This window comes from Acipenser ruthenus, chromosome 21 (genome assembly GCF_902713425.1).
Source record: "Acipenser ruthenus chromosome 21, fAciRut3.2 maternal haplotype, whole genome shotgun sequence".
In the NCBI taxonomy this organism is placed as follows: Eukaryota; Metazoa; Chordata; class Actinopteri; order Acipenseriformes; family Acipenseridae; genus Acipenser; species Acipenser ruthenus.
This window is the reverse complement of record NC_081209.1, coordinates 4,517,844-4,647,432: the sequence shown is the minus strand read 5'-3', so window position 1 is coordinate 4,647,432 and position 129,589 is coordinate 4,517,844. Positions and strand designations below refer to the sequence as shown.

At 40.1% G+C, this 129,589-nt stretch overlaps 9 protein-coding genes and 1 non-coding gene across 18 annotated transcripts; 4 read left to right on the top strand and 6 right to left on the bottom strand.

Annotated features, from left to right (window-relative positions):
- Positions 1–3,596: 3,596 nt before the first annotated feature.
- Positions 3,597–18,079, bottom strand: LOC117428203 (integral membrane protein DGCR2/IDD-like). Of its 4 annotated transcripts, none has more exons than XM_058994440.1 (11): positions 17,758–18,079; positions 14,979–15,011; positions 13,058–13,180; positions 10,032–10,157; positions 9,265–9,475; positions 8,850–8,926; positions 8,520–8,705; positions 7,896–8,099; positions 7,337–7,489; positions 6,635–6,871; positions 3,597–6,233 (listed from the first exon to the last, which is right to left on the bottom strand). In XM_058994440.1, exons 1-11 carry the CDS (start codon positions 17,840–17,842, stop codon positions 5,986–5,988), a joined length of 1,683 nt encoding a protein of 560 aa, XP_058850423.1. In that variant the 5' UTR covers positions 17,843–18,079; the 3' UTR covers positions 3,597–5,985. The 4 variants fall into 4 exon arrangements, with proteins under 4 accessions (XP_058850423.1, XP_058850424.1, XP_058850425.1 ...); XM_058994441.1 differs by having other exon boundaries at positions 8,520–8,702; XM_058994442.1 differs by lacking the exon at positions 14,979–15,011 and having other exon boundaries at positions 17,758–18,077.
- Positions 18,080–19,055: 976 nt separating this feature from the next.
- Positions 19,056–20,147, top strand: LOC117428271 (testis-specific serine/threonine-protein kinase 2-like). Its single transcript, XM_034047152.3, has one exon. It carries the CDS (start codon positions 19,056–19,058, stop codon positions 20,145–20,147), a length of 1,092 nt encoding a protein of 363 aa, XP_033903043.3.
- Positions 20,148–21,236: 1,089 nt separating this feature from the next.
- Positions 21,237–26,033, bottom strand: LOC131699036 (splicing factor ESS-2 homolog). The gene is made up of 10 exons (XM_058994439.1): positions 25,618–26,033; positions 25,033–25,201; positions 24,602–24,691; positions 24,232–24,401; positions 24,005–24,122; positions 23,561–23,691; positions 23,263–23,365; positions 22,998–23,107; positions 22,641–22,756; positions 21,237–22,331 (listed from the first exon to the last, which is right to left on the bottom strand). The coding sequence occupies exons 1-10, from the start codon at positions 25,756–25,758 to the stop codon at positions 22,049–22,051; spliced, it is 1,431 nt and encodes a 476-aa protein (XP_058850422.1). The 5' UTR covers positions 25,759–26,033; the 3' UTR covers positions 21,237–22,048.
- A 221-nt stretch (positions 26,034–26,254) lies between these two features.
- On the bottom strand, positions 26,255–28,762 carry LOC131699035 (homeobox protein goosecoid-2-like). Its single transcript, XM_058994438.1, has 3 exons — positions 28,196–28,762; positions 27,269–27,513; positions 26,255–26,687 (listed from the first exon to the last, which is right to left on the bottom strand). The coding sequence occupies exons 1-3, from the start codon at positions 28,482–28,484 to the stop codon at positions 26,586–26,588; spliced, it is 636 nt and encodes a 211-aa protein (XP_058850421.1). The 5' UTR covers positions 28,485–28,762; the 3' UTR covers positions 26,255–26,585.
- Positions 27,443–46,574, top strand: si:ch211-225b11.4 (thyroid adenoma-associated protein homolog). 5 transcript variants are annotated; one of them, XM_058994435.1, is made up of 31 exons: positions 27,443–27,588; positions 31,600–31,780; positions 32,244–32,330; positions 32,500–32,527; positions 32,601–32,770; positions 33,049–33,171; positions 33,335–33,455; positions 33,915–34,057; positions 34,179–34,263; positions 34,705–34,841; positions 34,929–35,126; positions 35,298–36,021; positions 37,023–37,175; positions 37,343–37,452; positions 37,550–37,710; positions 37,994–38,163; positions 38,457–38,636; positions 38,749–38,897; positions 39,168–39,308; positions 39,442–39,546; positions 39,800–40,000; positions 40,405–40,555; positions 41,371–41,617; positions 42,147–42,383; positions 42,633–42,837; positions 43,073–43,279; positions 43,531–43,775; positions 44,059–44,229; positions 44,707–44,976; positions 45,334–45,539; positions 45,793–46,574. In XM_058994435.1, exons 3-31 carry the CDS (start codon positions 32,304–32,306, stop codon positions 46,038–46,040), a joined length of 5,313 nt encoding a protein of 1,770 aa, XP_058850418.1. In that variant the 5' UTR covers positions 27,443–27,588; positions 31,600–31,780; positions 32,244–32,303; the 3' UTR covers positions 46,041–46,574. The 5 variants fall into 5 exon arrangements, with proteins under 5 accessions (XP_058850418.1, XP_058850417.1, XP_058850416.1 ...); XM_058994434.1 differs by lacking the exon at positions 27,443–27,588 and adding an exon at positions 30,667–30,973 and having other exon boundaries at positions 32,622–32,770; XM_058994433.1 differs by lacking the exon at positions 27,443–27,588 and adding an exon at positions 30,667–30,973.
- A 6,955-nt stretch (positions 46,575–53,529) lies between these two features.
- On the top strand, positions 53,530–60,696 carry LOC131699033 (phosphoinositide-3-kinase-interacting protein 1-like). Its single transcript, XM_058994429.1, has 6 exons — positions 53,530–53,940; positions 54,474–54,602; positions 55,290–55,406; positions 57,030–57,212; positions 57,538–57,616; positions 58,884–60,696. The coding sequence occupies exons 1-6, from the start codon at positions 53,871–53,873 to the stop codon at positions 59,089–59,091; spliced, it is 786 nt and encodes a 261-aa protein (XP_058850412.1). The 5' UTR covers positions 53,530–53,870; the 3' UTR covers positions 59,092–60,696.
- Positions 60,697–63,133: 2,437 nt separating this feature from the next.
- LOC131696617 (LIM domain kinase 2-like) lies at positions 63,134–81,565 on the bottom strand. The gene is made up of 16 exons (XM_058994428.1): positions 81,249–81,565; positions 80,044–80,140; positions 72,552–72,687; positions 70,658–70,767; positions 70,384–70,572; positions 70,039–70,144; positions 69,088–69,299; positions 68,540–68,726; positions 68,239–68,325; positions 67,977–68,108; positions 67,277–67,333; positions 66,964–67,029; positions 66,593–66,770; positions 66,370–66,425; positions 65,161–65,318; positions 63,134–64,239 (listed from the first exon to the last, which is right to left on the bottom strand). Exons 1-16 carry the CDS (start codon positions 81,286–81,288, stop codon positions 64,065–64,067), a joined length of 1,986 nt encoding a protein of 661 aa, XP_058850411.1. The 5' UTR covers positions 81,289–81,565; the 3' UTR covers positions 63,134–64,064.
- A 1,021-nt stretch (positions 81,566–82,586) lies between these two features.
- On the bottom strand, positions 82,587–89,991 carry LOC117427802 (E3 ubiquitin-protein ligase RNF185-like). Of its 2 annotated transcripts, none has more exons than XM_058994431.1 (7): positions 89,819–89,991; positions 88,411–88,609; positions 87,910–87,928; positions 87,403–87,515; positions 87,060–87,114; positions 85,504–85,621; positions 82,587–85,035 (listed from the first exon to the last, which is right to left on the bottom strand). In XM_058994431.1, the coding sequence occupies exons 2-7, from the start codon at positions 88,566–88,568 to the stop codon at positions 84,938–84,940; spliced, it is 561 nt and encodes a 186-aa protein (XP_058850414.1). In that variant the 5' UTR covers positions 88,569–88,609; positions 89,819–89,991; the 3' UTR covers positions 82,587–84,937. The 2 variants fall into 2 exon arrangements, with proteins under 2 accessions (XP_058850414.1, XP_058850413.1); XM_058994430.1 differs by having other exon boundaries at positions 88,411–88,612; positions 89,819–89,990.
- Positions 89,992–90,366: 375 nt separating this feature from the next.
- trnal-caa (transfer RNA leucine (anticodon CAA)) lies at positions 90,367–90,479 on the bottom strand. The gene is made up of 2 exons: positions 90,442–90,479; positions 90,367–90,412 (listed from the first exon to the last, which is right to left on the bottom strand). It is a non-coding gene; the product is annotated as a tRNA-Leu (tRNA).
- Positions 90,480–96,216: 5,737 nt separating this feature from the next.
- LOC117428000 (sodium- and chloride-dependent GABA transporter 1-like) lies at positions 96,217–115,814 on the top strand. The gene is made up of 13 exons (XM_058994427.1): positions 96,217–97,027; positions 101,480–101,614; positions 105,700–105,910; positions 106,823–106,955; positions 107,238–107,372; positions 107,615–107,718; positions 108,278–108,402; positions 109,973–110,085; positions 111,354–111,494; positions 112,074–112,173; positions 112,450–112,550; positions 112,852–113,022; positions 113,351–115,814. Exons 1-13 carry the CDS (start codon positions 96,766–96,768, stop codon positions 113,492–113,494), a joined length of 1,875 nt encoding a protein of 624 aa, XP_058850410.1. The 5' UTR covers positions 96,217–96,765; the 3' UTR covers positions 113,495–115,814.
- Positions 115,815–129,589: the final 13,775 nt, after the last annotated feature.

Genomic DNA, 129,589 nt, shown 5'->3' with positions numbered 1-129,589 from the left:
AAGAAGGAGTTATTAAAAAAGAAGGGATGGTCGTGCATCTCTTAAGAACAATTCAAACCCAGCGCTGTCCCAATTGGCCATGGTGGCAGCTGTTTCCACACAAAGTCTTTCTCAATGCCTTTAGTGCCCTACAGCCAACCCTGGTTATCAGAGCTCCCCTTGCTAGGGGTGTTATTGAAATGACCTGGTGGAATTTGAGCTTTCAGGCCAGTGCTAAATCTGCTCTGAACTGACAACACAAAGGTGGCTTGATCCGCATGTCTGTGTTTGGCAAATATCATTATAATACGAATAATCTGCGGCAAATAAATAAAATAAAATGAGCAAAGTCTGGTATTTTATTTTCATATTCATTAATACTGTGGCCCCACACCCACAACTCCAGATTGCCTAAATGGATGTTACTGGAGACAAAACTGTTGGACCAAAAATGTTGTTTTTTTTTAATACTTTGTAAATGCCTGTAAAGCAGTCGCGGTTCGTGCCGCACAGATTTCCGTTAAATATCAGATTACACTTTAAAAGTGAAACAGGGTATTTCCTCCCCTTTAGCTTACGATTCTTTGGAGATATTGGGTGCAGGTGTGCCAGTCAGGTTGATCCGCTTTTCTGGGGGCTCTGTCGTCCCAACAGTGCGGGTCTTTGTTTGACGTGGGAACTCCCACTGCATCAGTGGAGGTAAGAAAACGAACCGGGGAGGAAGCACGCAGTTAATAGATCCAGCTACGCAAGAGCAGAAATCCCTCTTAACATTTAAAGAATGGAAGAGATTTTCTTTAGAGGATTTGTGAGTGAGGAGTGGGTATTTGAGAATGCTGGCAGGAAGTAAAGTTCAGACAGCGGGACTCTGGAAAGAGCCGATAGGGTTTCTACTGTATATAGTAAAAGTGAACCGCTATTCGCCTAGTTCATCTGCTTTGTGTATTTAAAAATGCATGTTTGTTTTTTTCTGTAGTGTGGGTTAGGAAAGTTGCAACATAAAGTTTACATAAAAACATATAATTATAAGTGATCTGCAAAGCTTACCAAAATGATCGTTGGTCTCGTTGTACTGTGATGCAGCATGTCAACAGCTAGTAAAATCAATATTAGGCATTCCAAAGAAGCTGGGGGCACAACAGCTTGGTGTATAAGGTGCATGTTTCCTTTCATGGAAGTGTAAACTTCATGGTTCCATGTGTTAATGTCACTAGGACAGAAACATAACAGTACAGGGCTGGAAATAAGACTCCCAGTGCATGCAGTGCCATCTGCTGATCACATGATGTAATTGCTTCAAAGGTCTGGTCACTGCAGTGAGCCTGAATTCTTTAAACAAAAAAAAAAGTCTGAACGAGGCTTCTTAAAAATGACCACGTTGCTTTTTCAACCAGGCACTGCTGATTCACCCCCCCCCCCCCCCCCCAAGAAAAAACAAAGGCTTTCATTGATCCAGACAGGATAAGAGCGAGCCTGTGCGTCGAGGCTGATGTTGACACTCCATTCACACCTTTATTTGCATGACTGTGTTTCAGACAAAAGCGAGATCGAGGCTGCAATGACTCAATAAGAGGTCTGTTTCTAACCCTTCAGAGCATGCTGACAGAACGAATGTCCAGATTTGAATGATAAATGAGGGGACATTTCTATTGGGTTTCCTAAACAGGGGGTTCCTGCTCCAAGGGAAAAAAATGCACTGCATTGAATATGCACAAGTTTTAATAATACAGTCTTGGCTTTGTTTTCCCCATAAGCAAATGTGTCTAAAGCCACGTTCAAGCAAATGTAATAGTGGGGTGTAACTTCTGATAGTTTAATCTTATTCAGTGGGTAGAAAGGAAAGGTCTTGGTGATAAATCCATCGAGACACGGAGAATGAGCATTAATGGGCCACGGGGAATGACAATAAAGAAGTGCCTTCTCTTAGGCATGCAACTTTTAATAACACTGTGATTAATTTTAACAATTCATGACAGACAACATGCAGCTTCATTTGTGATCAATTATTAAATTCACCAGTTTCATTATTTATCCAGTCAAGTACATACCTTTAACAGAAGAAGCCCACTCCACACTTGTACATCTTAACTTCTCCAAGTCTTTGCTGTGGGGAGTGTTCTGCCCCATAAGGTTTTGGTGTTGCTTTCAGTATTTAATTTGTGCTCTTTTGTTTCAAGGATTTCAGGCGCACACATTAAAATGAGAACCTTCACATTTTCAGCACACCACGAAGAGATCGGCAGGACTGGGCAATTCAAAGGGTGCAATGTGCTCCACCATGACTAACGTTGGGTCCCAAACTGCATCATAAAAGAGTTCAGGCCACTGCACAAGAAGTGCCTAAATATCCAGCAACTGCTGCACCCTTTTCTATGTGAACAAGCACAGACTGGCTGCAGGTAGAATACACACAGGAGCTTGTGTTTTCTATGGTGCAAACCACCTGGGGCTCGCTCTATCCAATCTAGTGCAGGACCTTGTGCCATGTCTTAAATGAATTAAGCTGTCCTGGATGGGAATGGATAACTTTTTTTTTTTTTTTAAGTCACTTGCGAGTGCCACTGATCCAGATGGGTACAATGAAAAAAAAAAGAAGTTCAGAAACATGGTTTGCATATCCAAAATAATATATATTCTATTCTAATTCAATTTAACAATTTGGTAAACCGCTGGGAAAAAGAAAGTAATTGCAGTTTTAAAAGTGTATTGCAATTCAGTGAGGACCTACACAAGCACAACTACCGTCTCTCTTCAGAAACTTTCACATAGGCACAACAGAGCCATTCATGTATCCAGTTGAGCTGCAGCAATGCGGAAACCTTTGCTGAGTTGAAATGCACAGAACATACTGATGGGACAGTCAAGGTCAGTGTGCTTGGCTGTTTACTAGCCACATTAAAATAACCTTCCTTCTTCAATCACACTCTCTTCAGTGCTTGGGAGCTTTTGTAAAGCCATCATAGAATCTTAATATTGAAAAACTTTTTGTTGTCAGTATTTTTTGTATTATTATTATTAATTAATCTCTGTGTCGCCTGTTACCACAGCAATAACCAGATTACAATTTCACAAAACAGCTTGAAACATCCTAGAAACTCTGATGGAGCCAAGGTCTAGAAAGGCAATTGGATTGCACGTTTCCAAGGCGATCAGACTGGCCAAGTGTCCAGCCATCTCTAGTTCCATTTAAATTAACATACAAAGAAATTCATTGTGTTCATGGACCCATGAAAGTTGATGTTTAAAGATTTATTAAATGTTACTTTTGAGAAAAATACTCCAATGTACTGGAGTCTGAAAGCCCACTCTTCATGGCTGGACCCTAAGCAGAGTGTTCCCCATTTCCCTGTAAAATCAGTTCACCTTTGCATCCATTGGGGTAAGAATCTTACTTACAAACAGGTCCCAGTATACACATTGACACAAATTCCACATGCCAAACAATTCTTACATGTAATCAAGCTGCACGCAGGGTAGCCTAATCAATTCTTAATACAGTAGAAAGGGGGGCTAATCTTATTTTAAAGCTACAGGCCTATTTTATTGGAATCTGAGAGACAAGTCTGTCTCCGTCGTGATTCAATTTATTTGGCATTAAGATGAAATGTTACAGCCACTTGAGAAAAAAAAAAGAACTTTATTCTTAGTGTTGTGAAGGAAAAAAAGAAAACCTAAAACAAAAAAAGACAGGTACAGCATGAACAGTATCAAATGTTATGAGACAGCATATCATTTCAGATCAACATGTGTTCTGTTACACTGCCACAGTTTAATTGTATCACAATTTACTGGAACTACTGTACTTGCAAACATTTTGTAAAATCAAACTTGATTGAGAGAATAAAATACAAATAAGTGGATGCTCACAGTGGCCCAAAACACACCCAGATTATACAGAAATATTTGGAATATGGTATATATATATATAGGTAGTAATAGTGTGTGTGTGGCGTTTGAATGGTATTTCCAATTGAAATTAATTTTATACTGTGTTACATTCTGTGTAGCCAATGTGAGTCCTCAGAGACATTGAAACACAGGTGACTCAAATGGAGTTCAGATATTGGACTTTTTTTTATTTTTGTAATGGTAATGTTTCCATTAGGAAGCTACAGATCAATTAGACCACCATGAGAAGCATTTTCTCTAGTACCAAGATGGTTCAGAAACATGACTGCAGTTCATCATTTCTACAATACCGGATTCATTAATTTATGAACACAATCCAGGGCAAACCATGTCCTTTCACTGGACTTCACTATGGATCTAAACTTTCCAATAAATATTTCTTCTTATGTACAGGAACAGTGATAGAACACTTCCAGAATAGGTACTTATTCCAACCATGTTCCGAACTGTTTAATTGACCCTATTGGGCCACTAACCAGGTTCCAGAGCAGTTTCCTTCTATCATTAAATGTAGCGCAGAATGGCCCTACAGGACCAGATTGCCTGTCCCTTTGATCAATGTTGGTCCTGCTTTGACTGGCATAGAATGACATGTTAAAAATCATTGCAGTTATTAATCTCTGATTCATAAGTCTGTAGAGCCACACACATTAGTCTGTGTGGGTGTTGTCCTGGGTTTTTGACTTGCAGAAACAATGTAAATGCTGCATGTAAAAGACAGGAGGTTAGGTTTGTTAACACTGTACCACTTACATTTTGAATGCTACTAAATGGGAAATGCAAGCGGTGTCTGCTTGGCCCATTATACACCATTGAAAAAAAAAAAAAAAAACATAAAATCTAATCTAAAACAATCAGTGGTAGGACCATTCATTTGCCAATAAAATGTAGCCCCACTAAACCACAAAAAAAAAAACACAACTACATGACATTTTGCACAAATGAAGGACAATCTGACCAGTTTACATACAAAAATGTAAATATGTGTTTGTGCAGTGATTTAATAAAAGTTTCAGAATTTCCCGCTTCAATACATCAGTGATGTGCAAAATGTTTAGTTTTGAACTGTCTGCCATGGGAATTTTTTTTTTAAAAAAACCCCCAAAAAACAGCTATACTTTTTCATGATCATTTAAACTGTAAGCATTAAACTTGAATAGAACAAAAACATACTAGTATTAAAGCATAGTATAAAACAACTACACCAAATCCTTTTTTTGTGGAGGGTAATTGTTTGTTCACAAATAGAAATTGTTACACTATAACAAATATAGTTTTCTCCCAGAGATGAAGTAGATGAATCCCAATGTAAAATAATTTCAAGATGTACTTTGAGTATTGTTTCAAATCTACACAAAAGGGTATCGAACATGGAAGTACATCTCATATCTACCCCAATAAAAAAAAAAAACGTTGTCTGGGGGGAGTCAATGTTACCGATTACTATACAATTAAGCCTTGCTGCATGGATAAGGACCACTAATTTTTAATCCGACCACTGCAAAGTCCAAATGGATCCTTTCTATTTCCCTGTCTTTTTCTAGACACAGAAACTTTAAACATTTGCACATCAGCTCATTAGATCAACTCCAAAATATAGAGACCCATATTTACAAAAAAACAAACAAATGCATTGTGAAATCCAATTCGATTTTTCAAGAAGATCGTTCTGCCTTTACTGGAGAGAAAGTTCAAGCCTTCTAAAGTTTCCAGCTCTCTGTGCGGGTGGTATGTATTAAGCACACAGACATTTCTCCACAGTTCAGTCTTTCAGTCCCAAGTTCATTTTACTCAAGATAATCCACATTCAGATGCAAATTCATGGTTTCTTTTTAAAAATAACAAAAAGCTGCCTCATTTCTTTTGTTTTCTAATTCCCTAAAGAACCTTGTTTTAGTTTCCTCCATGGAAACATGCAGGGATTTCACAATCTCTATTTACACAACAAAAAAAGTGACGCTAAACTGAAACATGAAAGCAGAGTGTTTCATAACACTACTAAAGACGTCTGACTAGCGTTCCTCTTCTCTCTGTACAGCAGTGTGCAAGTAGCTCCTCTACTCATTCGACCGCAAAATAACCATTTAACGTTGTTTTTTACACCACAGTATTTAGTGAACAGTTACTGTCGCAGCTTGTCACTGCAGTTTCTGTCGCTGTAGTTTCATCAGTAGGTGAATCTGGTGGGACGAGCAGAGTGCTACTGTCGATGGAATCCTCGAGTTCTTCTGAAGACTGTTCTAAAGTGGAACCTTCCTCTGCTCTTTCCTCTGTCGTTTCCGGGTGTAGATCGCTGGTTTCTATAGGTGGCTGAATGCTCCGATGTGTCTGAGAATTGTTCTCATCTAGAAAGGAAATAAAATAAAGTACAAATCCAACAAGAAATCCAAAACAAGGAACCTATTTCTGTAAAACTATATTTAAAAGAAAGAGAACAAAAAAAAATAATTAGCAAACAGACAAGACAATTAATAAGCACCTGGTTCAATGCTGTTTGCTGGTTTACACTGGCAGAAAATATTTTTAAACTTTGTCTATATAGTGTTAAATTACTATAAACATGAAGAGAAGACTGGATAATGGGTTGTTTTAATTGAAAGTTTGTATGTATTTTTTTCTACAAGTTAAGCACGGAACAATAAGAGGTGAAATGAGAGCATCAGACAATGGCACTGGGAATATGAGAATAAAAAATCCCTGTTTACAACAGAAAAAAGCAAACAGGTGTCAAGCTTGCTGAACGTACTTAGACTGACAATCAGTATGGTTGCTGGGTTGAGGGATGCCTCATAAGAGGGCGGGGGGTCGTCAGGGTGCTGTATATCAGGGTATTTGAAGGCCGTGTAAGGAGGTGGAGGGTCATGGAAGTGAAAAGCCCCTCCCTCGCCATCGTCTGAAAGGTGCAGCGGAGTCAGACCTGTGCCAAACCCATCCGGTCCGTAATCCAAACCGGGCATTCTGCGACCCAGGTTGAAGTGGTGCACTGTGTTTGAAGGGAAAGGAACAAAAATAAATACAAAGAAAGTGTTGGTTATGCAAATAAGAGCCCTGTTGCAAAGCAGTTTCACCCACTCCAGGTATTAATAAGAGCTTGATTAGCCACGCTGTATAGGTAACAAGCTCAGGTTTGTCGAAGTCACAGTAAAACCAGGAATGAATCTAACTACTATGCGATGGGAGTCATTTCTTTCCCTGAACACATAACCGGCACTGTTATATTTCACATTTACTACAGCACTAACAGATAAAAAGTCATTATAAAACATTCCCATCAACAGAGATAAAGCCAACATATCACTAAACAACTTTGCATTAAACAGCATTAAGTTGATTTAATCAAAACTTCGGTCATTAGAAAAGTACTTTTTTTTTTTTCTTCTTCTCCCCAGCTACCTAAATCCGAGCCCTTTGTTCTTTGTACACTCCAGAAAGCCAGTAAAATGCTTACAGTTTCCACCAATGAGAGACTCGATTCTTTCCCTGCGTCTCTGGCGGAGTCTGTGCACCATGAACAGCAGCAGAGACAGGATGAGGAAGGAGGAGATGCAGCTGACGATCAGGCGCATCCCACTGGCCATCGAGTCAAACAGACTGTTTCCATCTGGGAAACCAAAACAGCGTTAGTCCTCCCTTTGCTTTCTGCTAGATTGTTGACATTTCATACCAGCTCAAGGCATTTAAGCCGGCGGAGAGAGACAGGCCAGCTGGCACAGTCTGCAAACCTCAGAACAAACAGTATCAGATAAAAACCTATAAAAAGCAGATTTTGGCAGAAGTTGCGATGTTGGAGTTTCTAGGCTATAGTTTATCTTCTCTTTGCAGATGGCACTTGCACAAACAATCACTTCCTATGACAATGCAGAATTACATATTTTTCCTCAACAAGGAAAACTAGTCCAATTATTGGCACAAACGCTGTTTTATTTCAGTAATCTAGCAATTCACTTGAATATGGGGGATGCTTGGTGTCAAATATACTTTTTTTGTTTCTTATTTATCCTCCTTACCTGGGTCGAGGCAGGTGAACTTGCAGCACTCTTTGGGGTCTTTGCGGAAGTGCTGGCAGCCCTGAGGTCGCTCGCACAGAGCCGCCACACACATCTCCGGCTCACCCTTGTGACACGTGCAGCTCAGGCAGGGGTCATTGCCCTTCGGAGTGAAGTAGAACCCTTCACCCACAACGTTATCCTTGATATCCACACACGTCTGGCCTGCAACAGGAACAAAACGATAGACTCCGCATGCTCACAAAATCATGAACAGCAGTGTCATTCCTGGTGCATGGCACCCACCGACACAGATCTTCAGCAAACTCAGCATATAGAGCAAATGAGTCCAGGAAATGCGTTCAGGTGAGCCACTCAAAAACAGACCTGTAGGTAATTTGGACTTAATTTCACCATTAATAAACGGATCACAAAACGGTTAATCTTTAGACAGCACCAGTAATGAGACAGAATCACAGAATAGAGTTTTGTACCAAATATTAATAACTCAACTAGCACCTGTCTCTATACAGCAGAACTTGACACATGACCTCAGTTAAGCAGTCATATTGTGTTATAGATCAAAGTGAAGTACCATTTCTAAAACTACCATTGAAAGTTTTACAAGTGCCCCCCCCCACTTACTTCTCTTGCAGAGGAAAGCAGATTTCTCATAGCAGTTTTCAGCATACCAACTGTGCAGCCCATAGTTGCGAATTGTTGGTAAATGGAACCACTGCAGCTGTGCACATAAAACATTTTCATGATCTGGCATTGTTGTCCCAAAAATAGGCACCCTCTCTGGGGGTAAAAATACCTCTGTGGAACCTGCTATGAAAAAAAAAATAATTCAGAAGACACATACATTTCATTGCAAACATTGATGTTCTTTTTTTAGTACTCAAACCTAATCATATCATGACTGATAGGGCAGTAATACTGGAAGTGGAGGACTTATACAAATCATTTACTGACCTTTATAAGCCACTTCCCAGCGTCCTTCGAGTGAGCGGCTTCGGTTTGTGATGACATACTGATAGCCAACCCAAAACCTGGAAGAGGAAGTCAAGTTCAAACACATGGTTACCATGCTGAAGTACTGAGAAGCAGGCAATGACTTTTATAGGATATGCAAAACCCGCAGCCAACCTGAATGACGGGTTTAGATGTTTACAATAAATGTAGTTTTCCTGAACATGTCATGCCATATTAATTGAAACTACAACTTGAAAATACATGGTTATGTTTTTTTTTCTTTAATAAAAAGGTTACATTTACATGAGCTTTTAGGAGATCTCTTCACTAGGAGAGATCAGAACCAGCAGCTTGCAGGTTCTCTATTCTCTATACTAAAATGCACCCAAGCCTTGTCTTCTTAGCCCATCTTCACCTGCGCTGGTCTTTGCGTCCAGAAGTTCTCTCCTCAAAGTCCCACTCCTGTGCGAGAATGAACCTCAGCTCCTGGTCGGTGGCGAACGTAGCCAGGGACCCGTTGACTCTCTGGCATGTATGAACAGCGTCCCAGTAGTTCTCACTGTTTAAATACACCCTGTAACAGCTGGCCGTTCCCTCATAGTGATGCCATCCTGTAGGGCACTTCTCTGAAGAGAAACACAAAGGTTTTCACTCTTCTTCCGTTAAACAAATCACCAAAACTACAAAAGTACGACAACAATAAGCGAACAACTTGATAAAACTAATACTCCACCAATCTGTGAACCCGCACAGCAGATCTTTAGTTACTGGTCACCTTGTTTAGTCTGCCTTTCCCTGCACACATTGCAATGGCACAAGTAACATGCCCAAACCCAGCATGGCTCAGCTAGGGTTGTAGGAAGTAATGCAGGTCCTAGCACAAGAGCACCCTCTGTTGGGAAGTTGCTAAAACTGCAACTGCTTTCTTTTACTTTTTTATTTTTCGTCTTGCATATTGCTGAGCTTGAGTGGATACATTTCATTTTAATAAATGAATAAAAGATCGAGATTCCCCTATAGAAGTTGAAGACTAATAGACTAGAACACACAGTTTTGAAAAACACAAGGCATGGATGAATTACTTTAAGAAGAATTAAAAACATAAATTTAAAAAAACAGGTGAAAGGGGGTAGAGTGCAAACAAACAACAACAAAAAAAACCCCAGATGAAGTCCCACTTACTGCTAAAGGGCAGAGACTTCTCCCCGCTGCCAGCGTGAAAGTGGGGGGCCTCTCCGGATCTGCCATGGCTGTGCCTGTTATCAATGCTCTCCTTCCCATGTCGGGATCTCTGATCCACAGTTATACCTGCAGAGATTGAAAAACATCAGGACTCTTAACAGGAGTGTGCAGAAACAGATGCGAAGGGCTCTATGCTGTTTGTACAGCAGTGCTGTAGCACTGTTACCGTCAGTGTTACAGTAGGCTTGGTGGTCCTGTGGTTAGAGAAAGGGGCGTGTTACCAGGAGGTTCCCAGTTCAATCCCAGCTCAGCCATGGTGTGTGACCCTGAGCAAGTCACTTAACCTCCTTGTGCTCTGTCCTTCGGATGAGACTTAAAACCGAGGTCCTATTGTGACTCTGCAGCAGCAGTTGTGATGCATAGTTCACACCCCACAGAACACACAGAAATACCATTTATTTTAATGGAGTTGGTTTCCTTCATGTTTTGAAATTGATGAATGCTATTACAGTACAATAAGAATACATTCAATGTGTTTGTTTACCGAGCATCAAAAAAACTTCTCTATAACACATTTATTAAAAAAAAAAGGTATATAAATGATGGACATTGACAAAGTGTTTTTGGTTTCTTTTTAATCACTCGATCATTCATCCTTGACCATGACATGCTTGAGTGACCATGACTGAAGCATATGCACTTAATCACCTAATTAGTGAGACAGTTGATTGGACACTGGATATGGAGTGACTTCAGCTGTTGAATTGCAAGCTTGAATAAAAGCAATAAAGAAAATCACAGAAAAAAAAAATATGCCACGTCTGCCAAGAGAGCAGCACCTTCGTGCAATCGGCATGTTATTATTATTATTTATTTATTAGCAGACGCCCTTATCCAGGGCGACTTACAATTGTTACAAGATATCACATTATACATTATTTCACATTATACAGATATCACATCGCAAAAAAGCTTTGAACAGAGTTAAAGTCACCATTACGCTTAATATGGATGAACAGACCCAGCATGTTCAAAGCACACCGAAACACTGTTAAAATACTAATTGCTGAAATCAAACACCTGCTATGCTGCTAGGGATAACAGTAGCTTTGTACTTGCATTCACAGCCCTAACTACTTCAAGAGAGAAAAACTCATCCATCATGCCTGGAACTCCGAGCTGGAATTTATCAAGTGCTGCTGCCAAAAATAACCAAACAGAGATCCGAGAACGGGTTCATACAGCCGTGAAGCGGGGCTTCATCTACATCTGTTTTTTCCCATCCTCGCGATTCTATAGTGACTATTTCACAGTGGCAAGCTCTATATTACTAAGAAAGATGGAGTAGAGAAGACGAATTAGTCAAACAATTTATTTTGAACGTATCAAGAACTAAAATAAGCATCCACTCTATACAAATCTGAGCAGCAGACAAAACTCACTTTTGTGTGATAGGACTGTAAACATATCCAAGTGACATCAGCATTAGTGATGCCCAGCACAATAGAGTCTTGCATTTCATCCAAAAAAAAAGAAAACCCAAAAAACCAACAACAACATCATGTACAATTGCAATGGCAAAGTGGAGATAATCAAATGCAATCTTAGAATAAAACGGTCAGCTGAATCTTGGTATGGTGTTTATTTTTTTTTATACTTGCACAGCAGAACATGACAATAACTCCTTGAATATTAAACGGTGTCCCCTAATGAAAATGAAGACTGGCCATTGCTGGGTAAAGTTCACAAAGAAAGAGATTTTATTACTATCCAATTCAAAATGCAGCTCCAGACTTCCATAGTTTACAAGCTGCCTTCATCATTCTAGTCATACAGCTACTGTTAAGCAATCCCTTTTCACTTCATTTTGTACAGATAAGATATTGCGTATTGCAGGACACCACCCAGTCATTGTATTGCTAGTTCAGACCAACGTAGGCACTGTGAAACTCTCATTTCACTGCGGGCATCATGCTGAACACATTTGTCTAAAAGGATAAACAGATTTTGTACAAATAAAGCATGTTCTAAGCAGGCACTTAGGAGTCTGAATCTTTGCAATCCTTGATAACTAATGATGTGCCAGTAAAATGCACCCCATGCACAGAATGCAAACACAAGCCTGCATTTCATTGTAGGCACCATGCAGAATCATGCTCACTATGGACTTTAAAAAGGTCACTTGTTATTAAAAAGACATTGCCTTACAATATTTAACAACTCACCCCAGTCTCACAGCAAATTAAGGAATACATATTAAATGAATTCACTTTTAGCAACAATCTGTATTCTGATATATGGCAAAGCTGGGACGTCATAAGCAGCTAATACAATGTGGTGAGAATATGTGCCTGAACATGTTGAGTTAGGAACATAGTGTATCCACAACTACATTTTTAAAATCTAAGACAGCAGCATTTCAGTCTGTCAGAGGATTGCAAGGCTGACTAAGTTTTGAAAGTCACATGTTGCATTAATCCCTCTGAAGGATCAACTATAACGCACTTCAGCTCTTTGGATTTGCGAAGTAGCAACTATGGGAGTTCTCTCTCTCGTTTTGACAGCTGGAAATGAGAGGGAGAGTTTGTCTGATCCAGGCTTCATATTGTCAAATTGATGTTCGAGGATTGCAGTCCCAATTATAGTTAAGCAATTATGGCTAAGGGCAGGGCAAAACTGTGTAATGTTACTCTATTTGTGTAAAAGCTATGTGTATGACTTAATGGAAATACTGGTTTATAAAAACACTTAAATGTATCCTCAAAAATAATGAGTAAATCATGCATCAATAGACCGAATTTGTCCTCTCAAATGCTTGTATTAGAGATTGAAGTGACTGTTTATAGTAATATTATAAATTCAGCTTTTGAGATTCTATCCCCACAAAGTAACTCATTCAACTTTGTCTCATGCAATACAATTATATTAAAAAGAATCAGTTTTGTTAAAAACAGTCAACTGGGACAAGTACAATAATGTAACTGGTGTCTGTGGAAGTTTAATTCACAAGCGTGAGATTCACTTACTGGGGCAGTCCATTTCATCGCTCTCATCTTCACAGGTTGGCCAGCCATCGCATTGCCAGGACAAGGGGATACACTGGATGGTGCCACTGTGGCAGGCAAACTGGCCAGGGTTACACCGGAGCTCTGAAACACATAGCGAGAAGCACATGAACAGTGATTAACAGCGCTTCAAAAGCTGCACTCAGTGAATTAAGAATGCAACAGCAATAACAAACGTAAAATCAGCCTGTTAAAATAACAACGTGGGTGATGATTACAATACTGTCAAAACAGCTCAACCACTGAGACATTAAAACTAGGAGTGGAGACACTGTAGTGAATTGGTTAGATCCAGATGGATTAAGACCCTTCTGTATTCTGTCTCCAACACAGATAAAAGCCCCATAAAAATGACAACCTGAACTCCATCAGTACAGTAACACAGGGGCTACAGCACTGTCGCTTTTGTGAACATCTGTTTGAGACATTTAACTAATATTTAGTAGTTAAAAATGATCCAATTAAATAAAGATTACGAACATGTGTTGAAATGCGCAGCAGTCAAGAGATAATTAATCTTGGCATGTTTCAATAATTAACAATATGAAGGTTACAGATCATGGTTAATTGCTGCTTGCTACAGATTTGACTAAAATGATCAACCTTGAGAATTGAAACTGCAACAATTACAAGTTAAACACGTCCAAGCTCTTCCTTGCATTTCAGCAAGATGGAAAAAAACACTATCCGTGATAAAGGTTTGTAAAAAATGTGAAAATTGAGTCTACTGTAGCAGGGGATTCTGCCAAGCCACCCTCTGAACCAGGGAAACAATGCTAACACCCATTCATTAACGTCAGAGCTCACAATGTGAGCCACACTTCTGCACAGACACTGCAACAGAATTTCAATTCATTTATTTTATTTTTTTAAAGAATGAATAAAGATTTTCATTCACAATGACACTTTGGATGGGAATTGCTGCTGCAAAGCACCAAGAATTTGTCAATCTTTGACCCGTGATAATAAATCATGTTTCATACATTTTGCATGGTCTTATTTTTAAAAAAATCTTTGCCTTGCATTCAGCAGAACCCTTGAGGCATATAAAACAAGTCTGTTTGTCTGTAACCTACCAAACCCTACATTCTCTCTCTAATCAAGAGACAGCCTGCACAGACAAATTGAGTGCAAGTAAAGAGAAAAATTCAACTGATTTCAAAAGTTCAACCAGTACCAGTACATGGGAACATCGAGTTTAAAACAGTTTCAAACCAAGTCCCAACATTTCCAGCAATGCTTCTTGTCCATTGGAAATACCTGAAAAACGTTTTGCACCTACAGTAATTTATTAACCCCAGGGATACAGTATGCATACAGTGGAGTGTACCACAGATAGAGACTGTTAATCTATCCGTGATGAAACCTCATGTCACACCATTCTGAACTCGACAATGCACTGCTACCCTTGCTTTCTAATTTGGAAATGTAATCCCTTCACAGTACTGACACCTGAAACATTGCATAATATAAACAGGATCCAACCAAGAGCGAGAAGGCTGCTCCCGCAGGCCGCTCCCATTGAGGAATCCTGTCTCTTCCCAGCGGCCACTTGTTAATCAGACAACAGAATCATTGTTTTGCTTTACTTGTTATTGAAAACAAATCTAATTACAACAAAGCAAGTCCAAGAAGCGCTCATTAACAGAAGAAAAGCAGTTTCTACGAGACCGAAATCACCCTATCCAGTGAGGTGCACACAATCTCTTCTGAACTAGTTACCATAATGCAAACATTAAACTATTTCTAAAGACTTGAGTGTACATGAACATCAAGTCCATAGCACTTCGTATCTTTTATCCAACAATTATAAACGCACCAGAAACTCCTCTAGCACTGTTTTTATACTTGTTCTAAAACAGAAAAGAAAAATATTGCTTACCTGACAACAGTCGTGCCAGAGCTAGCCGTGGACCTAAAACAAAAAGGAAAAATAGAACCGCATAGAATTTAAACTAAAAAAAAAAAAAATACAAAAAAAAAGTAAAATATTTAAGCGTGAAGTCTGTCTCCATAACATCAAGATTATGCCATAAAACAAGACTGTGTGTGTGTGTAACCTGCTTCAATACAACAATCTATTTACAGTGTATGCTTTTATTTTCTTACTGTTCATGGGTTAAATCAATTCTGGATAAGCGGTTTGATCACTCTTTTGTAGTTTGCTACGCCAAAACCAAATAAACCTGATCAGTTAATACAGGAAGAGAGATTATGACTCCTCACTTGGAGTTACTTTACTGAAAGGACAGTAAGAGCTAGAGTGTCTATTGCTGGAAGACTCTCAATGACACTGCTGGGATCATGTGGCTGCCCAGCTGGTTTTGGCCACTCAGTGACCTCTATGTAAACACCTCTGGTCTGCAATAAGAATGCCACAGACCACTGAAAGAAGCACCCGAATGGAGGGGTGCATTGCCACACTATGGTGGTCAGGTTGTATGTATCGGAGATCAAATACCACACAGTGAAATTACTGTCAGTCCATGAACTCAAAAGATGGAAATGCCAGCAAAATGACAATACATATTTTATCACTCATCTATTAGCATCCTGACACACATGGGGCCCACAACACAAAGTCCTTTGCAATAGGTTTCTGAAGAGACAACATGCTAGAGCAGAACACACGACTACTGTACCTGAACCTCATTTCTCACAGTTCCTGGTCTGATTTACATTCTGGTAGAAGCTTATCTAATCCTAGATCAGCTTAAATCAAAGGAGCACCAAAAAAAAAAAAAAATAGGCTGATAGTTTGCCAAGACATTTAAACAATGGGCTGGATTGTCCACATCGACTTTTACCAGGTTGTGTTGAACATGCTCCCTCATTTCGGTTAAATATCCCAGCTGAAGTGGAGATTCAAGAAGAAAAGAAATGCTTAAGAGTTTATAAATGTGCAAAGAAATCTGAAAGAAAAAGGGGCGCCACATTCCAAGCACTGGGAAAAGAGAGACGTTTGAGCTGGTGCCCTTCTTTCAACCTTCATGCCAATGCTGTTGAAAATCGCTAATTCTTAATAATAATAAAAAAAGAAAAGCTGTAAAAGGCTGAATGGTTTTAGACAGTATGCACACATCATTAACAAAAGACAACATTTAGAGAGTAGGAGTAAAAACAGGAGGGGACTTATCAACTGGACAGAGTTTATTCAAGCACAAACGCTTTTATAACAGGCTACATATCAAGACCAAGAGAGGACTTGACTGGCCAGGTAAAGGAGGCAGCCAGTGGAATGTTAAAAAAAAAAAATAATAATAATAATAATAATAATAATAATAATAATAATAATATGTGTTGTGTTTAATCTTGAACAAACATACATTTTACAGAAGTGGTATCCAGCCATAGTTGGCCTTGCAACATCTATAGACACCGACATGTCTTTCCCCTTCAGGTTTGATTTTTTAGTTTAGAATTCACACTCAATTATGAATCATTAAAATGAGATTTAAGGTCCGGCTTTTTTGGAGACCGTTAATATTTTGTCAATCGGCTAGTGTAGTCTACGCTGATCTGTGTAGCAAGAAAATGCCTTGCGACTGGACAGCACTGGTCAGATTTACTGTAAGGTGTGAGAACAGTAGGTCCTAAATACTGTGGTCTGGAGGTGATCCTGACTCAGTACAGAAATATATCACTGCCAAGTCACTTAATGCACAGGGACAACCCAACGCACAGGGACAACCCAACGCAGAGCACTCCAGGCAGCGTGTTGTATCTTCAAATCCTATGGTTCACAAGGCCAGTGAGTTTATTAGTTTAGTGGCAGTGCTGTAAGCTCATTTCATTACAGGTCCACACCGAGAGCCCAGCTAACGAGAAATCCTGGCCAGCCTGGTTGAGCCACAAGGTTTATATCTTAAGGGACTTCCCAACCCCAGCACTACAAACTAAAAGGTTGAACTCTCTCTCTCTCTCTCTCTCTCTCTCTCTCTCTCTCTCTCTCTCTCTCTCTCTCTATATATGGTCATAATCTCAAATCATTAATGTTAAATCATGAGTTTATGGAGACTATTTTACTAGCAGTTTTTTTTCTGCAAATCACAACGACAAAAACGTTCATTCAATGTGTATATTTAACATGGGTCTGTTTATAAAAATCTTAAGTAGCACAATTAAAACGACACGTGTTGCAAACGGCAATCAATTATTGGTGGTTTATTTTTTTACTGTACATCGCTACTACAGTACTAACAATCTATAACGTCCACGAAATCTGCAAGAAAAACTATATATAGATTGAAAGCATTTATTAACGCTACATTAACCACGCTTCTAACTACAGGCAGTTCGGGCTACCTAGTGGTGCGCAGCGATACAAGAAAACTAAAGATTTAACAGCAATCAAACATTGAAACGGGGAAGGGAAATACAAGCACGACAACCGAATCCCGGCCAGCCTGTGCAGAGGTATCCTACCCCGGCTTTCTGTAAATACAATACATCCCTGCAGCGGGATAGCGAGGCCACACCAGGCCTGGATTAACATTCACACCCGAGTGTTTCACTAAATCAATCTTGGATTTCATTTTCACTCCACATTGACTCGCTTAATAACGGAGCCTCAGTAATTTCCCCCTTAAACAGACAACCACCCTCAAAAAACGTTTTATTTCCCCCACCCGAATGCAGAGTAGAGTTATAACCGCCCTTACCTGCCCGCGGTGGATCCGTGAGACTCAAAGCAAAAAGAAGACAGAGAAGGAGGACGAAACTGCTGCTGTCAGCTTTGAGCAACATTTATCCTCCATTCATCATACCCTTCTTATACAGATAAAATAAACCAACAAAAACTTCAGCCTGCGTTTGCTGTGTATGTTACTAATGAGATCCCGGTGACCTCTTTGGAAAGCTAGCTTTAGAAACGCGAATCTAAAACATAATCCCTCAAACACCGCCTCTCCCTGTCTGCAGTTCAGTTGCAGGGAAAAGAAGATGGCGTCCTCCTCCCCTCACAACAATCCCAAACACGCCACTCAGCCAATCGCATGAAACCAGAGAGGCGGAGCTTCCGCGGGGTATTAGTTTGGACTTTGCGTGCCATTCCAGAGGATTCCCGATCCAGGAACGTCTGTGAGGAATTTTAATTGAAAAGAAAACCTAGCCCTGGCGACACCCATGCCACTGTTGCATTGCATTGCAAGAGCTAAACCCAATGAATCTAGAGGAAGTGTCTGGAAAGTATGAGTGTAGGTAGACCATGATCTGTACAACTTGTATGAGCTGCCCCACACATTGTATATTTAGGACAGCATGCAGTTTTTGCCTTATATTCCCGGGTTTAAACCGCTATAGATGGGTGTGATTTGTTTTACTGCTCTGGCTAAAGGAGATTCAGATGTCTGATTTCAAATGTAAATACAGTATGTACTTGACACTATAGCCTGTACATAGCGTTGGTTGTGCGCTTTGTATCAACCCCCTCGCCCGATTGCTCTATGACCTGATACTTTATAAGTGAACAAGTGTTGTTCACCACGATGGACGCGTGCTTTATACAATAGTTTCTTTTTTTAAGGAATTAAGATATTGGTATAAAAAGGCGGGTTGCCGTGTACTTCTTGTATTAGTTTGCCAGTTTTAATGTTTGAAAATTTAACATGAATCTTATGCAACAGATTTTAAACACATTTTTTTGTGCATTTTTGTGAGTATATTGTGAAAGAATTCAAATTCAAATACTAAAACGTGTTTAAAATCGGTTATATATAAATTTATATATCTATAAAGTTATACAGAATTCGTAGCGGATTAAATAGATTATGACGTAATACACGTAACACTGTCATCAAAACAACATAATGCTGCATTTTTCACGTCATCCCCATGATACCACATTTTCAGATGGAACAATTAACCGAAACCTTCACGTGTTTTTAACAGTAGAGACCTTGGAATTCAATGGCATGCGTGGTCCTATAAATAAACTTTTCCGAATGTGGAGTTCAGTACCATGGACGACGCCCTTGTGTTGAAGAAACGCGGCTACACGTTGGGTATTAGATTGGGAGAGGGATCTTACGCCAAAGTCAAATCTGCGTACTCTGACCGCCTGAAAAGCAACGTCGCTGTGAAAATCATCAACAGAAGAAAAGCTCCTGTCGATTTCTTAGAGAGATTTCTTCCACGGGAACTGGAGATCCTCGCAGTCCTGAATAACCGCTACATCGTGAAGACTTACGAAATATTTGAAACCTCGGACGGGAAGGTCTACATGATCATGGAACTGGGGGTTCAAGGGGACCTGCTGGAGTTCATTAAGTTTAGGGGTGCGCTGCCTGAAGAAGTTTGCCGCAAGATGTTTCGACAGCTGTCACTGGCCGTTAAATACATCCATGACTTGGAAATCGTTCACAGAGACCTGAAGTGTGAGAACTTGCTCCTGGATAAGGACTTCAACCTCAAAGTCTCGGATTTTGGCTTCAGCAGGCGCTGCAACTATGACGACGATGGCCAGCTCGGGCTCAGTAAAACGTTCTGTGGCTCAGCTGCGTATGCAGCCCCCGAGGTTTTGCAAGGCATCCCTTACAATGCTAAAGTGTATGACATCTGGAGTATGGGTGTGGTTTTGTACATCATGCTGTGTGGCTCAATGCCTTATGATGACTCCAATGTCAAGAAAATGCTTAGAGTCCAAAAGGAACACCGAGTGGATTTTCCGAGGGGTAAACACGTGCCAGCGGACTGCAAGGATCTACTGTACCGCATGCTTCAACCGGACGTGTCTAAGCGCATTGAAATTGACGATATTTTAGATCACCCTTGGTTACAACCTTCGAAACAGAAAAAAGACTGTGAAAGTTGCTCAAAAAGTTCCTCGAAAAGTGACACTAAAGGAGAAACTAAAGCAGACAGCCGAAATGAGAGCAGGCGGGGTCTCAGAGCGGACGCAGACGATGAATTCGATTCTGAAGTTCTTGATGAAGGCAAAGCGGAGAAAAAAGGATTTAAATCTCATTGTACTGAGCCCACACCAACCAGAGCCGCAGGCAACCGGAGAAAGTCATCTCAAAAAGTTAAGGAAACTATAGAGGAGGGTGATTAAGCTATTACTAGCTTCATTTGTGTGCACTTTATTAAAACAAACTAGCAATAGCAAATTATTGCAACGGAACTCTATCGTACTGCTCGTTATTATTAGGATGTTTCTAAAGTAATTATTTTGCTATGGCTTTTTCTGCCAACGCTTGGAAAATAAAGGTGCCTGCATAAGATGCAAACGCTGCAGATCGTCGATTAATTCAGTGATAAAGCTAAGGAATTGAACTAGTTATACATATCTGAATAAAAACGCCATTTAATAATCAGATACAAGGGCAGCAGTGTGGGGTAGTGGTTAGCGCACTGAACTCTTGACCGGAGGGTTGTGGGTTCAATCCCCAGTGGGGGACACTGCTGTTGTACCCTTGAGCAAGGTACTTTTCCTAGATTGCTCCAGCAAAAACCCAACTGTATAAATGGGTAATTGCATGTAAAAATAATGTGATATCTTGTAACAATTGTAAGTCGCCCTGGATAAGGGCGTCTGCTAAGAAATAAATAATAATAATAATAACGAAAGGTCACATCAGCTGGTCTTAAAGAACTACTGTACAAGACGCACCTTCAGATGGTGTGTACAGCTATGGCCATAAGGTTTGCATCACCCTATAGAAATAATTAATTTTGCTTCATAAAATGGAATGCAACCTACTGAATACTGTTACGTTAACATATTGAATTGCATGGCGCTTTGTAGTTTTCCATATACTTAATGAAAAACTGATATAACTGAAGAATTTCGAATTATAACATGAGATACTGTACTACTATTATGGCTTCCGGTAGACTTTTGCGATATCATTTTGTAGTTTCTTTCATTACATAATGTTAAATATCTAAATTATGTTCCTAATTATAATCCTAAAATTGTAGGTGATGTAAATCTTCTGGTCATAGCTGTATGTCTGTGCTGTCCCTGTAAAACATTGGGAACGTGCTCATGATCCACGGAGACGCTTGTCTATGCGCCCAGAAGGGAATAGCTTCTTTACAGCTTTGGCCTCTTCACATTACTAGTACAGACTATGCTTTGTTTTAATCTGCTATTTCATAAGGGCACATTTTCCAAATGATTTGAGAAGTCTTTGATCTGTACAGTAATATACACTTTATATTTATTCCCTGAATATCAAAGTGTAACAACGGAAAGCAGCATTGTGGAACAATCGTCTCAGATTTATACAAATACATGAAAAGGGGAACACGCTTCTTTTAATTACATGTTTCTGGAGGGTAGTACGTCTGCAAACAAAAAAACGTTATTGTTTTATTTTTATTTACAGCAAGGGTTGCAAAAAATAGGTGTGTTCAATGCACCTGTCAATACCGCTGTATAAATGGCACAGGAATGGTGTGTAGGTGGCATGTTACTTTGGGATCTTACACTGTGGGCATTGCTGCTGTATTTCTGCATGTTTATGCACAACAACTGTATGTAGCTGGTCCCAGTTTAGTACATCAGCAATGCAAATGTTAACAATTGACAGAGATACATTTTGCTGCACTGTTGTAAATTACTCAAATAAAACAAAAAGTTAATACAGTAATAGCAGGTGCCATTTGGCTTTGAATGGCTTAAAGCATAAAGCAATGAGAAATATTTTGTTCAAATATTACATCATAATAGGTTTTATTGTCTGTTCAAAACACAGACATTAGCACTGAAATGGGTGTGTGTGGCTGGTAGCAATTATCCAATTGTTTTCAGTTCAGTTCACATTATTGTCTTGCACAACACCTAATGAATAGAGACGCAAGATGATGAATTGCTCCGTGAGTGATTGCAACATTTGAAACACCCCAAGTCCTCAAGCCACCTTGTTTCCTTGAATTCAGTCTTTTTCAGTAGATGACAAATCGACAGCCACAAAAAACATCCTACATCAATCCCTGTCTTATCTGAGCCTAAAAGAAATCAGCTGCTTTTCTCCTCTTGGGGAGCTGTAGCAGGTTATCAGTAATGGAAGCAGGGTCCTGGGTGGCTGGGGTCCGTGCATTACCACTTGGTGTTGGGGTGCCACTTGGAGTGCTCAGCCCTACTGGTGTTTTACATCCTGGGGTTCCACTGTGCGCAGGAGACGGGGTGTAGCTGGCCCGCAAAGCTTTATCTGTGTATTTGCTGGCTGTTCTGTTCACAAGCCTCTGCAAAGCTGGTGACAAGGCTGGACTTAAACCTTTTGGTGTAAGGCTGAAACCAGAAAATACAAAACCAAACAGTAAGCCATCTCATCAAAAATGATGTATGAATTAACTCCAAATAAAACATCAACTGAACTTTGACACTTTTTCTTTTTAAAACTAAACATTATATTTTGTTAGTACAACAGTACTGAAATATTATTAAGCGGACATTGCATGCAGACTTTTTCTTTTTTTTTTTTTTATCTACAGTTCTATCAGGAATTCTGGAAGCATTCACAAATCCCTTTACGTTTGCTTTATTCATTGTTATACAAAAAGCAGCAGAAAGTCCAATATCAGCACTTGCCCGTCTTACCTGGCCAGGTTTTCCGTGACCTTCCGCAGTGCTTCCTGTTTATTTGCTCTGTTTTTAGCAGCCGCTTCATTAGCCATTTTCAGGCCCAGCCTCTCTCTTCTACCAGGTGCTGGAATCTGCAAAACAAACACATCACTGCAGCTGGTCGAGTGATTAAAGGCCACACCAAGAATTAAGTAAGAGCTATTGAGTTAACCTTCAAATCAGGCCACCGAGGAATTAATTTGCAGAATACATTAGTACTTACAACGGCTGTTTGCAATTGACAAAGTGATTTGGCATGGAACACCCAACTACTAAAAACTAAACTATAAAACAGCGTACAGTTGCCAGGTTTTCAATGGTTTACCCATTTACCTTAAAGGATGGACCACGTGTCCTCTCTACATAAGGAGTGTCAGAAGCATCCAGACGGAATGGGGTGCTTTCTATTTCACCCCAGGTCATTAAAGGAGAATCAGTCACACCTGCGTCCATTCAAAAAGAGAGAAAGAGATTCAGAAAGGATCTCCAACCTCTGGACAGCAAAAAATATTTGCATTGCCAACAGAAAAGAAAGAGTGATTGTTAAACACAAACTATACGTTTTTTCTTTCCAACATCAAATATAATGGCTTCTTACCAGGTGCAGGCGATGGTGTGCCTAGGAAGCCATACCCATTCACTTTGGGCGAGTCTTGTGCGAGGAGATCTTTGCCATCTGGACCAACTTTACCCTGCTTAAACTACACAGGTAAAATGGAATGTTATGAATCAGATAAAAAGCATCTGTATTTTTAAATAAAGCCATGCTATAAATGCTTAGTTTAGGGGTACTGTGTGTTAAGTGAAGTTCAGAGCGATCAGCAGAACATGTTTCTCCATTCAATTCCATATACTGCAAGACTGATAGCCGCTGTTCATTTCAAGACCACGCAAACCTGTGCATTGAGAGCTGCCGCTTGCTGTAGCTGAGATTTGCTCAGAGCTTTGCTAAAAGGATCTCCCTGGAACCGTGTGTTTTTGTGAAGAACCTCTCGTGGTTTCTTGAAGCTTTCATCGTCTTTAACACCTAAAAAAAAAAAAAAAAAAGAGAGAAAAGCCACAGTTGTAATTCAGTTAAAGCAGCAAAAACAAGAATACATTAAGACCTTTCTAGAATTATACATTGTGTTACAAGAGCTAAATATGATTAATCTAAAGGAAGTGACTGGAAATTCTTATTATACATAGATCATGGTCTGTACAAGTTGCGTGACCTGCCCAATCCATTTTATATTTAAAGCCACATGCATAAATCTTTTTTAAAAATGTATTTATATATAACCACTTATTTAAAGTATAGGGGTCGCAATAAAGTGAATAGTCAATATGGTTTTACTTACCATCTGGGTAATACATTAATGCATTCTTTGCCTTATACTCCCATGTTTCAACACCTGCCTTCCCTGATTCAATTGCCTGCTTTTCTGCCGATGGCAACGCCAAATTCTCTGTGTGCCGCTGCAACCAGAAAACACAGAAAACTTAAGCACACCAACTTGACAACGAAGACCAAAATAGCTTCCAAAAAACAAACAGCACACAAAACATTTAACAAGAATAAGCTGACCTGTTTAAACTCAGCCTCTGCTTCATAGAGCCATGCGTGTCTTGCTCTCTCTTTGTCTTTTGCCAGATCCATGATCTGCTCAAAAGAAGCATTATCTTCACTAGTGTTTTTAGCTAAGAAACTGTCCAAACAGGGTAGCTCCTTTTCTTCCTGGTCCTTCTCTTTCTCTCCTTAGAAAAACAAATGGGATACTAATTATTTCAAACAAATATATTAGAACTGCTTGAGATTATATCATGTGATGTCCCGATTTCTAATTTCATCCAGTGAGTACAAATATAATCTGTGGGAGTTTTGAACTGCAAACTACTACTCTGGTTCTTGGCATACGTTGTTCAAAAACAAACCAAATGAAATCCTCTCAACGTACCTTCTTCTGTAACTCTTGCTCCATGTCTGGCTTTTGAGGACGGTGAACCTGGATGACCCTCAGGAGTTTCAAAAGTAGCTGGAGTGACATCTGAAGAGATGAAGAGAAAAACAGAATATCAACATTGTAGAAAACAATGGAAGACTGCATAATTGTATTAGTATATTTATAGTATGCAGGGTTCAGCAAGAAAGTGTGATTTCTAAGACAAGGAAACATTCATTTAGTGCTTACCAGGAATCTGTAAGGAAGAATACCATGCTAATGAACACAATCTCTCAACTTGAATTTGTATTTTAGTTTTTTTTTATTCTTTCATCACTCAGACCGGGTCATTGCTAACAATGGAAAGTATTTACCCAAATTGGTTTTGAATCTGTGTTTATAAAAAAAAATAAAAAAAAAAAAAAAAAACGGGTTGTGTTGCTTACAGGGTGCAGTAGAACGCGCAGAGGACTTTCCCAGCGATGAACCAAATTTTATTGCTATTTCCCTCATCCTTTCCAGGTCTCCAGTTTCTTCAGCCTCTAAATAGCCCCTCTGAGCCTGTAGTTTCTCCACATCTGGGAAGAAATCCCTCTGGATAATCTTTTCCAGGCTCTGTTTGAAATGAACATTTGGAAATGGGTACGCATGCACTCAACGAGATCAATTTAGCAAAGTGATGCATTCACCACGCGTACTGTCTGTATACGCTACACACTGGTTGCTGCAGTCAATAAACGCTCCTACCTTTTGTTGTGTAAATAACTTGTTATGCAAATCACTCTTGGAGTCACATTGCTAATAGTTTAATGTCCAAGCTTCCTAATATTTAAACGGCATAACGTGCCAGCATTTTGGGGTATTACCCTATATATCGCTTTATTATTATTTACCGTTGTTTATTTATTACAAATTATAACATTTCACTAGTTATATTCGTTACTTATACCATTACAAATGTAAAATAAACGAACATATTTCTTGAAATCACAATCCTACAAAAAGGAGAAGCGTATTTTTTGACTACCTACCTCAATGTACTTATCTTCATGAAGAACCTTCCTTTTCGGGGGTGTTTCGACACCAGATTGGCCACCAATGGCGACAGTTTTGTCCGATTTAATCGGGACAAGCGCTCCTAAAGACGAGCCTTCATTGCCGAGGAGCGCCATCACCCGAGCCCGTGGATCTTGATAAACACTACGGCCTGGCTTGAGCAACAGTGAACTGGATTTCTGATAGAAACGTCAACTGGGTAATAATATAATCTAAATTACCTTTGTTGGTTTTTTATTGTAGTACAGTAATCCCGGTACTTTTGAAAAGTTATTATTAACTTAAATTATAGAAATATTTCCAAGACCTGCGAAATCTAAATACGAAGTAGTACGCATTTTGATTTTGTCTGGACCTCAGATATGACGTAAAACTAAGAGGCGGAGACTCAGTGCATGCTGGGAGGTGGAGTTTTACATGAGGAGAGGCGAAAAAAGCCAGAGCTAAAAACCATAATATAAAATTCTCCATTGAAATATTGTCACACAGCAATTAATACACATAACCAGTTGTACATGACACCAAGCTATAACATGATGAATGCGTGGCTGAAACTAGGTGTATTTAGTGGAAGGTATAATGACATTTCATTATAGATAAGCAATACGGTAATACAATTTAAAAAATTGGTCAACAAGCAATTCTTTTAATTGATCAAAAAGTGCACCCATTTCAATACTTTTTAATGGACCAACAAGTAAGTTTAACACACACGCTTTCAAGACCACATCCATTATATCTGAGAGGAAAAACAAACAAACAGTGCTTAAGTTGTTTTTTTATTTACAGACAAAAGTTTGCAATTACACAATAAACGCCCCCCCCCCCTCCTTTCCACACAAAATATTATAATAAACACGCACACACACACACACAGAAGGTTCCACGCCCGAAACGCACAATGCACAGCCTCTTGCAACCTGACCGAAGCGCTCTGTTTGGTTCAGTCTGTGTTTTCCACGATGTTCCATCGCTCGTGATCACTGGAAGCCAGGGACACGCGCTTCTGTCGTCTCCACTTTGCTCTACGGTTTTTAAACCACACCTGGAAGAGAGTGAACATCGAGCAGGATCAGTCACACAGCCGGTAATACCACGTGTTCTGCCATTATTTACTACCCCTCACTTTTTTTTGCCAACTTCCTATACTGCAGAAACAGCTACCCAGATTAGATCGCTTTAATGTATACAAATCCAGTAAAGATTCATGACTTATTATAATGACTTGAATGACAGTAAGTATCTGTGTAGTGAAGGAATACCAATGGCTCACTGTTTTAAACACGGTAATGCATATTACCTGTCGATAAGAAACTATGCGATGCCGTAGTTTCTGCTTTTACGTTTCTGTAAAACAGCACATAGCACAACCTGAGGGAGGCATAGTCTGATGGCATAACGTTACTGAAGTGCAGCTCTATGATGCTGTATTGTGCACTAATCTCAGTTGCATACCTGTTTGCAAGTATAGCTCTACAGGAAACACAACATGACCTTTTACACTTAGACGCCCCCACATATGGAATGTGCCATATTCACGAAGACGGACAGGTCCTTTATGAATAATCCCACCTGCGCGGCTGTGGGACAGCACGGTTCAAGATCAGGGGCTGGAAAGAGCCTTACCTCCACCCTCTCCTCGCGCAGGTGCGTGCGGACAGCGAGCTGCTCCCTGGTCGTCACGTCAGGGTACTGGTTCTGCCGGAAGAGCCCCTCCAGGGCCTCCAGCTGGTCCTCAGTGAAGATGGTCCGGTGGCGCCGCGTGCGCCTCTGAATCTGACTGAAGAAGAGCTCCTCGACCCGGCTGGCAGGATCGGGGTCCCCCGCTGTGGGGCTCCCAGGGAAAATCCTTCGGGACCAGAGCTTGCAACCTGCAAAACACACACAACGAATGAACACCCCGCGCACCGAGAAATAGTCAATCTCTGAACTGGAGCAAAGGAGCGGTAAGTGTGCGCTTATAACACCTTCATTTCTACTGGTGATAACACGACAATTAGAATGCAATACAAGGTAACACTGCACAGTCATAATAAACACCAGGTTCAAATCAAGCAGGGTCAGGTAACAGACACTGCTGCAGAAACAGTGAGATTGCTTCAACATTTATACAACTATACTGTACAGTATTACTTCATATAGTATATGAACGCAGAACATATATTACAGTGATAGGGGGCCGCTAGTCACGGATCACAGCCATGTAGTCATGTTCTGTAATGTGTTCAATGCAGTTCATTGTTATAAAATACTGCCCGCGAGTTTAACTTTGTATAACTTACCTAACACTGTATTAGGAAGACCTACTGTGATAAGATGCAATTAAACAATATCATATGTAGACTACTTTCACTGTAACACGGTTAACTATAGCTGCCCTTATGGTACGGAGAACTAGCGCATGGCGACAGTGAGATAGATTGTGCCACTGCGCCAATGGTAATTTGTTGGTAAGGGGTTTTATTCTTTTTGTTAGAAACCCTTTTAAAAGCAAAGCATTTCCTGCACCGTGCTGTGCTCCACGGTATACCTTGTGCACTCAGAGCCACTTACCTGTCACAGCGGGGTAATCTTGCAAAGCAGTCGCAGCGCATCGAGTGCAGCAGCAGCAGTAGCACGCGCGGTCCTGTGATTCCGCTGGAGAGGAGACCGGAGTCACGCTCAACACCAGCTCTTTGTGCGTCTGTTCTCTAGACACACACACGAGAGAGAGCGGCACGCTGGGGTCCTCGCTATCACCCTCGCCCTCTGGAAGCTTGGCTAGGATATCCTCGATGCTGAAGGAGAACCTTTTCTTCACTGCCTTACACATTTCCATAGCAACCAACAACTCAGAACACATTCAGAAGTCTCTGTTTCAGTATCGCGGGTAGCCGAAGGCACACATGCAAAGAACACTGTACTAAAAAAAGTAATATAATCTACTTTAAAAAAATATATAATGTAATAGTAACTTTAATTATTGCATTGGTCGTTTTTTTTGGCTTTTTTATTATCATATTTTTATATCCAAAATATATACCGGCAGGTAATATAAGAATGTTAGATGCAATTTAAGTCAATATGGGAAAAAGAAGCATCGTTCTCCTCTGGATGTTTACACTCTGTTGGATCACACAGACGCCCTTTATAGTTGATATAAAAAAAAAAAATTATAATCCTCCTGACGACAAAAAAAAAAGGAGAAAATAAATATCAGCTAATCTTAGCAGTTTTGTTAAGGGGTTAGTGAGGATGTGAGATTTCGCTAATCCTACAGCATTGCTGTCCAAAGAGAAATCAGATTTATTTTTCTTAAATTAGGATAGAGAACTGCTAAGACCCCTATTGTTCAGGTGTTAGAGAGAGAGAGAGAGAGAGAGAGAGAGAGTTTTGAAAAAGGGCTTTACCCAGAAACACCGAGGAAGATTAACTCTTTCGTTTTAAAGTTCTCTTATATGTACCCTTTCCAATAAGTGTGTGTGGGGTTTCCTTAATTCCTAAAGCTGTTAAACACACACACACACACACATATATGTTTTTAAGACACATGGATCTACATATACTACGTATATACTAGGCTTGAATATCCCATTTTTAGCAACTGTTTACATTCTAAGCTCTGCTGCTGAAGATAATTACAAGTGCAAGTCTATGACAGAGTGAATCTTCAAGGAACGTGAAGCGGTAAAAGGCTAAGAAGCCAAACGCAAGAACAGGCTTCTTCCGTAACACCGCATCTGCTTGAAATAATAAAAAAAAAATGCTTATTCACATTTCTCACGTCTCAGGTGTGTTACAGAGAATGGTTTAAGTGCAATGCATTTGAGATCGGACTGTACTGCAAATGCGGTTGAGCGCTTAAAAGGATTGAGCCTGTTTCACGCAAATAGAGGATTGATCACGCTGCTTTAATGGACTTATCATTCACCTTTTGTACTCACTTCTTAGAAACCAGTAGAATGGCTCTCCAGAACAGACTCTCGTGCTGCATGCCCGTAGTCAGGTTTATATTAGGATTCTAAGAGGGTAACATTCTGGAGTGGAATGTCCATTTTCCACTGGAGCAAACATCTCAAGGATTTTCATGAAACTATTAGGATACGGTACTCTAGGTAGCGTAAACTGTTCTTGATTGTATTTATTCAGCGCCAAATCCTTTATTTCATATAATGTAATACACCTCTTTTTTCTTTATCAAAGAATTATTGGATTTAGAAAATCCATCCCTAAGCCCTTGTGATAAGGGGGGCGGTCCATACCCAGATAACAATACACATCGTTTCACGCCATTCAGTGGAGTTTAATAGCCAGCGGATTCCTGATGTAATAGTCAGCCGGGCTGTGTAGATGCTATCTAAAGACCTTGTGATTTATAAAGGAAAACCTCTTATCATTTCTGTGTTGGTTCAAATGTTGGTAAAACCATTACAGCGGATTAGTATCAGATAATCTCCTTTGCCTGTGCACTCGACAAAAGCATATTTTATGTCTTAAGAAATACATCCTTCCTCTATATAAGAAAAGCAACGAAATATCCTGCTCTTTTTATTTCGTCTCTAAGGTTGCCTTATTGAAAATCAGGGTTTTGTAACCTTCTGTACTACTTGAGAAGAGGCAGACAGTGTGAGACTTGAAATGCAGTGTAGCAGACTTTTAAAATGGAAATGCAAACCCTCATGACCTGGCTATGATGCATATTTTAGTACGGTATATGTAGTATTAATAATTGCAATACGATTCCTAATTAGATTTATATAAATACACTGCTTACAATTCGTGTATCATGCCTCCGATTTGAGGATTAGTATTCTACATATAATATAGAAACAATAGGCATAATATGCGACTGAGAAAGTTACGTTATTAAAAACAAACAAACAAACAAACAAACAAACAAACAAACAAACAAAAAACGCTAACCAAAAAGGAATGTGATACTTCAAGCAACACACATCGCTTTAATTAAACAGCCAAACCGACAGGTGGCGCTGTGCTAATCTCTGTTTAGGTGTTCTCTGTCCACACTCTTCTTTCCTTTTCAACAGCAGCGCAAGCAGATTTACAACAACAATGCAGAACTGAGAGGCTCCACGTGTGCATTTTTAGTTGCTGTCATTGAAATAGCATTGCACTGCATTGTAAATCAATTTGTACATAATATATATATTTTTTATTTATCTATTAACGTATTATCTTAACACTGGATAAAAAAATGTTACTGAATGCATCGCCAGAGAAGCAAACCCAAGCCTGTATTTTGTTCTACAAAAATTTAGAAGTGAAAAATGTACATGTAGACATCGTTGGCAGAATTATTAAGTTTCTCGAAAAGCTGAACGAATGTGTACGGTAAGGGGGATGGGTATCTGTATGTTTTCGCTTTTGAGACAAAAGTAAATTGTTACAGCTCTGTGCATGTAAACAGTTCAGAATAAGGATTCAAGCAGTAGCGTGGAGACCCCGCACTGTGGTTGACACCTGTCTCGGTTTTCCCTGGATCGTGCCGGTTTTGAGGAAGGTGTCCCGGGAATTCAAAATGCCTTCCCGGGACACTAAATGCAAGAACCATGCATTGAGTACAAGTTAGATAAATCAGGATACACTATTACTGCAATAGACACTCAATATTGATCAATAGTATAGTACTTCATGTCCAATAAATGACAGGGAATATTGATGACACCTATAGTCACCTCCTGGTCATTCGGCAAATTGTAGCTGTATTGACGGCAACACTGAAATGCAGTTAGTAATCCAAGTGACTCCTTTGATTACTGGTTGCTTATGTACACTTTCTCACTTCTGAGACTTCATCATTCTAAATTGAAAATGCTTTACTAGCTGCCCCCCTTGAGCAAATGAACCTGTTTGCAGAGCGAGGAGATGAGAATAATTGGAAGAGTGCTCACTGAGAGCAGTTTTCAGATCTTGTTTATTTTCCGTAGTGGAAACGCATCTGCCTGCTTTCCCTGCAGGAGCTCGGTGAAGCGATGCAGAGAGAGAAGCCTGGACCAGGCGCTGCAGCTGTTGCAGGGCATTGCTGTGGAGGAGCTGAGCACACTAGAGGACAGTCACATCCTACCTGTGGAGCAGCTTGTTCTTCTACTGCAGCTGGAAACGGTCACAAACTCCACTGCCTTCAAGAAGCTAGAGCAGGTATCTCATTCAGGGGGGCCTACTGGTCCCCACGTTGTTTTTCGGGAGCCATTCAAAGGCTGGATTGAGTTCAAAACATTTAAAAACATTCTTGGGCAAGTGGACTAACAAGGGGTTGTGGTTGGAGGAAAATGAAGCCAGTGGTCTTCCAGGTATTGTCAATGTAAGTTTGTGCCGTTTTCCACTGTGGTATATAAACCACATCACAAGCCTGTACTTTACCAGAATGTCCAGTCTAATTAAAGTAGAAAGCAGTTCATGAGAAAATATTGCAAGTGATACATCTTTCACAGCAGCTTTTGTAAGAGAAATATCTTCTTTTCTACTGGGAATCAGTTATTTAATACATTATTTGTTGCTTTAATCGTGGTAGGGTTGATGGACAACTCTGGTCAGCTCTAATACATTGAGGAGAGCTCAGTGGGATCTGGAAACAGTGAAAGTGTGGATTTTTCTTTGACAGATTACATTGAAGATAGCGGAGGTGAATAAGCCTCTTGTGAAAACAGAGATAGAGACGTGCATGAGCAATATTGTCAGCACCAAGCAGGTAAGCCTTCAGATTACATTTCTAAATATCTTTTTCAGGAAGTGTTCCTGTTTTGCTTGTTTTAATGTTTTTTTTTTTTTTTTAAATCGATTCTAGACAATAAGAAGTGTAAACATACATTGTTTATCAGATTCCTTTTTTCCTTTTTTTTTTATTTGATTTTTTTTAGATTTTATCAGTAAAGGATCTCCAGACAGGTTGGTGCTAAATCTATTTATTTTTTTTCTTCTGTAGTGTAGTTTAGATAGGTTAAATAAACAGACCCTTCAGAGTTGGTGTTGTTTTCGGCAGTGTGCGTGTTTCTGGAAGAGAGCTGTATTGGTCGTGAAGTCTGGAGGGGGGATCTTCCCTTGTTGTTGTGTAAGTTAGCTGAATCATTTCCATGGGTATTGGAACAGGAGGCCTCTAGGAACGGAGAATGGGGCTACCTGACTGTTAAGGTAATTACTTTTTATATTACGAGATTACGGTGAAAATACCTGATAACCAGTGAAGCTGAACTACAAGATGCATTTAATTAGCAATTACTATAGTGAGTAGTTAGTGTGCATGACCTCACACGGAAATGCATTTAGTAAGTTAGAAACCTAAACACTAATCTACATTAAGACCTGCATATATTACCCTTAAAGGAACCTGCATGCATTTTGCCATACGGGACCTACAATATATGCATTGCTTGCTAATGAGCTCGTCTCCTCCTCCTGTATCCCCCCAGGTATGCCTGCAGGTGTTTCAGCTCCTGCCTGGAGAGGTGGCTCCCCTGGTCTGGGCAGAGAACTCCAACAATGAGGCTGTGCAGAGCATTCTCACTTACCTGCTGCAGATCATTCGAGGGAAGGTACCTGGATAGCTTGTCAATTAATTAATTTATGTTTGACTTCCTGTCTGTGATGAACAAAACTAAACTAAAACGTACCTTGCTGCTTACTCCGTGATTATAGAGAGAGAGGGTCTCCTGGGTGAATAATACATAAATGAAACTGTTAAGTGTTTGTTTTCAGACGTCAAACAGAGACACCAGGCTCCTGGCTGGCACTGCAGTAGCAATGCAAATTAACACAGCTTCTAAAACCCAGGATGGAGCAGAGGCAGCAGTCAGCCTATTGCAGCTCACAAACAGAGGTGAGGCTGACTTGTCATGTGCACTGTATAATGTGAAAGATACAGAGTACCTGGGTAGCACAATCTATTGTAGCGTGAAGTCCTCATGCCTTATTTTGCAATTGCAACCGTGTTAGATGACGATGCTCACCCTATATAGAGAACAACTAGTGCCAAAATGCTCATGGTTGTTCAAAGAAATACTGCAGGGATCATCAGAATCTGTATGCACTTTGATTTGAATTCAGCATTTTAAATTGTGCGCATAACATTGAATGACTTAAGTATATATATGCTCGGTACAGTCACCAGATCTGTCTTTAAATGAATTATATCCTTGTCAAAAATGTATAGTAAAAACTAAATTAGCTGAGAATGTATTTTTGCTTTTGCCTCTGAGTGTGAGGGTTTTATTTTAGAAGAGATATTAAAATATTGAAAAGCGATTAGAGGCCTGTGTGTGGTCTGTTCCTGACTCAGAGCAGCTGGAGTTCTGCCTGGGCAGTTTGAGGGTGACCGTGTCCGCTGCGGTGCAGGACGGTGTGGACAGGCTGGCTGTGACGAGAGCACTGCTCACCTGCGGCAGGAAGGACATCCTAGTGCACGAGCTGGCATCGAATGGGGTATGAAACCTCTACATTGCCTCTCTGCACCTTTCAAGTGTACAATCAGTGAAGTGTGGATTCAAGGAGCTGTACCAATGTTATTGGTTGCTGTTGTTTAATTGAGCCATTTTCCATGCAGACTTGCCTGCTGTTGGATGTCTTGTTCCCAGCTGTGTCTTGCTTGTGTGAGGAGAATCTGGACTGCCATTACTACACCTTCCAAGGTAATGAACCGCTGTGGAGAGTAAGGTTGAGGTTAGCAGTGTACTAGGCTGTGGGAGCTGGCTTTCTGGTGTGTTTACCCCAAAATATCATGCAGTAGAAAATGGGAAGAGTGAACTGCGCCCCCAAATTTGATCAAACTTTGCATGTAAATTTGTTCCAAAGTCATTCCACAAACTAAAAGTAGATTACGGTGGTGTGCAATTTAGGCAGCTACATATAGGCTATTGAAGGCTATGTATTGGGAGCTGCTTTGTCTGATTTTTTCATAAAACTATGCTTAGTCATTTGAGAAACGATTCTACATTCTGTAGACCTACACTTGAGAAAGATAGATATGTACTCTACTGTATTTAGATACTTAGATGTCAGTACCACAATACTGGTGTCCTTTGCGAGGGATCTATACTATAGTGACCTCTTGCTTCTGTGAATGTTTCCAGTGTTTTCTAGCTGGCTGCAATGCGTCAAGGAGTGTCTAGAGGATATCTGGGAGGTGACAGGGACCCGGCTGCTCACAGAGAACTCCAGCTTGATACAGAAATTGACCCAGCTAATCTGGAACAATGCAGAAAGCCCAGTAAGACTTCACGTTTCGGTACACAAGAGAATGCTTAGACGGACATGAAGCCTGTCATTTACTTTGTCTTTTCTTCTCCGTGCACAGGTTGAAGGCGTCTCTGAGTTTGTCTACAACTCGTTTCGTGTGCTCTTAGAGATTTATAGACTGGAGTGTGAGCGCTTCAGAGATACAGAAAAGCCCCTTTACACCTCCTTACTGCAACGGGTGACAGCCCTTCCCTGGCAGGCTAAAGCGAAATACTTCCCCCTCTGTGCTCTGATCCCATACCTCGGAACGGGCAAGGTAAGCATGTTAGTATATTATTATAACACAAAGTTGTATTACCATGCATTGAAAATATTCAGTGGAATGTTAATTTACAAACAGCATGTGCTTATTGCTTAAATAATACATTGTTTTTGTTAGTTTGACCGTTTCCCGGTACCATGTTATAACTTTCATTTATGGGTTTAGGTCCTGGAGCATTTCACAGAGCTCCCCCGTCACCTTTTAAACTGCCTCTCCACCAATTACCTGTCTCCGTGCGCCTCTGAGGTCTACAAGACAATGATACAGTGGCAGAGGCAGGAGCTGTGCATTGAGGCAGGCAACACCCTATTGGAAACAGAGCTGGTACAGCAGTGGGCACGGCACTGGCTGGACACCCTGACCGTGGCCTTGACCTCCGAGGTAACCCTCCTGCAGAACAACACCTCCAGCTACCTCCTGCCCTGGACGCTGCGCACGTTCCCGGCTGCCTTCGAGGTCCTGACTGCCAGCTTCAACCTCTCGAGCCCCGGGCACCTCCGTGCATGGGTGACCCTGCTGAGCGCTCAGAGGATGGTGACCGCAGGCCCCCTGCCCCTAGAGGGTGCAGTGCTGGAGACACTGCGTCTCGGGCTGCACTCCCTGGACGATGCCGTGCGTCTGGGTGCCCTGGGCTTCCTCTGCTGCAGCCCCAAGACCAACCAGGCTCTGACGCAGCTGGAGCTGAGCCTGCTGAAAGAGTTCCTCCCCTTGAACCTGACCTGCGACTCGTCCCCCTTCCGGCAGCTACTCCAGGCCGCGGTGAAGAAGGCCCTCGTTCGAATCCGGGAGAGCTGCCTTGCCTGCCTCAGGAAGGGAAAAGCCAACAGCAAGAAAGGGGAGAGCACAACGGAAACCATGGAGCCAGTCAGTGTGCTGTCTCAGGGAGTAGGTGAGCCCTGGGGAGGGGGGCTGCTCCTTATTGCTGTGACAGCTTGTTAAAGTGACAGCTTCAAATCAAACCCTCTAAGATGGACTGGCGCTACACACATAGAGAGATACAGGCTTTGTTAATGTGTTATAGTCGTCTGCAGTGCAAGATGATGGGACTGTCCATCTGGTTTTTAATTAGATGTCAGACTGCGCAGAGAACAATAAACTAAACAGAGGTAGGGTTATTGAAAATAAAGGAGTTGCAACCGTGGCCCTGTTACTCAATCCAGAAGATTAGGATTTGGTACCTTCACGGCAGATTGCATTTCAATTTACCAAGAGGACAAAATCAACTCGAGTAAGCTCCTGTTAGCCATATGCAGTCTCTCTCTCTCTCTCTCTCTCTCTGTCTCTCTAGCATTCAAGTAAAACCGGTATTTAGAGCTGCTAAATGTAGAAATGCATTATGTTCAATTAAGAGAAAACAATGATCTGTTGAGATTGTTAAACACAGGCTAATCATTTGAGATACTGCAGAAGTTCTGGTGTAAAAAGTGCTTGTTGGAACGTTTATGGAGTCCTCAAGCCAATGAATCCTCCTGCCACAGAGAGCTGATTTCAGCAATGAGAATCTCAAAATCGGCTGTGAAGTGTCTCAGCAAGCTCTGTTGAACCACAGCTCGGCTTGACCAACCACCTGAGGAATGCTTAGCTTAGCTGTGCCACCAGAAGCTTCTGAAGCTCTAAGATTGCATTATGAAGCATGATCCACATGCAAGCCAATATGGGGCTTGTTTTAATGATCTGAACAATATCCTATCTTAATACTAATGCTTAAGTACACTGAAGCCCAAACTTTCGTCTACTTGACTTTCCTATAGTTTTTTTTTTAATAGGTTTATATTTAAAAAAAAAAGTAATATTTAGAGTAAAAAACCTTCACAATCTGGCCCATGAATTTGCCCGACCCCATGTAACAGGGGTTTCTGTAAGTGTGTTGTGATGTATTTTGCCCTTCAGAGTTTGTTGAGTGGCTGGCGCAGTTGGCGGTCTCCTCTCTGGCTCCGGGTCTCAACTTCCAGAGGAAGAAGACGGCACTGCTGCTGCTGGCAGCTGTGCTGGAGACCTGCACCGACAGCTGGACCCCAGACAAGAAGAAAGGGCAGCCGCCAGGTCAGTGTTAACCACTGGGCTTGGACCTTACAGCTCACTCCACCAGACTGGAAATGACTTGTGATCGATACAGACCTGCACAGTGATTCGTAGGTTTAGAAGGCTTCAGGTCCCATTGCCAGTCTGATAAACCCGTTGCTCTTACCCTCCCACTTTCTGTTTCAAAGAGAACATGTGCGCTCTGATAAACTGGTCGAGGGAGAGGGGATGCTGGGACTTTTTCACCGAGTCCAATCTGCTGGTTCTTCTCGGCTGCTTGCACGATGGCACAAACGAGGTAGGAGGATATATTAAATACAAGACAAATCCCTGAATCACAGTCCTGGTTGCTGTGTTAGTAAAACCTGCTGTTGCCGTTGTTGTTTTGACCTCAGATCCGAGAGCTGACCGCGGAGCTGCTTGGGAAGTTTTTCCCTCCTTGCTTTCCTGAAACCCTGACAGCCGACCTGCTAGAGCATGCTGGGAAGGCCATGTGCAGCCCCCGAGTGCAAGAAGCCCAGGCCGGAGCTATCATGATGAAGATTGTGTATCAAAAGTAAGATGTACAGAAACATATAGGCAATGCAAACAAGATGTGACAACCACAGCATGACAACCATGTGCATACAAGGAGCAACTCCTGCAGGCTGGGTGTGCTTGGAGTCTACAAGATGTGGGAAGGTCTCCTGGGGTGTTACGTACCACCTATTTTCTAAAGATGACATGGATCCCTGAGATATTGCTCAGTCCCCTATTACTGAGCCTGCACTTTTTAATATTGAGGTATTATGGAGATCTGCATGCAGTGGCTCTTTATTACATGTTTTCTTTATTTTCAGGTCGGAAACTCTTTGTTCACTTGTGAAGAACAATTGTAAAGAGAGGAATGATTCAGCACAAGATGTGAAATCAGTTTCGTTCCTGCTGTACCTGCTGTGTGAGTTAGATGACCATTACATCACAGCGACAAGGGATATGCTGCAGGCTGCTCGGACCAAACCAATTCACGGTGAGAGCTGCTGTGTGTCTGCGTTCGTGTTCCAGGCAAATTAACTACTTAAAACGAAGGGCATCCTAATTGGTAATGATGACCTATTAACGTAAGCATCAGTGCTTATCCTCTTATGTGCATTGCCTCGGGTCAATAGATTTTAGAGCTGCATTTGTAACATTGTGTTGTATATCTGTACCCCAAAATAAAACTGAATAAAACATATTGTTAGTTTTATATAGATCAACAGATCAGCATTTTATTATTTAATCCATATCTTTTTTTTTTTTGCAATATATCTTCTTATCAAGGGGTTATCACTACTCTACAGAGATATTTAGTGGAAGTCCCAGATGCTCTTATTTCAATCCAAAAAGCAACAACAAACGGGCAAGATATACTCTCCAGATTAGTGGAGACAGTCCGGAAGATCAGCATGTTCCTTTTGGGGGTGCTGTATGGAAACCAGAGCAGTTCCTCTGAAGAACAAGGTAATGGAATAGGGGGTTGACTGTTCTATGAAACCATTTTGAAACTTCTGAGATGGAGTGAACGTTCTGATTTTGGTGGTTGTGTCAAAGGTTCTTTTTTTTGGTGTTGTAGAAGCGCCCCCTTCCTTCGCTGACATGGGAAACGCCATCCAGTCTCTGATCACTCAGGGGAGGGGGCTGGAGCAGCAGGATGGGGGCGACGCTGTGCTGCTGTCGGAGGAGCACAGCCTGATTCTCACTTGCTGCTGGGTCTCTCTGAAGGTAAAGGACTGTTCCATTAAAACAGGGAGGGGGGATTGAAGTTCCTCATCATGGATTCTGCAAGATCGTTAATGATAGTTAATGGAAACACACACCCTTATAAAAAGTTGCTTGATCTGCAAAGTCCATTTAGTCTGTACAGTGCTTTGGTGATCCCGATTTACCCAAGAAAGCCAATTTGTAGATCGTAACTTGCAGAGCCAAATGACTTGGAAACAATTGAATTGAAACGTCTGTGTGTATCATGTACTTGCTTTTATTTTTATAAAGGAAATTGGAATTTTGCTTGGCTCACTTGTGGAGAAAGCACTGGCGCCCCCTACTGCATCCACAGGGTCACTGCTCTCAATAGAGGATCTGAAGACAATAGCAAAAGTGTTTCAGGAGATCCTTCTGAAGTGTCGACACTGGGTAAGGAGGACTCCTTGGCAAAACAATACCTCCCAGTGCAAAGCATTGTAGCAAAACATCAGCCTGGTTCTGTAGTGAGTTCATAGGGACGTGTGTTCAGTCTTCACCGCTACGTGCAAATCCTTCTTTTCAGGGAGCTGTGGAAGGATGCTGTGTTGGATTCACAAAGTTTTGCTCTGTCCTTCTGAATCATCATAACCCAGACGTGAAGGCCATCCCCAGACGCATGCTGGAGCAGGTATTCTGTGTTCCAAAGATTATATAGATTTCTGATCAATCCTCTTTGTACTATTGCCTAGACAGATGACTGGCCGGGTTCACAACATAAGATTGGAGTAGAAATATTATTATTATTATTATTATTATTATTATTATTATTATTATTATTGCTATTGCAGATTTGATGAGCTAACACTGCATCAGAACAGCAAGCTCATGAGTTAAAGCATTGTCCATAGCAGACTGTATTAAAGGTTGTCTTATCTCCCCAGGGCCTGTCGGTATTGAGCACTCCCCGGAGCTCCTCGGTCACACGGCGGGCCGCTGGTTTGCCGATGCTGATCCTGTGCATCGTAGTGGGAGAAGACGCCAGCAAGTCCCGTCCACTGCTGGCTCACAGCATGAGTGTGGTTCTGGAGATCGCAGGTACCCCTCTCCCTGACGACTGGGATCAGACCCTAGACCTGCAACAGGTACAGATGCACAGACAATCTTCTTTATTCCTCATGCGTCTTCTCTTCACAGTACTATGTCTTATAAACTGAGAGTTTTTACCATGTGTGTTCAGCTGCTTTAAAAAAACAAAATCCTCCACTTTCATGAATTTCACAGGTGTGTCAGAATTGCTGTACAATACCCTGTGTGTTACAGTTCAGATCCCAATACAAGGAGCATCCAGGTGCAATGGTCAGGATCATTGCTCAAGTGCACCCGGCTACAGCTGGGTCATATTAGTATTCATGTCACTGTAACACAACAAACAGAGAGGATACAAGTACACCAGCAGCAGCAGCAGCAATGGTAATTGTTTTGCAAACAATGATACCAGTTCTGACAAAATCTTTCTTTTCATTCTCCCCCCAACCCCCCCCCCCAGGTTTGTGCCGTGCATATTCTGCAGACTCTGGTGCGTGGCTCAGGACTAGGAGTAGCCATGTTACAGTTTGCTACTGCAATGACAATCCTGTCTTTGAAAGCGTTGAGCTCCCCCTGCTGGGCAATGAGGAATGCAGCGATCCAGCTCTTCAGTAAGTGCCTTTATTTAAAGGGGCAATAACCAAACCTTTTAAAAAACAGCCTCTTGTGGTTTTGCTTTAGATCATTATGTTTCCAGAATACATTTTTGTTTTGATTCTGGTGAATCTCATTTATTCTGCCTCCACCCTTTAGACTCACTTCCTGTGCACCAGATGCATTAAGACCCACAAACTCGCTTTGCTGCACATATGAAAAAAAAAAACAAACTGTAACGATAGAAATAGAAACAGTGTAGCTGCAGAAAGAAGCAGTTCTGTGATTGTTCTGAGTGGTTTCCTGGGAGTGGTACACTGTCGTATTGTTTTATTTCTCTCTTAAAAGAATCCGAGAGCTTGCTTTAAAATCAGGCCCTTGGCATCAGCAGTATTTTACTTTCCACCCGGTAATTAATAGCTAAAGAACTCCCTTCAGTTGACTGTTCTCTGCAGGAACTGTAGGTGGTGCTGTTGGCATGATTACACTTTTTGTTTATTATGCTTTATAAATCCTGAAGTCTGTTACCTGTTGAGTTACTTTGCTGTTACAGTTAAATAAAATAATCCTCAACAACCAGCACTTGTTTAACCAAGATATGACCCTATGTACCTTTTAAACCTTTGATAAACTAATTGTACAGTAAAAAATGTTATGCATTTTTTTGGACAAGGCATTGTTTCATCATTAGATTCCAGCTTATGATAGCAGGACTAATATTGATAGGTCATGCGCCCTGTAGATTATTTCTGATAACGCCCTGCTGCTTGGGTTTGCTGTGCTCCTGGGTGTATTATTTTTGATAGCACCCTGCTCCCTGCTCCACTCCCAGGTGCTCTGTGTGCTCGAATGCTGGGGCAGAGGCGTAGCCGGGATGACAGTTCTGCACAGAACGGGATGTCTCCCCCGGCGTTCTTCACCCACTACCCCGAGCTGAAGGGCTTCCTCCTGCAGGAGCTGCAGCGCGCCGGAGATCCTGGGCAGGGGTCTGGGGAGGGCAGGCTGCGTCTCATCCCCTCCCTGCACTCCGTGCTCACTCTGCTGGCCAGGCTGCAGCCTGGAGTTGAAGACGAAGCAAGGTAGAGTCCTTACAATCCTTCATGCAGGGCCTGGTGTTATCCTGGTGAAACTGGGTGATTTTGTTTAATGTCTGTATTAATACTAGAAGGATAACTTGGAGTGTATGAAACCGAGGCTTTAAAAACCCATGCAGTATCCCTTATGATTATTCTGTAGAAAGTTTTTTTATCTTTCCATACTTTGTAGTTTTCTCTACTATCTGACTTTAGTGAAGCTGATTCACTCCTTGTGCAGCAGTTCTCTACCTTTTAGAGAGAGTGAATTGCACCGCGGTACTGGGATGATAAATTTGACTCTAGGGTTTAAGGGCTCTGCTCATACACGTCTGATTGGGATTTAAACATTTTGTTGCTTTAGTATGGAGTTGCATCACCATTGTTACAATGAACCGGTATTGTGTAACACTTTCATGACTTGATTTTAGGATCACTCTCGTAATCCTGTTTGTTTTTGTAAGTGTGTTACTGCCATATAAAAGGCAACACTGTGGTTTCTGGATTGCTGTTATTTTCAGTTTTGTTTTTTCAGATCGCTTTCGGTTTTTCTTGATCCCCTGCTCCGGCTGGCAGGCAGTCCTATCTACGCAGTGCGAGTCATGGCAGCCAAAGCTTTGGTCGCCATGGTGTCCCCATCCGAGCACAAGACTGTCCTGCTCCGATTGGCTGGCGAGTTACCGGGCAGGAAGACCCCCTGCTCTCACAATCACCTGCATGGGCAGCTTCTCCAGATTGAGGCCTTGCTAGCCAGGGCCTTGGACACGAATGAGTAAGAGGGATTAAGATCATATTTCATAAATGCAAATGACAAGGATTACAGGGTTCCCCCCCCCCCCAAATCTACTAAATACAGATTCCTCGCTCTTCTCCTCTCACTAGTCTTTCCCAACGTATTTGGGTTCGTACATCAGTTTTTCAAGCAGCCGTTGTCACCATGGGTTTAGAGCCTGAAAACGTTTCCCTGTGTTCTGTGGCTCCTAGTTAGCTTCTGCCCCGCTTCATTTTGACTGTGTTGCAGATTGCAGCCGGATGCCATGCAGTCCCTGGTGCTGCAGTTTGAATCCAGGGCATGGCTGGTGATGTCTTCCCAGCAGTGCCCTCTGATCCGCTCTGCCTATCTCCGTGTGGCTACGATGCTGATTCGAAAGTGCAGCGGGAGTTTCCTGGAGCATCTTCAAGAGGTGTTAACAAAAGAGCTCCACACTCCCACATGCAGGTTACAGGTACAGCACAGCAGTACCCTCTTCAGTGATTTAGTGCTCTACAGAACTAGAGAGCGTTATTTTCTATGAACCTTTTCTATGATAGTCTTCTCATAGAAAACTCAGAATCTTGTTAACACTGCAGAGTGGTTCCCTGTGACTCTAATTCTGCTCTCAGTTCCATCTTGGAGGTGGAGATTGGGTGTGATGAGGTGGCTGTGCATCAATGTTCTGTGTCTCTTCCTGCTCCACACAGCTTGGATCGGCTGTGTTTCGTCAGGCTGCTGCTCGCTTTCTTTGTGACAAAGCTGTCAGAACAGGAGCTGCTGAGAAGGCAGACCAGGCTAGCCAGCTTCTGATGATGGAAGACCCTGACATTCGATTAGCGGTTGTCACCTGGATCGCTGAGGGACAGAGGTGGAAATGCACACCAATGTGGAACGTGCTGAAGAAAGCCTTAAAGGTGGGACTGTTATTACAGCATTTCATCTTTAAGAAGGTGTACTTTGTAATGCATACGTAATGTTACCTTATTTAAGGTAGAGCAAGACTAGTGCTAATCGGGAGTCTGTGAAACCAGAGGTAAAAGAAATTAAGTTCATCTCTGGGGCACAAAAGACATTTACAAAGACTTCTTGATGAACCATTTGTCTAAAACTTTTCTTTTTCTTATGTTTCTGGAAACCTTTGATCAGCTTGTTTCTGTGTGTTCAGGACAACCTGCAGACTGTGCTGGAGGAGAGGAGTGGGGAGCATCTGAAGGTCTACCTGGAGGCCTTTGTGGCGGTGACCGGAGTGACTGATCGGGAGGGGCAGATTGGAGGTGGTCCTGTCCCTCCGTCAGAGCCAGACACGGGGGAGTGTGTGGAGGCATTGCTGTCAATGCTGGAGCGCGCTCAGAGCAGCCCTGATCTTCTCTCTCATGCTCTCTGTGCCGCCAGCCTGCTGCTCGCGGTCAGGTGAGTAGCATTCGGAAATCTGAACGGCTTCCGAAATATATACCTTATATCCTCGAATGAACGGCACCCTGGAACAAGCGGCGCAGTCCATAAGAATCAAATGAACAGGAAACAGACTGAGCATATAAGAAGGTCGTCTCCCTCAAACCGTACTGCTTCCAATAAACGCTGCCCTCAATAAGCGCCACCTTTATCAAAGATTGACACTGTTTAATTATTCAGGCTGATGAAAGCCACACTGAATCGCTTTGAGTTCTCTTGTTTGTTTTGTCTTCTTTCCCAGCACGGAAGCTCCTCTGCTGGAGCGCTGGTGTGAGGTGTTGGAGAGGCACAGTGATCCCGATTCCACAGAGACCCTGAGACTGGCAGCAGCCAGGTCACTGCAGCTCGTCGGAGTCGCCCTGGTACACAAGGCGCTGAACACACCTGCGCCACACCCAGCCCTGGCTCGGAGGTGCTGAATGACTCATTATTTGCTTAGCTGGAAATAGCACAGTGCGTCGTGTTCTTTTGCTATTGCTGCTCAGAGTCAATGTTATTGTTCTTGCAGATTTACTTTCTTAACAAACCTGATTTACTTTAGATAATTGTACACAGTGCAAGCTATGTTGTGGAAGCAGCAGGGTTAACATGTGCTATTGTGATTGCTGAGGATGTAACACATGTGTAAAATAAAAACAGGAATACTTAAGTCCCTAATTATCAAAACTGTCATCTCCTAAGGCAGACAGACATGCATTAATATTCCTACAAGTACAGTAACATTCCACAAAAATAGTGCCAATTGCAAGCTGGTTTATTTTGTGATCTAAGTTTATGCTTATACCAACACTGCAAAATAAAGCAACAGCATATAAACAGGGGGAGTGCACATCCCTGGAGATAGATGTGGTCATCCTCTTAATCACCCTTTCCATCCCCCTCTCCTCAGGCTCGTGAACACTGGAGTTTACCTGTTACAAGATGAAGATCCGCAAGTGAGGGGAGAAGCTGCTAAGTTTGCCTCCCTGGTGAACTCTCTGTGGAGGAAGCTGCCAGGGGAGAGGAGCTGCCTCCACATTCAGAGCAGCAAGGGGCTGCTCTGCCTGTTTGAGCTGCTGCTGCAGGAGTTCGGGGCTGGCCTGGAGACCCTGGAGCTGTTCCTGTCTCATCTCCCTGAGTCAGACATGGGCAGTGTGCTGCAGGAGCTGGAGGAGCCAGAGTGAGTGTCCACTGTATGGAACTGTTAGATATCTGAACATGCTGCAGATGCATGTCAGGGATGAGAAGAGGAGCCCCACAGTGTTGACCTCTTCAGCTGTTAACAGGAGTGTAATTAGATTCAGAAGCATTTACGTGAGGTTTGACTTAAGCTCACAGTAAAACCTGGATGGGCTCAAACTGCTCTGTGTTATTGATTTGCATTTTTTCACCCTTTCTCGATTTACAAGGTTTGTGAAATACTCTTTAATCAATCACATGACTGGTTTCGTTGTGCTTTCATCAGTGTGTTTCATGGGTGCAGTTTTCAAATACTTTTGAGCAACAACGTTGAAGTGTGTTTGAACCCCTTGTTTAGGTCTGTGAGCCTGTATGAACAGGACGAAGCCAACGTGTTTGCAGAGCCTGCTGTGATTTCACAGCTCCTGCTGCCGTACCTCCTACAGCTCACAGAGAAGCTGGCTTTCTCCTCAGACCATAGAGAACGTGTGGCACACTGGGTAACAACAAACACGGCAGGGATCTTGCAGAACATGGGCTGCTGCAAGCTGTGGTGCAGCCGAGGTAAACAGGAACCTTTTGATTGTGGTTCTGAAGTTTCGCTGATCCACCACCCTTTCAATCTACTAGTTGTCGCAGCCTTTGTTTCCTTTAACAGGCACCTCCCCTGCAGTACCTTGGTATATTATACAATATAAAAATGAATTTAGATCAAGTTATTTCACAGCTGTCACATACACAGGTGCTAGGTGGAAGTAACCACCTGCACAGCAGCTCCTTTGCTCACACTGATCGACAACCTCTTTTGTTTCCGAAGGTGCTGCCGCTGCTCCCGGTCCTCTGGCCGCGCTGGGCTGCCCCCGGCTGCACTCTGCAGTGACCGCACTGTTTGTGAGAGCCACCGTCCTCCTTCATGCCATGGAGATCCTGGGAGAGGAGCAGGCAGCAAAGACAGGGAAAGGGACAGGGACAGGCTGCACACCTCAGAGACTGAGATCAGAGCTGGAGGAAACACACAGGCTGCTCACTCAACACGGGATCTTCGTACCACTGCTACATCTATAGTGGGATCTCCATTTAAAAAACCTGTTCTGTGTTGTTCAGAAGGGGGTTTGGTGGATAATGAACCGAGTCCCAGTGTGATTGTGAACCACAAGGTTTTTAAGTGGTGGAATTCGGTTCTGTAGGTTTATCATGGATATACTATACTCCTCTGGACAGTGGGATTCATGATTTATTATCAAGAGCATAGACTGAAGAATAGAAAAACAGCAGATGCCAATAGGCCAGCATCTCTCCAACCCCAGTGTCAATACCAACCTAATCCAGCAGAGGGGGCTCCTATTATAACTGGAACGATTTGATTCTGAGGCAGCCCTGCCATGCTGCTACCTAGTGTGCGCAGTAACACGTTTTAATACTTTTTTAAAAGAAATGTATTCGTCATATCGCTAAACATTTCATTTTTAATAAAACAGCTCATGACATGAAAATAATGCAATGTATAAAAGTAGAAAAGTTTTCTTTTTTTATATATATTGTCAAAGTGTGCACATTAAAATGTATTCCAGTGTAAATAAAATAGTGTGTTTCTTTTAAGTTGTTTTCTGCTTAAACTCAAATAAGCATGTTTGTTTACTGCTCTGTGTACATAAATGGAATGCATAAGCTTACTTTGGTATACCGTTGCACATATAATGCAAACACAGTTACTAATTAAACTAGGATGAAGCAAATGCAACTTTTAAAATAACTAAACTTGTATGAAGCACTTTTAAAACGTGCCAAACAGTAGACAGCATGACATGTTCTCTTGAAACTGGCTTGCTTTTCCTAGGATAAGTAAGAGTGCAATTTCAAATAATACGTTCTTCAGAGCAGTGGTTTGCACAGCAGTTTGTTATTAACAAAGCTCTTTGGCTGAAAGTGCTTGATTGTGGGTCAGCAAAGTACACTTAATGATTAGTGGGAAAGAGCTGGCTGTGCCACAAAAGCATTTTTATGTTATTTATTCATTTTGACTGTAATAAAAGTAAAATTGGAAACTACAAAGTTGGAGATCAAACCTCTAGCCCTGTGTCATATTGGAAGCACAAAATAGCTATTTAGAAGCTATTTAGAAGTGAACTCATGTCCGCTCGGTTTTTAGGGAGAGCTCTGGTTTCATCCTTCCCAAGAAAAAGAAAATGCATCAGCCTTTTTAAATACACCCAGGAAAGGAAGGAACCTGTAATACACACCAGGCCCACAAGAGGGAGCCTGATGTCGTTACACCCGAGATCAATTACAAGCTGTGCTGAATAATTTAGTGCATTCGTATTGGTTCATGCTGTTATTAGTGTGTGAGTGAACAATATCTTAATAGGGTTGGTATGGACCCGCAGGACTAAGATCATGATGTAATGCCGTTAGCACAGGAAAGTGCACTCCTGCCCAGTTTCATGCAAAATAGCTCCTGAACGGAACAAAGCGCACTTGTGTTCCATTAGAATCTAATTGTAGCACATCCATTTGTCCAGATTATCCAGACACATAAATAGAAGCTAACAGCCTAAACCAAATACAGATTGCACAGCAGAAAGCCTTTATAGTTTCTTGTGATCTGCAGCCAGCAATTTATGAGGTGTTTAACATTCCTATGTCTATCAGCCAAACAGTATGTCTTTCTGGAATTAATGTAGAACTATTTGAAAAGCAATCTAGTTTGCATGGGCCAGTCTTTCTGGTTAAGAACAGCCAGCACACCAAACAGATGAGATCTAGAATGAAAGACTATAGCCTGTAGTATAATCACAACCTAAATGGCTTATTACTTATCCTACAATAGCTGCACCCTCAATTGCGTTACAGTATATATTGTGTAGGAGAATATTACCATAGAATTGCTGCCGGAAAATGAACTTATTTCTAGACTTAACCACTGTACATATACTGTAGATAATATGTATGGCCCCCCAGACACACACACGTGTATAAATGTAACAGTCGGACCCTTTGTGATTTTTGCTTGTAGTGGTGAGTTGTTGGTTGTAGGTGGTTTAGTTTGAGTGTGAAATGCAAGGCACAGAGGGAGAGATTGGGCGTTGATGTGTTTTCTATTGATGTGATGCCAGAGGCAATGCCATTAACGTTGTTTGTGAGAACGAGAGCAATAAGGAATGTGTTTTTCTCCTAATAAAGAACAAGTCCTAACTCCTGCCCTTTTTCTCACGCATAGTGAAATTGTGTCGGCTGTTCAGTTTCCCATACTCTGTAATCTATTATTTGATGATGTCTGAAATGTAATAACAGTGTATTTAGGGGGTTGATTAGGAGTGACTGTGTTTAAACTGCACTGTAGGTTTTATTTTCAACAGAGTTTAGGATCTCTCGAACAACAGTGTACTGGATAACCACGTGAAGCCACAGATCTGCCGTCAGATCTAATGTCTCTTCCTGTTACAGGGGAACAGCATGTACCCATGTGGTTAGTCAGGTGTAAATAGCAATAGAAGAAAGCAGCAATCATACAGTCTGATGCATTCAGCTCAGTATTACATTACTTTATACATTGATTCAGTCAATCAAAGTAAGAAGTAATAAAGAATGCTCTCTGAGTTCTATCTAATAATACACACAGATGGGATATAAAATACCTTTTTTTTAGTTGTTAGTAGTTTTTTTAATCTAAAAAAACAATTGTATTTGACTTATTTCCTCAATCTTTTTAACCCCCAGCCTTCCCCTTTTTTAGCAGCAGTTGTCTGTTCTAGTCTGAAGCAAACAACAATACAATTGCATCAATCTGCAAACCTGCCTAGCACTGTGTGCACTGGAGCAGGCTTTGAAAAGGGCCAGTGTGCATTGGCTTTGATTGGCAGCACGGCTCTCTCTCTCTCTTTGTTTTGGAGGATGGAGGCGGGTGCGTCCGCACATTAAGCCATCACTAATCCTTAAGCTAACTCCAGCATCGCTTTGCTTAACTAGCTTCTGAGCAGAAACAAACAGCCCTTCCCTCGGTAGGGGATCAGTCCAGTGCATTTGCTGATGTCGGATCAGGTTACAGTTGAACAGAACTAATAGCAAGGCACATATTGGGGTAAACTAGAGCTGTCTTTATAACAGGGACAATTTGAAAAATTCCTATTGCTTTAGGCCATTGATATTGGAAACAAATGTAGTTATTTCAGTATCTGTTTGTATTATTTTGCAGGAAGACTCCAGTCTGCCAGCATATCTTTCTCAGTTGTTTCATAGACTGGGTTTCGAATTAACTACAGTCAGGATAACGAAGCTGTTTTCTTCAGTGAAAAGCTTTGTCTTCAGTGTAGAAAAACACAGACCTTCATAAACTCCCACGTGTCAAGCTGCACTGCGTTAGTGTGTGCAATACCAACCCTGCCAAGGGCCTGCATTCACACAGACCTGCCTGCACATTCTGGTATTATCTGTTTTATCATTTTTGTCGTGGGATTGCTTATATAAGTAACAAGAAAGCGCAAATTGTGCCTGAGCCCAACATTCGCTAATCAATTTTACACTTCTACTTCAACTGCAGCATTATAGGCTCGGAAGCCCAAAAGCTCAATAGAAATAAAACCTCTTGAGTTGATCGGCTTTTTCCTCCCCAATTATATTTTTTCTTACATGGATCTTTACAGAAAACACCTCCAGAGTTAATATTATATTGCCTTATTTTAACAATACAGACAGATAAGTAATCTAAGTAGTAACTTTAAGACGACAAATTCAGAGACACTGACGAGTTTTCCAGCAGAGGTTCCTTCCGAAGGTTTCTTTTCATTCCGGCTCATTAGGCTTTCATCCAGTGAAAGCATGACGCATCGCCCGGGATGAGAATGAAAGGGGGGCGCTGACAGCTGTTGCAACGAGGCTCAGTCCTCCCCTGAATGGGGGACGCGTGTGGAGATGACTCGGCAGACAGACACATTCAATAACACCGGCCTGTCAGCCTTTCTTCTTTAGAAAGTGACACAACAAAAAGAAGCCGTCCTTTGAACCCCCCTCCCCCCAGCTGTTAAGAGTCACAGGACCGCAAACAGTCATCATCAGGGCTCCTTCTGGGCTTATTGTAGAGAGGTGAAAACCCTGCACTGTGGGGCCTATCAGCAGGCTGTCAGAGATTTCATTCTGGGTCGCTAAGCAACAATAGCAACTACCAGGGAGGAAAGGGTTAAATAGGGAGCCCTGCTGTCCTGTGGGTATTGGTTCTGCTGCACGGATACTGTACAGTGTGAGCCTCTTAGCTGTACACAGCATAGCAGTACGTTTCCTTATGTGGATTCGAGGCAACAGAAAGTATCATCCCAGCGATATATGATTGCACTTGATTTCCGTTGAGCATGAAAGCCTTGTTCTAGCACTGAGTGTAAAAGCAAGGCAGTCCAATGGAACAAAGCCAGTAGACGCTATAGGGGGATACACCAGAGAGGAACAGAAGCTAGAAAAGCAGGTTTCATAGAGCCAAGACAGACGGTTGATTGCAGTACATTCTGTGCAGTGTGCAACACAATAGCGAAAACTAGTGAGCAAGCCAGCAAGGTCAAGAGAAAAAAGGAGGATTGTTTTTCAGTGCTTTGTAGAAAATCGGTTCTGGTGTCTCTATTTTTGCACCATTCTACTTTGGCACAGTAGCAAATACTTTAGCCTGAACCTTTAGATTCTACAATAATTTAAAAAAAAATTCACCCCACCGCAACCTGCTGTCATTGGCAGAGCACAAAGAAAGGGAGTTATCTGAGTATGGGGGAAGTATTTCAGCCACATCCATGGATAATTCCTGCTGTTATCTACTTACAGAAAGGGGTGCACACCCCCTTCGCTCATCATTTCTGATTTAGTTTGCGTGAACTGTATGGCGTTCGAGAAGCTGCCATTGCACCCGAAGATCACTTGATTTAACCCCAAGTGCATTCAAGAGAGTGTGACTGTGTACAATGTGTGGGTGTGTTAGAGGCAGTTAGAGGGAGAGCACAGTGCAAGAGAAGAACAGGACATGTTTAAACACAGAATATCACATGATATACCGGTACAGCTACTGCTTTCAAGAAATATGAAAGGGTAATTGTGGATAACAGTAAGTTATAATATTCTTGATTGATTAGATTGACATGAATTCATGGTGACGAGACACATATTAACAGTTATATAAAACGCTGTAGTGATTTCATGAATGAAAAATAAACATACTCCCATACAGAGTTTGTTGTCGTCCTGTATACAATACAGACCTTCAAAGAGCAACATATTTAAAAGACAGCATTTTTACACAAATGCAACTGGGTTCGCCATGCTTCAGTAATGATTCAGTAGTGCCAGTATTTCTCACACCATTTGAAATCTAATTAAATGCATTTGTGGTATGGCTGCATATTTTATTTTTCATACAGGTGGAGAATCTGGAAGAGGTCCCTAATACAAAAGAATGTGTGATTTGAAACGCAGCTCAATTATAAATGATAAGACTTCCCCTAATATGTTATTTTAAATGCTAACACAAGCCTTCAATATGTATATGCTGGATAAAATGGATCCCATTTTTCACCATGACAATAACCTTTCCCATATAGACGCTGTCTCGCAGTCATCGTGTTTCTCAACTGAACTAACCGGTTCTGCCCTGTTCCAGGCCTCTACTTCACTTGGCATCACACCTTGTTTATCTTTGAAACACAGAAATATCATCGTCATCAAGTATTCTCTGCTAGGGGGAGCCAGTTGCTGAATTCCAGCTGTCAAAATTCTCCTGGGTGCAACAAGAGCCTTTCCATGACTCGTGAGTGTGTCGTATCAACAGCTTGTGTAATACAGTATATAGAGAAGCTGCATCTCCCTGCTAGTTTCAGATAGGATGGGTAAGACAGTAGATCTAGCACACTGTTGATAGATTTGATCATGCTAGACGAGGAACAGTCTCAAGAATGTGCTTCACCGCAGTTTTTCACCCCGACTTCCCTAAAAGGAATCAGTAATCATTATGAAACGATCACGCGCTCCTCCAGAACAATTGAAAACACCTTGCATACCTTCCATCTCAAATCAATACCCCGTTGAAGTTGTGTTGTTGATTTTTCAAATGTGTTGTCCTGTCCCTGTACCTCGCTATCATATTGCAGTGATAATGTTCCTTCTCTCCCAGCTTTGGTGCGTCGCTTTAATTCAACTCTCAAGACCCACTTGTTCTCTCTTGCTTTCCATGCTCTTTAAGCCTGATACCTGCTATTAGCTGCTGTGTTGCTGCTACTATTTCATGCATTATGCACTTTCCACTGTATTGAATGTATTATGCATTGTTTTTTACTGTATAGCATGTATTATGCATTTCTCTGTATTTAAAGTATTATGGATTTTCTTGTTGTTACTGCATCTTGTAAAGCGCTTTGTGATGGTGGTCCACTATGAAAGGCGCTGTATAAAATAAAGATTGATTGATTGATTGATCTCGGTTTTGGAACCCTAGCTGAATCGATCAGCTGATGAACCGGCAGGGCCTGGGTAACACTGTGTATCTCCTCATGTCATGCTTATCACACTCATAATAAGAGCTATGCGGTTTCTAGACCATCCCATTATCAGATTCCCTCCTGCTGGCAGCAGATCTATAGCTCATAGGGATTCTCTCTCAGCTCGCTGGTGAACGGAGCTCTTAACAGCTCCCGAATTGTGTAATGGAACAGAGCAGAATAGAGAAAACTCTTGAGTGGAGTGATCCCTAATATAGACTGACACAGTCCCAGAAAGTCATGGGTACAGTCGAAAAATGAAGGATGTAATTACTTATTGAAATAAAATGTGAAATACATCATTATCAAATCTAGACTGTATACCTATGAAAGTATATATATACTCCTCCTAATATTGTTTTATGTAAGTCTTGACCACCTACGCATAATCCTGAATACAGCTTAATCAACAGAAGATAAAGAGGGTGGGGACCAACAGAGAAATAATGTGCTGTATGAACATTTCTTATCTCTAAACACATTAAAAAAACATTGTTACAATCTTGTCAAAGTCCACTTTCACCACAGCAAGGGGCACACACAGTCACACCCTATCTAAGCTTGTGTGCATTTCATGACAGATAGGCTCAATGTTTCAGACTCCCCTTAGCCTTCCGTGTGAAAAACACTACAGCACTGGCCATAAACACAAGTCCCGTAGCATATTATAGGACTAGTGTTGTTGGGTGCTGTAGTCTTTGTTTCATGGGCAACGGCATTAAAGAAATCGCACCTTTGTTAAATACAGAATCGTCTTGGATAACAGTGTTATTGGTACACGCTTTTTAAACAATTGCTGCAATTGCTGCAAAAGTACTACAATACCACTGACAATATCCACAGTACGCATGTATATATTGTAGGGTATGTATGCAAAACAGCAACTGGAAAGGTACTGCATTTTAAAATCACTGTGTTCAAAAAGTCAAACATTTTAAGCGTCGTTTTGGGAAGTTGTTACTGTAAAACATTTAAAGTCCTTGGAGGAGGCTTCAGTTACTTAGCTGAGGGTCATGCAACAGCAGCTGGTTAGTTGTCATGTGGCTCTTTTGTTCCAGCTGGCAGGAGGTGAGTTTGTTGTTGAGAGCAGGTGATGATACAGCTCTGGGTCTAGGACCTTGAAGACGCTGCTCGCGAAACTGCAGTGGCAGTATCAGAAGGGAGTTTCTTGATTCAGAGAGAGGCTGTTTACCAGGCGACAGAGAGGAAAGGAGTCGAGAAAAACAAGGGCTTTCCTGCGGAGAAAGAAAGAGCAGTGTGCTGCTAGAGAACAAAACAGCACAGGCTCTTCTGAAGACAAAGCGGGGTTAGATTGGTTTTATTGCTGCAATTTTTTGGGGGTACAATTTGTTTTATTTTCTATTGTATACTGCAAATATATATATTTTACAGAATGTTGTTCTTAGTCGTGCAAGTTGTGTTGCTGAGGCTTGCCGTTCTGGACGGTGCATCAATTGTTCAAGGTAAGAAAAAGTGTTTTTTTAAAAAAAATCATTTTCACAGGAAAAAAAGCTAAAGATGTTAAATTAAGTGATGGTCCCTTGTAAGAGAAAAAAATAAAATAAAAAAAAAATCTCGTTTGTTTTCCACGCGTTGCAATTTAAATACCCTGTTTACATTAGCTTCCGTTTTCTTGTTTTTGTGTGTTTGATATGAGCGCACATACACAGTTGTTCAACATTTTACTTCTTAAGGGGTTCGTACTGAATTAGAATCTGTTTTTCATTTGACAAACAAGCAAAAAAAAAGTGTTTTTTTGTTGTTTTTTTCAGAAGCATAATTGTGTTTTTTGTCCACTGTTATAGACTATTACAAATCAAATAAACTGCTTTTGTTTTATCAAAATAGCTTTGTCCATATTTGATACTTTGACCACAGCATGGATTACAAAAACTGAAGCGGTGTACTGTAACCGTGATGTAGCTGTTCTGACTGGGGGCAGACCTTACACAGTAAGCCTTGCCATGCGTTTACATGGGCTTATCTTCTGTTACAGAATGCATCCGCTCCAACGGTCAGGAGTACAGAGGCGAGCAGCAGATTACATCAACTGGAGAGAAGTGTTTAAACTGGAGGAACACGAGCAGAGATTACAACACAACTGCCTTCCCAGACCAGCAGACAGGTAACAATACGTTTTCTTAGTGTACGCTCAGGTAGGAATGAATGTTGGACTGCTCCGTGGTAATGTACCGCTCTTGATAGGGTGCAACATCTTTACTATATAGGAGTCCTGCACCACAAATACTACACGTTGATTACTACATGAGAGTGTAATAAGGGACACCTGCTAAAATAACACAGATTTGTGTTTGTTTAAGGACTGTGCATTTTGTGTAAAGGTTCTTTCAATTGCCCCCAGACTACTTCACAGACACAACTGCAGGCTTTATGACAGCACAGCATTGTCATGATGTGTGGCTATGGGAAGGGGCTGCCTGACCCATTCCTATTGAATACCATTCAAAGATATCCTTATTTTTGCGCCATGGCAACAATGCGCAGGACTTAAGGCTCCGGACCAGCAGCCAACTAAATATTGGCACAGATGCATTATCCAGAGACCAATTCGCATGATATCTGCTTTGCACTCTCCTCCACTTCATTCTGGACTCCCCACTCCAAACTAACTGGGATCTCGCTGTGGGAGCTCCAGTCAGAGAGGGGTTACCCCCTCTCACTCCGAGGCAGTGCTGGTTCAGTTTTGGGGTTGAGGAGAGCGATTCCTCCTGCAGTTAATGTATTCAATAGGGATGTTTCACTCCCATGTTCAATGGATTATTTTTTTTATATTCTGCTGTTTCTTCTGCAGGCGTTGGGGACCACAGCTACTGCCGAAACCCAGATGGCGATAACAAACCATGGTGCTACGTGACAGGCAAGGACAACCGAGTGCAGAGACAGAAGTGTGCCATTGACACCTGCAAAGGTATTGTCCTCTTTGCTGTCAATGAGAAACCTTTAATAGTTGAGAAGTAGACCTCCTATTCCCTGCCTCCGGGTTGGAGACGCAGTGCATTAGCTGAAGGATGAAACCAAACAAAATCTCATGAATCTGTATGGAACACAATTTCTCTCCTTTGTTGAAAGAGCATTGTGTTGCCTACAGGATTTCATTTCGCTTAATTAAATAAAGTAATCACAATCTATATTTTAAAAAGAATAACAAAACAAAGGGAAAAAATAAATCAATATTTTGTTCCAGCGCTGGTAAGTGCCATTAAACTTCCTCTTTATGTAAGGCGTGTGCATTTAACAAGTGTTCACAAAGACCACCTGTTCTCCACGGGCACGTGCTGGCTTCAGCCAGTCCTGTGTCGTTACAGTTGAAGCTGCAGCTCCACATCGCAGTGAGCTGTAGCCACCTGCTCATAAACAGGCCTGGGGCGTGTGCTGGATAGTTGAGGGCTGCACAGCTGCTTTGTAATGCTAACTGGTTGCAGCTGTTTCTTGCATGGTTTTGTTAAACTTGAAGCTGCACCTTCAGAAAGAAATGCTTATATAACAAGTAATGACGATGCTACAGGTCCTGTTTGGTGCAAGATTGTTATTGCTTTCCGTTTCTGTTTTCAGTATGTAACCGATCACATCATTTGCGAATGGTACTGTTGGGAGATAACATCAGTTAAACATTAACATAGGGCCTTGGCTTCTTATTACACAATATGAGCAGTCTGTTTCCTCAAGAAAGGAAACTGATTGAGACTTATTAGTACTGCAGCTGCCTTGGGATGATTTGAAGCCGCACCCCTCCTGCAGTCAGATTGGCTGGTGCGTTTGCCTCAGAGACAGCTTTTCGTTGGTGGGTGGGTGGGGGTGGTGATCTCATCTGTCAGGCTTACTTGGTAAACAACTTTTTTTTGTGTGGGGGTTGCAGAGGCCCCTCCATCTGTAGCTGAGCAGATGTTTGTGTGTTTTTAACCCCTTTTAAGGGAGATAAAAGGCTTTGTTCAAGACTGACTGAGGCTGCGTTTGTGTTGGTGCATTCATAACTATAGTACTGTGCTCCTTACACAGTAGTGACTCAGTTCATTCACGTTCAGGCCACTAAGGGAACTCCACTAATTCCTTGCTCAATCACATTTTTAACACCATTTATTCCTTGCTTTTAGCTGTATGCAAAGTGCAGAATTTGCATTGATTTTTCTCTCTCCTGTTGTGTGGGATTCTAATTGCCGGATTTGTTATCAAAGCACTGCCTTTACCATGTGGAGAAACCTAGAACTAGATCAAATACGATCAAGAAGAAAACGAATGCATTTAATAATATATTTTCTCCTGCTTGCTCTGTAATTGAGCTCTACTAAGTGTTACCAGATATACCTGCATAGAGCAGACACATCCGGGTTTATACGCAGAGCATGTTGATGCAGATGACATTCTGTGCATCAATTTAACCCTTCTACTAAGCTATTCCATGTTATTTGAATATTGCATTTATTTTATAGGTGAAAATCCCAGTCGAGAGAAGAGTAACGGTGCGTTACTGGACATCAGTGTACACTGAATTGTGGGTTGATTTGAATGGTGCTTTCCTCTCGTTCGGTTGCAGGTCAGGCTCCTCCAGCCACAGTGACTGAGGTCCCTCAAGTCGCTGAGCCCAATGAGACCCAGGTCTTTGAGCCGGCCAAGTCCCTCCCCTCCCAGAGCGAGAGCGCGGCGGTGCAGCCGGTCGTAGGGATCAGCCAGCGTGTCCGGACCGGGCCCAAGCAGAAGAAGGACCTGGGCACCCTGGGTATGTCCCTGACGAGTCTGATTAAACCAGCTCAGCCCTTTGCCTTTAATTAGAAGTTCCTCTAATAACATGAAGTTGACAGATTTACCTTCAGCTGCTTCACTGTGTACGCATTTGCAAATACAGAGGGTTGTCTCAGTGTCCAAAGGTTTGACTGCTTAGTTCTGACTGCCTTAAACTAAAGTGAATTCAGTATGTAAGATTATGAATGTGGCTTGTACTGTGTTATGCACTGAACTGCATGCTAGACAAACATTCCTAGCTCTTTTTCATTGTCCTGAACTACTCTGTGTTTTAACGTGGACTCCATCCTTTCCTCTTTCAGGGTACGTGTTGGGAATCCTCATGATGGCTCTCATAATCATAATGGGAGTGGGCATCACAATGGGGTACTTTTACAAGAGGTCAGTATAGAAACAGTACAGCAAGCCATGCACGCAGTATTTATCAGTGCTCCTTGTAAGTTGGTGATATTCCAGTATCTTAAAAGCATAGTAGGACTTCTTGGTGATGTGGACAGTCACCCCAGACTTGCCTGGTTTTTATGCCAAGTATTGGTAAAAGTGACTGGGGGAAGGGGGTCTGGTGAGTGCCTATGCAGAGACAGAACACAGACATCAACCCTGCCACATAAAACTGTTTAACTTTGAGTGTGTGAAAATGATGAAGACACTGTGTGTTGTGTAATGTTTGGATTGCAGGTCTTCCTAAGCTTGGATCCAAAATCTCATTAGCAGCTGTGTTTGCAAGGCTCATTGTTACTACATAATGACACGATTTAAGAGGTTTAGTTGCAGATGCCTGAGACAACGGCATCAGTCATGTTGCAACCCAACATTTCTGTTGAGAAGCTGCTAGCGCTGCATCTCCTTGCAGATCTGTCCACAGGGGTTAGTGTGTTGGGTTTTAAGCTGCTGTAATTTCTTGTAGAATCAGCAGGACATCTAAAAATGGCAGTGCTGTAGCTTGGGAATTAATAGGGGGATACATGTTCTGCAGTATTGCTTGTTAGCATTGCTAAATTGATCTCTGATGATGAAGGACAGAGCGATCGGGTTGTTGTCTTTCCTGGAAGGCAGGCAAGCTGTAGCGTAGGTTGCAGAGATATCATATCTGAGCATTGCAAAAAGGAAAGCATGGCTGTGCCAATGACTGGGGGGAAATAGTGAGTTCCTTTTTCAGAGACGGGTGTGTGTCGGTACACTATCATATTCACAAGCTTGCGTCTTGATTGGAAAGGTCCGGTATTTAGAGTATGCCCAGCAGCTTAACTCATTCTCCAGCAGTGTGTGCAATCCTCATCACAAGGCTCAATATACATGGGGTGATTTTATGCAGTGCACCCAAGTTAATATAATTGCATAGCCCAGTAATTAAAAGTCAGATAGAATAATGCTAGCAATTCAAAGTTAATAGAATAAGCCCAGTTGTCAATCCCAAGATTAAACTGGGTATGGACAGGGAATGTCATGACCTTGGCTTACGCAGCATTACTTTTCAATAGCATTCTAGCGATCTGAAGTGGTTACAGAAATCGCAAATATTACCATTCTGTACCACAAAATGAGAAGTAAAAGATTAGCAAGAAACTAAACATGCACATTTAAGGGTAGCCCCAGCTTGTCAGCAGTAGACGTTTCAATTGATTTGAACATATTCTTTCATCAACAGAGGGCGAGATCTGAAGAAACAGCACGACCAGCGCGTGTACGAACGAGAGATGCAGAGGATAACGCTCCCGCTGTCCGCCTTCACAAACCCCACCTGTGAGATCATGGATGAGAACATCGTGGTGGTCGGTGCTCACCAGACCCCAGAGGAGGAGACTGTGGAGGGGAACAGCCCACTGATGGACCCAGTGGGAACCCCAGGAGCGTGAGAGCAGTCTGTCCCAGCGGAAGAGGCTCCAAGCTCAAATACCTGAAAAAGGCAGCCCCTGGCTTCTGATTCTTTTTGTTTCTTTGGTAGGCTTGGACTAAAAGCCATACAAAGACTGCCACTTGTAAGGGAACTGAACTCGTATAAAAGAGAGTTTTACAATGCAAGTTGAGCTGTTTAAAAAAAAAAAAAAAAAGGAACAGACTCAATGTGGAATCACCAGGGATGGTGCCACCAGTAAATGGTGGTGTAGAAAAAAAAGGCATGCAAGATATTGTTAGTTTATAGTCTACATTTTGTAACAGAGAAGGTGATGGTCTTATGATTTTTTTTTATTTTCACTGGCTTAATCATAATGAAATGATTCCTGTTGTAGGCTCATTGATTTTTTTTTTATACAGTTTAAAAGGGGTGCTTATTTTCCATGTTTTTTTTCTTTATGAAGGAATGAGGACTTCAACATCTCCCAGGACTGGGGAAGTTTAAGTACCGTAGCATCTCTATACGATTTTCCAAGTTAAGCTATTTCACTTCACAGAAATGCAACCTTTTTTTCCCATTCCAAAGGTTCAAACAAATTCCTGTTGCTGTCTAGTTGATCACTTTAAGACTGAGCACGTCACAATTTCTTTTCAAATGAAGTAGGTCAATTGAGTATAAGAAAAGGTTGACCTGCTGAAATACTTGTCTATAGAATGCAAAAGTCACAAAGTTAGATTAAAGCTGTCGACACACAGAAGCTGGGGGGATGGCTGAGTACAGGTTTAGTCGTAATGGGATAAAAGACAAAAATAATCAAAATCAGCAGGCACATGAATACAGTATTTCTCAATGCTGACTTTTTTTTCTTTTACAATCACTTTAGGCTGCTCAACTTTATTTAGTATTAATTATACTTAACATACTGTTTGATGGCAACAGCAGATATGCTCTCCTTTCAGTCTACAAGCTACATGTGTTTGTTCACAGAAAAAGTTAAGTCTGTACTACCTTGTATAGGAATACAATGTAACAGTTCAGTGCTGGGCTCTTGGTTTGGTGCAGTCACTGCTGGGGTTTGAACACAGCCAAGACAGACAAGGCCTTTTGCTATAATAACCAGAGCAGTGTACTTTAGTGAGCACTTGTTTCCATTTGTGTGTGAAATGTAATGACAGCGAGGAGCGTGCCAGGTCCATAGACTGTGGAGAGGCATAAGAAGAAGTGGCCTGGTGTACTTCCACCCCATGGTTAAGACTCTGCATGCAGCCAGTGTAAGGTCAATAATAATTAAGTTTTTGAACATTGTCATGCTCTGCACCAATAACTGTAATGCTAGGTAAACCTTTCCCTTGTTCACCCACAATCTTAACTTGCAATATGTAGATCTGTGTTCTGTTATGACTTCTGATTCAGGTACACTGCATTCATAATCCAAAGGGATTTCCTAATGAAGAGATCAGGAATATCATAGATGTATATGTATTGTTAGCATGCAACAGTTGCCATGAGATTGGTAGCACGACTGATTTTTCCACAGTGTCACTATCCAATTTTACTTCAGTAATAAGCTTGTAAATTTTTTTTGCACAGTTTTGTATGGATATATAAAAACGATTTGAACAGATGTGTGGTTATTGTGTTTTATTATTGCTGTTTCTGATCTTGGAAAGCAACCATCTGAAATTTGAAAGGATTTTTTTATTTTAAATGCATCTATAAAAGTGCTGTTGCTTATTATTTTTTAATGTTTAAAATAAACTTCAGTACTATAATTTGTATATTTGGCAGTTGATCCTGCTGTGAAACAAACAAAATAAAAAAATAAAACTATTGAACCTTTGTTCAGTATTGAACTGTAATTAATTAATATCTCTATATAAACATCAGCTGCAAAACAATTTTAATGATGTATCCTGTTACTGCACAACTCCAGAGCTGGGGCCAGGAAGACATCTTGCCTCCTTGCTACTGCCGTTTTGCAAACTAGATCACTTGTCTTCGTTATCTTCACACAACATTTTTAATGCCTGGCTCTGAAATGGTCTGTTTAGTGAAGCTCCTGGTCACACCAATGGAGTGTGTTTAATGACTTGTGCATGTTGGTAAGGGTGTGTGATATATTAGATTCTGCATCACTTGAATGCCATGAGCATGTTGGTAAGGGTGTGTGATATATTAGATTCTGCATCGTTTGAATGCCATGAGCATGTTGGTAAGGGTACGTTATATATATTATGTACTGCATTGTTTGAATGAGTATGTTGGTAAAGGTGAGTTATATATTGTGTACCACATCGTTTGAATGTCATGAGCATGTTGGTAAGGGTGCGTTATATATATTATGTACTGCATTGTTTGAATGAGTATGTTGGTAAAGGTGAGTTATATATTGTGTACCACATCGTTTGAATGTCATGAGCATGTTGGTAAGGGTGTGTTATATGTTATGTTCTGTATTGTTTGAATGCTGCCTCCGGAACGTTTGTGCAAAGTTTATTTTTGCTGAGTTCAATCTACGGTGTGTCGCCCTTCATCAGTTAACATTTGATAAGTTATTAACTAAGCAAAGAATGGCTTGCATACTGCATGCATCTCAACAATGTATAACGAACTGTGAAGAACGGTTCCCAGGGGCTTTAACTGCTAAATAAAAACAACAATGATAACAACAATAAATCAGTGTATTGTTAAGGTGCCAGTAATAGTATCTACCAAGTATATAATATGCACCATGTTCCTTTCATTGATTTTTCTGCTCTACTTGCCTCTCTGTCCCAAGAATGAGGTTGGACTGTGGCAAGCCAATCATCCAAAAATATTAAACATTGGGCAGTCAGGTTTTCCCTGCTGTTCTCTTGACAAGGACGTGACCCTAACTGACTCAAAGTCTCACTACAAGCATGATAACACTGAACACACTTACTGTACACGACTGCTCAGGTCACAGGAAGATTCCACTGTGGAGCCCATGACCCTGCAGCATATTTAACGAAGCGGAAAGCATGATTATGATATGCATCTCATTTCCTGACAAATACATTTTAAAAAAGGCATATAAAAATTGTGGTAGCAAAATGGCTCAGGTAGACTTTTTTTGTTTTGTTTTACTTAATCCATCTATCCATTAACCATATATAATATATATATATAAACATCTATTTTGCACAGGCACTAAAATTGTAGGGATAATACAAGTATCAGTGTCAGCATCCAACAGAGACACAGGAATGGCAGAGGAGTGCCTTAAGGGTTTATCTTTCTGATTCATTTCCAGAACAGTAACCAAGCTCATCGGAGATTCCGCAGTTCTTCTATCACAGTGAAATGTGTTTGGGTCTGAGCTCTCTCATGAAAAATAAAAAGATACTAAATGTTACTCTAGTTACTTCAAGGTTACAGGACATGTTGAGGACCAAGCAGTCATTCACATACAAAGAACGACATACAAGAAACACTTCACCAGGATTATGTTTTTTGTTACCTTTAAAATGCTCCGAGCCCAGTGTACACATGTATACATAGAACAGAGAAATCAGCTCCAAACAGCAGACCACCAAACAAATCTATCCATCGATCATACACAAGTAATATTATGCAAATATGTCTGCTTATTTTATTTAAATTTATATTACAAGAAACTGAAACGATTTACTTACCATAGGGTAGTCTTTCTTTTAAAAGTTACATAGTGCTGTTAAATAATGAAAAAGTATTAATTCAAACGGTGGTGTGCTTAGGATTTACTGTACTGGATGTGTGGAGAACCAGCTCCCTCTTGTGGTCAGTAATATAGAAAAACTGCAGTATAGAGTCCTTAAATCACTAGCAGATACAATCAAAAGACAAATACATTCTCCCTCATTTGGAACGCACCAATTTTAGCAGTCTCGCTCCTAAAAGAAAGGAAATTACGATATATTTTGCTGCGTATTCCTAAACCTCACTCTTATTTTTGTTTTCAAATCTCACTCATTTGGATGATTTTTAATATACTGGCATTCAAAGTTCACTTTTTAAAATACTAAAACAAAGAGCTTAAAAAAACCCCAGTCAATGCTAAATGACGTTCCAGCCTGAATCAACCCTTTATTTCCTGTATCTCTTTTAGTGTGGTGGATAACACTAAATGATCTATATTGTAGTGGTTACAACTTGTACATATCAGTACCTCACAACATTTGTAGTAAAACAAGACCATTTGCACATTTGACATGTACTATACAGTATTTCACAGTCTACATGCATTTATGTTATGTTCGTTATAGAAAATGTTTTTTTAATCTCACCTCTTCCCAATTAGGAATTGAATTATGTCCATGCATTTGTATAATACATAGAGATATATACACTTCTATCTTACAAACATGCCTTTCAATCCACTTTACAGAAGAGTCCACAATCATTTAGGTTCAGGGCTTGCAATGACCTTGAAATAAATTAAACAGTCAAGCCATTTCCACCCAAATATACAGATACTGCCAAAAAGATCAAGTTTAGCAATATACTTGCAAACGTGTATTTTTAGTTGTCAGGTATATTAGTAAGACTAGTAAACTAGCATTACCTATACTGTAAACTAGGTCCCATTTAATCAAAACCACATCCAATATCAAGGGCTTTATGAAATGGACTGCTTTTCCGCCCCACATACAATTTGCCAATGGTTTTAATCCTGTTTATAGGTTGTCTAACACGCAAGAGAGATGGGAGTCATACTGTTAATTGACTGAAATGCTGCTACACTACTGATTCACTCATGAAATCTTCAGCAAATCCACAGCGTTGTCATCTCAAATTAATTTGTTGGTGTGGTTACACAGTGTCAAAACAATATAAAATTGAGCCTACCCTTAATGCAATTAGTATTTGAGCGAGTGTCACAGGTCCAGTCTCTCTACCCAAGCCTCGCTCAGAACTTGGTTTACTCAGGAGGTGGGGAGAACCTGTAACTGTTGATTTCTCTGGCTTCCTTATACTGTATTGTAGTGCATGTTACAAGCTGGTGTCAGCAGCTAAAATTCCATTCTCTGGCAGGCGGGTCTGGGGTGGGCTGTGCAGTTTGTAAAGGCTGTGGTCCAGTTCACCCATCTTGGCTGGGAGAGGGATGCACAATTCCAGGTTCAGGGCCAGAGCCTCAAAGCAATCCTCCAGATTCTCAAAGGCAGGTCTGCAGACAAGAAGCGCAATGTTCCACAAGCTCAGTTTGCAGGTAAAACAGGTAGATTAGTGCTATTTTCTAAGCCATTAATCCCAAACTAAGAGCCATTAAAGCAGTTTGAGTGAAAAAAAAATCAGTTTCTTTCAGGTAGTCAGAAACAGGTTAAGAGTCATTTAAATCCATACCTTGAGAAACTCCATCAACAGTCTGGTACACTATAGACATGTTAGTGCAGTAAACATGGGCTGATCTGCTAACTAATCTTTTGAAAGCAACATATTCACTGATGAAAGCATACACTGAAACAAACATAGCAGTAGTTCTCGCTTTCTTTAATTCCAGGGCTGTACTCTGTGCTGTTAATTATCCTTATTTCACAAGCTCTTGGCAGGAGTTTCAGTGAGGTGTCCCAGATAAGCTGCATTATATACTGTTCCTGCAATGGCATAAAGCTGATCCCGTTTAACCCAGTAACAAACCACACTTTCCTGGATGAAAACTACATTTGGGGGCTGATTCGTGAAAGTGATTTACAGTATAATTGTAAATCTCGAAAAACTACTCACTTCTAAATCTTTTGTAGTCATTTTTGTATTACTTTAGTATAAATACATGTTAATTTGGATTCATATGTTGTTTTTTTCTGACTTTATGTGAATGAAAAGACAAATTCGCCTGTTTTCTCATTGGAAATAGGTACATTTCAAAATATCACTGTCCTGATCACAAAAGCAAAGTTTGTGGGGAATAATAGCCATACTTTTGAGGCATAAGCAATTAGGAAATAACACTTACTACCCAGGAACCAAAAAAAAAAAAAAAAATGTGTTACACAGTGAAATCAGTCTAAACCTCTAACATCCGGTACACTAGTTTTCTGAAAGTACCAACCTATGCAATTTAAAAATCACCTTTGCAGATGGAACCTACCTGTTTTCAGGGATGAGATCACAGCAAGCAACAGCCAATGGGAAAAAGGCAGGTGGGCAATCTTTAGGAACAAACTTTTCCAAAAACATTCCCACATTCAGTCCAAAATCTAGTGTCCTGGGCAAGCATTCTGGGTCAGCATATACTTGTCCAATGATCTGATAAAGTAACAATGTTAACATTACATACTGGTATCATTGTTTCAATAGGAGTGCAAACTTTAAGAAGTTACTCTCTATGGATAACATCCTCCCAAGAGCCAAACTAAGAATGACTTATTCATATTATAAGGCTTGAAGTTCTGGGCATCCTGGGATAAGCACAAACACCTGCAGCTACAACACTGAGGCAATATTGGAAAGAGAACTGATTTTTTGGAAAGAGAACCGAGTATTCTCTGCTTAACTTCCCTGCACATTCTGGGGTAATGGTTTGATTACAAAGCAGGGGGTTCTTTACAGGATACTTTCAGCTAGGGAAAAATGCTGTAGCCTTCCAAACATTGCTACCAGGAGTCCAATAATAAAAAGAACAAAGGAATACGTTTGCACTGATTGCACACAACGAACTGCTGGTGCATTAGATACACCCACAGAGTTACCATTAGGAAAAAACAGATTCCCGTTTTAATGCGTTTTGAATAGGAATCAAGACCTAGATGGGAGACTGTATAAGTGCACGGATTCTGAACTGAATGAATTTCAAGCTCATTTTTGGACTTCTGGCTGAATGACAAACAAGCATGTGCTGGGTTGCAGTAGTTGGCTACTGAAGAAAAAGAACCTGGACATTTTTAGTTTGCAAAAGTAAAAAACATTTCTGACTCTGTTAATCCAGGGCTGCAGAATGAAAGCCTGGTCTCTTTCTGCAGACAGTCCCTAAACATATTGTACAAAGCAATGTAAATGATCTGTCACACTACAGACACAGGAGAAAGAAAAGAGAGTGTCAGATTGTAAAGCAACACTCCAACAAGAGCTTATAGAACCCAATAACTGGATATCATAGTCTGGATTTCAACTTTTAAAGAATAGCAAGACATTAAACTGGCTAAGAATATTGTAAGGATACCAAATATTAACTAAATAACACAACAAAATGTAACATGCTTTGCCAATACTCAAGCAAAAATGATACGATTTACTTAAAGCTTAAAATATATATATATATATATATATATATATATATATATATATATATATTTCTTACCTCACAAAGTACAATGCCAAAAGAGAAAATGTCCACTTTTTCATCATAGATTTTACCTAAAAAGAAAAGACACTTAATTTTAATTTTAGAAAAAAGTGTTATTTCATCACATCCTGGTGACTTATTGAAACGACTGCACACTACTCACTGAGGGTGTCAATATCCAGGGATCCCCTGTATAGAGCAGTGCCCTCTTTAAAAAGTTAGTCTCTGCATTGCTTACCATTCAGCATCTCGGGTGCCATCCAGTAGGGGTTCCCCACCACAGTGTAGCGTTTCTTGCGCTCAGTCCTCCTGAACGTCCTTTTCTTTGTGGTGGATTTCTCAGGAGGAGGGCTGGTCTTCTTCTCTTGCACAATTAGACGGGAAAGACCGAAATCGGCCACCACCACAGTATTGTCCTTGGGTAGAACATGGTTCAATTATTGTACAAAATGTGATTCGTTTTTATGAATGTTTCTCATAGGTTTTCAAAGCGTCTGTTACATTTAAACAGTTCTAATGATGGTTTCTTTAATTGGATTTCCTTTCCATATTGATGCACCATTCAGCTTTCCCCATGGCGTGGCTGGCTAGCACCTAACAGGCACTTACCAGTTTGACCAGGCAGTTGTGAGAGTTGAGGTCTCTATGGATGATGCTCATTGAATGCAGGTAAGCCTAAATAGAGAAACAAATGACAACATGTATTCTCTATTAGCTATTCAAGCATCACGTTATTTAAGATCATACACCATGTACAAAGCTTTTTAGTATGGAAAACACACTGTCCTTATTAACAACTTAGCAGCATATGTATAGACTGAGAAGGGACAGAGGAAATATATTCCTAGGATCATCTCCTGCAATCTGATATGAAACAGGCATGCAAGACAAGATCGAAAAATAAAAAACAGGCTTCACTAACCATTCCGGAAGCGATGCCTTTGGCAAAGCTGACTCTCTGTTCCCATGGAAATGGATCCTGTTTTTAGAAAAAGGAAAAACATGTTCATCCTTTATTTGGCAACCGATACCCTTTCCTTGGTATCAAAAACAGTGCCTTCATTATTCTGCTCTATTACTCAACAGAAACAAAGCTTACTGCAGGTAGGCATCGAACCAGCAACTTGCTTTGATAAAGACCCATTGTTCTTCAGTTCCTCAACTTAAGCAGGTTTCAAGAAACCGGTTTCCAATCAAAAGTGAATTTACTTCTTGAGACAAACCAGCTTTCTTCTGTGTGTGTGTGTGGGGGGGGGGCGATTTGGGTTGAGATAAATCATTGAAAGCACTTCATAGTGTATGCAGTGGATTGAAAGGGCTTGTGGGTGTCCAGTGGTCCATATCATGTCCTTCCCTACGACATGCTACTGTATCAAGCCCAGAGCTCTAAACCAGTAAATTACAGTTTTAATTATACAAATTCAGCTCAGTGAGGTCTTTATATTGTCACCCTGGTCAAGCCAACCCTATCCCTTCCCCTGGCATTGAACCCAGTCAGTATTACCACTGTCAAGATACTGAACAGCTGTGCACTTAAAGTGGTTGAAATTGCCAAAGGGCAATATGACGTGTGTGCGACCACATGAAAGTTACTTTACCCTTGGTTTTAGGTATGTACATACCATGTCTCTGATGAAATCCTTTAGAGTTCCTCCCTCTATGTACTCTGTTATTAGATTCAGTTTTTTGTCCTTGTACAGAACTCCAATAAATTTCAAGACATTGGGGTGTTCCAAACACCGCATGACTTTCACCTGGGGAAAAAAAATAAAACAGGGTTGAATTAACCTGTAAATTCTTTTAGAATACTTTCACACAGCCCAAGTAAGATGATCTTATTCAAAACAAAAAGAAGATCACACATATTTAAAATGTGGAGCAGACCTCTTTTAAGAAAGTATTTTGTGTTTCCTCATCACAGCGAATTAACTCCTTCATGACCATCACCTCTCCTGTAGCTTTGTGCGTAACCTGAAAGGACAGAAGCCAAGAATAAAGCCTTTTCTAGAAGAATATGCTTTCTTTTATAATCTGGGAGAATCAAAAGGTAATATTAATAAATATAAATTGTGAACATTTTACTACTTTTAGTGGTTTGTTACGGAGCTCCCATAGCATAAATCATCCGTGAAAAAACACAGAGCTGACTTACGATTATCAACACAAGCAAGCGGAAGATGCTTACCTTGATCGCCTGCCCGAAGAAGCCCTTTCCCAGCACCTCCCCATGGATGAGGTCACATGGGCGGAATATCCGGTGGGAGCAGCTGGAGGAGGAGCGCAGGGATTCGGAGCGGCTGATGTCCCGGTACAGGGCGGGATGCTCCTTTGGAGAGGAGGGACCAGGTGATTTGCAAGTACTGCTGCTTCGCCTGGAAAAGGATCACAAAATCAAAACGGTTAAAAAAAAAAAAAAACACACAATATAGGATTTTTCTGAACAACCATATTGTCATGGTTAAACAATAAACAAATGTCAAGACCAACTAAAATGTAGGATACAGGGCAAAGTACTTTACATTGGCTGAAATAGAAACTCTAAGCCTTGGCAAAAACATAGGACTACACTGAGCTAACAGAATAAACAAGGAAATGAACTCCACCCCAGCATGTAAGGTTGTTCTGCCATTCAGGCATCCTTCCCCAGATGTTCTTACAAGGTTTGTTCCTGGAGTCAATATAAACCCCTACAAACACAGCTAGACGCTTGGCACGTTTAGCATCTTCCTCTACCTGACTGATCGTCTCTTCAGCGTACTATCAACGTTTTCGCTTTCCAGTGCGGAGATTGAGCGGGAGGGGGAGGAGAGTCTCATGCGAGAGGGGGTCGGCACGCCCAGGCGCGATGGAGACGATGTCAGTCGCAGTCGTTCCAAGCTCTGCCGAACAGGGTCGTGTTCTATCAACAGCTGTAGTGTCTGATTGCTCTGGATCAGATCTTCAATCTAAAACAGGAGCAACAAAGCAAACTTGAAACTTTCTGACCAACCCCTCTGATGGACCACAAATAATGAAATTTCCATCAACACAAATTAACCAGGTGCAATGTGATATCTGATGTAAATGAATTTGAAGGGCAGGTTTCTGACTCAAACCTGCACAATAGGACTGGAATGTCTTAGTGCCCCATTAAATTAAGTATCAGTCAGTTATATAACAGGAAACAAATGTCTGGGAACTGTAAAAGCATATGAACAATTCATGCAAACTAGGCTGTGCCAGCAGCGCACACACAGTGCAATTAAAACCTTAACTATAAAAAAAACTGCATATCTTAATGCTTAGGAGAATGTTACAGTATTTCATAGAGTTTCTAACACTGGCCTCAGTGATTTTTAGGCATCAATATACAGTATATGTAATAAAGTTTATTAGAATTAATTTGGCAAAGTTTGCAATTCCACCTCTTAATTGCTCATTCAGCAAAGCTTTTTCATTGTTTGTTTTTGGTTGGTAAGTATAAAGGTCGGATGTGAAAGCATTCATAACATAGGGGAAAGAGGGGGCGAGTTTCCTTTCTGTTAAGAGTAGCCCTGATTAACACATCACAATAAACCCCAGCTTGGGCAGTCTGGAAACCCGTTGCCAATTAAAGGCCATTGGGGAAAAAAATGTTCTTATGTGCTATTATGCCTTTAGCTACTTAAGAACGATGAACAGCAAATACAGGTCTTGCAATATTACCTTCTCTTCCAGTAAACTCTGTACTTGGAACCCATTGATCTCCAAGATCCGATCTCCTGGGTGAATAGCATTTCGCACCTCTGGGCTGATGTGCATTCCTCTGACTCTGAAGGTACACAGAACAACAGGTTAATGAAGAAAACTGGACTGCTGCACAACCTGCGCCTTTTTTATTCAGATAAACGTACAATTACAAGATGTGTTCATTTCCTTTAAGGTTTTAACACTATAACAACATCAGTTGCGCCCGTATTGCCATCTTATTTAAAGATAAACACATACACACAGAGATTAGTGGTTTGAGTATGCAAGATATTTAAATCTGAAATGGAATACAACACTCACTCTTTCACTTGAACACTAGTGGTGCCGTTGGTACAATCCCCAATTATTTTCACAGAGAAGCCTCGTTTGCCATTGGTGGCAGCAGGGACTGAGAGGAGTGTGACGGTGTGGGGTAAGGAGTCAAGGGGAGAGTTCAGGGAAAGATTTTCAAACATTGGTGTCAGGACAATCTGGTGGTGACACTTTCCACTGCAAGGAGAAAAAACAAAACTGGCGCTTAAAAAAAACCCGTTTGGGTATTTATTTAAAATCTTGGCGTGGATTTGTTTCTTACCAATAAAGTTTAGAGCGTTCCACCAGTGCGTACGTGTCTCCATCTTCAATGATCACTTTGCAGATCAAACACACAAAGCACTCTGGATGATACCTATACTCCCCAGCCACCTGCAGAAACAAACAAAAAAAAGAATAAATCAAGTCTGAAAAACTAAAGTATTATCTATCAGTTAGCAAGAACACTTTAGCAAACCAAATATACAACCTGAGATGCACTGCAAAGAGATAGATTACCAAGAGACACTTGTTTAACTTGTAAATTTTCCTTCTTGCCTGAATGAAAATTAGTCTGTTTGCAGCTATTGCCACTTTTTCTCTTAGTAAATCAAACATAATTTTGACTGAAAGTCTGACTAATTACACAGTCAGTAATGAAACAGCTCTGCATACGTATGATTTATTGTACATCTTCATAGTTTTACCTGTCATACATCACCCAATGTTTTAAAAAAAATAAAAGCAAACCAACCTAGAATAAGCACATGAACAGCTATAGGAACACATACCTCTTCAAACCCATGCTTTAGCACACTGACACGGTAGCACCTTGTACAGGTCTGAGCAGACTGCTCTGAGTAAGGCTGAATGAAGACTCCACTCCTCCCCCCCAAAAAAAACACCTCTGCCCACATCTGGTATGACACTGTACACTTCTGCATTATCACCTCCGATTTCTCGATTTCTTCATCCATTCCAACATGGAGACATTACATTACATTACAAAGGGCATTACATTTATACAGCAATTCTCTTGTCCAGGTTATTTCTATCTTTTTATCCATTATTTGAGAGATTAGCATAATCATAATAGGATTATAAAAAATAAACTATTTTGAATGAACACAAATTGTAAAACGTTAGACTTTTTCGGCTTGCCTGTAAATAGGAGCTCTCAAGACAAATTCGTATTGTGCAGCACATAATGATGTCATGCACTTTTTCAAGGATCACCATTACAGGTATTCCCCCACCCCTAACTCTTTCATGTGGAATGGCCCTGGAGCTGCTGTCGCAGTTTCAGAACAAAGTGCATGTAGATCTGGAAATATATGGAATGTGCATTTTCTTGTGAATTGGGACTTTTTTCTAACTTCACACCTGGAGTCTACAGCATGTTGGAAGCGTGCCGCGGATCCATCACTCATAATCACCTTTCAACTTCATAACATTGGGCCATATTTATTGTCTTGTTAAATGTAATTTTCTGTGCGTAACCCCTGGAAGGAGTGAAGAGTTTTTTTTGTTTTTTACTGTTTCCACTATCTGTTGCCAGGGTTCATGTTTAAGGATTTACTTTCAGTTAAGATACGGTAGGAAGGCAGGTTATTAAAAAGGAGCAAGTTAAACTTTAACATGTGTGGGATAATTAAGGGATTATTTGCAGTTATGTGCTTATTTTATTCATATTCAAAAATTCTAAAAGCAGGAATTTGTACTTTATTTACACAAGGTGTTCGATCACATGCAGTTAATTACCTTGGCATACTGCAGATACCGGGAACAAAATGGAATGTTCAAGTTTACTGATAAAATCAGGAAATGCAAAACTCTTTTCAATTGCGACCTGAACTAGACTAGAGGTGAAAAGCCTTGTGAATTATAAATCTGTACCAACTACTTACTGTGGGTCCAAAAACCCACTTTCTGATATGGCAGCTTAACAAAACAATTTTAGAAACCTGTTTCCTGGCGTGTTTATAGTGATGCAAGCTTTTCAATAAACACAATGCCGCTCTCTGGTCTAGTGGAGTCTCTGTTAGTACATTTAAAAGATCCAGAGAAGACACTCAGAAGAGATGGAGAATTTGACGCCAACAAAACCACAGCTTAACGGCTTTAGCGATAACAAAACCACAGCTTAAAAGATATCAGCAGGATATCACAACACTCACCATTGCTGGACCGGTCATGAGCAGGGAGCAGCCATGACAGGACTCCCCAAATTTTTCCCAGTAATGTTTGCGACAGTAGAGTTTGCCATCCTTCTCGTAGTACCAGTTAATCAAATGGTCACTACACTCAGAACACCTGAAAATATAACAGAAACACAAATAAATTAAAATAGAAACACTGGTAGAAAAAAAATTATAATACAACCTGCATGAGGTTCATAGGTTAGCACTGATATGACCATAGGTTGAAACAATGTGGCACTAAAATAGTTACATTTTACTGAAACTTACCCCAGAAAAAATATTATACCCAGCTTTGAACCTGGCTTAGAATTGTCCTAGCTCTTAAAATATGTAGGAAGAAGTGGTTTATGACATACTAGCCATTTATTTGCCAAGACAAATAAGCCCCCCTCATGGCAATGTACAAATTCATAAACTTCTTTAGTCAATTTTGAGTCACCAGGGTCAAAAAGGCAGAAGTTAGCAGTCACCTCTGACTTCTGAAAACTAACAATGCATGACAAAACCATTACAGCAGCAGAAATCGCAAGCAAAGCGGTCATTTCTTTAACACGCAAGACTCCCTTTTTGAACAACAATATGGTAAAGGTTTTCATTACACAGATGTGTTTGCTCTAAGGGGGATATCTTGAAGCGCATTAGCACAGAGGACTGTTGCTTTTTTTTTTTGCAGAGCCAAAACAAGAACATATTGTTTTTCTTTCCTGGATTATACATATTTACACCTCCAGGCAGCCTGGATTTCTGCGTACGAGTCAGAGAGACTTCAGACAAAACCAAAGCCGTCTCCTGGAATGCACCCCCTGGTCTGCTGCATCTTTCTTATATCTGCTTAATAAAACCAGGCTGCTACATTTCATGCAAGCTGCAGCTTGCTCAAATCCCAACCGTAAGCTTGGGAGGTTTACGGAGGAGAAAACAACACCACTCCCAGACAGTGACTTCAGAGAGGCTGCTGTAGTGCAGGGAGGCTGTGGGGGTGTAAATATCATGTGAAGTGATGGGCAGCACACTCAGGTTACACACTTCAACAGGCACTGTCTTTCAACTTGCAAATCAATTTATTTTACCGGCAAGTAGTGAAGTTTGTTACATAAATGAAACTGCGTTCAGCCCCAGAGTACAACAGCATTAAAAGAGAACCTCTAAAGTTCAAAGCCGGAGGCCTAATTGGTTGTCCCAACACATTAAAGTTGCTGCAAATAAAATACAAACACCCCATAAAACTAGAATGACGCAGTAGGACTGCTAAACAAGACGCTTCATGTTCTTTTACATTGCCTGGCAATGTGAAATTCTAGGACTCGTGGTGTCTTACATTGCGAAAGAAAAGAAAGTCAGTCACTGCCAACACCTTTTCTGCTGTAGTATGTGAATTCAATTTGAATGTAAAATTTGACACAGCAAAAATGAAAACTGCTAAAAGTTATCTTTACAAGCAGGTTTACTACAAAGTCCAAATAATTCTCAATTACAGTAATGAACCACTTCTGACAATAAATACTTTTACACAGTGGCTTGAAAGAAAAAGGGAAGGGTAAAAGGTAACTAGCTACAGTATAAAACCAACCCTATAGCTAAGTTGTCTGGGTCCTCTAAATGATTTACCTTCATTTTCCTGAAGCATTTTAATGATTACAAATCATCATACGTAACCTTTACTCATGTATTGTTGCTTAAGAATACAGGATTTATCTAAACTTGTACCATTTTAATTGCAAAATCGTATTCATTAGATTTAGAGTTAAAAAAAAAAATACAGCACAGAAATTAATCTGAAACTACAGTACTTCACACACTGTACCTGTCAATTATCTTGACTGATATTGTTTGCTAAAGAAACAAGATATCTAAAGTAAATAAATCGGTTTTAGAAAAACACCCAAATACACTTTAACCCCAGTTCATGAAAAAACAAACTTAAAACACAGTTAGAAAAAAAAACAGCACACTGCACAGTATGTGCAAGGTCTCTCCTTCCACAGCATGCTTCACAGCACATTTGGATGGACCTCTGAAAACATCAATCTTGAGCAGTCGACACACTTCAGTAAGTATAGACACAGAAGAAGTTCACTAGTGCTGTCTGAAAGCCTGCTCGCTGCACATTTGGAGCCTTGCTCTTTGTTCCACACAGAAGTATTAGTCAGGCTGTTGGTTGTTGGCATTCATTATTGCTATTGCAGTGCTTGAAGGATCACAGAGATATCTGTAATGACAGTACAGCTGATCCTAGCTAAAAATCACTCAGAAAAGCAGCCCATTTTAAAAGATTAAGACTTAGTCAACACTGTGATTCAGAATCATTCTTCCATTGTGAACATTCCTCAAAAATAAAGAAACCTGACCTTGACCCCAGCTCCCCAACTAATGTAAGTCTCCTTTTTGTGTCTGAGAAATCATGCCAGTAACAGGTTTTCTCAATAGGTGTGGTCTTTTAGCCACAATTTATTTTCTTTACTAAATCATGACACCAAAAATGACCTGGGTCTTGGGTGACTAGGCAGGTTTAGCGAGCCATGAGGTTCCAGACAGACACCAAGTATTCTGTGTTTACATCATTGCACCTGTTGTGGGAAACAGCCTGGGAGATAGAAACTCTGTTCTACACATGTCCAATCCACTGTCTGGCACTGCACAGGTACTGCATTACTTTACATGGGACTTCCAGTACCAACCAATCAATCAGCGATTATTAATTGTAATTAAATGAAATTCATACCTGGCAGAAGTCAACGAGAGATGTTACATACATACTTCACTTACACAATACATCTGGGATTGTATAGCAGAAAAGGTGGGGGAAGTACAGGGAATCAAATGACATGTTCCTCTGTTGCATTCCAGCTAAATTCAGCTCCCAGTATGAATTCTAATGTTATAACCATCTACCATAATGCTGTCCCTTATTAAATACACAGAAGAGGTCAAAAACAATTCTTATGAGCCTAAATTCCTACCACCTACACTGGGTAAACAGATGTACTTCATAAGTATTTCTGTACTATAATGTTGATTTCAAACACACTTTTTTTTTTAACAAGCTATCACATATTCATATCTAACACACATTCCAAGTTTCAACACCACTCATTTATCTAAAACAAAAGGGAAAGGCTTATGCAATGGTTTTACATTTAGGCCAATTTGTTTTTCTTGTACCATCCCCAGTCTTAACATCAACATCTGGTCAACGTATGTCAACAGAAGCAGACTGTCAAGAAGATCTTGAAAGCTTTTGTTATTCGGCAACGCCACCACTTCAGGTAAATGGAAACACGCAAGAAAAAAAATAACTGAATAATTTAATTACTAATTTATCTTCACAGACAAAATCAAACCACCATTTGTGATGTCTTTTCTCAGTCCCATTCATTTAAAAAAAAAAAAAAAGCATAAGGAAAACATAATGCACTGAAATAAAATGAGCCACAGATAATGCACGATTACACTAAATAAGCAAATTGCATCGAAAAGCAAGTTTAAACTTTCACAGTTAATCTTCAGCATACCTTAACTTGCCTGCATGTTTGAAGAATGCCGGAGTGGGAACGGAATTTCCCATCTTCAATTAGGAGAAACGGGAGACTCAGAACCTTATCTCTGCTCTTGCAGTTTCCTTATTATACTCCACTGTTGTTGCAGTGATTAGGCCAAGTGAGAAAGTGGTGAGATGAAATTCCTTCTGGTCTTCAGTGTGTTTTACAAGCAGGATAAAAACACACGAAAGCCACTTTAAAGACTTCCAGCATGATGATCGATCACAATGCCACAGAGTGCACTACGAACGCTTTGCTCTCAGTCCCATAGTGTGTAGGCTAAGCTGCATTTGCAGTAATCGTCTTGATGAAGCATTCGTTTACATCGTGACATGACATAACATGACAGGACCTTCCCTGCCATGTGGTTGTGTAATTGCTGACAATTTCACCAATTACTCATTTGACGCAGTTACAGTTCAGGCATTTTTGTTTTAGCACTGGGACATTTTTTTTTTCTTCTTTTTCAAAATTCAAAAGAGATAATCAAGTATTCTAAAGAAAAAATAATGCAACAAATTGCAAATTGCAAAAAAAAAAAAAAAAACTAGAGTGAAATAAACAGGTTAGGGGTGTAAATAACAGATAAACATATTGAAGTACTGGAGAAATGATTGGCATAGTAAAACGTGTGCGTTCTCACTGCTACAGCCAGCGGGGTAGTGAGGGGGAGGGACTCCCATTCTGAGCTCTCGCTCTCTCGCTCTGAACTCAATTTATTTGGAACCACTTCCATACCAAAAAAATACTCACTCCTTAAGAGTTTCCAGTGTGCAGCCAGCAAATCCTGCAATTGCTTTAAAAATTGCAGCAGGAAATGTATTAAGGATTTGTTTCAAGTAATGAATATTTATTCCAAATCTAATTAGAGAACGAGATCTAAAACGAGAAAAACCTTTATGTATTTTTTTCCCCCCCATTATATAATTGGTCATGTTATTTGTAACCTGTATACAATACTTACTAAAAGTTTTACAACAAAAAATATATACAAAAGTACAGCAAGGAAGTCTTCTTGAAACAGTATGCAAGTCTATGCCTGGCTGTAAGTGCAAGGGCAATAATACTGAATCTATGTCTGGGAATGCAGTAGCTCAGCCCACAAGGCTCTAGAGTATACTTGTGAACTAAAGATTTGTAGACATCAAAAAGGTAGCATGGAATAACATCAGCGTTTTAGAATGTAGCAAGACAATGGAGAACGCAAGGTAGATAATGAAAAGGATTTCTACAATGAACAAGACGACAGATATAGGAAGCAGACTTCAGCACTGCCCAGGGACAAAATGTGCTCAACCACTGTGTATAATTCACTACTACAGTGGTTAGACAAGTTGGTTTAACCATGTTCACAACTGCATTTAATCTTTCGAACCATGAACACAAAAGGCCTGGTTTATCCCATAAACAGCAGTAGTTGCTTTAACAGGAACTATTATCTTCAGGAAGGCTTATTTTGCAATAGCCTGGACTATGCAAAGCAGGCTTGTCAGAGGAGGAGTTTGGGAAGAATTCAATATAAATCAAGACGGCTGCAAACTCTTCCTTCCAGGCTGAAACTACAGGCAAATGTTATCCGCCGATAAAGGCAGGTTTGTTGAAATGTTTTACTTGCATATTTCACAGTCCTTGCATTGATGATTTGATACAGATTCGATACGTTAAGAACCACAGCAGCACACCATGACATCCGCGATTTCTGGGGTAAAAATACAAAGAATGGGCGATACTATTGTATTTACCCTAATCTGATTTATACTATTATCTAAATAAAATCCACTACGCTTGCTATAATAAACCAGAAACTGCGCTGCTGGTATTAAGCAGACACGTTCACATAATAGGCTTCCTTTTTACTCATCTCAACAATGTTTGATATACTAGTCTCTATTTTAAGAAGCGGTTTCAAATTAACACCACAAATATTTCAACGGCAACTACAACATGCTGATCTTTGAGCATAAAACAGAGAAGCAATACTAATCCGAGATTAGACAAACTTTAAGGGGGTACAGCTGTCTGACACTGATTTCAGCATTTCAGCTTTAGTAACAATTTACAAATCATTAAACCTCTGCAAAGTGTAATCAACTCCCACTCAAGACAGAAAAAGGCCTCTTTTTGGGTGGATGTGGACAAAAAAACAAGATGTTTACCCATTCCCTAACCACAAGCATCATGCCACACTAGTACAATACAAATAACTGTAATTAAACACCAAACACCACCCTGGTACCTGTGGGGAAAAATGTACAAGAGCAAAACCTGTTCATTTGGCAAGTTACAGTATATAGTAAACTGTATACTATATAAATAGGGAGTGCAATGTGGTTTGCATAGAAGTCATTTTGCAACAGGTTGCCTGCTGCAGAATAGCAAGACATGTCAAATGATTGATAAACATTTAAAAAGGTAAAGTACCTATACTTTCCACTCACTTTATTTTGCTTGCAAAATATTCTTAAATCATGCACTACTCTGCGCTGGTTTGAAGAGCAAAAGAAAATCTGTTTCACTAATCTTTTACCCGTACCGCTCTGTACTCGCACTCAAATCTAATTCATCAAACTGGGACTGCTTTACCTTCGCCCCAGTCTATCAACTGCAAGAATCTTAAACATGCTCCAGCATCCTCTCCCCAGTACACAGGCTGGTTCAAACGCAACTAGACTGGTTTGGTTCTTGGATGCCTGGGGAAAAGTTTGTAACACAGAGCAAACACAATACACATGGCAACACAGGGAGGAGGGTGGTTAGGTTGGCATCGTTCTTAAAAAAGGGGCGCTGTGTCTTGCATGACATACTTTAAGAAATACAAAATAAAAGTTATATTTCCTTAATCTATCCCTACATCTGTCAATCCCAATGTTCAAAATTATCAGTGTTGAGGTTTTTGGAAAATATCTTCGCTTCTTAGGCTATTAAAACACAACCCTAATCAGGTTAAATATACAGTATATTGCCATCACAGCAGATGTATTTGTATAACTAGTGTGTATTTTAATAAGTGTTTAACATGTGTGCAGTACAAACAAGACCTTATTTACAAGTAGGAAAAACACGCTCCACACTAGTTTGCATGCAAAAGAGAACCCGAGTTAAAATGCGTAACAGCAAGAAAAGAACAAGATTTGACTTCAATAAAAACCATTCAATTCAAATTACACACTGACAAAGCATACAAAGATATTAGAAACCAGTGAAATTACATATTACATTCCTAATTTACCCAAAACGACTTTGCTAAATGATTTCTAAGTGTAACCCTACAAACCATATTTCTATTCTATTGCCAATATCCCAGAATCAGCTGCAGCAAGACAAAGAAAATGAAAAGCACAGGCTGCAGCGTCAGTGGCATACGTGCTGAACACACATGTTCTTCACAGCAAAATCACGGTAGTCTAGTATCTGAAGAACTGACACTGAACTGGAATAAACAGGTACTGTAGAAACAGGGCCAAAACACCAGGGTTCTGCTCACAAGGTTATTGCTTGTTTTTGGTCAAATTAAAATCCAACCCACTTACAAAAAAATCTAATTATTAATGACCGAGGTCTTCCAGATAATGATTGTTGAGATTGTAATGATGAATCAACCATCTACTGTAAACGTGTCATTCATAAGAACTCAGTAACACTGAATATGGCAGGAGGGTTTGAGAGCTCTCTAAAACAGTAAAATTTATATTTGCCACTGTTTTTTTAAATACATTTTACACCTCTGTGCACTGTGTTCTCAATCTTACTACAGAAAAATAAAACGTTATCTAGAAATACTCAAGACACATACTCATTTGTTCAACACCATAGAAAGGTCAAGGCGTGTCTAGGTAAACATCACACAAATAAATATTTATATCACTGGAACATACCAACGCCTTCACTTAGGCATTACAATGGAAAATGAATGGCAAAAATGTACTTACTGGAAGCAGGAGTTGTGCCAAACTTCATTGTGGACTTTGATGAAGAATGCATCCACAATCCTTCCTCCACATCCTACGCACCTGCACCCCTCTTTACCTGCAAGAGAAACCATGGAGCAATCTATACCAGATTGACATGACAGCAAATCTATCACATCTGTATGCCCTGTGGGCAAACCTTCTGTTACTGAGTGCATACCACGATGTATCGGTGGGTACTAAAACCATATTTAATGAGATTATAACACATTTTATATCCTCTTCAGTCCACGGGGTCACATACATGGTCATGCCACTCAGGGCTTTTTTAGGCAAGGAAAGTGAATATAATGGTGACAAGATTTACTTTCTTATTTACATGAGGATGGAGTGCACTGGTGTGTGTTTTAAGGTCGGGCTGCTCCGTCAGAAAAATGGCAAACGAGTTCCCATGACAAGCAACAGTAACAAAAGAAATAAAGACAGAACCACATTCATTTCTCAATATGGAACTAAGCGTTGATCACAGTCCAAAACAAAGCATGGTTTGCATTAGGAGTTTGCAGAGTTCTTTTTAGGCAAAAATAAAACCATACAAACGTTATTTATTTATTTATTTAGGAAAAACATTTATAAATGTCGCAAATTTCGCAAGTGTCGTGTTATTTTGCAGGACAAAAACATTAAACATTCTATTATACAAAATATGGTATAAAATAGAAAAACGGCATTAAATTTAACAAAATGATAAATATGATAGACTGGAGCACCTCAAAGAGAATGATAATTAATCCAAATATGCGTCTCTTCTCCTGCCATTAAACTGCATACGCTACGCAGCATCACAACACAACGACTATGGCACGATACCTTAGCTAGCTACCTACAATACCACCGCCACCTAACCTTGTGTAAAAAACCGTTCAGTTTTAAAACATGTACTGCATTTGATCAGTTTAGTGGTCATTTATAAAACGCACTAATTGATAATGTTGTACTGCAGGTTTTACAGAACTCGGTGCGTTTAAAAAATATAAATAATAAATATAATTGATTTTTAAAAAGCCGGACTAAATACACAGTTTAGCGGGTAACAAAAGTATTAAACACCTTTCGTTGAATACCCAATATATGTTACATAAAAAGCTTAAATGAATTACACAAAATGTCGTAACTTTCTTTTTTTTTAAATAAAGACAGTAACTCAAATATTTAACTGAGCTCACCTTCGCGTTCATCCATGTAACTTTTCGGTGTGTTTGTCATTGTCTAGTTCACGGTGTCCCGGGGTTGTAATACGCTATCATTACAGCGCCACAAGTGCCGAATCACAGCTCGGAAGATTGTATTTACCGTAGTGTGTTATTTATTTATTTATTTATTTATTTATTTATTTATTTATTTTTAAAGCTTTTCGAGTGAAATCCCTCACTGTTACTGTTGCTGCCAAACAAGTTTCTTGTTGGCAGGACGAGTGACGTCATGCTATTAACATTCCAGTACGGAGACCTGTAGGGATCAAACAACAACACCTGAGCTAGGAATTCAGCCAAAACACACCCCGCACCGGATCTCTTTCTGCTGCCGCCCCGACCGCAGCCAATAGAGGACAAGTCTGAGAAACAAGCAGGGTGCCCACCCTACCTTACACGGATACATTAGAGATAACCAAACGGTCCCCCACTGTATAGTGATTAAACACCCAAAACACAGGCTTAGGGCAATTACATTTATTTATTTATTTATTTAGATGTATTTGTCTACCACAATCCCTTAACTTTAGAATATCACAATAACGATGGTCAAAATTGGGTGGTCCTGTTATTTTTCTTACTGGACCAGTCTGACCAGCTCTAAACCAGCACTGTCTGTCTACAGCAAGGCTGCTCAATCCTAGAATTTTCAACCAAGCTCCTCCGTCTTTTTTGCATAGGTAACTCCAATTTAAATAAAGGACCACTGTTTTATAGAAAGTGTTAGACAAGTGAATGAAACTCCCACATTAAAGAAGAGTCTCACCTGGGATTACCTTTATTAAAACTATTACTGATCCCCTGTCTATTGTCACGAGAACCTTTACATTAGTACAGGGTATTTACAGTAACAGATATGTCTATTCTATAGATCCAATCACAGGAAAACTGCAGCTGTGCGTAATTTAAAACAGGGCCCTCTTTATACCAAGGGTTTTTGGTAGATGTCTGTTGCATTTTAAACAGATTCAATGAAGCCCATGCCTTGCTGAGTAAATCTAAAGAATGTTTGAATTAGATTAGTCATAGCAGGTATGTTTGTAACTGGTTTTCTGCATCAGTATCAGGTTAGTTCTGGAATTCAGGTTGGAAGAGGTAAAGATGTAGCACAAAAAGGTAGGCATGGGATAGTGGAGGGGTAAGATTTTCAAGATTAAACACTTCAAGATATATAAACACATAATCACATAAACAAGGAAATGCGTCCTTATTGCAGAATATGCATAAATCAAGGATACATTTACTTAAATGAATCAATCATGTAAAGGACAGCACATTTACCCCAGTAAATTAGAGCACAGATCTCTGTAAAACCTTTTCAAAAATACATGTATTTATTAGGCCAATATTATACAGAGAACTGATGTAACAGTTCTAATATTTAGCAGTGAAGAATTACACATTTTATTGTAACTGCACACCTTTTGAGAACATCAGTATAAATAAATAACACAAGAAACAATTAAACATTTACATCTAACCTGTTAATAACCATTAATGTATAATAATTTAAAAAGGTGCATCTCTAGAATTTCATGAAATAAATGTACAGAACCATTCAAACCAGTTGGCATTTGTAAGAACCGAGCTAAAGCATAATTATTAAAAGATTAAAAAATAGTACACTTTCCCTTAAACCTAGAGGGAAAGTATTTTTTTTAAGGTAAAACTTATACAATTGGTTTTACTGAGCAAGACTAAAGTAAAAACATTTCACAGTGATCAAGGCATTAGCCTTTATTTGTCTACTCAACTTGCAAGTTACCAATAAGTTTAATCAATTTATGAGTGGGTGTTTGAAAGACGTCAATTACTTGTTAAAATATTTTGTTACCAACTTCCCATTTTAATCCAAGCTCAGTTATAAAATAATTATCTTTTGTTGTGCACAAGCTCTGATGCTGATAGTCTCTCCAAAAGTCACATTACTTTAAAAAAAAAAAAAAAATGTCTAAAGAACACTTGCGAATAAAGAAACTCAAGATTATTTTGCATAGATCCTACTAGAAAAAAGACTGTTTAGCTTTCCCATGTAGTTATTCAATGTAGTTTTTCTAGTTGGCTTGCCTTTACGTGTTTGTACACAAACACCACTCAAAACTCGGAAATGCTCATTACAAAAAAAAAAAAAAAAACAACCTTGAGAAATATGAAAATTGTTCTCAAAATAAAATAAAGCAGCACACTGCAGTATACTGAAAACAATGCCAAAGATACTTAACAAGCAAAATAATGTTTTTTATCTACAAAAGATGACCAGTTGAAAATAAAATAAGACATTGCATCAAGCTTCTGCAAAACTCTTTGCATTTTCACAATTAGTATGCTAGTAAAATTGTAGTTAGTTCAGACAGATTAAAATAACAAAGTCCCATAAACATGTTAAATGTTATACTAAACTCTTAGGTGTCTGCGAGTACATTATATCATTAGTGGATCTGCAAACAGTGTACTTTATTTAAACTTTATATTCTCCCATGAAAGTTTCAGCTGCAGAAAACCAAACTGCATTACACCCACCTACAGCAATGGGTAACTAAGAATATGAATTACAACCTCCATTATATAGCTCAACTAGAAAAACACTACAGAAAGCAGATTATTAACCATTATTTTACTGATCTTAAGTAGTAACAATCATCTCAAATATGTTTAAAACCGAGATACTGCACTTTTAACTTACCATGAAGAATGCATGTTTTCTTAAAAACATAAAACACACAGATAAAAACAAATGTGAAAATCCATCAGGTACACAGTTTGTTTTTAATACATTTCTGGTGGCCTATTGTTTGATTGGATTTAAACTACAGTGTTACAACGTGCTGATTTCTTTAACCTTACTGTAATTCTTCAACTATTCAAATCAGAAAACCCAGGCTCTAGTGCCACCTAGTGCCCTGCCTGTGTTTTAACATTCAGAAACTGCTAAAGAGAGGTTTTCAGACTTTCCATGTGATGGTTTACAGAAGTCCAAGTCCAGATTGTTAATTATGTTTAATTAAGTGTGGACACAAAAATAAGGAAAACAGCAAGTATTTTTTTTACGATTTCTAAAAATCAATAGATTCTTACCATGTTAGACTTGAATTGTCACTGCAAGCATATGCTCCAAGCATAGTTCAAACTAACAGTCAGATTTCTTAAAAAGCAAGTGGTGTAAAAAAAAAAAGAAGATATTTTTCAAAAAACACCCCTGTGAATTACATATAATTCTATATAATACTTAGTCAGGGAGCGTCTACATGATACCTGGAAAAGTTTAACAATAACCCAGTGGTAACAATGAATCAATGGATTTATTAAACTAGTTGGCTGAAAGAACAAACCCTTCTAGAGATTTTAAAATACCAATTGCAGTAAACCAAGAATAAAGAGTCAGCTATAAAAACAATCTTGCCCACGTTTAATTGTTCAAAAGCCATTGTATTTAAATCACATTTTGTTTATAGGTAAAGTATCCCATTCGAATGAAACTTCTTTGAACTGAATGAAGAAATCATTTTATTATCCAGAAGGTTCTCTTACTTCTTTTTTCCATTCTTCCCAACCATTCCAGAAATAGATAATTTTTTTATTAATGAAGATTTAAAAAAAAAAAAAAAAAAATTATAATTAGTTGTCTTCGTTGGGTGTCCCTTTTTGCAGTTTGCAACCAGTCCTTATGCAATAAGAAGCCAAAACATGATCAGCAGGGCGACAAACAGAAAGAAACGGGAGAGGAACTGCTCATCCATGAACTGTGGGGTTCCAGGGACAGCTTATAATGGGAAACACAAAACAGTGAAGATAAAGGCTTTAGTTAGTGATGCCAGAATACTTTGATGAATATAAACAGAACAGAAAACTTTACTTCTTCCACTTTGCGTTTATGTTACTACTATTCTTCATGGCTCTACTGTTTTTCTTATCTAAAATTGTGAAAACTCCACAACAAACATCTTTGTAAAATCACCACACTCCCATTGCATATTCATTCGATTCATCCCAGCTTTTAGTGTGAACTTAACACCGGATCTTAACTAAATACAACACACAACTTTTGTACCGGTTACTTACAATTAAGACTGACAGGAAAACCTGGAATGTGTCAAATTAGTACGCAATGGAAGTCTGTTCCTTGCATGACTATAAAAAATAAAGCAATGTGTTTATTTAAAGCATTGTGTGTGGAATCTAAACAGGAAACAATACCGTAGAACACTTAAAACTAACACAGAAAAAATACCTGGAGGTGGTCTCCCATCATTAATGTTAAAGGCTGTGGCGAAAATACCAAACGGAAAGGCTCCAATTCCAAAGGACATCTGAAATCCCCCATCTCCAAAACCAAACCCTTGAAATCCCTGCAAGAAACAGCGAGAAACATTATTTAATGACACCAACTGGCAATGCAGTTAACTACAACATGCAGATCATAACATATAAAAGAATAACTTCATATACGCCACATATCATGTTGATTGTCCTGTTATTACATGGCAATGAAGACTTACAGTAAAACACTGGGTCTATAGACCAAAACAGATTTAAAGATTCGGTTTGATATGGCTGTTTGGGGGCTATAGTGACAGGTGGCAAAAGGGGTGTTTTTATTGGTTATTTTTTTGTTTCAATTGTCATTTCAAACCATCACATAATCATTGCAAGTGTTTTCTGCAGGTCACCTGCGTCCATCACACACCTGTTTCTACTACCTGCGATTCAGGATTGCTACGGATTCCTCTTCCCTGCTGGTGTGAGCGGCAGTGTGTGGGCAATCGTGTAAGAACATCGGGAAAGGACACAGGCTGTTCTGAGATGTTTCTGCGTTATGTGTTGTTATTTTATTGGTTAGTTGTGTATTTTAAATATTTAGAATTCTTCATTTGCTTTTATATGTCTGCTATGTCTTCCCATCTGCCATTTCTCTATGTATCTTTCTTTTTCTATTTTATTTAAGACTAATTTATACATGGTTATATTTTGTTTAATTTCTGCAAGTCACAAGCCTGCTACATAATTAAATAATAATATGAACATTAATAACATTTTATCTGATCTCAATACTTAATGGCTCAACCTGCACATCCCATTTAAATTTGAAAATTACATATTTTAATACAGTTTTAGGAAGAAAGCAAGTTTGTCGGCAGTTCGAAGAAAATATATGATGCAATACAATAAAAAGCATTGGAAGCATCGTCTCAAGAGAGGATAAAAGAAGTCTTTCTTCTGGGACCCTACGCAGCATGACTTAATAACCCCCCAAAGGACTGTTCTTTATTTAATGAATTAGCGGTATCTGTCTCTGGGAGATTTCTGGATCTTACAAGGAACCACGCAATAGTTTCATCATAGGTAGTGTGCGCTAATAAATGAATATCAATAAAAACAAGTAGATGTCCTAAAGAAGATAAACATATTGCACTGTACATCTGTGTATTCAGTATCAAAAGGTTGTAAATGACACAAGTAACACTTTAGAAATTGAACTACTACCATGATTTAACATACATTTCTTAAGTTGCACTTTCCTTTACACAGACAAACCCCTGGCAGTCACTGCAGACTGGCATAAATGGAGCTAGGTTAGATGATCCTGCAAACTGGTAAAATGTCCATATCTAACAAATAAAACACCCCACTGTTGAATTAGTTATCGCAGGTTTATTGGTATGTAGATTGGAGTGGATTCAATCAAGACATACAGCACTGCTTTATGAGCCTTGTTATTTCCCTGGCTGTTCAATCGAACTACCAGTAAAAGGAGGACAGGTCTCCGATTCACTCCTGCAGACTCACCCCTCGGTTTTCTGGTTCAGGTCTCTGTCCCTGAGGTCTAGGTGGTGTTCTCTCCCTAATTAGTGTAGGAAATCAAAAAAATTAACAAAGCATTAAAACTAAGCATTCACAGAGAAAACAAAGTTGCACATAGATAAGCCAAACTCATTTTACTTGTGACCACTGAACCCAGGCCTAGAAATAAGAACCTAGAGAAGAAGCCTACAGAGTCACCGAATGAACATTTAGGTGCCAGTTAAAACCAAAATCTATTAGTGATGAGCAGTGAGTGAGATCATTAACAGCTCTGGAAACAATCCTTGTAAAAACAGACACTCAAGATTAGGTGCCCACTTTTGCTTACCTTGGGTCCTGCTGCCCTGTACTCCCCCGGCCATATAACGGGATAACTTTCTCTCGACTGATTCCTGCTTTGCACACTGGGCAAACCTGGCGGTTTGGTCTCGTCTCTAACCACTGAGATGGAGAGAAACAGAGAAAATAAACTGACAGGGCCACCTAAGCACTTAAAAAACTCTTACTGTAAAATGTGATGATTGGATCTGAACTCAAACCCCTGCCAATAAAACATTGCAGTACACTGTTAAAGAGGCCTATTTGAAATGCACACCCATAGTAGTTAATTTGTATGTATGAGTGGAGCTTTCATATACAATTTTTACATAATGTATACAAATTAAGAGCAGATACCATGAAACAGCACATGGTTGAACTGCAGCTGGCTATTCCAACAACCTAAAACCGTCCTATATTAGACGGATTAGTATGCCACTAACGGAAAAGCATTTAATCAAGTCTCGTGGGTTTAATGCAACAGAAGCTGATGAAACAAAACTTTAAACTGTCTCACCTGATGTAAACAGGGCCAGCTGTGGGTATTCCCATAGTACCACACATACGTCAAGAGGAAAGAAAAAAAAAGGCACTTGCTTAATTCTCTGGTATTTTACAAACAAATGCAAATTGCATGCAACAATATAATATTCATGTTTACAGTCAGATGTTTAACATTACAGCATCGGCATGTTTGTTTATCATTCAATACAATTACATGCATCCCATGTCAGCACCTGCTTGTTCCTGCTAAGAAAAGCAATACAAAATAACCTTTGAATGAGAACCTGAAACAGGACAGTGGACACCTTTGTAAGCTCTATAGCTCTAAAAACCTGGATTAGCACTAACCTTGTACTACATAATCATGCTTGTTCAATAAAACTGCTTCTGGTGAACGACACGCCCTCACGTCACATTCACGCTGAAACGTAGCTGCAGTTTTACTTCAGTGCGTTTTTACTATCAACACGCTGTTTAAAGATGCTGATCGATAATGACAAACAGGCAAACCTACCAAAAGAGGTGTCCACACAGACTAATGACAGCATCCTTGGCAGTGTCCAGGCAGATGTTGCACTCGAATGTGCTGTCCTGGTTGCTGCCTTCTCCAGCAGTGCCAGTAGCTCCCCCTGAACTGGTGCTCTCTGTAGAGGCTGAAGCAGCACTTGCCATCTTGGGCACCAGGCAGGAAACGATACCAGAAAGCGAGCACTCTGCTGTTTGTATTCAAAGAAACACGAGACAGCACAAGTTAACTTACATTATGTCAGGCAATACCAGCAGTCCTATGTGTTAGGACTGAGATTAGTATTAGAAGGAACTCTAATCCCCAGGATAGATATTAGGACACTACAATGCTTTTATTCAGGCACCAGCACACACACACACACAAAAAGCAGCTTGATATTGACACAATGTGTAATGCTTATTAAAGTAATACATTTGGAAAAATCATTTACAAAATGATAAATCTGCTGTCTGATGATAAATCTGAATTCAATTCTATACTTTTCTTGGCTATAAATTATTGAGATATTTTTTTTTCAATGGCTTTAAGCGATCACTGAATGCAGTAGGGCACTCAAAAGCTCTGCCTAGGTTGGGGTTTTATTTATATAAACCTCAATATTGACCAAACTGACAACCTACCCTTTGTGGTATACGTCTAAATGTTGGGTACTTTTTACATACATAAACTGACAGTCTGATTACACACAGTGCAGATCTCATTGAATTAACTCACAATGCTCTCCTGTGGACAACGCAGTTCTGTATCTGGAAGAAACAATAACTACTGTGCTGTAGTCTCTTCTATAATTTGACTTTTTGCGGAGTGAAAAATTGCAGAGGTCCAATGCTTATGATGCAGAAAACTCGAGAATGCATACAGTAAAACTAAGTATTACGGTTTATTTTAAAATACAGCAAGTTAACAGACATGTTCAGGGTAATGACTGTCACATTCAAATGCACACATTCTAAAAGTCAATTCAAACGCACGCTCCATCATTAATACACTTTACCCTTTTTGACATATACATACATTCCACAAACACAACTGTAATATATATATATATATATATATATATATATATATATATATATATATATATATATATATATATAAGCGGTACATACCAGCAACAGAAATCCATTCTCGTTAAGGCATAATCACATTCTGCAGTTAGAATTGTATCATAAACAGGCCTATCCATTATGACCGTGACTAAAACTCGTGACTGGTACTAATTAAATAAAATAATGTAACGTTGTTTCTGTCTGTGCTATTTTTTTCAATGAAAACTAAAACGAGCAATTCAAACTTGATGTACACGTAAGCGCACAGTTCAGAGAACGGACTGTCGCGTAAAAATGCTCGGCTCCACTACACTACAGTATCTTGTTTTTAACAAATCTCTCACCTTTTTAGATCATTGGTGAAGCCTTCGGTGTTTTGTGGTCAGAATTTTTACAGAAACAACTCCTCCAAATACTCCACTTCTCTCTTTATTCGCAAACAAACGCAGCTTGTGGGCGTTCGTCTGATTACTACAACACCCGGAAACTAACACAGTGGGAACACCGGAAATAGAAGACGTCCATAGCAACCTGACGTACTTACAGTACCAACATATTGCATGTTGTTTCATCAAATACATTATCTGACCCCCCAATAAATAAATAAATAAATAAAATAAAACACCTATTGACTCACATAACATCATTTCTGCAATGCTTCTTTGCTTCCGTACTAGAGTACAATCTACATTTTAAAAATAATACTTTGCATGTCGTCGTACCGCTTGCCATCATTTAGCATTTAAATATATTATTTGAGAAACAGCCTACTGCAGTTTCACAGTTTCTTTGCGCTAAAGTTATGTTTTCAGTTGCAAATATATAATTTTAATATGTACCTATGTTTTTAATTATGCAAAATAATAGAAACAAAATAAAAACAAAAATATTATGTCAGAAGTGGGATTCGAACCCACGCCTCCAGACGGAGACCAGAATACCCGTGGTTCAGGTAAGGAATCTATTCCTTGAGTCTGGCGCCTTAGACCACTCGGCCACCCTGACACTGCTACGTAAGAGCGACTATGTGATATTAGAAGAAATTATCTATTTATACACCTGTTTTGTTGACTATTTTCTCAACCACTGTACATTTTTATCTTATTATTGGTTCATCTTTAATATGTGCAGTTTCCTGTTATGCAGCCCGGCCCTGTAACATGCATATTCAGAATCTAATTAATTACACTAACTGGCCAACAGGGGGCCCTCCTGTCCTGATTCCAAAACTACAAATCTAGCTCCTTGTCTGATAACCGATTTAAAATTGTATCTGGTGTCTGTAACTATATGTATTATATATAATATAACAGTTACAGTATTTTATTGGTTTGTGGTGTTTTTTTTTTTTTTATGCATGGTATATGATACTTAGATTTTTGAGCTCAAACAAGACTTCAGAACATACACACTGTATTTGCAGTTAAACAGGGGAGTCAGGTCATTAGTTAAATAATGCAGTAAGACCTGCACATCTGAAATTTGAACGCGGTCATATTACTTTGATCCAATACCTTGGGGACATTGATATCTGGACAACTATGTGATTGCTCAGTGGAGCCTTCAAATAGTTACCCAAGGAAACCACGCTGAAGAGGCGTTTCCGAACTCAAGGATTTTGCAAGAGATCGGCTCGGTTGAAGTTGACGATCAGTTTTTTATATATAATTTAAGCTTTCTATAGTCCCCATTCATAAATTCCTTCACATACTGTACCTCATAAATATTTCCCTGAAAATGAATGCCAGAGACCCAGCTAAAACAGGGTTGTGTCTGGTCCCATTAATACTATGCCTGGAGGCTTCAATCAATAACAGCTGAAGGGTTCAATAAACTTGTCTTTAGTTTGATCTGCTGAGCAGATGCGTCATCACATACTTACTCATAGCTGTCCAATTCCTAGTCAAGTGATATGCGGCTTGCAGTGTGGAGTAGTGGTTAGGGCTCTGGACTCTTGACCGGAGGGTTGTGGGTTCAATCCCAGATGGGGGACACTGTTGCTATACCCTTAAGCAAAGTACTTTACCTAGATTGCTCCAGTAAAAATTCCACTGTATAAATGGGTAATTGTATGTAAAAATCATAATTTAATTGTATGTAAAAATAATGTGATATCTTGTAACAATTGTAAGTTGCCCTGGCTAAGGGCATCTGCTAAGAAATACATAATAATTTAACAGCATGAAAACTACAGCCGTACTGTATTACTTTTCATTATGCTGACCTGCTCGGAGGGCAAGGTAAGGATAGCTGTCTTGGGAAAGGGGTGTTTCTGGAGCCCCATTCCTTTTAAAGCCTTGGATTCAAATTAACATGCAGCTGTGCCTTTAGATTCTTCCATGTAGTCGCTGTTCTTTCTTTGAAGTGCTAACATTAGCCCCCCCCCCAGTGTTGTCGGTTGCTGAGTGGCTGTCACCCAAGGACAGAGCTGCTTTGTTCGCTGCCACTCCTATCAGTAATAGCAGAAAAAATGAATGTATGGCCTTAATAGCCTAGCCTGCAATACCTCAGTTACGGCTTAGTGTTCGAAACAATGCTGCATTTCAGGAACATCCAGACGGGTCAATACAGCCACTGTGTCTAAGGGTGTGCCCCTACTGTCACCTGCCTTGTGAAGTCACTGAGATCCTCATGCAATCCTGTGATGACTTATACAGGTGACCACACACATGTACATGCATTGCAGGATAGGGGATTTCATCATTTCATCATCCCCCCCCCCCCCCCCCCCCCCAAGACAAGTAAACTAGAAAATGGCATTTTATATATAATGTACAATATACTGAGAATTAAAACTCCACTGTCCCGTGCAGTTTTTTTAAATTTAAATTTTGTATAATTTATTATCGCCTCTTCAGTCCCTGTATGTATCAAACTGATATGAAATGCGTTATAGAGGTTGGCACGTGCTACTGAAAAAAAAAAGGGTTATCAGTTTTATCATATTTACAGCCACAGCACCAGAATTGTCATGTTTGGATCTTTAAATGTTGGCTGCAGTACTGATCTGAAATCCCCAGGGGGTGTGGTGCGTTTGCTATTCTAATGCGATTAATTTATCATGCAAATCATGTCTGTGGTACAGTATTTGAATTTCCAAAATACAGCATGACATCGCAGAAATCCTGACCAGAGCTGATCATTTAGATCAGGGGATCCCAGCCCTGGTCCTGGGGACCCCCTGTGTCTGCTGGTTTTCATTTCAACTGAGCTCTCAGTTACTTCACTAGACCCTGAACTGAACTGATAATTTGCCTATTTATACCGTTTTAATAGTGTTCAGCTCTTACAGTTGCAAGTTACTTATAAAATGTGATAGCTAACTTGAAATATGTATAATCATATAAGATTAGTGCTGATCAGGGTCTGTGAAACCACTCGTATAAGATTAGTGCTGATCAGGGTCTGTGAAACCACTCGTATAAGATTAGTGCTGATCAGGGTCTGTGAAACCACTCGTATAAGATTAGTGCTGATCAGGGTCTGTGAAACCACTCGTATAAGATTAGTGCTGATCAGGGTCTGTGAAACCACTCGTATAAGATTAGCGCTGATCAGGGTCTGTGAAACCACTCGTATAAGATTAGCGCTGATCAGGGTCTGTGAAACCACTCGTATAAGATTAGTGCTGATCAGGGTCTGTGAAACCACTCGTATAAGATTAGTGCTGATCAGGGTCTGTGAAACCACTCGTATAAGATTAGCGCTGATCAGGGTCTGTGAAACCACTCGTATAAGATTAGTGCTGATCAGGGTCTGTGAAACCACTCGTATAAGATTAGTGCTGATCAGGGTCTGTGAAACCACTCGTATAAGATTAGCGCTGATCAGGGTCTGTGAAACCACTCGTATAAGATTAGTGCTGATCAGGGTCTGTGAAACCACTCGTATAAGATTAGTGCTGATCAGGGTCTGTGAAACCACTCGTATAAGACACATTTACACAGTTTGCCTAGTATTTCTCTTTTCTACTACTTAGCTATGGCATGCAGACAGAATGTGTCTCTACCTTATCTATTGCTCACAAAGCCGTAACAAATCTCTTTAGCGAATCTTTATCTGGCTAGAGATTTCACTTTTTTGTTTGTAGAACACATGGATTGGAGGGCATGGGAAACTGAAGGTCGCATAAAAAGCGGTTAGCTTCAAATTACAAATGAAATCCACTAAGCGGAAGGGGGTGAAAGAGAGGTTAGAAACGGCACAAACACCAGTTCTTAAGAAATGTTTGGAATAAGTCTTAGTGTCAATATGTTTTGTGAATCGTTGGCTGCTTTGGTTGCATCTTGTATACTTTGCTATAGAGAATTGTTTAGTTTCTTGCCATGAATTATAAATAGCCGGGCAAGCTGCCATGTTAAGTCAGGCCTAGATTAAATATCTGAGAATTTACTAGCAAGCTGTGACACAGCTCTGAGTGCAGCATATGTATTTACACTGCATGTGGGAGCATACTTATCTTTTCTACTATTTAACTATGGCATAGAGACTAAATGTGGCCATAACAAATCTCTTTATCTGGCGAGAGATTTCACTTTTTTGTTTGGGAAACTGAAGGTTGTGTGGTTCCAGTGTAGAACTCATTTTGTAAACAAGACAGCAAGAACGGACAGTCTTATCTTAACAAGATTCCAGACGTTCTGCACCAGCAGGTCCTAACTGGGTTTATACTGCACGAACCAGAGCGTCATGTTTCCTTTCTATAATGCGCCATAAAGTATACAGTGCAACACACTTGTTTTCCGTTATTCCAGATAATGTTTACTGTCTATGGGAGATTTTTCTTACAATATCACTCTATTTTGGGTTGTCACTGTACCAACACTGCACGGGGGAGGGGGGGCTGTTTCATTACAATATTTACATTGGCTTTGTTTTTACTGTGCATCTGACCTAGTCTTGTTTGGCTCCCAGCAGGCACAGGAATGCCTGTTACAGATAGAAAGAGCCAGTCAGTATTTCTTCAGCTGACTGGTAAAAATATGTAGACTTGTTATTTGCAGGTTGGTAGGTTGACAAATGCTTGAGGCTGTATAGTAACATTTACACAGAGATTTATTGAAGTCAGAATGCAGTGAGTTGACAGAAACAGAAGACCATGAACTGCTGGCTGTATTTTATGTTTTAGAATTGCTGGTGACGTTCTCAGGTGTTGTAACCAGATCAGAATTCACAAAAGAGAATTCACAAATAAGAATGCCATGTTTGTTTTATAAGCAGATACACAAGGTCTGACTGACTTAGGGGTTGGTTTGATCAAGCTTTTATTACAGCATTTTCTGCTGTCAGTACTCTAAACCCCACAGATTGAAAAATAACTTGTGTAATTACAGTTGAGAAATCTTTGGCCTCAAACAGCAAAACATATTTGTACTCACTTGTACAACAAGCCAGCTGATATACCATATCTTTCTTACTTGCCTTTTATCATACAATACAGAAACCTTGGTCGCTTTTCAACATTTCTTTCCCTCTCACAGGCCATGGTTTTGTAACAAAGGGCTGGCGCTGGGACTTTGTGTGTGCATCTGTGCTTGAACTTTATCGCTTTGCAGAACTAAGTTTACCCGGCTGCAGACACAGCTCCCCTATACTGGACTATTGGTGCAACCTTGCACCAGCGCTGGGATCATTATGTGCACGTGACAGGAGCCAGGGCGAATCTCTCTCTCTCTCTCTCTCTCTCTCTCTCTCTCTCTCTCTCTCTCTCTCTCTCTCTCTCTCTCTCTCTCTCTCTCTCTCTCTCTCTCTCTCTCTCTCTCTCTCTCTCTCTCTCTCCCCCCCCCCCCCCCCCATTAGATCATTCCTATAAAATCTCAGGTAAATTCACCTGGGCGTTGCCGTCGCAATCCGAGTTGGATTTCTCCCCTCACCTCCCCAGCTTCCACCTTAACCCAGGCAGTCCCATTGTCATGGTCCACACTGGTGATCCTGGCATCGTCGGATCAGTTCGTCTTTCAGAGGACGGTGGCTTTCTTCCCCCTTAACCAGCGGCAAATAGTACATTGAGATAAGGAGGTCCCGCCAGGACTGAATGTGTTAAACAAACCAACTCCTGGTTATAAAGTGTGTTTGTCATGCATGTGATATTATGTCAAAGACATTCACAAAAACATTTCTTGAAATAGAAATATATATATAGACTTAGTTAACTTTGAACGACATTACCTGAGTGCTCAAGGTGTTGTTGCCTTTTAAAAATTATAATAAAACCATTTCGCATTTTTTAGATTTCATTCTAATTGTTTTACTGCTCTTTCAGCTGCACACACCAATGATACACTGATGTCATGGCACATTTCACCCCCCTCTACAAATATACCAACGGTGTGGAGTAGTGATTAGAGCTCTGGACTCTTGACCAGAGGGTCGTGGGTTCAATCCCTGGTGGGGGACACTGCAGCTGTACCCTTGAGCAAGGTACTATACATAGATATCTCCAATAAAAACCCAACTGTATAAATGGGTAATTATATGTTAAAAAAAAAAAAAAAAAAAAAAAAAAAGTGATATATTGTAACAATTGTAAGTACCCCTGGATAAGGGCGTCTGCTAAGAAATATATAATAATTAACGTTAAAACAAAAAACACACAACCAGCTCTATCCGTGTGTGTGAGGAGCCACGACACCCGCCGGAGTGCATTTTTCGTTTTGAAAAATAGTGCTAAACTGTTTTGAAAGTTTAGCGACACCCCGAGTGACGTCATGAATACAGAGGTGGGTCTCGGTGTGGACACGCTGCTACTGCAGCAGAGTGTAGTAAAGAACAGGAAACAACAGGACTTGAAGAGGGTTATATATCAGCATGTAATCAGGATATATGGTAGGGACAATCCTAGCGTTGCGGCAATGCAAGATCACTTATATACATATGCACACACACACACAGCTACAAATACAATGTAACAGAATAGGGTGTAGATTCTGAGTTGTATCGTTTTTGTAACATTTACATTATTTAGTAATACATTTACATTACTTAGTAATACACAACAATGTACCGGTAATTTCTGTTTTGCTTGCTGTTCTGAACAGGTCCACGATTGGTTCGTATATTCCTATACGCTCGTTTTTGTGATTTAGACTAGCCTGCTAATAAATAGTACCCTATTTTAAGGAGTTACGTGTAACAAAATAATTTGACCTTAAAATTAAGCAAAGTATGTTGCGTTGAGGTTTCTACATTTTCTCCAACACAGCTATACGTATTATTATTATTATTATTATTATTATTATTATTATTATTATTATTATTATTATTATTAATAAAGATATAGTTACATTCAGTAATGGGAGTGGGTGAACAACACATGTGTACGGAATTGAAATTGCTATCGGTAGTTCAGGCCGGGGGGGTGAATGTTGAGGAGGGGGTTGTGTTGAAATCGAACCAGCAGAGCGATGTGAAGATAGAGGAAAATGAGAACCAAGCGCCGAGTGAGAGGGGGACCTGGAGCCGCCGTCTCGAGTTCACTCTGGCGTGCATCGGGTACGCCGTGGGACTCGGGAATATATGGAGGTTCCCTTATTTATGCTACAGGAGTGGAGGGGGTAAGCAAAAATAAATATATAAATAAATAAAAAACATTACAATGAACATTTTAATTGTATATATCAGTCTTCCTTGCCATCGTTTGTTCTACGTTTGAAGAGTGAGGTTTTACTACAAGGTAATTGGCCCACTGAAATTAGTTAAACATAATGTGAAAATGCATTGAACGCATGTAAACTCGGCATCACTCACTGACATGCCCTCTGTGTAAATTTGTTAACAAATCAAAACATTTTGTGCTTAAGTGGAGATCATGTGTAGGACCACGTCTCAGTGCGCATCGGAATATCCCTGTTGCATAAATAAATACAGTATTTAACAGCACTTGCCTGATGCAATATTCACAGCCGATTTTTAATGCATTATGGTGGCTTAGCAGTAACCTAGTCAGGGCAGATGGGGTCTAAAAACGTTCTCCATGTGTCTACAGTATTTATATACTATTTCTGGTTTGTTATATAGCTCTATACTATAGTGCACCACCGCAGCTGGTTATGAAACAGTGGCCCTGAATATCCGAATCGTCTCCCGACAGTCTGAAACTCGCTGTCTGCGTCTGTTTTAAACCTACTCATTCCAAACGCTGTTTTCATCATAAAATGAAACGCACTTCTGCTGTTTTCCGAGAGGTCGAATAGCGACAATTTACATATTTACATAAAGGTGGCGGAATAACTATTCAGTATTTTAAATGAGAAACCTATGTTAATGACGCAAATGACAGTTTTTACGACATTTCGGGATTTAAATCAATGGACAAGGTAGTAAAGGCCGAGAAAAAAAAAAAAAAAAACACGTGTGTTTCAGGAGAAACGAGAAGATACATGTAATATAACATAATAATAAAGCAAGTACGCCAGGACGGAGAAACAAAAAGTAAACTTATAGAGCATCATTTTAATGTAGTTTAATTATGTAAATGTATGTTCTGTATTAATTAAATTGTCGGTATGGTAGATATTGCATGCTAAAATAAATAAATAAAAAATATACACATAAATAAATGTAGAAATACATTAATAAATATATTTGTCTTTATTTATTTTTCATTTTGTTAAATAAAATATCCTCCATACCTGGTTGCACTTTATGAAAATTAATAAAAACGTGAGTGTGTAATAGAATATCATACAAACAACGGGTGGCAAAGAATGACCCGCTGTGACCCCTCAGGCCGGTGCTTGACTCTAAATCCTCTTAGTTCATCACATAAATACAATATTGTACCAAACAGGTCACTCCACTCACAGGAGACCTTTGTTATTTTAGCGCGGAGCCTGTTTGAATAGGTTGCCATCTGTTGTCATCCTTCTTGGCCATTTTGGATCTTGTTGGAAACAGTCAGAGTTAAAACACTGCCACAGAAGCGTTCCCCGACGAAAAGCTGTGATATTCAGATCCAGTGGCCCTTCGTTGATTACGTGACTGATATACATGCGTGCTGTTTGAACTCATGGGGTCGTGTTGGCTGAAGTGCAGGGAGACTGGAGTGTGTCTAGACTCCCTTTACAAAAAAGGAGCCTTCTTTGTCGGGATAGTTTACAATTATTTACAGGGGGTAGGGAAGTCCTTTATATCAGAAGGAAGAGCATTGAACCCTGTATATTTCTCTTTCAAAAAATAAATAAACAATGTTATTTATGAGAAAGCTTCTGGCCTGTTTAGTCGATTTGGCAACAAGTGTTTTCAAAACACTGACCTGTGATCTCTGTTTAAGTGGGGCAGTGAATTCCACTGTTGCATAATTACCAGAAATAGGAAATACCAGTTTGAATAAAGTCTCTTCCAGTGTAAACACAGATTGGTTTATCCGGTACTGGGTGTGGAGAGGATGTTGGGAAGTGATGTTAAATAATTGGTGAAGGTCTTTGTTCAATTCCAGGATTGTAGTGAGGATCTGAAACATCTAACCTTTACTTCAGTAGTTCGGGACAAACACCAATCACAAAATGTTTTAGTACAAATATTTATTGTAGAGAATGCGGAGTATGCGATTTTACAGAAAAGTATGCTGTATATACACACATTCATTTGGCATCAAACCTAACTTGGTTTGAGGGTTCGTTGCCTGGCCGACTGGACGAGGCTGAGACCCCCATTGATAAAACATAAAAATTGTTATTAAGAAAGGTGGAGATGGGGAGGTGGTGGGTTACGATGAAATCAAAACGCAACTGAGAGATAAGTGAAGAGGGTATTTATAGTGCTAACAATTTAATTAGCTAGCTAATGTGTAAATTGAATGATTCAATTTGGTGATGCGGAGATTGGTGTCTGACCCTCCTCCCGAACTTTAATTATAAATTTCATTTAAGCAGATTCCAAGGTAAACTAGTCACAATGGGCCCTGTTTTCATATGTGACTAAGGGGTTAACAAACCTTTCTCAAGGGAGTGTGTTTGAAAGCAAACAGTGGAGGTACTTGTAGGCTTTTGATGCCATGGTAACTACACTCATTTATTCATATTTAAATCTATTAATGTGTTAGTGATGTCATGGTTAATGATGTAACAATCTACTGTTCCTTTCTAGAGGCATTAAATAAATATAAATACACTTTTTGCTTTCTTGTGGGAAGGAATATACAATCTAGCAATGTGATATAGTGTATTCTTTTGCCAAGCGATATGCTGAAGATGTGATTTGACCATTTAGTTTCTTGCCACAAGAATAAAGCATTTGTGCAGATGGTGGCACTTTGTGTTTAATTAAAATCCCGTCCATAGTATCCACAGCTCGGCCCCTCCTGAGTCGAATATCAAGTTAACCAGCAACACTTCTAGAACTTCCGACACTGCAAAAATGAAGCGCTGTATGAAAATCATTTGCTGTGTTGTTTGGCAGATGGTAATCCTTTTTATGAGAAACTACTTAGTGGCATTGTAGCAAGTGAATGGGATTTACAGTGAAGAAGAGGCATGGGTGTGCATTGCAAATACTTAGGATCTGTAGAGAAATCTAACAAGCTGGTGGATTTAATAAAGGCTCCTGAGCTATATCAAATTGTTTCAATGCTTGGTGCAGCAATGACTGATTGTTGCTTGATTGATTTTTTTTTTTTATCTGATTGGCTGTCAGTCTTGAAGCAGGTGGGAAGCTGCATGACACAGCAGAACTGTTGCCTAGCAACACTTCTCCAGCAGAGTTCAAAGAGGTGCTTCGTTGACAGTATAACTCGAGTTCGATTGTAACGTTAACCAGAATGTTAGTATTGGACACCAGGTAAATGTTTGCTTGAGTCTTGTAAAATAGAAAGTTGTAAATGAGTCACTAATATGTGCTGTATTGAGATTGACAGGCTCTATTCAAAAGGCTGTTTTAAGGACTGTTTTGGTAATTTTCTTAAAGCCTGTTTTGATTCATTAAATCAAATTTGTAGTGTTTCATGTAAGAGAATGTTTATAAACTCTTTAACAAAAAAAACCCAGTCCTTTAAAAAAGGCATTCCTTAAAAGCACCCTATTATAGTGTACACAAATTGATGCAGGGTGACATGTCTGGACATGAATGACTGTGTAACCCCATACCAGCGCTTTATCAATGCATTCCTATAGCTTTGTTTAAAACCTAATGCAATTATACGGCAATCTGAGTTCAAACAACAGAAGTACTGGCCATCACTGTGCCAAGATCCCAAACGTAAATTCTATTTGTCAAAAATACCTTGTTCATTGCATTCTGTCTGAGCTGTTGATGTTGCCATATATGCCAAGTGGAAGTAAGTGACTTTTGTTGTAAAACAACATGACAGTCTACTGGGGCCATGTACGATTGCAATGTCAAAGTACAAAGGCTCAGCACTGTGGCTGAAAGGGCTTATAGAGTCGCCATTGCAGGTACTTGATGGTATATTAAAAGTGGCATAGAGACCAAAGTATTGAAACTCCAAGACATTATTAATGTAAACCAGCTCTGTATACACGTGTATACCTTACCATTAGTTAGTTGCACAATACAAACTTGTGCATATGGAAAAATTCAAATTAATATATGTTCCTTAATCTCAACCACATAATACTGCAACTTCAGCCATTCAGCAGCTGGAGCCTTGGATGACACATTTCTTAGAAAGGTAGTTTCTTAACCATCAAGAACAAGGCCATGCTGCAGTTGGTGGGGTGACAAGGCCATACTGCAGTTGGGGGGTGACAAGGCCATACTGCAGTTGGGGGGTGACAAGGCCATGCTGCAGTTGGGGGGTGACAAGGCCAGGCTGCAGTTGGGGGGTGACAAGGCCAGGCTGCAGGTGGGGGGTGACAAGGCCATGCTGCAGTTGGGGGGTGACAAGGTCAGGCTGCAGTTCCATTCCACATGGTTCCAGTCTTGGCAGTGGTGCTTTTATTGGGGTAACAGCTGCAGGGGGCTTTAAAAGTTAAGATATCTCTCATATGTTACACCCATACCAAGCTGGGGGCACCTCTGATGTGTTAATCTGTGTTTTCTGTTCACAGGGGCATTTATCATTCCATACGTGGTGATGCTGTTCTTGTGCGGAATTCCACTGCTCTTTCTGGAGTTCTCGATTGGACAGTACATGCGTCTGGGGCCAGTGCATGCCATGGCCAAAATCTGCCCCCTATTGAAAGGTTAGTGATCCCCAAAAGGTGCAAGGTTGAACTCTTCTCATCCACAGCTGTGTAGACGTTCCTCACCTTTCACCTTGACACTCCCGCATTACTGACAGAACAATCTGCTTGAACCATTCAAGGGATTGCCAGGATCATGAGACTTGTTGAAAGAGTGTGTTTTATGCACAGGGGTCCTTCTGTACAGGTGGTCTTAAATATAGGTTGGACTAGATGTCATGCTTTTGTAAGGTTGTGGTTTAATTGATTCTGTTATTGTCATTATCAGTCATAAAGAAAAATCCAGACTCTAATGACTCCTTATTAAAACTTAAACAGAGCTGAACATTTATTGATTCCAAGTTACAAAGGCTACCTGTATAAAGAGCCCAATAACATTAGGCATGCAATGGAGCCACTAGCATAACAGTAGTTAGAATAAGCAGCCTTGTTACTCAGAGTCTTGGAGAGTTTGAGTTGTACAAAGGATGGAATGCACTTTCCAAAACTGTCAGCATGATGTTTTTACAGCTAGCAATTTAGAAACCAGGAACCCAATTCTAGTTTAAAAAACCAAGATGTGAAGTGGTTTAATTAAATGTGTTGAAATGTCTGTTAAACATATTTTCAGTCCAATTTAGCCAATAGTTAATCCCTGTGGTGGTAAGGGACAGGAAAGCTCTGCCTTAGCATAAATGAAACTAACATGAATCTCCTTATGATTTGGTTATCTAAATTCACAATACCCTAAATCATACTTGACCTAAAAAGACGTATCCCCATTGCTTGCCTGAGAAGTGGGCTCCCAGCACAATGAATAGTACTGATATGTAGACACCTGGGTCAGTGCAAAGGTTGTTTTCTGAGCTCAGTCTGGCTCAGTGTTTTAATGTACAATGCAGTGGGTTTCCTGTTCTTGATTTATTTTTGATTATCCGCTGATGGCTGGCCTGTGAAAAGATCCTTGCCTTTATAGCAGTACAGTAAAACCTCAGAGTTACGAACACCAAATTTACTCCCTGGCCGGTCAACCGAACGCCCCGTTTTTTGCCGGAAGTATGCAGTCCCTTAACCATTCCCACAATGCAAAAGGAATCCAGTTAAAATGTGCAAGGTTAACCTACTGAAATGGGGTAAGAACTGAAAAACACAGACGTGTTACACTCAATTGAAACAAAACATTTTTTTTTTAGAAACTTTAACCTGCTGATATTATTATTGTGTGCACAACATATATTTAACAATAAAAACAAACACAAATCTGTGTTGAAGTCCTCTTTTGAGCGGAGTGCGCCCTGACATACAGCCTGACCACTAAGCCCACACTCCACACAGACTTCTTGAAGATACCATGGGATTGTCTTTGGAAGAGCTGAAGTGACTATGGATTCAAAACCACAAACTCTATGTCTTTAAACAGGGCAGGCAGTGACTGACTAAAAGTCATGCCCATGAAATGGATCAGAAAAGATTTTGTGAGGTTTTTAAACATTTCTGTTGTATTATCGTGCACATTTTCATTGCATTCTGCATGCACTGTTAAAAATGTACCCATAAAATAAAATGTTGGGTGTACAAAAATGTATTGGTATCTTTAGCCAAAGCATATCGCTACACCGGCAAAAATGGTGCATGTTTCATTTTATCTGTCCAGAATGGATCCTAAACACCAAGCCAGCCATCAACCTGTGTCTGTCTTGGGTAAAGGTATTTGGTTGTGCTGCCTGTTCTAACTTGAAGACTTTTCCCCTTAGTTTTTTATCTCTTATGAAACAGAGATAGTCTACCCGGTCAAATCAAACGGGCTCATCACTTGAGCACTCGTTACAACCTGATGGTGAGTGGGTCATTGCTAAGCAAGGGCATGAAGCAGGTAGTTGTTTCTGTATTTTCTTTTGATTTACTGTATCACATGGTATTTGTGGTGCCTGTTCTTATTAAGATTGTCATCATCCGTCCATCAACCCAAGATTTTTTTCCGTCCCTCTTCATGGATTGCTCACTCCTTCCCGAGGTCTCGTGTGTTGCTCGCAGACACACTAGTTTTCCTAGATTTCTTGTTCGGGCTCTTTGTTAAAACCTGGAATGGCTCAATTGGCTTTTGAACAGGAGCCATGCTTCCATCCTTGTAATGGACTTGGAAATTGTGGATATGTGAAAAACAAAGGTCTTCCTGAATCTAACAGATATTCACGATGTCTGGATTTCTGTAGAAACACCAACTGCAGCTTCTTCTTCAGTTACTTCAGAGATGGAAATCCTAATTTTATTTTTCTCATCATAAAACAACGATGAGGTACTACAGGGAGACCCTCCTGTTTGTCTGCTTTTAACAGATTGTCATGCAGTGGGTCTAGTGGGAAGATGCATTATATTGATCTTCATTGGTTAGAACATTATTATTTATTTACTCAACCCCTTCAAATAATTGAGAGATTTTGCATTAAACTGACTGATTTAATACTGAATATATTTTTCAACATAATCTTGATTGTTTTGATGTTTTTATTCACACATCATTCCTAAATCGAATCCTTTCTCATGATGACAAGAGAGATTTGAGAAAGGTTTTCGGTTCCCAGCCTGATTTCTGACCCATAATTTATAAACGTCTAAACTATCCAAACAATCAGGGAAAAATACATGTTGAAAATTACAGAACCGCGAGACATACAGTACAAGACATGATACAACAGAAGGGAAAGTAAAATGAGGTTTTTTATAAACGCTACAGGGTGCCTTTTTAAATGCATTTGAAAAATGTATAAAATACGGGATGAATTCACGGGGAGAATCACTGGAATCCAAGGAGTACAATAATGGACACATGCTTTGAAAAGCTCAGACAGGTTTGTAAACCCCATGTTTAGTTTACACAGGGTCAGCAGTATTACAGTGTTTACTGTACAGCGCTGAGATATAGGCATGCTGCTGCTGTAATGAACAGCTGCCTGCAGGGCTTGTGTGCGTTTCAGGAAATAATTGGGCGTGAATGATTATTTGACCAGCCAGTGGAGAGCCAAGCATGAAAAAATGAGCCAAAAGCATGTAATCCTTGACTATAAAAACAAAAAAAAGAAGGATTTGATTTTGAAAACAAACTGTCGCTTTGCTTTAAAAGTGTAGTAATGTGAAAGGCCGCAAACCGATTTCAATAACAGAATGGAGTTCGAAAGCTTGTGAAAATGATAAAGGAGCAGGATTTTTTTTTCTGGGACTATTACCACCACATCATCAAGTCAACTTTGTATTTTGAACCAATGGGATGTTAATATCGTACAAATTGGCTTAGATAAACTAAATGCTGTGATTGGCCAAACAAGATCACATGACCGGAGCTTGCAGTAAGAATGGTCTTTCCCCTCACATCCTGTTGTGGGTTATTGCTTGCAAAACAAACACAAGGGAGGCGAGCACCCCAGTAACCACACCGGTATTACCAAGAGGGAATGACAGTGCAGTAAGTGATACTGTTACTTTTTGTGATGGTTTAAAAAAAAAAAAAAAAAAAAAAAAAAAAATATATATATATATATATATATATATATATATATATATATATATATATATATATATATATATATATATATATATATATATATATTATGTTCCTCTTGTGGTTTCAGTTTGTTCTGCTTGTGTTTCAATTTCACAAAACCATCTTTTCTCCTTCACCCACAATGAGAAAACAGAATACAAGAACGAGCAGCTCTTGTATAGAACAGCAGCCCTCCCATCGTTCTCACTGTGACTGTCAGAACGTCAGAGCTAATAGAGAGAACCGCTACCGAAGACACAACCCTACCAAATATTAGAAGATACAGCAAGTGCTACAAAGGCCATTCCAGGTTTTATTAATCCAAGATGTTGAAACTTTGCCATGTGCAATACAGTAAAATAAACTGCAACCTGTTCTTTAGAAAGGAATTGTTTTCTACAGTTGCTCAAGAAGGCTATGGTCATTTTAAATTGAATGGAGCAAAACAATTTGCTCCGGTTTTTTATTGTATTTTATTTTTAGATGCACTCTTGAACTCTAAAATCCATTTAATAAATGAAAGCGCCTGCCGTGAACCTGTGACTGATTCCTCTTTGCTATATTTCAGGTGTGGGAGTGGCTACAGTGGTGATCTCGTTTCTGCTCTGTACCTACTACAATGTTATCATCGCCTGGGCCCTCTATTACCTCTTCAGCTCCTTTCAGTCGACACTGCCCTGGCAGAACTGCAACAACACTTGGAACGTTCCGGAAAACTGCTCCAGTGGCTTCACGGGCAACGCCACACATCTTCAGTCGGCCAGCCAGCAGTTCTTTGAGTAAGTGTTTCCAGAGTCTTTTCCCAGGTATAGCTGAGCTGGACGGTCTGGGCGAGGTGTGGTTGACGATGGCTGTCTGTGTTCCAGTGTAACTGTCAGGTATAACTGACTGTGGAAGTAGTGTGGCAGTGAAGATGGATGAAGTTGAACACATATTTGTGGCTGTTTTTAGTCTTTACGCAGCTGTCAGGAGTCTTCTTGATAGAGATTTCGTCTCGCAAGAAGAGAAAAGCAACGACAAAGTTTGGCCCCATTGGGTATGAGATACGAAACTGTTTTGTCTGAGGTGTAGCTGAGCGTCAGTGGAAACCAGCTACACCTTGCCCAGACAGTCCAGCTCACCTGGGGAAGGGCAGTGGGAACGAGGCACTAGATCACTATGAAATATTCTCTTTTTTATGAAGATGCACTAAAGTGAAAGTTCCTGGGTTTTTTTTTCAACCTGACATTGTGTTGCTACGATTTTCTGCCTTTAGAGTCTAGACAACCAACAGGAAGCTCATCTCTTGAGCCGCCCCACGCAATAACTGCTGCTTGGTTTATGAACGGTTTATTGCATGTACCACATTATAACATGTTTATAATCCCAACAATTACAAGGCACCCTTCAATCTGATGTGCCATTCCCCTTACTGTATGCTATAGGGAATGGTTTGTATTTTTGTTAATAAAATCTACAAGTCTTCCGTCATGGCGCAGTATTGTCCTGTTTTTCTGTGAGTTTAAACAGACGCACCTGAGCTTGTTACCTACAGTAGACACTGTAGCTAATCCAGCTCACAGTTAAACCTGGAGCGGATGAAACATCTATGCAGTGAGAGCCTTTCTTTGTACATCGTCCTGGGGTGTCTTGTGATGAAAGGCGCTCTATCAACGTCCTTTTATTGATGATGTTGTTGTTGTTGCTTCCAGTCGCAGGGTACTGCAGATGAGTGGTGGAGTGGATCAGCCTGGACAGATTCGCTGGGAGCTGCTTGGTCTCCTTATTCTTGCATGGATCATTGTTTACTTGTGCATCTTTAAAGGGATCAAATCCACTGGAAAGGTGGGAGTCACTCTAGCCATCCATTCTAATAGCGGTAACCTCAGCTAGCAGGTTTGCAGTGACAAGGTTTATGAACGTTGCTGCAAAGCTGGAAGAAAGGCCCTGACTCAAAGCCACACCCGCATGTTTTTCTAAACAGGAAGAGTGTAATTTTCTGTGCAGCCCTAGTAATAATTGTGTGCTAATGCATATGGTCCTGCAGTTCACAGTTATAGCCATGCAAGCTGTATTGTTCTACTGTAGATCAAAGCAACACATTCTGTGCTTTGTGTCTGTTTGCAGGTCGTTTACTTCACTGCTATATTCCCTTACTTCATACTGATTGCCTTGTTTATCAACAACGTTCAGCTGCCTGGGGCCAAAGATGGAATCCTCTACTTTCTCACCCCGAGATGGGACAAGCTACTCGAAGTTCAGGTAACAGCCCAATTCATTACTGTCCTCATCAACACCATACCTGACAAGTACACACAACTGCTATTATTATGATTTGTAGTAGCATTAGTATGTTTGTTGTTCATATATATATATAACAGCAAGGTGGCGCTGTTGGATCATTGTAGTTGGTAGTGATTAGCGAGGCAGTACACTGGCTCACACAGCTGCACTTGGGTGTTTCTCCTGTTCCTTTGACCGCTTCTCTGCGTCGCCCCCTGCAGGTGTGGGTGAACGCTGCAGCTCAGATCTTCAACTCCATCGGCATCAGCTTCGGCTCCATGATCTCCATGGCAAGCTACAATAAATTCAACAACAACATTCTCAGGTGCAGCACTTCTGCCATGTTAATGGTCTTACTCGTTTATTTTAAACTGGATACTTCATACCCTGTCCTTTTCCATGGGGTTTTATTCATATACTTTCATGTGTGTCCTCTAATTCTCTGTTATTCAGGCTTAGATTATGGCATTAATAACCAGGGTACCTATTCCAGCAAAAATCTAAAAGCATGAAAATGCTTACTAGCTGTATGCAGCTATAATTTTTGTCTGCTGTGATTTTTGTCACCATCATTACTATAGCTCTTGAGATCTGATAAATATTGTTTTGGCAGCATTATTGTAATAAACCGTGTTATTCATGTATGAGAATACGTCCACGTATGTTATGTCAAGTGATTCTCATGAATAAGACATGCAGTGTTATTTAGCCTTCATGAAGGTTTTATGAATCCTACATGCAGTGCAATTTTAAATCGAGTTACTGGTTTGGTAATTCTTACTCCATGATTGTGGTGTGTTTTTCTTTAGTTAATGTTGGTATTTAAAAATGTGATTTCAACCCCTTTAAATCTCTCCATTTTCCACTTTGTTTTTCCTTTCCAGGGACACATTGATCGTCACCCTGACCAACTCTGCCACCAGTATCTTTGCTGGGTTAGTCATCTTCTCAGCTATCGGCTACATGGCCCACATACACCACCTGCCTGTTGACAACATCGCTACAGACGGTATGGACTGATACGTGAACTTCCTGTACCCAAATGTGCTCAACTGATGTCATTTAGGGTAAAAACCAAGACCCTCAGCAGGGGAGGGACCAATCAGGAGTTTGTTTTTTGTCCCTAAATAACGTCACAGTGTAGACTTCTGCATTTCACCTTCAGTGGCGATGGCAAGATGGTTGTTGTCTGCCTCTGACTGGCAAACGATAAAATAATAATGAAAAATCTCTTAGCTGTCTAACAAGCCATTTAAAGAGTACAATTTGTTTATCTAAGTTCAGTTATTATTTTAAGCCCAGCAGTCTTCAGCGGTGTACCTTATGAGTTGGTTCTACCACAGGGCCATATTCCCAGCATACAAGTAGATTTAATCTCTCAAAGCCGTTAGAATAAATTAAAACCAAAGGACTTGTTATGTCTATGATAACTTGTCTAACGGACAAAAAGCCCATATACCTGTAAATATGTGAACTAAACACAAATACATTCTAACTTCAAGAAAATAGGGGGCGTGAAGTTCAGCATGTGTGGTTGAGATGCCTGCTGGCCCACTGTGGGTGCTTTTATCGGTAGTCTGGCTGATCCCACTGTTGGCTGCCTGGGATTCATCAGCAGAGAGCCTTGCAAAATGATAGAAGGCCAGACAATTGCCTGAAGCAAAAAACAACATTTTCTAAGCTTGTAAACTAAACACGGCAATGATGCCTGGGAGGATGTAGTAATCAGTAGTATGCTTAGGGGAGCTCAAATAACTGTTTCCTGGTACTTTCACCTCCACCACATCTGCCTACATACTTACAGTCATAGTTAAATGGGCATTTGTTATAGAAGCAGCCACACAGCACTGGTGTGGCATAGGACAGTAATGCTGTTAGTTTGGGAAACAAAATAATAGGTTATAAACACGTATTGTTCTTTCCCTTAAGCTTATGGCCTTTGGCTCCCTTACTAGAGTTCTGCAAAATCTAATTGTACTCCTGATATCTTTTTCATTCTAAAAACCCATTCGGATGTAACACAACGTGCATATCGGACACATCAACATTAACCAGCTACTGCTCATTTGATAACTAGGTAGAATTATGTAAATGCTAATTATGTAAATCTTAGTTACACATAGAGCCTAAATAGGACAGAGAGTCTGAAAAGTTATAAATAAGAACTAGGCTGCAAAACAGTTTTTAAAACCTGATCTAGGTCACTAAATCGCCTGTGGTAAATGCTCAAAGCTCAAAGGTAAACACAGCCAATAAAGTCACCAAACCAAATATAAACTGCTCAGATATCACATTTACAGCCTGTTATTAGTTTTTATATTGTGACTTGTTTGTTGCAACCTTAGTGTGTATTTTAAGAGGGCAAAACTGGTACCCAGCAATATTGAATGTTTTACTGTAAGTTGGGGAAATAACAGGCTCTGATCTAGCACTAGCCTTAGACTACCTAATGCTACCTTAGGCAGTGCAGTATTCGTGGTAATACTGTGTCTATGAAGCAGCCCCTTCTTGCAGTCGTGTTAATGGTGTGCCCAGCTTGGCACTGTGATTGTGACTTGCTCTCCCCTCTTCATATCCAGGGCCCGGCCTGGTGTTTGTTGTTTATCCAGAGGCCTTTGTTACCATGCCGGTGTCTCCCATGTGGGCGGCCCTCTTTTTCTTCATGCTGCTCTGCCTTGGGTTAGACAGCCAGGTAAGAACGTGATTGCATTGTAGTGCGTGCTGCTTCCTTTAACTCTTTGAAGTTGCATGCAAGCTAAATCCTTTACCACCTTCTGTAGTATCGTTTTGTTTGAAGCCAACCTCAAAAGCTTACATTTGCATATGTGTGGCTGCTGTTTTTTTTTCTAATTTGGTGCAAGGAATAGTGTCAAATTCTGTGGTACCACAGGGCTAATAATTCTGTACCTGGGAGTCATCTATTGATCTACAGCAAACCACAGCTGATCCAAGTACTGCTGTAGTTTAAAACATTCCATGGAGCCACTGCTGTTCAGATCAATCGAATCGACCCCTTTATCATGGAGCCTGTACCTGATCAGCTGCTGTTCAGATCAATCGAATAGACCCCTTTATCATGGAGCCTGTACCTGATCAGCTGCTGTTCAGATCAATCGAATAGACCCCTTTATCATGGAGCCTGTACCTAATCCGCTGCTGTTCAGATCAATCGAATAGACCCCTTTATCATGGAGCCTGTACCTGATCAGCTGCTGTTCAGATCAATCGAATAGACCCTTTTATCATGGAGCCTGTACCTGATCCGCTGCTGTTCAGATCAATCGAATAGACCCCTTTATCATGGAGCCTGTACCTGATCAGCTGCTGTTCAGATCAATCGAATAGACCCCTTTATCATGGAGCCTGTACCTGATCCGCTGCTGTTCAGATCAATCGAATAGACCTTTTTTTTTTTTTAATAGATTAAGTTGTACTGGTCTTCATGGTCTTCTCAAGGGGCTTATAATCACTGCAGGGGTGAATTTGGGAGGTCTGTTTTCTTAGTTGATGGTAATGTCCCTGTATTTGCAGGGTTTTATGATAGAATGACCAGTAAGTAAAAGAAAGCAGCACACGACTCGGGCAAGCCGGTAATATCACAGATATAAGAATGGTAAAGCATGGTGAAAACCAGGAGAAACACAGCAATTGCACAGTAAGCGTTTGTGTTAACCTTTTTAGATGGGTTTGAGCCATCTTTATCTCCCAGTTAATAGGAGCAACTAATTTCATCTTGGCCCAAATACAGAATTCTCTCTTTTTTTTTAGATTTGCATTTCAAATGCAATCAAAACAGATTTAATGCAGATTGACATGAACCATGCTCTAATTCACAGTACTGATCGCTTGAGTAGAGTTGACTGCCTGAATTTGATTTAATGACTGACCTGTACACTGCATGGAGCTGCAGGGATGGGAATAATCCAGCCCTTGTTGATGCTGTTTCATGTTTGGGTTCAGTTTGCCATGGTGGAGGTGATGGTGACGAGCCTCATGGATGGCTGTGGGAAGCAGCTGCTCAGAGTGCTGAAGAGGAAGGAGCTGCTGGTCCTGGCAGTGTGCCTGGTCGCCTTCCTTCTTGGGATTCCCAATGTCACTCAGGTGGGTGCTGCTAAACCAGTTCAGACTGCCACCTAGCATTAAACATTTAGAGAAAGCCCATAACCTAGAAGCTAAGCAGCAGACCAGTCTATACCACTTTTCCGGATTTGTTTTATTTTTGTATTACGATGTAATCGCATACTGACCGAGTGACATTCCGGTTCATTATTAAACAAGCTAGCTTGCTTTTGCATAAAGACTATAGGCTATAGATGTATTTTTCTTTACATAGTAGTGTGCCAGCACTGGTATACAGGGGCTTGTCAAGGAAACTACAGTCAACAATGCATCTGTCTGGACTCCCTTAAGCTCTTTGGGAGAATCGGCCCCTCACATGTATCCTTCTCTCCCCTTTCCAGTTCCCATGGATGTTTAGGGCAACTTATGTAATGTATTTTTTACTCAATCCACTGTCTTCTGTTTTCACTGTCTGTCTGCAGTAAGCTTAGTTCATGCAACGTCTTTCCAGCGTCATCTAGTGGCGGTGTCTTGTATTGCGGGCTTGCGTATCAATAAAGTGTATTGTGTAAATGCTTCCAGCTCGCCTGACTGCAGTTGCTTCCCTCTCTGTCTGTCTAGGGAGGGATATTCTTCTTTCAGCTCCTGGATCACCACACTGCTGTGGTGTCCCTCATGTTCCTGGCTTTCTTTGAGGTTGTTGCCATCTGTTGGATCTTTGGTAATGAATGTGATGTTTATTTTGTGTGGTTTTTTTGCTTTAAAAAATAGTATTTGTGAGATCTTGATTAAATCAGTTAAAATTACCATTTAAAAAAAGGATATACAACTATTATATAAATTATTGCCATGATAATGGCATTTATAAGATTTTAACACTCTATGAAATATTTAGAAATATATAGATAAATAAAAGTTTTTGCTCAAAAGAGCCATCTTATGCATACTGATAAACAATGCGAGTGATATCAGATAAACCCCCACCCCGTTATTTCAGGTGTGAAGCGACTGACCAGGATTGTGACTGAAATGCTGGGGGCGCCTCCTAACATGTTCTTCAAAGTGTGCTGGTGGGTGATCTCCCCCCTGCTGGTGATGGTGGGTATAACATGCCGAATCCGTTTTCAATTTGAATATGACACGACTGAGAAATATAAATGTCAATCATTTCTGCTGCGTCTCGTTTTGCTAGATTCATACTTCCATACTAAACTGTTTTTATCGGTTTATTCATTTGTATTGTATACCAGGTTTACGCAGTGAACGGTCAGTGAACGGTCAGCTCACCGCGAGTGTGTGTGTGTGTGTGTATTATATATATATACATACTTGCATAGAAAAGAGAGAATGTGTTTATATGTTTATTTATTTATTAATACAAATGCATTTCTCCTTTCAGATCATTCTGATCTCCAGCATCGTCCAGTACAGTCCAGCCCGCTATGGTAAGACCTACACCTACCCCCCATGGGCTGAGGTGCTGGGCTGGTTCTTTTCTCTCTGCTCCATCATCTGGATCCCACTAGGAGCTGTGCACACACTCTACTACAGCGAAGGGACACTTCTACAGGTGAGTGACTGTGTGTGTAGAACATTGCTCAATATTGAACCAGATTACATTACAAACCAGATATGTGCCAACCTAAACTTCCCACGCATAATTATAATGGTCTGATATTTAGGTACCTGTATTTAAATCCAAATGATCTGAATAAATTCACGTTATTTAAGTGGGACATCCGCCATCCGCATGTCTTTTCATGAATTTGATTGAGCTGTAATTGGTCAAGTGTCCAGCAGGTGGAACTGGTGTATATACTGAGTGACAATGAAAGTGCTGTGGAAGTCAGTGTTGCTGTTGTCATGTGCATCGTGATCCCCGCTCCTCTGTTTTACAGCGGCTGAAGTCCTCAATCATACCACTTGACGAGCTGGCCTCCATGGATGACCTGCCAGTCAAGACCTTGGCTAATTCCTCCCATTCGCTTTCGCCGCACATGATTCCTGAAGAGGTTCCTCTCGGAAGGGAAGACGTCGGCTGAAGATTGCATTGGAATGTTACATTATTCTAGTGGATTTGTTCTCCTTTCCTATAGCAGTAGTGTCCCAAGCGAAAGTCTTCATCATCATTATTATTATTATTATTATTATTATTATTTTTACATACACTGTGTGGGGGGGGGACTGTGTAACTTATTTAGAGTAAAATTAAACTTGGTTGTGGGTCACTGTTGCTTCTCTAACGGTGACTGTTGTTATTACCGTACATCGAAGACCAACTGAGAAACATGTCACAAGGTTTTGAATGTACCTCTTGTTTAGACCAAACAAGAAAATGTTTTATTTCTATAGTCCTTAAAGTAGGTGTTCCAAAACCTCGATTCCTTTAATTGACCATGTGTAATCTGAAAGTGTGGCCCACTCTACTTCTGTTTACTCAAAGTGCCGGAGCATCATGGAACTAAATCAGAGATGATGTTTTTCACAGAAAACCTTTGAGCCCCTAACCTCAAAAAAGCGGAGGGACTAGGAGGTATGTGTTAACACAAAGGTTGCATGAGGTATAAGGTGTTTTTTGCTTTAAAATGTAAATTCTTTGTGGTGTGTGTGTGTATGTATATATGATAGATACTTATTTCAGATATCTGCTGTTTTGCAGTTTAATGAACAAGAGATGATCAGATTCTATGTGGGTTTCGTAAAATCTATTCTGCTTTTCGTTGCTGTTTTCTGTATATTCCTCACTGGCACTGTACTGCAAAAAAAAATGTTTACATGTATGTGCGTTTTGTGTTTTGCTCTGCAAGATATCCTTGCACTGAAAATATGAAGCACAAACTGCCACTCATAAGTTGTTTTTTTAAACCATGCCAGTAAAATATGCAATTCCAACAAAGATCCATTCCAGTCCCTGAGCAGCCAGGTTTGTGAAAGCCTTCATGGAATAAGGTGCATCGGTCTTCATGTATGGCTCTTTCCATCCATTCCAGTCCCTGAGCAGCCAGGTTTGTGAAAGCCTTCATGGAATAAGGTGCAACAGTCTTCATGTACGGCTCTTTCCATCCATTTCAGTCCCTGAGCAGCCAGGTTTGTGAAAGCCTTCATGGAATAAGGTGCAATGGTCTTCATGTACGGCTCTTTCCATCCATTCCAGTCCCTGAGCAGCCAGGTTTGTGAAAGCCTTCATGGAATAAGGTGCAACGGTCTTCATGTACGGCTCTTTCCATCCATTCCAGTCCCTGAGCAGCCAGGTTTGTGAAAGCCTTCATGGAATAAGGTGCAACGGTCTTCATGTACGGCTCTTTCCATCCATTCCAGTCCCTGAGCAGCCAGGTTTGTGAAAGCCTTCATGGAATAAGGTGCATCAGTCTTCATGTACGGCTCTTTCCAACCATATCCTCAGAGAGGCCCAGAGCCTTGTTCAAAACAAGTCCAAATGGTTTTATTGTATCTCAGAGTTGAACTAAGTAATTGCAAAGCTGTTGTAACAAGGTCATGGTTTGGAATGGTGTTCTACTTGTGTAAAGGCTATACTGCTGATCACTGCAGTATTTGGGTTGTTTTTGAGGTGTGCAGTAGTGGCATCGGACCACTGGAATCTTCTGCAATACTGGGTAACTGTTTCCACAGCACTGGATGAGATTTTGTGAATCAAAATGCAACACCTATATTTCTGTATGTAGTATGTATGTATGCCAAAAAAGGAAAAGAAAACCAGAAATGTTGATAAACTCTATATGAAGAATTAGATGCTATACATTTTAGAGACGTGCAGACAGTAAACCTGCTGCATTGTTCAGTGTACATTGCAACACTTAATTAGCTTCTATTTGAGGTAGCGATTACATTGTCTAAAATTAATGAGATGCAAATGAAAGGGGGTTTACAGTATCTTTTTATATTTTTTTTTATTATTTATTTTTTTTATTTCTTAGTGTTAAGGCTTATAAATGACTTCAGCAAATACCTGGAGCGTGTAAAAAGCTAATCAAACTGAAGTTCATATTTGCATCTGTATAATGTGATACATTTTCTAATATCTCTTGAAGTAAAGGCATTTGTTTTTTGCTGAACTACAAATGCATTGCCACATCCGGAACCAGCAGTTGCTGTTGCTTCACTTATTTAGGATTTCTAGAGTTTCAGATTCGCAAAAAACTAGACCCTGTTTTACTTAATGTCAACCATAAAGGCTGTAAACTTGGTTTGCTTACATTTCGTTTTTCTTTGACACTTGGTAAAAAGAAACAAAACATGTACAAATATATTTATTAGGAATATTGAATCTTCAAAAGAGTTTGGAACTTACTCTATTTTGCGTTCTGACTTTCTCTTTAATAAAACAAATCTGTTATTGGTCTAGTTTTTTAGTTGTGTGTGTTTTTTTTTCTTTTGCAAAACAGATACATGTGAACCGACCAATATAAATATTATTGAAAATAATTGTCAATGTGTCAATGAAATATTGAAAACCTATATTTATTGTTGATAATCATCTAAACTTTTAGTAACTTGTGTATTAATATGTGTACATATTATAAATTAATACACCCTTTTATCAGTGAAACTAGCTTCTATAAGAAAAATAAATATTTGTTTTCATACAGTGATCTCATGAGGGTTGGTTCTGTTTTGCAACTTGGTGTCCGAACGGGGTGCAACTAACAGGCAAGGAATTTGCAAGACTTGAAAGAAATGACTGCAAGGATTATGCAAGGTTTGTGCAAGATATGCATTAAATCTTTCCTTATAAATAAATGTTTTAAATATATTTTTTATGGCAGTTGTAATGGAACTACAATAGGGTATAGAAAGTAAAACCTTTTTTTTCGCTATATACAGTAAACCCGCAAAGAAAATGTATTGGTCCTGCATTGACACTAGATGGCAGTAGTGTACCATATATACAGTTAACCTGAACAACCCCTTCCCAGCACAGCCTGTTGACTGCTATCCGCAGAGGACCAAGTGGAGAGACTTTATTTTAACTGCAGGTTTACTTGCATACATGTGCTAGAGCTAAATAAGCCTCTGACATTACAAAATAAAACCTGAACAGGTGGCCTGGCATTCAAGCAAGCAGCCGGAAATAGAGGACAGAAGGTAGGAGACACTTCTTTTCACAGAGAGTGACGAGGGTATGGAATGGTACCCTAGCCATGCTGTTTGTGCTGAATCATATTTTAAGACCCGGCTTGAAGTTTTGAGGTGAACCAACTAGGAACCAGGTGATCACTGGTGGGCTGAATGGCTTTCCCTTGTTTGTTCTTATTTCCGTTTGCTCTTTCATTAGTCTAATTTGTTTGATGTATTTTTTTGCAGTGTGTAAATTAAAGCACTGCATTCTATTTATTATGACTGTTTGCACCTTGCTGTGAGATGCAAGACCTCGATTTTAGAATAAGGAGAGGCAATTAACAATCACGCAGAACAAAATATCACACTCAAGCAATCATTTAACTAGCCAGCTACTACTAATTCTGTGCTGCAGATAATAAGCTTACACGGAAAAGAGTTTAATCATATTATACACTAAAAACAAAGCATTAAAAGCTCACCCTCTGAAGAGCAAATGAACTGCTGTAGCCACTCGGTCTATATATTGCTTTCTTATTCCTGTGTTTGGTATGGATTTTCTGGTGCGCTAATTAGATTTTGCACCCCAGAGCGGGTCTGTATTATGATCAATACATTTCCCCATTCCAATATGACAAAATGTGTCACGGCCAGTAATTTACTGTTGGCGTAGCTCAGAAATCAATAGAGATGTACTCCTCACAGTGAGTCCAGTAAAACAACGGTGACAGCAGAATCTGCACATGGTGGTTATGGAAATTATCTCTATCTCTGTGGACAGACTCCCGTTCACTAACAGGAAGGTGGTGTTTGGCAGTCCTGAACTCCAGTCCATTGCCCTGTCAGCTCAAGCGCTGGTGTCATACTTCTGTGGCTGCAGACACAGAGCAGAAGGATGAAACATGTATATCTCTTTTACTGTGTATCAATCACCGCTGTGCAGAAGCATGTGCTGTGGTCCTTAGGGTGCTCATGGCTGTTTTACAGCATTGCGCTCCGTTAATGCTCATGTAATAAACATGTAGCCAGTGTTTGCTGGATTTATATTGTGCTTGTGTTATATATGATCAGAGTGGCAGCATTGATTGTTGTATATATATATATATATATATATATATATATATATATATATATATATATATATATATATATTGGTATTTTGATCAATTGAATAGACCTCAGAATGTGGAATATGCAACTCTTACTGAATATTTGTTCCTCTGCACTAATGAGGTTCCTGTGTTCAAGCTCTAGAGTCCTGGAACTCCTGTGGACTCTTGAAACGTTACCAAACCGAGCTGTTAAATCCAATTTAGTTCTCATGAATTCAGTGTCAAGTCCCACTTTTTTTATGTTTTCGCTGCAGCTATATTTGAAACCAATGGGTCATTTCTACCTGATGGGCAGCTGAGTTTAAACCAACTCGTTGAATCTAGTTCTGCAACCTTCTCAAGAAGAAGTGATCTCCTGACATCACTGCTGCTCAATGTCAATTTCCTGTAGGACTCGAGGAAGAAGCTCTTATGCATGGCTGGGAACCAGGACTGTACAAATTCTTAAACAAAACTCAGAGGGGATACGGAGATAGAAAGTGCATTAGTTCAGCGGGAAGCAGAATTCTGGGAAGATGAAAGGTCTGCCCATGGTAAATATAAATGAACCTTTCAGGTGCTGGCTGAATACTTGCTGGGAGGAGGCAGCACCCACTGCAGTGTCCCATTCACGTGATGACCAGGCCCAACCACCCTGCTTAGTGTTGGGAATCTGAAAAGAACAAAATCTAAACTGGTATAGGACCCCCTGCTATAAGGGAGCAGAGGCTGAGTAGATTAATACCCCTGCTCTGGCAACAATAATAAGGGACTTGGCTGTCTGTGCATCTCTCTGAAGTGTTGCCTTTAATAAACCCAGCAGGAGTGGGGCGGCTACATCTGAGACCCACTATACTAACACTGCTGCAGTATTACGTCTGAGCTTGGTGCTCATAAGGGCTCATTGATACTAACCAAGTCCTCCTCTGTCTTCCAATTATTTTGCTGACGGATTGCTTATATAAACGATCAGTATTCAACAGCAAGTCTAGGGGAGGTATTTTTCAAAGACTATATAATGCTCTGTTCAGACCGCCACTCAGAATACTCATTCAAGTTCTAGTCACCTCAACACAAAAACACATTATTGCACTAAATATAAGCCTACGATGTCCTGCTAGCTTGCCATCAGTTGACCAATTTTATATGACTGATATAAAAACAAACCATAGTGTATCCTGACCCCTCTGCATGTGACCTGGCTGAATTGAACACAGCTATCCTATGTCACTGTTCACCACCAGGATACACAGAAGATTTGAAGTGAGTGGCTCTTTACATTATGAAAGAGCTCTATCATTTTCTGCCAGGTACCACCAAGCAAGAATAACACTGGCATTGTCTATGCACCTGCAAAATGTGTTAGAATCCATTCTCAACTGATAGAGAGCTGTAGAACAGAGCTGTGGTTGGATACCACACTAGTTAGACTCCTACAAGCTAACAAAAGGGCAGAAATATGTCCTTTTTAATGATCTAACAGTCTTCGATTAAAATGCCCTTTCGCTCCATCGTTCTTTCTGCAGAGGTGATTTATCGACCTCTTATTAAAATCACTAGATACAATAAAATGAACAGGTCAGGTTGTCTGTCACTATTTAAAATAGACTCAAGCGTCTTAATAAATGCACAGCATGTCTATTTTTTTATATTTATAAAATAGACTACTTGCACATCACTATATAAGGCATCTGCAGTTTTGTAACATGTGATGTTTAAGATTTTGCCTCAGTGAATTGACCCAGAGTTGTGATTAAATGCCTTAAAATGTGTGTCTTTTCTTGTGCGTGTGTGTGGGCGTGTGCGGATGCGGGTGTGTGTGTGTGTGCGTGCACGTGTGCGTGCGTGTGTGCGTGTGTGTGTGCGCGTGTGTGTGCGTGTGTGTGGGTGTGATGGCAGCGACATGGGACATACATGCATGCATAGACCCGGATTCATTTATTTACAGTATTTGTTTCCCACAAGCATGGTTCAGCTTCTCTCCACACTCCCAAGGTTTTCTTTATTTTATGTCCATATGTAATGGGCTAAATGGAAGTTTATCTGGATTCGAACACATTCCAGCTTGAGAATGAGAATCTCACGATACAGGGCTTTGTGTTTATAAAGCCTTCAAGCTCATTTGCACTTTGCTGTTGTGAAAAAGGATCTGATATCCTAGGTTTCCATTGCCTCTTCAGCCATCACTTTCACTGCGCCATTTCAATTCATGTTCTTGCTTTCTAAGAAATAGGGCAAACATTTACCAAGCATGCATGTGGTAGGACCGATTATATTAATGAGTAAATGTTTGCAAGTCATTTTTGACAGATAAGGGAATAGTTTTGCACATTTATGTTTTCCATTTAATTACATTTAAAAGTACACTGCTCCATGAGCAGCTACTGCAACACTTGTTCTTCTGCATTCTTAAAAATGCCAATTATATTATAATATATCTCTAGTGGAACTTACTTTCAAAGGTTATACAAATTAAAACACATTTTCATAGTGAGGTTTCCCTGACTTGTGTTGGGATATTGATACTAGCATCACTAACCTTCCATATCTTAGCTCTTGGCCACTTCGCCTCATACAACACCCACACACTAGTGCTATTTTTAGACTTGATGAAATATATTCATGTAATCCTATCAGGAACAAAACACGCTGGCAGACACAATAAGAGATGGTCAAATACCTCGTCTCATTGAATCATCCTGTGAAGTCGCTTATAGTGCACCAGCACAACAATTGTGCATTTGAATAATCCCCAGGTCAAAGATTGAAAAATAAGTCATTGTAGCTTAGTGAAAAAAAATAAAAATAAATTTCCACCTGCTTTGGTATCAGAGATAGAAATTGCAGGCGATTGCAGCTAATCCGTGGGTAGCTGAAGTGACCTGTCATCTGAAATAAACATGTCTCTCCGCTGCACTTTTTGAGAAGAGCGTGGATGTGTTCAAACTGCTATTAAAATGCTAATGAGGACGGGCAGGCCTCCTTTGGTATGTAGATCTGTGCCTTTGATGGCTGAGATTCAGATGCCTTTTTTTAATGAATGAGCATTCATTTCCTTTTGGAGGACTGTTGGGATCAAACTGTTCACTGATGTCAAGGACGACGGGCTCACCTTAACAGCAGAAGCGCTCGCCAATTTACAAGGTACTGCATGCAAATGAGGAGCACTGGGGTCTGACCGATTTGAGAATGCACAAATAATGAAACCAAGCTTCAGGGAACTTTAACTTCTTCCACTGGTAAAGGTCTTTCTGGCTGCCTGCTTTGAGTCGCTGGCAAGGAGATCAGGACTAAATCAGTGTTTTTGATGAATGCTGGGTACTGGACTGAAGGCTCCACAGAGCAGAAAGAGTTGAAGCAGTCGCCCCTTAGTTCCCAAGTAGTGGTAATTCCCGAGAGAATGAATAGTGATAAGCTATGCAAGGTTACAGGGAAGAAGCCCTAAATACACCTGGAAATAATCAGATTTCGTTAATAGGAAAATCCCTTCTGACACTGGAACAAGGAGGTAACGCCTACGCTGATGTCATCCTCCATTCAATGGGAGCTGCCAGCAGTATTCAAGCCAGGTGAATATAAACCTACCTCTCTTTGCAGTCTGTGCCGTGCTATTGAGTTTACCTCCTCCTCCCCGACCATTTTCTGCATCACTAGAGGGGGTTTGCAGTCAAACTACCTCCCTGGCTATCTCAGCTGTTAATGGGAAATAAGTAATAATGATGATTGAGTATTTTTTCACCAGGAGTCATCTCATTTCTTTTCTAAGTCCTGGGTGGATCTCAAAGACAAGACAGGGATTTATTTTATACATCGCAGAAGTACAAAAATGTACAACAAACTTACTTACAATGTATTTACAGCTAGCATGTCTCCAATCTAAAAACAACTGCCTGGTCCCCCCCTCTAGAAGCTATCTAAGTGATCAGGGATTTTGTTATTCTGCTTTCTCAAACTGCTACACAGTCAATTTTTTTTAAAAGAAATAAAACCTTTGAATATGTACACACTTTTTCTATTCAAGGATTTCAATGTATTATGTGTCATCCCTTGCTGCAGACTTTACTCATCAAGTCATCATGACCTGCTTGAGCACCATCCTCAAATTTTTTAAGCAATCAGCATACAATTGCAACTACAAGTACATTACAAATGACTTACAAATACATGCCTAGTAGAGCAGTTTTGGTGCAGCTCTTTTTGATTGATTTGTTTTTCTCAATTAAAGATTTCCATTTATCCATGTTGGAGTGGGCAATATTTTTGTTGTGGGCTGCAGATTCACGGCACCAGTGCTGAATATTTATTCAGTTAGGATTGATGAACTCGCAAGTAATGAGAATTTTGAGAAGGATTGCTAATAAATCATAGACCTACGAAAAATTTAAAATGAAAGACACAAAAAAAGAAAGAAAGAAATAGAATATTAAGTCTCAGAAGATAGGATCCAGTTTGTACAATGGTACAATAAATCACTTTGAATTCTGTGCACAGTTAAGTTTTGGTCTCATTATATAGCTTGCTCGTCCCTATTTTTTTTAAACATAGACGGCTAATGAATATAAAATCTGTGGAAGCAGCAACGCATCTGTTTGTTTCCTTCTCTCTGCAGGTATCAGGCTTGGCTCTGGTTTCTGCTCTGCTCTACTCTTTTTATTGAGCGACATTACTTACATTGTAATTGCACAAGGGGTTAGCATACAATTCTTATTAATTATGGAAAATTACAAAACATGTTATAATTCCACTGCGCTGTAACTGCACTGTAAGTCGTGCCATGTATAAGAAACACAGAGCTTTAACTCAAATTTGCTGAAGCTACATTTTAAAACCTTATTCCTCACACCAGTAAAGTGCTTCCCTCAGTTCCAACTTTCAGCTTCCTGGTACAGTGGATATTTTATTTATTGCTAACTTCTTATGTATAAATAATGAAGATAACATGGCATGTGCCTGATAGCACAACCAAACAATTTCGATTTATTACAGTATATGAGAATGCGTCAGTCTAGTGAGGCTGTTAGGTCACTAGGAATTCATAAGCTCTTATCGTGCCGTGTGTCTGAAATCTACTCTGTATAAACATGGTAATAAACCAGCATTACTTAGAAGCTTGACGAATATTTGAACTAGCCTGAAGGTGAGTATTTAATTACAAAGAAAGTTGGTTGTAATGTGTAGTAAGGGAAAATGTTCTGGTGCTTATTAATCCTCGCTGTCATCATTAAAGATCATTTTTAATGAACAGTATTTTTTTATTATTTATCACTTGATATAGCCAAACCAAAATCACTGGACGGTACTTAGTTCTGATAGGTAATAGAAAGCAAGTGATCAAGTGAAGGTTCTGGATTTCAGTCGGATCAAGTTATGAATGAAGACCGGGATTGCCTCAGCCTGCTGGATTGGGAGTTTATGGATTACATAAAAACCTTAATCAACTGGGATTATTAAATATACTTAATGTATAATTGCATAATTTCAGATGATAGGACATGAGCTTTTGTTTTAAAGTTCCAGTCCTTGGTTAATAATGCATTGTGGGTCTGAGCCTCAGTGTTGAGGGAGCTTCTAATTTGAGAAAAAGCAAAGGGGAAAATCCATTAAATTACTTGACAGAACTAATATATTCTTCCATTCCGCCCCCGTGGGATGTAAAATATGGAATTTTATGTCGGAAATCATAAATCCTAGATAAGGTTGATATACTAAGTCTGGATCTTAATGTTGAATATATCCCCACTTTATATTAACCTCCTCCCTTAGTCTATTAATAGACATGACTGAAGGCATGAGGCAAAGGGGAAGCTGCAAACATTGAGGATTTGGTCTTTTTTTCTGTTGATTTTGTTCCTCCCAATCTGAAATGCACAATTCGAATGCCATCTCATCGGTGCAACACACTTACCCATTATTATCAAGCCAGTCACTTCATTTCCCCCTCAAAGCTTTTGAACCCTGTGGCAATGTGTGGCCCAGCCTGGTACAGCACGTCTGTACTCCCCTAGTGCCTGACCAGCAGCGATCTGTCAAGATCTCCCTCATTAACCCAGCGGGAGAGCAAAGATCAGTGCATTGCTCCCTGTGGGTCCCCAGCCGAGATCAGCAATCTGGCGAGAGCAGGATTCGAACCACAGTCACATGACTCTCCCTGCATTCCACCTCATTCTTTTTGTTGTGTGAGCTGTCACCTCTTGAACCTGGGACTTTTTACATCAAGGCAAACAAGAACAAGTCTCAGGAGTGCAGTATTTTGATTGCCTACGCAGTGGGCAGAAGTAAATTATAATTGGCTTGAATCGGCTTCCAATAAGTCATGGCTATAGGAAAATAATTTGGCCAAATTCAGTTTAGTCCCACTGGGGGTTTTAGTAGTGTTTTGTTCTTTAGGATTGTGGCTCAAACCTTTCTTAAGCAAACATGCACCATTTAGGATTTATTTCAACCAAGTCCTGGATTTGAACAGACCCTGAGGGTCAAAGCTGGGAACCACTACAGGACCAAAGGGAACTCTTAAAGAACCCATTAAAATGTACATCTGTCTAAAGCTGGTTACTGACGGCGCAATTTTGATCAATTTTGATCCGGGATCTTACATCGCCTGTTATACAAATGTCATGTACTGTGGCCTGTTTATCCAAAAGAATAGCTCACATGTCTTTGGCTGCTTATGCTTAGTGATTAAAGGCTGAATGTCCATGTGAGCAATAATATTCAGTCCCTGGCAGTGGGAGTCAGTGCTGCAAGTTCATGAATTTGCTTATATTTTAAAAGGTCAAGTCCCAAGCTAGTCTCTAAAGGCCAATTGAATGTGGATGGTGATTAGATGACAGCGTTAGCACAACATTAAAAAAGAAACAATGTTCATTAATGAGAGGTCTGAAGTGCCCCCACAACGGTGATAAAAAGAGTCTGCAAACCATTACAACGATATTCTTTGCAGTCCTGTTTCTGGCTCCTTTTGAAACATCATTGCTACAAACATTCAAAGAGACTCTGCAGTATTGTGGCAAACTGAAATTATAAAAAGGGTTACTTTCATTAAAACACATTTTACAAAAAATGCCAACTGTTTATTTCACCAGTACTGTATATCTATATCTGTATCTCCATCTCCATCTGTATCTCCATCTCCATCTCCATCTCCATCTCTATCTCTATCTCTATCTCTATCAGTTTGAAAGGAGGTGCACAACAAAGGGTTTACATGATTAAAAACTCATTTATTTCAGGACCCCAAACAATTGACTGCACTGTGTCTTCATCATGTTCATTTATTGCAGCATCAGAAACATTATCACCAGACCTTTGTCATATGCAGGAGTGCTGCTGACTGCATTGGTTTAACTGTAAACGCTTGCCTTCATCTTGGGAACAAAGAACATTAGAAACACTGCAAAAGCAATATGGGACCCTGCCGATCGCACTGCTAACTACAAAGCTTTTATCCTCCTTCAGATGCATCTTGGTTTACAGCAGTACATTAAAAGTGGACCTGTTGCATCTTTTATTTCCACCCTTGACATCAGATCTCACATGTAGGCTGTGATCGGCCTCTTTCAATATAAATCTGAAAAGAAACGAACCACAGGCCTAACCTCTGCGCTGTACAGTACAACCCCAATGCTGATAACAGCACAGTGCTTAGGATAATGTCATTATTTATTAATGTCCTTGCTAATTAAATCTGCATGTACCTTTCATAATTCATGGACGATTTTTATACTTTTCGGAGCAGAGTTCATGAATCGGAGTACAATAACTTCACCCTTTGTGCTGCTTGTGTCTGCATTGCATTGCATTAGAGTGAGAAATCCGTTTAGGGTTTATTGTTTAAGCACTTCCAATCTAGGATCATTTCTAAAACTTCTCACCCAGTATGGAAAAAAAGAAAATAAACACAATGACATGACTGACATGAAGAATTCATCGATCTGACATCACATGGCAAATGATTTGTTCATTTCTGCAGCTCTGGCTCGCAACCTGCTGCTCTTTGAACAGTGCTGTAGGGTACTACAATGACCACAAATTAGAAGCAGCGGGAGTGTGCAACTCCAGCCCTTCAGGGCCATTCCAACGCAGGCTTAATAGATATGATGAAGTGGATGTTTAATTGGTGCAATTAGAACATTTAGCAGGGTGTCGTTTAAACCAAAACTGGAATGGATCTATTGGGCCGTCCCTGCTTTAAAAACTCAGTAGCTTCAAGTTGCTTTTTTCACATTCTCCTTAGGCTATTTATAGTGTTTGCAATTATTACCGTGGTGATAATAAGGCTTCTAATGGAACTTTAAAGTGGACCAATTTAAAGCCATTCGCTTGACCTTGACGAGAGACGAATTTTGGCATTTCTTCTCTCTGTACATCTAACAGAGCGAGCATATTGCAATATCCTCAGAAAAATGAACATCTATCTCACTAAGCAATTGAAGAAGAGACTTGGATTCATCAACCCCTTCGACCCTTTTACAATAAAAAAGACAAAACCCCAATCCCACACAGCTGCAAGGTTCTTTCAAGGTGACTACAGCTTTGAGGTTGCTGCATTACAGATGCCAGCCAGCTTCCCCAGGCTGCAGGACAATTGAACCGCATTTACCTTCCCAGGCTGCCTCATTTGGCTATTGTTCTTATTCCTGTCCTACAACCTGCAAGCATTTCTGTCTTGCTGCTAGGCAGTATCCATCTCTGTGTGGTGTTCAGTGTCTAGCTAAGCTTGTCTGTTCACCTTGCTCCGGGCCCCCATTTCTATTCTTTACTCATGTGTACATCTTTACTGAGGGCTGAGGGCTGTTGGGACCTCAAGTACAGGCAAGATGGTTTGGTTTTCCAATGTGTTTCTTTATAACAGGTTTCAATTCTTCAAGTCTTCTCTCTAAGTTCAGCTGGTACAGCAGAGTGTAAGCAGTACTGTATTAACCTGTTCCTCTGCAAAGTTACACCAGTGTACAGAGAGCAACTGCATTATTTCTTGCATCCACTGGGGGCAGAGTTTTGCAGGGCAACAGGTTAATGTTAAACCAGATAAAGAATACATTAGATCATTGTAATATTCATAACCATGCGAAGCTGCTCTCTCATGTCTGTGCCTGTGTTGAACTAAAGCAACTGAAAGCAATCACAGTGGTTTGTTTACAAATGAAGCCGATGCTGGTAAGTGTCATGACATAGGAGGTTGTTTTCACGCAAACTACAAGGACATGTATTTTTTTCAGTGGTGAATAAACAGCTTTTAAAACCCAATAAAAACTAATAATAGCACAGGTGGTGAGAGGAGAAAACAAGCTCCTAAGTTATATAATATGATCTCGGGCTGTCTCAAACTTCAAAATATCCCTCACACCTCACATGGAGCCTGTCTGACCTTCAGAGCCGTCGCTCGGAATAATTCATTGGCTGGCACAGGAGTCTTGGGCACAGGAAGAACCTGTCACAGCCTGCTAGCCAATCACAGAGGATACAGCAAAACCCACTAGCCAATCACACATGGTACAGCAAAACCCACTAGCCAATCACACAGGGTACAGCAAAACCCACTAGCCAATCACACAGGGTACAGCAAAACCCACTAGCCAATCACACAGGGTACAGCAAAACCCAATGAACTGTCAGTCTGAACGCCCACAAGAGACACAACTAGGGAACTTTTGGTCTGGTGCATGTTTTTGTCATTTACTATTTAATTTAGACTTTGCTTCATTGCTTCGACAACATACTGATGGATTAGCTCTTTCTGGGTCTAGCCGTGTATCATACCAAAATGCGAAACATTTCAAGCAGCAGTTCTATGGTTTCTGAGGTAACATTTGAGGTGTATTTAATAATAATAAAAAAAGACACATGTTGGTTACCTTTTCTATGGAGCAACTCATTCAAACTACTGGACATAGGGGGACATGCAGGACAGGAGGACAATTGGAGGACATGCAGAATTAGGCTCAGTCAGTAATTACATTCAAGAAAACTAGGTTGATGGTTTTCCCAGGGTGTTTTTGTTTTTATCAACATTTCTTCTTTTTGTTCTCCTTTAAAAGTGTCTCAGTATTTATTTTCTTTGCTCATATGATGATGTCATCACAGTAGATTATGAACAGTCAGATTATATTGACATAACCTTGCGCTCCATTGCATCAGCAAATGTGAGATAATACATTAGAGTACCTACACATGATCTCTCAGTACCACTTACAGCCCCTGTGAAGCGCTAATCTCTTTTGTATTAAAGCATGTTATTGGCACATATTGAAAAGGCCAGTGTGCATCAGTGTGCTCTGCAGCACTGGTTAAGATGCAATGGCAGCATTGAAGGGAAAAAAGATGGAACTTTATGGCTGTCTAATTGTCTGCCTTCAGTTTTGCTGCCACACAACAAGTAAAAAACCCTTGAAGATGCACTTTCAAAAACTGTCTGGAAATGCTGTCATTATAATTGACTCAGCAACCAGCTCTCAACTGAAATCAATTTAAAAGTGCAAGGCTGTTTTCCACTGTGAAAGTTGTGATCTGTTGACGTTATTGTCTTCTAGTTTTCTTTCTACACTGTGCACATTCGGGATAGGGTTCAGGTTGGGGGAAATGTGAAGTCATCCACATTTTGCTTTAAAGCTAGTGACAGCTCCGATTTTAATTGATATAGGCATTTTCTTTTCTTTCGGTTTGTTCCCTAATCATAGATCAGCAATTATCTCATCTGTTAGCTGAATTAAAAACAACATTCTCTCTGAGAAACAACCAGGCTGTGAAGCTTGCTTTGACACTGTCACTGCTGTAAGAGAAGGAACTGATTCAAATGCACTTCAGAAATAAACAATGTTTTCAGCTATCTTAATGGATCTATATCAAAAGGTTTTTGATAAAGTGGTTCATGTTATTCTATACACAAACAGCTTCAGGACTTTCTATTGTACCAAGAACAATGGCACTAGAGTACAATAAACCAATGAATCCGATAACCAAGGATAAGAAACAGGGGCTAAGTGATTGGCAGTAGACAGGTGAAAGATTTCAAACATCAGGATAGGCTTTTGAAACCCACGCTTATTGACCCACATTGTCTCTTTTTGTCTTGTTTTGCAAACCAGGACTCGACCAAATATGTCTGCTGATAAATGTCCTTAGTGGGAAAAGGCCACTCAGTAATAGATCTTTGCATAAGTAGATGTACTGTACTGTGTATATTCACTCTCTCCCCCTCTCTGAAAGCAAAGAGGTGATGTGTCATTTATCTGCTTTTTGAATTTTAAGCGGCTGACAGCTGGAACATTTATAGAAAAGGAGCTGAAGTTAAGAACATATCTCAGCTGATCTTCTCAGCCTAGACTGGACTTGTTACGGATGATGATATATGCAATTCTTAAATTATGGCGCAGCTGCATCGCCTCTTCATGCGCATCATAATGTCTTTTTTCCTCTCCAAGAAAGCATTTAAGTGTTTATCATTCTGGCAGGTTTTATATTGTTAATGTAACTGTAAGTTATTATTGTGCCAAAGGCAGAACTATTTTTTCTTCATGGTGCCCTTGTGGGATTATTATTATATTATGTGTGAGGCTGCTGCGTTTCTTTCTTGGTGCTGTATTTGATTGTTTTTGTGGAAAGCATTTTGTTGATGTGCCTCCACTTACAGATGTGTGATTCACGTCAGCATCAAAGTCGGTTCACAGGAGGTGCAGACTGATTGTACTTGAACTTGTGTCTGTGCTAATATACAGTCCAGCCCCCAGCACAGATCCCAAGATGACAGTTCCTTTCTGTTAATGAATTACCTCAAATGCGTGCCTCAAAATGAGCTACTTCCTACATAAAGAATGCTCTCTTGTGTGTGATGATCAGTAAAGGCATAGGGCACTCTAACAATCTTCTGTCAGGTTTAGCAAGGTACATCAAGACAATCTGCAGTATGGGGAGACTCCACAATAAAATGCTCATTCTAATAGAACACAGTAGCGTTGTTGGCTAATTGATTCCGGC

What these genes read in the sequence shown, in the direction of transcription:
- LOC117428203 (XM_058994440.1), bottom strand. Translation starts at nt 17,842, where the DNA reads ATGTTGCTCAAAGCTGACAGCAGCAGTTTCGTCCTCCTTCTCTGTCTT. An exon ending in GGACGCAAAGACCAGCGCAG is followed by an intron (nt 8,927 to 9,264) that starts GTGAAGATGGGC and finishes TTCCTCTTCCAG; the next exon opens with GTTTTGGGTTGGCTATCAGT. An exon ending in GTTCACCTGCCTCGACCCAG is followed by an intron (nt 7,490 to 7,895) that starts GTAAGGAGGATA and finishes TTGGTTTCCCAG; the next exon opens with ATGGAAACAGTCTGTTTGAC.
- LOC117428271 (XM_034047152.3), top strand. Translation starts at nt 19,056, where the DNA reads ATGGACGACGCCCTTGTGTTGAAGAAACGCGGCTACACGTTGGGTATT.
- LOC131699036 (XM_058994439.1), bottom strand. Translation starts at nt 25,758, where the DNA reads ATGGCGCTCCTCGGCAATGAAGGCTCGTCTTTAGGAGCGCTTGTCCCG. An exon ending in ATGAAGATAAGTACATTGAG is followed by an intron (nt 25,202 to 25,617) that starts GTAGGTAGTCAA and finishes CATTTCAAACAG; the next exon opens with AGCCTGGAAAAGATTATCCA. An exon ending in ATTAATGTATTACCCAGATG is followed by an intron (nt 23,692 to 24,004) that starts GTAAGTAAAACC and finishes TTTTTTTTTTAG; the next exon opens with GTGTTAAAGACGATGAAAGC.
- LOC131699035 (XM_058994438.1), bottom strand. Translation starts at nt 28,484, where the DNA reads ATGTGTTCTGAGTTGTTGGTTGCTATGGAAATGTGTAAGGCAGTGAAG. An exon ending in AGATTACCCCGCTGTGACAG is followed by an intron (nt 27,514 to 28,195) that starts GTAAGTGGCTCT and finishes TGTGTTTTGCAG; the next exon opens with GTTGCAAGCTCTGGTCCCGA. An exon ending in TGCGCGAGGAGAGGGTGGAG is followed by an intron (nt 26,688 to 27,268) that starts GTAAGGCTCTTT and finishes ACTCTCTTCCAG; the next exon opens with GTGTGGTTTAAAAACCGTAG.
- si:ch211-225b11.4 (XM_058994433.1), top strand. Translation starts at nt 30,837, where the DNA reads ATGTTACTGAATGCATCGCCAGAGAAGCAAACCCAAGCCTGTATTTTG. An exon ending in CCTTCAAGAAGCTAGAGCAG is followed by an intron (nt 31,781 to 32,243) that starts GTATCTCATTCA and finishes TTTCTTTGACAG; the next exon opens with ATTACATTGAAGATAGCGGA. An exon ending in GGAGTTGAAGACGAAGCAAG is followed by an intron (nt 41,618 to 42,146) that starts GTAGAGTCCTTA and finishes TTGTTTTTTCAG; the next exon opens with ATCGCTTTCGGTTTTTCTTG.
- LOC131699033 (XM_058994429.1), top strand. Translation starts at nt 53,871, where the DNA reads ATGTTGTTCTTAGTCGTGCAAGTTGTGTTGCTGAGGCTTGCCGTTCTG. An exon ending in CGGTGCATCAATTGTTCAAG is followed by an intron (nt 53,941 to 54,473) that starts GTAAGAAAAAGT and finishes CTTCTGTTACAG; the next exon opens with AATGCATCCGCTCCAACGGT. An exon ending in GAAGGACCTGGGCACCCTGG is followed by an intron (nt 57,213 to 57,537) that starts GTATGTCCCTGA and finishes TTCCTCTTTCAG; the next exon opens with GGTACGTGTTGGGAATCCTC.
- LOC131696617 (XM_058994428.1), bottom strand. Translation starts at nt 81,288, where the DNA reads ATGACAAACACACCGAAAAGTTACATGGATGAACGCGAAG. An exon ending in ACAACTGCCTGGTCAAACTG is followed by an intron (nt 66,771 to 66,963) that starts GTAAGTGCCTGT and finishes GTTCTACCCAAG; the next exon opens with GACAATACTGTGGTGGTGGC. An exon ending in TTGGCATTGTACTTTGTGAG is followed by an intron (nt 65,319 to 66,369) that starts GTAAGAAATATA and finishes TTACTTTATCAG; the next exon opens with ATCATTGGACAAGTATATGC.
- LOC117427802 (XM_058994431.1), bottom strand. Translation starts at nt 88,568, where the DNA reads ATGGCAAGTGCTGCTTCAGCCTCTACAGAGAGCACCAGTTCAGGGGGA. An exon ending in CTGAACCAGAAAACCGAGGG is followed by an intron (nt 85,622 to 87,059) that starts GTGAGTCTGCAG and finishes TGTTTCTTGCAG; the next exon opens with GGATTTCAAGGGTTTGGTTT. An exon ending in TGATGGGAGACCACCTCCAG is followed by an intron (nt 85,036 to 85,503) that starts GTATTTTTTCTG and finishes TCCCATTATAAG; the next exon opens with CTGTCCCTGGAACCCCACAG.
- LOC117428000 (XM_058994427.1), top strand. Translation starts at nt 96,766, where the DNA reads ATGGGAGTGGGTGAACAACACATGTGTACGGAATTGAAATTGCTATCG. An exon ending in GCCTTGGGTTAGACAGCCAG is followed by an intron (nt 110,086 to 111,353) that starts GTAAGAACGTGA and finishes GTTTGGGTTCAG; the next exon opens with TTTGCCATGGTGGAGGTGAT. An exon ending in GCGAAGGGACACTTCTACAG is followed by an intron (nt 113,023 to 113,350) that starts GTGAGTGACTGT and finishes TCTGTTTTACAG; the next exon opens with CGGCTGAAGTCCTCAATCAT.